This window comes from Talpa europaea (genome assembly GCF_964194135.1).
Source record: "Talpa europaea genome assembly, chromosome: 10".
Lineage (NCBI taxonomy): Eukaryota > Metazoa > Chordata > Mammalia > Eulipotyphla > Talpidae > Talpa > Talpa europaea.
The window spans coordinates 65,235,012-65,379,190 of record NC_140077.1 but is presented as its reverse complement, the minus strand read 5'-3'; the positions used below and the strand labels follow the sequence as shown (position 1 = coordinate 65,379,190).

The following is a 144,179-nucleotide window of genomic DNA, read 5'->3' as shown; positions in this document are numbered from 1 at the left end:
GATTCACCAGAGACAGAGTGCGGAACAGAACAGGTGGATTGACTGAAACACACTGCTGAGGGGAGCGTGGGCGAGACAGGAGAGGTCTGCTACACCATGTGGGTAGCTCCCTGGCCAGCTGGGGCTCCGGATGGCTTCACAGTGCTGTGCCTAACCTCTTGTGCCACCAGGGAGGCCCTCTCACAGGCATTTTTAATATGTGCCATCCTCATTGTGGTTTTGATCTGCATCATCTATATTAAAAGTAATAATGAATGTTTTTCTATGTATCTATATGCCTTTTGGATGCCCCCTTTGGTAAATTATCCGTTCAAACATGATTTCCGTTAATGAGTTTTTTGTCATTAAAGTCTGTAATTTTTCACATCTTGAGTATTAACCCCTTATCAGTTGTGTAGTGAGTGACTGTATTCTCCCATTCAGTAGGATGTCTTTTTGATGTACTTACAGTTTCTTTCACTGTGTAAAAGGCTAATTTGAGTAATCCTAGTTGTTTGTTTTTGTTTTCCCTTACTATAAGGGTTGAGTCTCTAAAAACATCTCTATTATTGATGTCATGAAATGTGTCACCAATGTTTTCTTCTATATATTTCATTACTGTCCTATATCTAAGTATTTAATCCATTTGGAATTTATTTTTGTGCATGGAGTTAGAGAATGACCCAACTTCATTCTTTTACATGTGGCCATTCAGTTTTCACAGCACCATTTGTTAGACTCTCCTTTCACCAGCAGACTCCTTTATCAGAAACTAAGTATTGATATAAATGTGGATTTATTTGAGTTTTTGATTCTATTCCATTAATTCATGTGTATATTTTTATGTCAACACCATATTGTTTTAATTATAGTTACTTTATAGCGAAGGTGAAAATCAGGTATCAAGATGCTTCCATTTCTCTCCCTTTTCCTCACATTTGAATTTGCTGTTAATTCATGATTCATGATTCATTCAGGATTCCATATAAATGTTGATAATTTTTGTTCAATTCCTTTGAAAAATATTGTTGGTATTTGCTGGAGGGTTGCATTAAATTTATCTATCACTTTTGGTTGGCTAGTCATTTTGATTATATTGATTATCCCTAATCCTGCACATGAAATATCTTTCTGTCTCCTTTGGTCATGATCTAAGTACTTTAACAGCAACTTGTTTCACTGGATGTCCTTCACCTCCTTGGTTGAGATGATTCCCTAGTATTTGATTCTTCTTGAAGAGATTGTGAAGGAAATTATTTTCTTAATTTCTTCTCATTGTATTTAATAATGCAAACTGGTTAAAAACTTAAATTTAAAATACAACTGGTTTTTCTATGTGAATTTCTAAATTCAACGGGTATTTCTATTTTGTAACCTGCCACTCTGCTGTATCACTTTGTTGTTACGAATGGTTTCTTAGTGGCGTCTTTAGGGTTTTCTATATATAGTACTATGATTACTCTAATACTATATTAACAGAAGTGGTGACTGTTGGCATCTTTGTCTTATTCCTTTTCCCTTGCCATAAGGGGAAATCTTTCAGTCTGTTAAGCCTGTTTGGTCTAGCTCCTCGTTTAAGGCTATTGTTTCCTTATTTATTCTCTCTTGTTTACATAGTTGTAACTAAATGGAGTATAAAAATCCCCTGTGTTTTTGCCAATATATTTTTAGTTCTAGTAATTGCTTTATAATCTTGGTGCTCCATCATTTAATACATATATATTTTAAATGTATTCCTTCCTGTCATATTTGATCCATCTGTATCTCTTTTTTACTTTTTTATATTGGAAATCTATTTTATCTGATATACACTTGTTCTTTACTTATTGCTGCTTACTTATAGGATTGACTCCCAACTTTAAGTCTGGGCTTATCTTTGTTGGTAAGATTGGTTTCCTGTAAATAGAAGGTTGAACTTTGTTCTGAAATCCATTCAGCCATTCTACACTTTTTATGGTGAATTCAGGCCACTTATATTTAAGATGATTAATGAGACATAGTGTTTGTTGTCAGTGTTATATTTTTTAGTTTTTGTCTTTTCGTTCTTTTGAGGTCTTTCTTTTATGTTTTGTTTATATTTAATGTCCATTGTCTTACATGTTACCATTATTGATTTTTGAAGGTTTAAAGGCTCTACTGAGGTTAGTATGTGGTGGACTATTTTTGTGGCTCTTTGGATGGTCTGATCTCAAAGTTGTTCTGATAGGTTATAGTTTTATTCTCCTCCCCCTTCATGCTGCATAGTTTAGATGTCTACTACTTCTATTTTTTATTTTTGTTGTTACTTTATAATAGCTCCTTTAGTATTTCTTTCATGTGTGGCATGGTGTTGATAAAATCTTTTAATTTTTGTTTGCCAGCCTAGCTCGTTACCCTTTCTTCTGTATTGAAAATCTTTCAGGGTAAAGGATTCTAGGCTGGACATCTTCTACTATCCCTCCCCCCTTACCTGTAAAGTTTCTATTGAAAAGTCTATTGATAGTCTAATTAGTGTTCCCTTATAAGATACTCTTTCTCTCAATGCTTTTAATATTATGTCCTTGCTTTCAACAGTTTTATTACAATGTGTCTGGATTTTTACTTTCCACATTAGTGCAGGTGACACTGGTGGTAAACTTTCTATCACTATGTAAAAGGATTTCCATTTCTCCAATCCCAAAAACATTTTCCACCCTTTCACTTAAACTCTCATTTGAAGCCTCCTCAAAGACCATCAAACATCTAATAGATCCTGCAAAGGTATTTATGCTTTCACTGACACTCTTCTCAAAGTTCTTCTATCTGCTGCCTTTTGCTGATTGCAAAGCTACTCTTACAGTTCAGTGTTTGTTTTCATAGCACCCTGTATTTGCTATATACTACTTTTATCTATTTGTTATCTATTGCTACATAATAAATTACCCTAAATTAGTGACTTAAAGCAACAAATAACTATTATTATGATACAATAATCTGACTGTGTTGTTCTGGCTCAAGGTGTCTCAAGGTTGCAGTTAAAATGTCAATGATAGTTGAAGGATCCACTTCCAAGATCATTCCCTCTCTATGTGACAAAATAGCACAGGCTGTGGCAGGAGGCCACCCTTTCTTGCCATGTGGAACCATGCACAGATTGCACAAGTATTCTTGGGAGGTGGTATTGGCTCCCCCAGAGTGAGACACCCAGAAAACATGGCTGAAGCAGCAATGTCTTTTATGACTTATTTTCATGATTCCCACACCAGCGTTTTTGCTATATTCTTTTTGTTACACACATCAGTGCTATACAGTGTGGGTGATTCGACACAAGGGTGTGAAACTAGAGGGGGAATTTTACATGGGTCATACTAAAGGCTAGCCACCACAGAAGGGGCCTCCATATAGCTATGGGGAGCTAATGCTAGCTGGGTGGAGCTTGTAGCCAGAACTGAACCCAGCGTTTGAATCCAAGAGGATGGCATTGTTAGAGCACTCTGTCAACGCTGGGTTACCACCAGCACCCTCCTTCCCCAGCTCCTGACAAGGGCTAGAGACTGAAACAATTGGCCTGAGAGCAGAGCTAAGGCTATACCTCTCGTGGAAAATGCCCAAAGTTATGTTGAAATTAATGAGGAAGCGGAAAGCAATGAAACAAGTGATGCAGTGAATAGGCCCATCAAACAAACATCTCCACCTGGCACAATTAGCAAGATTACCTTCTTATCATTTGCAGGTTCCCCTCTTGCTGACAAGTCAGTATTCCAAGAGGAGGGACGGTAGAGCAAGCAGGAATCTTATCTTCTGCTGGCCCCTCTCCCTACTCCCCTTTAGGGAAACCCCCCTTTTTCTCACGTTCGTCTAACCTTCAAATTGCAACCCATGTTAAACTGAGTATAGAAGAAAATTTTGTGTACATTCAGGGCCCAGAGATTTCCAGGAGAGAAACCTCTCCCATCTGGCGCCCACTAGTGCAATAACAATAAACCTGCACCCATTTGTTCTTAAGAGTGCCGTTCGGTCCTTTCCAGCCCACTAAAGCAGTTTTCTGTAACACCTCCCGGGCTGGCTGCATGCCCCAAGGGCTTCGTAGGAGCAGCGTGGACAGAGTCCCTGGGGAAACCTTCTGAGTGCCGGTCCACCAAGGCTGATACCCAGAGCGTTCCTGCAAAGACAGCTGTAAGCCGGCACCACCCGCTCCAGCTGGAGAGGTGGGCCAGCCTACAGCGCACCTCCCACCCTCCGAGTTCTCCAGCGCCGCCCTCCTGGGCGCCCCGGCAGCGACACCCACGCCCGGCGACTCGGCGGCCCGGGAGCCCCACTTGGCAGAAGTCTGTGCTATGGGCTCGCCCACGTCCGCACGGCAGGGCAGCCCCCGCGCCGCCGGCCTCTTCTGGGGCTCCGAGTCCGCGCCAGAGCTGCGCGGAGGCCCCCGGGAGCTGCAGTTGCTGGGCAGGCGCGCTTTTCCTAGGCGGCGGCCAGGCTGCTCTTCCGTGACTGGTGCTGTCCTGCGGTGCGCTGGCCCCGACATCTCTTCGATCGCCGGTCGGTCACTCAGGCTGTCGTTCGCCCTCTGCATCCCGGCGCCTGAGATCGAGGCCCCGCGCGGCCCCCAGAACTGTGTGACCGGCAGGGTAGGGCGCGGGTGATGGGGCGAGAGCGCAGCCTGGGGTGTGGCGCGCGGGCTGAGCGAGACTGACCCTCACCCCAGTGGGCGTGTGATCGCTGTGCCGCGATTGCGTGTGCAATCCCCCCCGGAGCTCCCCCGCAGACCGCTGACCCTGAGCCCCGGGAGCAGGACCCGCTCCTCTGGGGCTAGCCTGGGGCCCAGGAGGCTGCAGAGCTGCCCAGTCTCCGGGGACGCTGCCGAGGGCCGCCATGGAGACCCCTGCCAGGAAGCAGAAGGAGGCAGGTATAGCTTCGCTCTGTGTCTGTGGATTTGTATTTGAAGAGACTGAGGGTGAATTTTCCTGCTATGAACTTCTATACAGAAAACCCAGAAATGAGTGCTGCGCGAACATTGATGGATCTCACTGACACAGTGCTTAACAAAAGAGTGATGCGCTCAAATGCATGCGGACCGATACCGTTTATATAAAGCTCGAATACTGGCAAAAAATAAAATATTGCTTAGGGGTGCAAAGACGTGATCAAACTTTAAAGAGTAGCAAGGACATTGTTACTGCAAAAGCCTGCAGAGTATTTAGCTGGGAAGTGTGGGGAGATTAAAATAGAAAATTTTCCTCAGGACAGCCAGAGCATGCTCCTGTGACAAATGAATGGATAAACATAATATTGTTTATTCATACAATAGGATATTGTAATCAACCTTAAAAAGAGAAGGAGATTCTGACACGTGCTTGCTACAAACTAAATGAACATTAAATGAAATAAGCCAATCTCAAAATGACAGCTACTATATATAGAATATGGTGGTTGCCAGGGGCTGGAGGGAGCGGAGAATGGGGAGTTGTTTAAGGAGTAGGGAGTGTCAGTGCTGAAAGCTGAAAACAGTTCTGAAGATTGATTGACAACAATGTGAATATCCCTAAAAATACTCAACTGTATGTTTAGAAATGGCTAAGATGGTATCTTTTATGTATTTTTTACCACAATTTTAAAAAGCCATTGAAAGAACATCAGTAAAGTAATAATTAAAGTGTTAGTGAGAACAGAAGTTGGAAAGACCCCAGGAGCCCACAGAGCACTGAATCACATGAATGGACCCTTTTCATGTCCTGGTTCCTTCTTGAGTTGAGGTGTTGGGTTTTTGATAAGCTCCCCTAATCCTGCCTCAGTCTCTATCACTGGTCCCTCATATCCCCTTAAGATGAGGGACTGCCCCTCATAAGACTAGAGGACCACAGGGCTCATTGTTCAGCCATCTCCCTTCTTCTCTAGCTGTACCCACTTCTTGAGAAATGTCTGTGTCTGTGGCTTTAACTGCCATCCATGAGCTGATGACTCCCAAATGTCCTCTCCTGCTCAGATTTCCAGTCTGAACTCAAGGTTCATGTGTTCTGCTGGCATTTCCACTTAGATATCTAAGACCCCTGCAATTTGTCAGGACTTAAAGGAAATCATCCCAAACCCTTCTGGGTTTTTCTAGCTTGGCAAAATGTCAAATGATCATCAGACAAAGTGATAAGAGAAAAAGCCATAGAGAATTTAATAATAACATGTACTCCGTGAGCCTATGTGGGAGAGACCCAGCATGACTGAGTAATTTGCTCAGTGACTTTAGATGCCCTCTTAAGTAGCTCAGCTAGAACAAAGGGAGATGGGGAGAATAAAGGGGAAGTCAGGGTCTTTACTGGGGAGAAGTCTGGAGAAGTCTGCCTTCTCCCCAGTAAAGACCCTGACTTCCCCTTTATTCTCCCCATCTCCCTTTGTTCTAGCTAAGGAGAAGAGATAGGGGGATTCCTGGAAAAGACCCTTACAGAGAAAAGTTTGGATAAAAACATCAAAAGCAACTTCCACCCAGCCTTCAGAACTCCTCCCATGAACCAAGCCTCTTGCCAAAGACATGTTTTGGTGTGGCAGGTTTTTGCTCTCCTACAAACTTAACATGTCTAAAGTTGTTACAGATACACCTCTATAAAGGGGAGGTACCATTTTTCTCCCCCCACCTTTATGCAGCCACCTTGAATTACAAGTCCCAGTATGCTATGAACCAGACTTTCCGGTTCATATGAACCTGTGACTGGGGGAACTACTGGGAACTAGGAGACCGGGTGAGGATCCAGGGGGACCTGTATACCATGGAAGGCAGGCAGGCATTTGCTCTTTCCTCTTACTTTTCTCGCTTTGACTTGTACCCTGGTACTGCAAGAAGGAGACACATGGGGGAGAGATGTAGGGAAGCTGCTCCTGGTCCTTGGAAGAGATAATGGCAGCCAGTATCTTTGATGTGCTATATTTTGAATTTTAAGTCTGTCCTGTCCCAGCTATCTGGGGCCTACCTAACCCCCATGGTAACCTGCCAGGTGACTGAGACTATGGCAAGCTTTCTGGCTTCAGCAACACCATGTCAGGCCAACCCTGTTTGTCCCGGCTTTTGTCCACAAGGGAATGAATAATTTGGGGAGTTTTACCGGGCAACTGTTATTTGAAATTCTTCTCTCTCTCTCTCTGCACACCAATTTTATTAAAATTCTTTCACACTAAGGGTCTACTTCCTTTGCCTTTGTGATTGTGGATAGCAGGATCCCTTGTAGCGTAAGCACCCCTTAACAGTTTGGGGTACTTGGGAGCCCCTCCATCATGTGCTAACAAAATGTCTCCTGCTCTCCCTGTAGACATCTTCTGTGCCCCATCCCACACTCTTTCCTATTGTCACATGTCCAGAATTGATAATATCCTATCTCCATAAATCATAATTCTCCAAGATGTCCAGCCTAGAAATCTTGGAGTACTTCTGCTCTTTTCCTCACATACCACCTTTGATTCACCTGCAAACCGTTGGCTCACTCTTCACAATATGTCCAAGCTCTGACCCTCCTCAGCTTTTCCCCAGATCAACACCTTCCCTCCCTGCATTGTTTAAATAGCCCCTTCCTGCTTCTATTTGTCCCCACTCCAATCTGTTCTCATGGCAACTGCACATTCCAGAGTGAGCCGGATCATGCCCCCTCCACCACGGGCTCCCATTCCACTCACAGTGGAAGCTGAGGTCTCACCATCTCCAACCTCATCACTTCTTCCCAACTTTGCCATAGTTACACTGATCGCTGCTGTATCTGGAATTCACTAGGCACCTTTCCATGTGCTAGACCCTCTCTGGGAATGCTTTCCCCCCAGATCTCCACATGGCTGCTTCCTTATTCTTTGTTACCCTTTGCTAAGGAAGTCTTTTCTGGACATGGTCTCTGAAATTTTTGCCCCCCTCATACTTCTTATCACCCTTCCCTGCTTTATATTTTTCTCCTATCTCTTCACTGTCTGTATTATCTATTCTTGCCTAATAAATTTCACAGAATTTTGGGACTTAAAGCAATAGAGAGCTTGTATTACCTACACCATTTTTATGGGTTAGGAATTCATGAGCAGCTTATCACATGTTTCTGGCTTGGGCCTCTCTTGAGGTTGCAGTCAGACTGTCAGCCAGAGATGAAGGCATCTGAATGCTTAACTGGATGAAGAATCTGGAGAGTCTGGAGAGCTGGAGAATCTTCTTCCAAGATGGAGCCTTCACGTGGGTGTCAGGTCAGGTTGTTGGCAGCAGGTCTCAGCTCCTCACCATATGTCTCCTTAGGACTGCTTGAACATCCTCAAAACATGATGACTCAGTAAAAGGAAGAAAGGCGAAAGTCACAATGAATATCTTTCATGATCTGCTTACCCTGTGGGAAGGGATGACACAACAGCTGTGGGAAGGGATGACACAACAGCACGCAGCCAAGGTCTTGGGGTGGCCACCACAGTGTCTAGCCTTCCTTTTCCTTGTCTTGTTTATTGCTACTCCTCCTCCCAACTAGAATATAGCTCCATTGAAATTGTTACCTATTCCCGCCTGTATTTTCAGTGCCTAAAACTGACCAGCACTTGTGAATTTAAGGTGTTCTGTATGTATTTAAGGAATGAATCTCAGTAAGGTCAATCTGGCATTGTTATAAAAATAGTCTGGTTATAGGAGGTCTGGGTTAGTGCCAGGAAAGCCAGGAAGGAGGACACTGTGTTAGTTCAGACAAAAGGAGACTCAAACTTGGACTGTGGCTGTGCAGGAGATGATAGATAGAGGGATTTGGGGTGATGAGTCTGTAGCCTTGATGTCAGAGCACAGAGGTGTGGCTGATGCCCAAGTTCAGAATCTTCCATTTCTGGTCTGAGCAGCTCAGGATGGAGATATCATATCCCGAGATGGGGACACCTGGTGAGTGGATGATGGTGAAAGGATGTTGGCGTGGGTGACATCCAGATGTTGGCCTGGGTGACATCCAGAGGGAGAAATTCAGGTCTCTTCAGCCTCAGAGCACCAGGGAGGGGTATGGTGAGTGAGGGAGGATTGGGGAGTTGTCAACATCTCTGGGAAAGATGAGACTCAATGAGATTCGTTCATGGGTGATGTGAAGGTGCTGGGTGAGGCAGGATGACAGAGGACACACAGGGGGTAGAGGAGGGCCCACTTCCTTTTTACTCAACTTTACTGACATATATTGAGATATAATAAAATGCACATTTTTATAGGTTTTGACAAGTATATAAGTCTGTAACTACCACCCCAGTGAAGTCAGAAAACATTTTTAACTTCCAGAAAGTTCTTCATGCCTCTCACTAGTCCACTTCTAAAGTTCTTCACCCAAGCACTCACCAGTCTGATTTCTGTCTCATTGAACTTGCTTTAGCACTTTATGTAAATCTAACTCTCCTATATGTACTCGTTTGTGTTTTTTTTTTAAATTCAACTTAATGTCTCTGAGGTTCATCTAATATCATGTATGTATTGGTGGTGTGTTCCTTTTTATTGCTATAGAATGTTCTTTGTATAAATATATCACAATTTGTTTATTCATCTACCAGTCAATGAGCATTTGAGTTGTTTCTAGTTTTCAATTCTATGAGTAAAGCTGCCATATTCATTTGTGTACAAGACTTTTTGTGGACATATATTTTCATTTCTCCTGGGTAAACTCTTAGTAACAGAATAGCTTCTGGTCATACATAGTGTAGGTGACAATTACACTTGCACCAGCTTTTAATAACACTTGGTATTGTCATATTTTTACATTTATTCCTCTGATGTGGTGGTATGTGGTGGTCTCTCATTGTGTTTTTCATTTGGGTTTTCCTTTTGACTAATGATAGTAAGCTGATTATCATTTTTTTAAGGATTTATGTATTTATGCATACAAGAGCTGGGGTGTAGTCCACAGGTTCAGGGGAAGGGGTGGTGGTGAGAGGATTCACCAGAGACAGAGAAGCGAGCAGAACAGGCGGATTGACTGAAATACACTGCTGAGAAGAGCAGCCGGGGAGGGGGGCGGAGGTTGTGGAACTTCTGCTGCAGTGGCTGCAGATTGCTTCATAGTGCTGAGAATTAACCCCTTGTGCTACCAGACAGGCCCTAATTATCATTTTTATATCTTCCTTTGTGAACTCCTTTGCCCAGTTTTTTATTGGGTTGTTTCATTTTTGTACTTTAGAATTCACCTTATATTCTGGATACAAGACGTTTATCATGTATGTGTTCTACACTTACGTCTATATGTATTGTATCTGTCTACATTATCACACACACACACATATATATATTTATAGTGAATATTTCCTTCCCTCTGGGACTTGCTGTCTCGGGGGTCTCTGAGACCACCCTCATTGTTTTACTAGACTCTCTTAGGATGCAGAAGTCATACTTATTACTAGTGCTTATTACCCCAAAAGGATACAGAGTAAAGTCCGCACAGGAAGAACACATTTGAGGTGAGGTCTGGAGGACACCAGGCAGGAGCTGCCATATATCCCTTCCCATTGTGATAACAAGGGATATACCTAATTTCCCCACACTGATGATGTATGACAACATGTGTGAGCTGTTGCCTACCAGTGAAATTTGCACAAGAATAAGTGTCCTGAGTTTTATTGGCGGTTAATCACATAGGCTTCCCTCCACCACTGAAGCTCAGACCTCAGACGGGAAGCAGCGTTTTACTAAGAATCACACTGTTAATGTAAACTATCTGGACGATCTGAGACAGTGAGACTCCAGGCCAGTCCTGAAAACAGCCATTCCTTGGGAACATGCAGGGTGTGGATAACCCTCCCCTACACCTGGAGTTTTCATCTTTTTTTTTTTTTTTTTTTTTTTTTTTTGCGTAGAGGAACTGGGGTACAGGGCAGAGGCGTGGGGGGTGAGAGGATTCACCAGAGACAGTGGGGAACAGAACAGGCAGAATGACTGAAATACACTGCTGAGGGGAGCAGGGGGCGAGACAGGAGAGGTCTGCTGGGCCATGTGGCTGAGGATTGAACTCAGGAAGTAGTGTTGATAGGGCTGAGACTTAACCCCTTGGCCACCAGGGAGGCCCTTTATCTTCTTAATATCTCTTACAGGGGCAGAAATTTTAAATTTTAGTGACATCCAATTAATCACATTTTTTATGGTTAGTAATTTTTCTATCCTGCTTAAGAAACCTTTGCCTATGGGAAGATCACAGAATTTCTTCTTATATTTTCTTTTAGGAAACTTACAGTTTTAGCTCTTCCATTTAGATCTACAATATAATTCAAATTTTTTTTTTTTTATATAATGATGTAGAGACTGAGAGTAGGTTTTTTACTTAGACAGCAAAGGATACAACCAGGAGAAAGAAACTACACCATAATATGAAAAGGGAAAATGTGTCATAAGGAATTATTAACTGTAACAGGGGAGTGAAGTATTAAGTTTAATAAGAATTAAGGAGACCCTTATGTCCCGTGACTATGCTTAATTCGCTTTTTAACTTTAAAAATTATGTTATAGATCTCTTAAGTTTTCTTTGGAGATAATCATGTTGTCTGCAAAGATAGTTTTTCTTCTCCCTTTTACTATTTATGCCTTCTTATTTTATTTTGCTGACTGGCACCTCCAGTACAATGTCAAGTAGAAATATTGGGAACATATACTCTTACCTAATTCCCAATGTCAGGGTAACACCTTCACTTGTCATTATTTATTATGATATGAATTGTAGGTATTTTTTTGTAAATTCTCTTTGTTTGAATAACCTCATTCTTGCTTTGCTAAGTATTTTTATCATGGATTAGTATTGAATTTTATCAAATGATTTTCTGCATCTATTAAGATATTACGATTTTAATAATTTAATGTGATTAGTTACATAATTTTTTTTATAGAGGCTTTCTTTCTTTCTTTCTTTCTTTCTTTCTTTCTTTCTTTCTTTCTTTCTTTCTTTCTTTCTTTCTTTCTTTCTTTCTTTCTTTCTTTCTTTCTTTCTTTCTTTCTTTCTTTCTTTCTTTCTTTCTTTCTTTCTTTCTTTCTTTCTTTCTTTCTTTCTTTCTTTCTTTCTTTCTTTCTTTCTTTCTTTCTTTCTTTCTTTCTTTCTTTCGTTTATACATGCACTGGGTACAGTCAGAAGCGCGGGAGGGTGAGAGAATCCACCAGAGCCAGAGCAGGGAGCAGAGCAGGCAGAAGGACCGAAGTACACTGCTGAGGGGAGCAGCGGGCGGCAGGAGAGGTCTGCGCGCCATGTGGGACCCTCCTCCGGTGGCCGGGAAGCAGCCGGGGATTGAACTGGCGCTGCAGAGGCTGAGGGCAGCTTCGCAACCCAGCACTCAACCGCTGCGCCACCGGGGAGGCCCCTAGTTACATAATTTTTCCAGTGTTGAACCAACATTTTATTTCTGGGGTAAATTTCTACTGGGAGATATACACACATACACACCTTTGATTTGCTAATATGTGGTGAGGATTTTTTGCATCTATGTTCATGATATTGGTCTTCATTTTCTTATAATAATTTCTCAAGTTTTGATATCAGGGTTATATCAGAAAGCAAGTTAGGAGGCACTCCCTTCTTTTTTATTTTCTGATAGTGTTTGTGCAAGTATTTTGCCCTTAAATATTTGATCCCGGACCTCCGTGGTGGCACAAGGGGTTAAGACGCAACCTATGAAGCTGTCTGCAGCCACTGCAGCACGAGGTCGCTCCCCGGCCAGAGAGCTACCCACATGGCTCAGCAGACCTCTCCTGACTTGCTCGCAGCTCCCCTCAGCAGTGTATTTCAGTAGATCTGCCTGTTCTGCTCCCCAATCTGTCTCTTGTGAATCCTCTCACCCTCCACACCTCTAGTCTGACTCCAGTTCTTGTATGCATAAATAAATTTAAAAAAATATTTGATCCCATTCATTCATTAGTGAAGCCGTCTGGGCTTTGAGTGATCTTTGTTGGGGGGAACTGGTCATAAGAGAGAAGTGTTCCACGCTGTGAAAGCCTCGTGGAAGTCAGGAAAGGTAAGAAACCCAAGGTCAAAGGCCCTTTCTTTCTCCCTTTACAGTATATATCCACAAGTACATGATGGCCATGTCCTGCCTGCCTTGTTGGGGTGCAGGGGGCTTGGAAAAGAGTACTGGGCAGGTCTGAGTTCTGCTAGAGCAGACACTCACGTGTCTTCTCTCCCTGCAGCTGTTCCTGGAGGAGAACATGGTCACAGTGCAGGCACCAATGAAGACTTTGCTCCCTGTACAGGTGTGAGTGTGGGGAGGGGACCTGTTATTCTGTCATGAATTGACTTCTGACCTTTGTACATTTATGTAATGGGGTCATATTTAAAACCCATGTCTAAATCTTTTTTAAAGTAAATATATGAATAAGTAATACATGCACAGATTTCAGAATTCAAACACAAAAAGGTGAACCGAAAAATGCAAGTCTGCTACTTCTGCCCTGGGCCACCCAGTTTTCCTTCCAGACCACCTCTTATGCATTTGTCTACTTCTTTTTCACCCAAGTGATAGAATGCTACACACAGATTGCCACTTAGCTATTTTTATTGTGGTAAAAACATGTATTTTTTAAAGATTTATTTATTTATGCATACAAGAACTGGGGTATAGGTCAGAATTGCAGGGGGTGAGAGGATTGGGGGTCTCTCTGGTGGTGCAAGGGGTTAAGACATGGCTGGTGAAACTGTTCGCAGCCTCTGCAGCATGAGTTAGATCCCTGGCCTGCCAGGGAGCAACCCACATGGTGCCGCAGACCTCTCCTGACTCACCCGCTTCTCCCCTCAGCAGTGTATTTCGGTCGATCAGCCTGTTGTGTTCCCCACTCTGTCTCTGGTGAATCCTCCCACCCCCACACCTCTGGCCTGTACCCCAGCTCTCGTATGCACAAATAAATAAATCTTTTTTAAAAAGTTTTGCAGGGCCTCCCCGGTGGCGCAGCGGTTGAACACTGGGTTGGGTTGCGAAGCTGCCCGCTGCCTCTGCCGTGCCGGTTCGATCCCCGGCTGCTCCCCGGCCACCGGGTGAGGGTCCCACATGGCGCGCAGACCTCTCCTGCCGCCCGCTGCTCCCCTCAGCAGTGTACTTCGGTCCTTCTGCCTGCTCTGCTCCCCGCTCTGGCTCTGGTGGATTCTCTCACCCTCCCGCGCTTCTGACTGTACCCAGTGCTTGTATAAACAAAACAAGCAAACAAACAAATAAATAAATAAAACATGCCTCTGTTTAAAAAAAAAAAGTTTTGCAGTCCAATGTATTACTTTTTAAATTTTGTTGGGTGTGCTTCTGGTGTTATATTTAAGAAACCATTGAAAAATCGTAAGTTGTGAAGATTTGCTTTTTTGTTTTCTCTGTTTGTTTTGTCGTGTTAGCTCGTAAATTTATGTCTGTCATCCACTTTTTATTACTTTTTGTTGTATGATAACAGTCCAACAACTTCAGTCACTTGTATATGGATATCTAGTTTTCCCTTCACTATCTATTGAAGAGACTTTTCATCAGCAGTCTTGGCACCTCTCTCAAAAAAATCAATTGACCATAAAGGTAAGGGTTTATTTCTGGCTTTGAATTCTGTTACATTGGTTAATATGTCTATTATTATGCAAGTGCCTCATGTATTTTGATTGTTGTACCACTACAGTTAAGTTTTCAAATCAGGAAATGAGAATTCTCCTAACTTTGTCCTTAACATTATTAAGTCTTCTAAAACAAGAACACAGGATGTTTTTCCACTTTCTTTAATGTCTATCAGCAATGTTTTGTAGCTTTCAGTGCAAAATCTTGCCCCTCCTTTGTTAAATTTATTCCTTAGTATTTTATTATTTTTGAAGATAATGTAAAATGAAATTGTTTACTTAATTCCTTTTTTTGTATTGTTCATTGGTAGTATATTGACATACAACTAATTTTTGTGTGCTGAGTTCATTAACTATTATGTTTTTGTGGTGTCATTAGAGGTTTCTACACATTGGATCATTTTATACGCAAATAAAGTTTTACTTATCCCTTTCCAATTCGGATACATTTCATTTTATTCATTTCTTTTTCTTGCCTAATTGATTACTGATTCAATATTCTTGTTATTCTGTTGCCTATTTTGTCTTGAATCTATTTTGGTAGATCGTGTGTTCCTAGGAATGTTTTCCATTCCATCTAGGTTACCCAATTTATGACATACAACAAGTGATTTCAGCACAAATTTATAGGGTAATTTGTCTTCTAGATATGTGTAACATCATGTTTCCAAGTTATAAAATTATGACCATTCATAAAGTTTCCAAGGTATAAAACCCAGGAACCTGTATATTGATGTTATCTATTCTATTCTAGTATTTATTTTTAAATGGAAGCAAAATTTTTTAACTTAGGCAAAGGTAATTTAATACTTTTAACTTTGTAAGTTCCTTTTGCCTGATTTTTTTCTCCCAAGTAAATGTTAATATCATTTTTTTAGCAAGGTAAAAAAATTCATTTTTTATTTTGATTAATCATATAATAAATTTATGAGTAATGCATGCATTTTTAGTAATAAGTCTTCTATCTTAAGGTTTTAACCATTTTCATTTATTCTCTGCTGAAGAATCAGTTTGGATACTCAATTAGTCAATTACTAGAAACCAGAGTCTAGGAAACTTAATTTTTTTGCCAGTCTCAATAAATTAAAAGTTATTCTTTTAATTTCTATTTCAAGTTCTCATTGAATTCTAATAAATTCTCATAATTTATTAGTCATTTGGATTTCTTCTGTGAATTATTTACTCATCGATTATGTCCATTTTCTCTTATTTTGTTATTCTTCTTTATTTGTAAGAACTTTTTATGTAGAAGATTGCCAACCCTTTGAAAATAATATATTTTGCAAATTCTTTTTCCCAGTTTTTTGCCTCTCAAATTCAGTAGGGTATACAGAAAATTTTAGATATTTCTGTTTTCAAGTGTACATGTTGTTTTAGAATGGATGGTGACCTTGGTGTTAGCTTTTCAAGGTTATTTTCTCAAAAATCCTCTAATTCCATTGTAATGACTGCTATGGTTAAAAAGGAATAAATTTAATCTTTAAAAATGATCCATTTCATCTTCTGGCCTAAAAGCCATTGTATATGTCTGAATAAATACCTCTTTTTAGGCCACCTAGGATGCTTGGTTTCATGAATCTAATGTTGTTTTAATAACCAGGGTTTTGAACCAATGTCTAATTGGGCAGGTTACCCTCATTTGGCTTCTGTATAAAAATGCCTTAAGTTGTTCGCATTTAAATCTTTTTTAATCACATCAAATATGTTTTGGTTTTGGTAGCCATAATTAATGTTTTCCAAATACATCCATTAATCAAGTATTTGGAAAGATAATATTCAACAAAACATTTTCTCATTCCATAAATATTTGCTTATTTCTTATTCTGAAAGAAAAATCGATGTACAAATATAGAATTTCAGTCAGCCTTCCTCTGAGATCTTTTCTAAAGACTTCACCTTTTCCTCAAGTATGTGATTGAGAGAATGCCCTCTTGTACTTATTATATGATATACTAATAGCCTTGGATTCAGTCCTTTAATCATCATTGCTTAAAGGAAACAGCCTGTTCTGAGTTCTTTACATGGATTAGCTGCTGTACCTTTAAAAATGAACTTCTACTTTAGAAACTAAATTTCTGGGCCTCCCCTGGTGGTGCAGCGGTTGAGCGCTGGGCTGCAAAGCTGCCCTCAGCCTCTGCAGCACCGGTTAGATCCCTGGTCACCAGCGAGGGTCCCACATGGAGTGACAGAACTCTCCTGCCGTGCCCGCTGCTCCCCTTAGCAGTGTATTTCATCGTCTGCCTGTTCTGCTCCCCACTCTGGCTCTGGTGAATTCTCTCACCCTCCTGCGCTTCTGCCTGTGCCCAGTGCTTGTATAAATAAATAAATAAATAAATAAATAAATAAATAAATAAAATCTTTAAAAAAAAAAAAAGAAACTAAATTTCCAAAAGGAAATATCATGAACAAAGAGCTGGCTAAGAGAAGCTTTTACCTAATAGGATGTGCATAAATTAATTCCCTAGTCATAAAGACCCTCAGTTTCTCATCATGTTTGACTTACATATTTAACCACAAGTAAAGAATCCATTAATGTCAAACCAAGTGTCACCAGAAGTCTCCATTTAAATTTTTGCATCAGTTTCTTAACATCCAGAGGTTGCTTCCCACATGGGTAGGAATTTTGTTTGAAGAATAATTGATTATTTTTGTTTATTTATGTTACATAATTATCCTCTCCTGACTTACTTTATTCTATTAATTTAAATTATTATGAATTTTTGTTAATAGATGCTTGTATTTTTCTACTTTCTAAATTCAGACTGTAAATTTTTATTAAAAATTTCAAAAGCTATCCCTTTAAAAAATTTCAATGTAATTATAAAAATTTTAAAACCTTGGGTACTTAAGTGAGTTCATGTCTCATTCTGTTTGTACTTGTGGTATGAACTAAACTAGAGGAGGGAGAACATGGTGTTTATTCAATCCTAATTTAACCTAGGGGGACAAACTCTCAACTAGCGGATTGACTACTTTTGTCCTTTTGCCTTCTTTGTGGTTTTGAATTTTCTGGGTATTTGCTTTGGTGTTTGTAACACTGAGGTGTTATAACTACCAAGCCAGGTCGTTCGCGCTTTCTCTGTCTCTCAGCACTGATGAGAATGTCTTTCCATGTTGCTATTGGGACCTCACACCTGGCCTGCCCCCTTAGCCTCTGCTGCCCTCAGCCTTGGGTGATGCTGGTGGATCTTCTGAGACTCCACTCCCAGTGAGGAAGGCACTGCCACTCGTAGAGCCTCATGGAAAGTGAGTCAGGAACCAAGCCCGTGAGGTGGCCTGTGGTGGTCACAGGAGTACTACTTACCTGGTGCAATTTCTACCTGTGTGGCCTCCACCCCATGGAGGAGAGCATATCCCCAGTGATGGAGGGAATGCTGTTGGCCCGGCTTCTCCAATTACTCCTCTTCCCCCTCACTCTGTTCTGACAACGCAAGGACTCAGAGCTGAAAGTCAACATTGGGAAATAAGGGTGAGAAGACAGGCCTGAACCCAAGGACATGGATAAGCCCAGGGGTGCCCAGGACAGAGGGATGTGGAGCAAGTCATTTCTTTAAGGATAACAAAAAGTGGGAGAACCCAGGAATCCAAGCAAGGGGCCAGGAGAGGATAGTGTCATGTCTGTGGAGAGAATAAGGAAGACAGACACAGGTATCAAGATACCGAACCGCAATCCACAAATAAGTGGTTTCTGGGTGCCATTGGACTGCGCAACCCAGGACCTAGCCCTCACCAACCTTCCTTCCAGTAACTCTTTTTTCTATTCCAAATAACTTAGCAGACACATTTCCTCCATATCCATCTATTCATCTTAAAAAACAGTGTCCCTTCCCCTCCTCCTTTAATATAATCTCTTGCCTCAAATTTGTAGAAATTTTTTCTTACTTTTCTTTATGGTTTTACCACATATACCTAAACAACATATTGCTCAAATTTGCATGTTTGAACACTGAATATGTCATTCTGCTAGGGGTGCCATAACAAAATACCAGACCTGATGATTTAAACAACAGAAATTAATTTTCTCACAGTTCTATGGACTGGAAGTCTGAGATCAAGGTGCCAACGGCATCCGTTTCTGGTGAGGACTCTCATCCTGGCTTGTGGCAGCCCCCTCTCCTGTGACCTCACAAGAGGTGAGGCATTTTCTCTGTGCACTCAAACTCCTGGTTCCTCCTCCTCTTCTTGTAAGGACACCACTCCTGTTGGATCAGGTCCTACTCTTAAGAACTCATTTAACCTTAATTATTTCCTCAGAGGCCCCATCTCCAAACATGGTCAAATTGGGAGTTAGGGCTTCAACAGATCACTTGGTGGAGGAGGTGACAATTCGGTCTATAATACTGATAAATGTATTTATCTCCAATTTACTTCCTCTCTCCTCACCCATTGATATCATGTCCCTGCGATTCTCACAACTGGTGCCTGTAGCTGTCATTATCCCGCTGGAATACCTTACTGCATTTACTAGAACTTTATTTTTATTTTTTTTATTTATACAAGCACTGGGTACAGTTAGAAGCGCGGGAGGGTGAGAGAATTCACCAGAGCCAGAGCAGGGAGCAGAGCAGGCAGAAGGATGGAGGTACACTGCTGAGGGGAGCAGCGGGCGGCAGGAGAGGTCGGCGCACCATGTGGGACCCTCCTCTGGTGGCCCGGGAGCAGCCGGGGATTGAACCAGAGCTGCAGAGGCTGTGGGCAGCTTCGCAACCCAGCGCTCAACCGCTGCGCCACTGGGGAGGCCTACTAGAACTTTTAGGAGGAGGTTAAAATACCAAAACTCAGCATAATGTCTTGCTCCTGATGGACAAAACGGTCACTAATATTTTATATTCAGCATGATAGCGGTTACCGCTTTCTTTGCGTATGCTTTTCTCCACTGGTTGGGACAGCATTATTGATATGACATGTGGTCTTCCCATTACCTAGTACTGTCGTGTTTAATACCTTAGGACTCAGTGACCTTCCGGGATGTGGCCGTGGAGTTCACCCAGGAGGAGTGGGAGCACATGGGTACCACTCAGAGGGCTCTGCACGGAGAAGTCATGTTGGAGAACTACAGAAGCCTGTCCTCCCTGGGTAAAGGCCCTTGGGGCTCATCCTCTGTGCTGAGCTGGGAATCATCTGTGCTGAGCACCAGGCAGCACCCTGGCAGGGACAAGGGGGCGGGGCAGGGGACTCAGGTACCATCTGCCCATATTGTCTGCTCAGCTGATGGGAAGAGGCACAGAAGTTAAGTAAGTTACTGACAAGTGATTTTTTTTTTATTAAATAAGCACAGATATAGATTACAATGAACATATGCATGATTTTGAAAGATGCAACTGGAAAAAGATTTGTATTTGTAGAGGCACAGTGAGCTAGAGGTCCTAGGAGGGCTCATCTGCTAATCCAGGTTGGAGAAAGAGGAATCTGCTTTCTTTTTTCTATTTAAACCTTGACTACCCAGGCCCTTAGGCCTCTGACCCATGGAGCCATGTTTATATCCAGAGGTCTCTGTGTCCTGTTCCTTGGGATGTAGACTTGGGGTATATCTGTCGCATGTTTTTTTGAGGGGTTGAGTGTGGGAAATTAAGACTACCCTGCCCAAGGCCTTTGTTATTCTTGTTGCAAAGTTTCCAAAGACAAAGGAGTGGGAATAAAACCTTGGCTCATACCCAATACCTATACCTCTTCTCTTTCCCAAGCAGGACACCAAAATTCCAAGCCTAATGTGATTTCCCAGTTGGAGAAAGGCAGGTGGCCATGGAAGGAAATTCCTAGGGGTCCCTCTCCAGGCAAACAGGCAGGAAGGGGCCCCAGGGGCTCACACATAAGGCTGTCCATCAAGTCAGTGGTTTCTAAAAGCGCTGGCCTTTGAGCCTCTCACAGGAGAAATCACAGGCTATATCTAGAGCCTTGGAGCCTTTTCTGCACAGGAGCCAGCCCCTCCAGTCCCTCCAGCCCCTTCCCCTGTGCTCAACCTACATTTGCTCCTCTAGAACTGTCTACCTGCACCTCCCCAACATGCTTGCCCTCCATTTCTCTCCTCCAATATGGAGGCATTCTGGATTTTCAAGAGAAGCCCTTGGTGGACCAGCATGTGACTTTCATCTCCTTTTCTTTCTCTTTACTCCCTTGGTCACCATAGTCCCCACCCACAGTTGCCAGATTGACTCCACCCCTCTGACCTGGGTGTGTACCAATTGTCTGGTGAGATCCTGAGTGACTTTCTGTCCCTGTTTTCTTGAAGTTCATGTGAGTCTCCTCTCCTGGCCTCTCGTCCCTTGTTCTCCTTGTTGCCACCTCACACATTTGCCTTCCTCTTTATCCATCCTTATCGCCTTTCAGTATTCTTTTTTTGCTCTCCAGCAGTTCTTATTCTAGTAATTCCCCTCTTCACTATCCCTTGTCCCTACTCAGGGCACCAGCTTTCACCTTGCAGTCATTCTAGAGGGAAGTCTTCATTTACTTCACATATAAGCACCCTACAATCACCTAAGCCTTTTCACATCTCCCTTGCTCCTGTGCCTGGTGGCACATGGCTTGCATGGCATATTTAAAACCAATCAAATGTCTGTTTGGAGAACCAAAAGGAAAAAAGTAATGGGAATTTTCTGTCCCTCTAAGTGGTCATATAGCTTCCTTTCCTTTCCTTTCCTTTCCTTTCCTTTCCTTTCCTTTCCTTTCCTTTCCTTTCCTTTCCTTTCCTTTCCTTTCCTTTCCTTTCCTTTCCTTTCCTTTCCTTTCCTTTCCTTTCCTTTCCTTTCCTTTCCTTTCCTTTCCTTTCCTTTCCTTTCCTTTCCTTTCCTTTCCTTTCCTTTCCTTTCCTTTCCTTTCCTTTCCTTTCCTTTCCTTTCCTTTCCTTTTCTTTTCTTTTCCCAGAGCAAGAGACTATATCTGGAATTGCAGAGTCAAATCTCAATCAAGTAATTTCTAAAGACTTTTCCCAAGACATGATAACCAATAAAGGGAATATAACCTGTGACTCCACAAGAAAAATCCCAGAGTCACTTGGTCATTTGGAGAGACGTTCAGAGCAGATTGCATTTACCTTTAAGAAAAACCTGACTCCAAAAACAGTCATAAGGATAATGGATTTGAGAAGGTATTTAGACTGCAATCAAATTTTGTTACTCAAAACAAAATTCCCTCAGGGAAAATGGTGCACGAAGAGGACAATGATCATATCCTAGATCACAGTAATCAGCAGAGAACCCATGTGAGTGAAAAACCATATAAATGTGAGAAATACTTTAGCTCTGCTTCAGATCTCATTCAACTCCAGAACACTCATACTGGATTTAATCCATATCATATAGGATATCAGAAGCTTGGTGTTAGGGAAAAACCCTGCAAATGCAAAAATCGTGGGAAATCTTTCAGCAGGGGAACACATCTTATACAACCTGAAAGATGTCACACAGGAGAGCGACCATATGAGTGTAATGTCTATGGTAAGTCATTCAGCTGGGATTCATCCCTTATTCTACATCAGAGAACTCATACTGGACAAAAACACTATAAGTATAGTGAATGTGGTAAAGCCTTCAGCCAAAGTACATGCCTAACACAGCATCAGAGGATTCACACAGGGGAGAAACCTTATGAATGTAATCAGTGTGGGAAGGCCTTTAGCCAAAGTTCACATCTAAACCTGCATCAGAAGACTCATTCTGGGGAGAAACCCTATGAATGTACTGAATGTGGTAAAACCTATAGTCACAGCTCATCCCTGCTGCAACATAACAGGATTCATACTGGAGAAAAACCTTTTTAATGTAAAGAATGTGGGAAAGCCTTTACCCAGAGTATTCAGCTTATTTTACATCTGAGAACGCATACTGGAGAGAAACCCTATGAATTTTCTGAATGTGGCAAAGCCTATTGTCATAGGTCATCACTTATTCAACATAAGAGGATCCATACTGGAGAAAAACCGTTTCAATGTAATGAGTGTGGGAAAGCTTTCTGATGGAATACACACCTTACTCAACACCAGAGAATTCATACTGGAGAGAAACCTTACAAATGCATAAAATGTGACAAATATTTCAACAGAAGTACACACCAGAGAATTCATACTGAAGAGAACCCCTATGAATGTAATGAATGTGGGAAAACCTTTGGCCAGAGCACATATATGATTCAACACCAGAGGATGCATACAGGGGAAAAACCCTTTCAATGTCAAGAATGTGGAAAGACCTTCACCATAAAAGCGTACCTTGCTCAACATCAAAGGATTCATAAGAGAAACAAATCTTTATAATGTGCTAATCCCAAAGTAATTCAGGTTGAAGAGACATTCAATAAATCTATTTAAAGTGGGAAATATTTCAGCATAACCATGGGCATTCCTTAGCATTAATAAATTAATAAAAAAGAGAAATCCTATAAATGCTAATTATGAAAAATAATTCATTTGTGGCATGTCATATATTCAATATTAAAATGCTAATTATAAAGAAAATTAAAGTGAAAATGTGTGAAATGTTTTAATGTCATATTTCTTATTAAAAATTAAGAAAAAATTGTGAGGACAGCTTTATAAATAGTATTTTTAAAACCATGAAGTCATATATTAAAGTTAATCTTTTTATACATCATGTTGAATTTTTAGAAAAAGTGTTGAAATAATATCTCTTGGATCTACAAATGATGTTGTATGTCAGGAGATGTGATTCACATTTCAAATCTAAGGCCCCACTTTATTTATGTGTGACTTTAAATACCATAAATTGTCAGTTTTGGGGTCCCTTGGTTTTTTACTATGGTGTGCAAAGAACTAACAGCCACGTTTTTAGCAGAAACAAAAGCAAAATTTATTTAAAGACAGAATTAAAAGACACTGAGGGAGAGGCCCCTCAGTGAGCAGAGTTCTGGGTAAAAACAACTGCAAGGGAATTGTGGGAATGCAGGAACTGTTCACTCCACCCCCTTCCTGTGGTGTAATATACAGGCATTCCCAGGGTGTATTTTATCAGCCCTGGCAGTAGGCTGGGGCAAGGAAAGCCATTTGGCCAGAGTTGCCATGTTGTCAACCAGTTCTTTGGTAGAGGGAATGCTTTTAGGGATTTTGGGGGGTATTATTTGTCCTGTTTAGGGTAATTGCCTTGTCATCCACATACTGGCTAACTTTGAAGAATTCTCCACACACTCCATACTGGGTGCTTCTTACTCTCCTTGGGCTCTAGCAGCCTGCCTGTATGTTGAGGTGGGGAACCACCTTCTACCCTCCGGGCTTTATCAGCTCTGGCAAGTGTTTCCTGGAGTCCTGGGTATAGTGGGTTGTTCAATTTTCTTTAGGTATTGCCCTCCTTGCCCTAAAGTCTAACAAAATCAAGGACAGTAAATTATGTCCCATGGGCCAAATCCAACCTGAAACTGTTTTGCAAATAAAGTATTATTGGAACACAGCCATACCCATTTGTTTATATATTGTCAATGACTGCTTTCATTCTGTAGAAGCAGAATTGAATAGTGACAGAAACATGACAGCCTTAGTGCCCTCCCGACTCACCATTTTAGATCAGGGACCTTTTGTATGTCCGCAACACACTGTGACTGCATGGAGCTGGGAAAAGGCTGCCCCCACAGCCAGAGGTGAGTTGAAAAGCCCCCGCAAGCCAGGCCCCATGTGGCTGCCAGAGCCCAGAGGGGGATCCAGTCACCATCGGGGCAGAATGCGGGCGCACAAAAATGCCCTCCCGACACCTCATTTTAGATCAGGGACCTCTTGTGTCCATCCAGAACACACCTAGACTGCATGGAGCTGGGAAAGGGCAGCCCTCACAGCCTGAGGTGAACTAAAAAGTCCCCACAAGTCAGGCTCCATCTGGCCACCAGTCGGAGCCCAGAGGGGGATCCAGTGATCTTGAGCCTAGCAGGCAATCCTGCCACTGCAGGGTAGTCTGTGGGACCACAAGACCCACCTTGGAATTAAACAAATACAGAAGGAGGACATTTTCTCTGACAGCGACCACTAACATATTCATAGTACCACTGCCCTACTGGAATTCTGGCATATTTTTTGACTCGATTGGACCACCAGTTTCTGACATCCCAGAAAGAGCACACCAGAAAGATGCTGGCCAGTACCAGTGACACAGTGTTCCAATGCATAGGACAAATAAGAAAACAAGCAGGAGGGAGAAGAAAAATGACAAGCAACCAAGCAAGTCCTCAGAGAAAAGACACACAACAAAAAGAAAATCACCCACCAGAATGCAAAAATAGTGACTTGGAAGAACTTCTGAGCCTTCCAGAAAGAGAATTTAAAATTGCCATGTTTAGGGCCTCCCCTGATGATGCAGTGGTTGAGCACAGGGCTGCGAAGCTGCCCGCAGCCTCTGCAACACCGGTTGGATCCCCGGCCAACGGCGAGGGTCCCACATGGCGCACAGACCCCTCCTGCACAGACCCTGGCCCGCTGATCCCCTCAGCATTGTATTTTGTCAGTCTGTCTGTCTGTTCTGTTCCCCGCTCTGGCTCTGGTGAATTCTCTCACCCTTCCGCACTCCTGACTGTACCCAGTGCTTGTATAAATAAATAAATAAATAAAATCTTTTCATTTTTATATAGATTTATTATTTTTATTTATACAAGCAGTGGGTACAGTCAGAAGTGTGGGAGGGTGAGAGAATTCACCAGAGCCAGAGCGGGAAGAGAGCAGGCAGAAGGACCGAAGTACACTGCTGAGGGGAGCAGCGGGCGGCAGGAGAGGTCTGCGCGCCATGTGGGACCCTCCTCTGGTGGCCGGGGAGCAGCCGGGGATTGAACCGGCACTGCAGAGGCTGCGGGTAGCTTCGCAACCCAGCGCTCAACTGCTGTGCCACCAGGGAGGCCCCAATAAATAAAATCCTTTAAAATCCTTTAAAAATAAAATAAAATTGCCATGATTAAAAAGCTAACAGAAGTCAAAAATAATATGGGAAAGATAATCAACAATCAGAAGAAAGAAATTGAGTCCCTAAAGAGAGAAGTGAAAGAAATGCAGGAGATCAAAGGATTAATGGAGGAGCTAAAGAACTCCGGGAAAAGCAGTGAAAGTAGAATAGATGAAATGGAGGAATGAATAAGTGCTCTCGAAGACACAGAAATAAAAAAAACCAAAACAGAAAAGGAAAGTGAAGTACAAAGGAAAAAGAATAAAGAAAGACTTCGGGAATGATCTGACTCCATGAGGAAAGAAATATAAGAGTTATAGGAATCCTAGAAGGAACGGAGAGAGACATAGGAACAGAGAAAATATTAAAGGAAATAACTGAAGAGAACTTCCCAAACATGAAGAAGGAGCTGAAAAATAGACATACAAGATGCAAGAAGAACACCAATCTTCCATGATGAAAGAAAAAATAGAGCAAGACACATAATAGTAAAGCTCCCAAGAATCCAAGACAAGGGAAAAATAGTGAAGCTGACAAGAGGGAAGAAACAGATAACATACAAAGGAAAACCAATCAGGCTGACATCAGACTTCTCTGAAGAAACACTACGGGCAAAGAGACAGTGGAGGGACATAGTCAACAGACTCCAAGACAACAAATGCTGACCAAGAATATTCTATCCCGCAAAGCTTTCCTTCCTCTATGAAGAAAGAATAAGGACTTTCCCAGACAAACAGAAACTCTGGAATTTCATTATGACTAAACCCCCACTCCAAAAAATACTACAAGGAGTCCTAAAGCCAAAACCAACAGAGGGATAAATAAGAACAAAACAAGACCAAAAAGAAAAAGAAAAGAAGAAAAAAGTTATTAAAAGAATAAATAAATAAAACCAGAAAAGACAAACAAAATGTCAAATACAGATGCTAACATATCAATATTAACTCTAAATGTAAACAGACTAAACTCTTCAATAAAAAGACACAGAGTTGCAGGCTGGATTAAGAAACAAAACCGAGGGCCTCCCCTGGTGGTGCAGTGGTTGAGCTCTGGGCTGCAAAGCTGCCCGCAGCCTCTGCAGCGCCGGGTTCGATCCCCGGCCACCGGTGAGGGTCCCACTAGGTGCACAGACCTCTCCTGCCGCGCCTGCTGCTCCCCTCAGCAGTGTATTTCGTTGGTCTGCCTGTTCTGTTCCCCGCACTGGCTCTGGTGAATTCTCTCACCCTCCCGCACTTCTGACTGTACCCAGTGCTTGTACAAATAATAAATAAATCTTTTAAAAAAGTAAAAGAAAGAAACAAAACCCAACCTTTTGCTGTCTCCAGGAAACACATTTAGCTACAAAAGATAAAAATAGACTGAAAGTTAAAGGATGGAAAACAATCCTACAAGTAAATGGACCAAAAAAGAAGGCAGGAACAGCTATACTTATATCAGATAAAAGAGATTTCAAACTCAAAATGGTAAAAAAGAGACCCCAACGGTCATTACATTATGATCAAGGGGACAGTACTTCAAGAAGAAATAACACTCATTAACATATACTCACCAAAAGAAGGCGCACCAAAATATATCAGACAACTGTTATCATCTCTGAAAACAGACATCAGAGAAAACACATATGTAGTAGATTTCAACACACCACTATCAACAATGGATAGATCAACAAGACAAAAAATAAGTATGGACACTAAAGCTCTAAATAAGGATCTAGAGCTCATGGGCTTAACAGATATCTATAGAACACAAAACCCCAAAAAATCTGAGTACCCATTTTTCTCAAGTGCACATGGATCATTCTCTAGGATTGATCACATATTGGGCATAAGACAAACATCAACAGATACACCAAGATTGAAATCATACCAATAATCTTCTCTGACCATGAAGGCATCAAACTAGAAATAAATAAAAAGAAGGCAAGGAACTCCCCTACCTCATGGAGATTGAAACCCACACTACTGGAAGACTATTGGACTAATGAGGAAATCAAATAAGAAATTAAAAAATACTTTGAGGGCCTCCCCTGGTGGCGCAGCAGTTGAGCGCTGGGTTGCGAGGCTGCCCGCAGCCTCTGCAGCACCAGTTCGATCCCCAGCCATCAGCGAGGGTCCCGCACACACAAAAAAAATACTTTGAGTTGAATGACAAGGAAGATGTCAATTTCCTAAATGTATGGGATGCAGCAAAAGCAGTAATTAGAGGAAAATATATAGCAATACAGGCTCACATCATGAAACAAGAAAGAACTCAAAGAAACAAAATAATGTCAAAACTCAAAGAACTAGAAAAAGAACAACCAAAAAAAAAAAAAAAAAACCCAACCCCAAACCAGTAGAAGAAAAGAAATAATAAAAATCAAAGCAGAAATAAATGAAATAGAAACTAAAAAAGCAATCCAAAAGATCAATGAAAACAAAAGTTTGTTCTTTGAAAAAATAAATAAAATAGACAAACCCCTAGCCAGGCTCACAAAGGAAAAACAGGAGAAAGCACAAATAAATAGAATCACAAATGATAGAGGAGAAATCACAACCGACACAGCAGAAATCAAAGGAATAATCAGAAACTACTATGAACAGTTATATGCAAACAAGTTCAACAATCTAGAAAAGATGGACAAACTCCTACAACTCTACAATCACCCAAAGCTAGATAAAGAAAAAATAGAACACCTAAATAGACCAATTACAAGCAGTGAAATTTAAATGGCAATCAAAAACCTCCCCAAAAACAAAAGCCCAGGACCAGATGGATTTACAAATGAATTCTACCAAACATTCAGAAATGAATTAGTGCCTATCCTTCACAAACTCTTTCAAAAAATTGAGAAGGAAGGGATAATACCAAACATATTCTATGAAATCAACATTACACTAATACCAAACTGAACCAGAACAACACAAATAAAGAAAACTACAGGCTAATCTCTCTAATGAACACTGACGCAAAAATCCTCAATAAAATTTTAGCTATCAGAATCCAACAATGTATCCATAAAATAATTCACCATGACCAAGTAGGATTTATTCCAGGGACCCAAGGATGGTTCAACATCTGAAAATCAATTAATGTAATCCAACACATCAACAAAAAGAAATCTAAAAACCATACGATAATATCAATAGAGGCTGAGAAAGCTTTTGACAAAGTACAGCACCCATTTATGACAAAGGCTCTTGAAATTCTTGGGATACAAGGAACATACCTCAATATCATGAAGGCCATACATGACAATCCCATAGCCACTGTCATTCTCAATGGTGAAAAGCTGAAAGCATTTCCATTAAGATCTGGAACAAGACAAGGATGTCCACTCTCACCACTGCTTTTCAATATAATACTGGAAGTCCTAGCCAGAGCAATGAGACAAGAGAAAGACATACAAGGAATCCAAATAGGGAAGGAAGAAGTCAAACTATCACTATTCGCAGATACGACAATATATATAGAGAACCCCAAAAACTCCACAGAGAAACTAATTAGTAAAGTGGCAGGATACAAAATCAACACACAAAAATCAGTAGCCTTCCTATACACAAACAATAAATCTGAAGAAGAAGAAATCAAGGAAACCATCCCTTTTATTATTGAAACAAAAAAAAAATCAAATACTTGGGAATAAACCTAACAAAAGAGGTAAAGGACCTATACAAAGAAAACTATAAAACACTGTTAGAAGAAATAGAAGAAGACATAAAGAAATGGAAAGACATCCCCTGCTGCTCATGGATTGAAAGAATTAACATTAGCAAAATGGCCATCCTACCAAAAGCAATTTACAGATTCAATGCTATTCCAATAAAAATTTCAATGACATTCTTCAAGGAAATAGAACAATTATTGATGAAATTCATATGGAACCACCAAAAACCCTGAATAGCCAAGGCTCTCCTGAAAAAAAAAAAAAAAGAAGGGAATGGAGGCATCACACGCCCAGATTTCAAACTATACTACAAAGCCATAATAACCAAAACTGCATGGTATTAGAACAAGAACAGATACACGGAACAATGGAACCAAATAGAAAATCCAGAAATAAACCCACAGATATACAGTCAACTAATCTTTGACAAAGGAGCAAAGAATAAGCACTGGAACAAAGAAAGTTTGTTCAATAAATGGTACTGGGAAAACTGGGTCGCTAGATGCAAAAGAATGAAGCTTGACTACTACCTTACACCATGCACAAAAACCAACTCAAAATGGATTAAAGAACTAGACACGGAACCATAAAATATATAGAAACCATAAACTATATAGAAGGAAATATAGGTGAAACACTATATGACATGCACCTCAAAAACATCTTTACAGACACATCACCCAAAGCAGTGATAGTGAAGGCAAAGATAAACAGCTGGGACTACATCAAATTAAAGAGCTTCTGCACAGCAAAAGAGACAATAACCAAAAACAAAGAGAAACCCCACCAACTGGGAGAAAATTTTTGCACACAACACTAATGTTAAAGGACTGATCACAAAAATCTACAAAGAGCTGATGAGACTCAACAAAAACAAACTAAATAATCCAGTCAAAAAATGGGCAAAAGAGGGCCTCCCTGGTGGTGCAAGGGGTTAAGCACCACCCTATGAAGAAATCTGCAGCCTCTGCAGCATGAGTTTGATCCCGGCCGGCCAGGGAGCAGCCCACAGGGCACAGCAGACCTCGCCTGTCTCACCAGCTTCTCCCCTCAGCAGTGTATTTCAGTCAGTCTGCCTGTTCTGTTCCCCACTCTGTCTCTGGTGAATCCTCTCACCCGCCGTACCTCTAGCCTGTACCCCAGCTCTTGTATGCATAAATAAATAAATCTTTAAAAAAAAATGGGCAGAAGAGCTAAAAAGAAACTTCTCCAAAGAGGATATGCAAATGGCCAACAGGCATATGAAAAAATGTTCAACATCACTTGTAATCAGGGAAATGCAAATCAAAACTACAATGAGGTACCATCTTACACCAGTGAGAATGGCACATATTAAAAAAACTAGCGGGCCTCCCCTGGTGGCGCAACGGTTGAGCGCTGGGCTGCAAGGAGGCCCGCAGCCTCTGCAGTGCTGGTTTGTTCCCTGGCCGCCAGCGAGGGTCCCACAAAAAATAAATTAATAAATAAATAAATAAATAAATAAATAAATAAATAAATAAATAAAATTAAAAAACTAGCAACGACAAATGTTGGGGAGGATGTAGAGAAAAAGGATCTCTCCTGCACTGCTGGTGGCAGTGAAAACTGGTCCAACCACTATGGACAGGTGTGTGGAGATTCCTCAACTTATTAAAGATAGAGCTTCCATATGACCCAGCAATTCCACTCCTAGGTATTTACCCAAAGGACACAGAAGCATTAATTCAAAAGGGCACCTGCACCCCTATGTTTATAGCAGCACTATTTACAATAGCTAAGTTATGGAAACAACCCAAATGCCCAAAAACAGATGACTGGATCAAGAAGATGTGGAACATATACACCATGGACTATTACTCAGCAATCAAAAAAGATAAACACATGCAATTTGCAGCAACATGGATGGAGCTGGAAGGGATCATGCTCAGCGAAATAAGCCAGAAAGAGAAAGAAAAATACCGGATGGTCTCACTTATAGCAGGAATCTAGATAACCTAAATAAGGGACCAGGAAAAATACTAATAAAGAAAAAATCAAAATCAACAACAACTATAAACCAGAGACACACTGCAGGTGGGAGGGAAGAGTGGAGAGATTAGAGTCAAAATAAGGGGAGAGGGAATTGTATGGGGAATATAACCAAGATGAAAATCCATACACTGTGCAAAAATGAAAAATGTCAGAATTATATAAAATAATTAAAAAATAAAATATCTAACTATAATAATAAGTGATAAATTGATGAAAAAAAGAAAAAAAGAAATATGACAGGCTTGTATTAGCTTGCTGGGATCATATAACAAAATATCCTAGATTGGGTGGCTTAGACAACTGAAACTTATTTTCTCACAATTCTGGAGGCTGAAATTTCAAAATCAAGGCGCCAGATTTGACTTCGCCTCTCCCCTTGGTTTACCGATGGCCATCTTTTCACTGTGCCTTCACATGGCCTTCACTCTGTGGTGCACATTCTGGGTGTCTCTTCGTCTTCTTGTAAGAACACCGGTCCTTGTGGACTAGGGTCCCACCTTGTGGCCTCATTTAACCTTTATTACCTCTTTATAGACACTTTCTTCAAGTACAGTCACATGGAGTTTATGACTTTATATTTTAATCTATCCAGGCTGCTATAAAAAAATATACCATAGCTCATAAAGAACATAAATTTGGGGTCCTCTCTGGTGGTGCAAGGGCTTAAGATGCAGCACTGTGAAGCTATCTGTAGCCACTGCAGCACAAGTTCAATTCCTGGCCAGGAAGGTGACCCACATGGCACAGCAGACCTGTCTTGCCCGCTGCTCCCCTCAGCAGTGTATTTCTGTCAGTCCCTCCTATTCTGTTCTCCACTCTTATCTCTGGTGAATCCTCTCATCCCCCACACCTCTGGCCTGTACCCCAGTTCTTGTATGCATAAATAAATCTTAAAAAAAAATAAAGAACATAAATTTATTTCTCACAGTTGTGAAGGTAGTCCATGATCACGGTGATACCAGAAACAAGTCTCCCAGATCACCAAAGCAGCCATGAGAAAAGATCATAGAGAGAATATGTCTTTCTTACATCCTGGAGCTAAGTGTTCTGGAGTATACTATTACTCTGACCTCTAGGTCTCTGGATGTGTTGATGTATGTGCTGCAGTTGGTGTTGGCAACGACACATACACCACCATGTTGAGCCAGTAAGTAGACCAAGGCAATGTGAAGGTTCAGGACCACTTTTGCCAAGACGTTCAGTGACTTTTGTTGATCTGGCAAGCTCTTTGCTGTGTGTTCCGCAATTTGTCAAATAGTGACCGACAGGTTCTGAATCATGGGATGATTGGCATAAACCCCAGAACTTGAGATCAAGATTCCCAATATGCTGTGACCTATATTAGTCTCATGATGGGCCAACAAGGGAATGTTGTCAATCCTCTAGTTATCTAAGCATGTATGAGTCCCCAACCTTTCCCCCCACCCCCCACAGAAAGTGAGTCAGATCCCACTCCACAGACAAAAATGCATCTTGGGAAAGAACAAGTGACACCTCCCACCCCCCACCCCGAGAGTTTTCTCTTTAATAGTTTGATTTATGGGTAATTTGTCAAGGATGTAGAAAACCATGAGTCTAAGATGTTACAACAGGCGTTCCAAAATCCACCTGGGTAATAATGAACAGACAGGAGTTGTTGTCATAAAGGAGGCAACTTTTCTGTTGGGCTCTTTCATTTGAGCCCATGTCACCTCTCAAGTAGATAAAGGGTACATATAGGAAGGCCCAGGATTGCTGGTCCATATAGGTCACAGACCATATAGGTCACAATTATATATATTATATATAATACATATAACATATTATTATATATTATATATATAGAGAGAGAGAGGGAGAGAGATTGAGAGAGAGAGAGAGAGAGCATCCTTAGATTTAGGAGCATATGACAAATTAGGCAGTCAGTCAGGTTTCCTCCTGTAGTGATACTTTGTGACATTTTGATTAGAGCACTGTCTTGTTGAGCAATTAGAAAAAATAAATGATTTAGTCCAACTTCTTTATTTCTATTTTAATATTGGGGGTTACATTTTTGTTTTTCCATGTGTACATGTGTTCCACTCACTCTCTACCAAACCACCCATGCCAGTACCTCATCTGCCTCCCTCCTCCATATCTTCTTCTTTCCCTCTAGTAACCATAATATTCTTTCACTGAGTTCAAGGAATAGTCCTACTTTTTCTTGTGGTTTTTTTTTTTTTTGCTATTTATATTACACAGGTGAGAGAAACCAACTGATGTCTCTTTACTTTTTGACTTATTTCACTCAACATAATCACCTCGAGATCCATCCATTTTGTCCCAAATGGCACAAGTTCATCTTTTTTCACAGTTGTGTAATATTCCATTGAGTATATATTCCACAATTTCTTTATCCATCTGTCTGTTGAAGGGCACTTAGGTTGGTTCCATTATTTGGCAATTGTGGACATAGGCATAGATAAATCTTTTCATATTGGAGTTTTCATGTCGTTTGTATGAATACCTAATAGGTATTGCTGGATGGTATGGACTCTCCATTTTTATTAAGAAATCTCCATAACGTTTTTCACAGGGGCTACAGCAACTTATATTCCCACCAACAGTGGATGAGAGTACTTTTTTGATCACAACCTTGTCAACATTTGTTGATTCATTCTTTTATATATGGACCATTCTCACAGGGTGGTGGTATCAGAGTGTGGTTTTGATTTTAATTTCCCTTACAATAAGTGATGTCGAACAATTTTTTATGTCTGTAGGCCAACAGAATGTCTTCTTTACAAAAATTTCTATTTAGGTCCTTCGCCCATTTTTGAATGAGTTGGGATTTTTTTGTTGTTGTTAGGTTAACCCCTTGACAGACGTGTGATGTGCAAATATTTTTTCCCATTCAGTAGGTTGGCTTTTTATTTTTGTGGTGGTTTCTTTGAGGTACAAAAACTTTTTAGTATGAGGTACTCCCATATGTTTATTTTGCTTTTGTTTCCCTTGTCATTGGGGTTGAGTCCCCAAATACATCTTTACGATAGATGTCCTGTAGTGTGTCTTCTACTTTTTTCTTTCAAGTGCTTTATGGTTTCAGTTCTTATATCCAGATGCTTAATCCATTTTGAATTAATTAATGTGTATGGAGTTAATACAGATCTTGTTTCTTTTTTTAAGGGAGTTTCCATGTTTCCCAGCACCATTTATTAAAGAGGCTATCTTGGGCCTCCACAGTGGTGCAGTGGTTGAGTGCAGGGTTGCGAAGCTGCCCGCAGCCTCTGCAGCGCCAGTTGGATCCCCAACTGCCCTGCGAGGGTCCCACATGGCGTGCAGACCTCTCCTGCTGCCCGCTGCTCCCCTCAGCAGTGTATCGTCAGTCTGCCTGTTTTGTTCCCCACTCTGGCTCTGGTGAATTCTCTCACCCTCCCGCGCTTCTGACTGTACCCAGTGCTTGTATAAATAATTAATTAAATAAATAAATAAATAAATAAATAAATAAATCTTAAAAAAAAAAAAAAAAGAGGCTATCTTTTCTTCAATTGTATGGCCTTAGTCCTTTTCCAAGATATACTGTCCATATTTGTATAGGTTTATCTTTGGCCTTTCTAGTCTGTTCCACTAGTCTGAGTTTCTGTTTTTCTTCCAGTACCATACTGTTTTGATTAGTGTTGCTATGTAACAAAATTTGAAGTCAGGAAGTGTGATATCTTAATTTTTCTTCTTTCCTCTCAGGATCATAGTAACTATTTATGGTTCCATATAAATTTTATAATTGTTTACTCTATTTCCTTAAAAAAAAAGTCATCAGTATTTAGCTAGATATTGCACTGAATTCTTCCAATCTATAAACATAAAATATCTTTCCATTTCATTGTATCTTCTTTTCTTTAAGAAAGTTTTATAGTTTTCCAATAGGTCCTTTACTGCCTTCATTAACTCCCAAATATTTCATTCTTTTGGTTGTGATTACAAATGGGATTGTATTCCTTATTTCTCTTTTCTCCCTTCTTTTTTAAGATTTATTTATTTATGCATACAAGAACTGGGGTATAAGCCAGAGATGTGGTGCGTGAGAGGATTCACCAGAAAGAATGGGGAACAGAACAGGCGGATTGACTGAAATACACTGCCATGTGGGTTACTCCCTGGTCGGAGAATCGAACTCATGCTGGAGATAACTTGATAGTGCTGTCTTTAACCCCTTGCACCACCAGGGAGGCCCGCATCCTGAGTTTTAAATGGTTCTGTTTCGATTTTATTCTTTACTTTAGTTTTTTCTTTACTTTTTTTCCCTTTCCTTTACTTTTTTTCTTTAGTTTAGTTTCTGTGGGCAGTGCCTTAGTTATCACCCAGGATGGCCATAGCCCAAAAGACTGATCAGTTTTATAACTTTCGGGGCAGAGGAATAGTGTAAGTTTTCCTAGGACTTTCAGAATATATTTTTATTATCAGAAGTCTAAGGCAGTTGTTATTTGAAGCTGTTTTCTTTCAAGGGCCATTTTTTTGCTTTGTTTCTTCGTTATAATCAAAGACATGCATGTTTTAGTTTAACCCATTAAATCTCAAAGCTAGTATGAGATACAAAGGGATCTTAGGTGGAATTGGAATGGAACTGCCCATTTTTACAGGTTTCTTTTCAAACAGACACTGAGCATTCACTGAACAAATTTATCTTTCTTCACAGGAAGCTGGGAATGCTTGTCTTTAGAATCTTATCTCATGCCAATCAGAGCTGCACAGTAGCCAAAACCAAATATCAAAAAAACTGGGGAAGAGCCAGGTAGATGTCACAAAACCTTGTTATGTACCTGTTGTTGGAATCTATCCAACAAACAGCACTGATGGCCACAAATGGCATGGATAGAGGACTTCTGGCCATGCACTCCAGAAAGTTGCCTGCCTCTGTGTCCTTTGATCCCCAAACCAAAACTGTTTTCCTTCAATAGCAATGCAAGCATCTATGCATTTGGGTACTTGGTGCTGGTTGGGGAGAATAAAAGGTAAAATCCCCAAGATAAAACATGTCTTGGCAGCTGCTGGGAGTCCTCAAATTCACTCCCCACAGGACTGGTTATCCTGGAGAGGCGGTGGGTGTGTCCTAAGTAGCCAAGGCCCCGTCCAGTAGGAAAAATTTGATTAGGTTAGCCTGGGCACAATTCTGTGGCCAACTACTCTGATTCTTGGAAAATGGGCACTCACTGACATGCCATCCATCCCTAAGTGGTTGCAAATTTGTTACCAGAGGCCAAGGTCTGGCTGCTCATCACATGAGAACCGAGGTAAGGTTTGGTATGAGGAGAGCAATTTAATGAGGTGCCAGTGACCTGAGAAGATGGCGGACTTAAATGTCCCAAACTTCCACCTTGCCTTCTCAGGCTCAATGAGGTGATTATATTGGAGAGGGGGGTTTGGTGTGGGCAGACTTGCTGGCCTCTGTGGTTGTTTTTCTCTTGACAAAGTGTACCTTGTCAACATCTTAAGACAATACCAGGTTTTTGCAATTTGCTGTTCTCCTGTTAGTTCTAAAACAGTACTAAAACAGCACTTAAAAGGGTGCCAAAGTTGAGGGATAGGTCGCTGTTTGTGGGTTCTCACCTGTGCACTAACAATTGCAAGACCACTCAGGCTCAGGGAACAACAATGGGGCTTATTTAACAGGAGACTGGGGGAAAAGGGTTTCTAAAGCCACAAGTGGCCAGCTGTCTCACCCCAGATGGTAGCCAGTGGTCCCAAAGACTGCTCGTACAAGAAGATGCTGTCTTGCCAACAAGGGCCTGGAGCTGGTGGCACACTGGTAAGCAGTAGGTCAAGATCCAATTCATGGTGGCAGTTACAGGTTCTCACAGGCGGGGCTGCTGAGGTGACACCACAGCAGTCACAGCAACAGCCTGAAGGCCAGGCTGGACAGCACCAGTCTGGACACCAGACTGGACAGCAAGAGATGCAACAGAACCAGGAGATGGTCTGGGTGATCAGAAGTGGTGGAGAGCTCTCAAAAGTTGGCTGGACACAGAGTGCTGGTCACTTCTCAGTAGTGCTGGTCAGCAATGGTCACCAGTAGGTGGTGGCAGAGACCCCAGTGTTACAGCTCTTTATGAGCTACTGGTATGAAACAACAGCCAAGAGGCCTAGGCCAATGGTGCTCCTTGCATGCAACGTCAGAGGCAGGGCCAGAAGTAGGTGCAGTGGTCAGTTCTCTGCAAAGGGCTATGGAGGCCTGGAGGTCTAAGGAGGTCTCAGAGTCCCGTGAAAGTCTGCTGAATGCCATGGAGGTTGTCTACTTGATGCTCCTTCTTTGGAGGCTATCTGTGGAATCCTTCTTATTTTGGACCCTGACTGCTGAGTGAATCCTAAGCTGGCTCTTGCCCTGTTTATATCCTCTTCAGTGACCTCCACCCTACAAGTCTAATTGGACTGTTTTTTGATCCTGTGTGGTGCCTGGTTTATTCCCTTTTTGATCAGAATAATGAGCTCAAGCCCATGATGGAGAGCCAGAGAGCTCAAACCTGATTGGTCCATTTATGATCGTTGTGCCAGAAACAATAAGTTTTGAAAACCCCGGCGCCTACACAAACTTGATCTGCACTGAGGGCAGGGCAAGTTCTAGACAAGTGAGCTCTGGGACGCCACAGCTGGAGCCAGCATCTGCAGGTGTCAGAGGCGCTTGGCTCTCAGTGCCCTCTTAGCGGGACTGGGTGTAACGATGTGTTTAGGGGTTACAGAAGAAGCATTTACTGCAGCAGCACTTGGACACATGTCCCAGCTGCTGAAGAGTGGGCGCCACTGGCCTTCTGAGGCCTTCTACTGCCTGTGCTCCAGGGGAGCCCAACATTTCTCCTCAAGGCCTGAAGCCTCAAAGCCTCTGCTGCTAGAACCGGGAGGGGTGCTGCACACCCTGGGGTGGCAGGGTGGGGAAATCATTTCTGTGTTGCCTCTACCAGCAGCTTTCAGAGTTGCCAGAGCACCACTGCTGAAGCCCCTCACACTGAGGGTGGCAGGCAATGACACACCCACTGCTGCTGCCTTTTCACAGCAATCTATGCCAGCCTGCAGCCTGCACACGCTGGGGCAGGAAACCACCACTGCTACTCCATGTGCTGCCACCTGAGCAGCAGGTTGTGATAAAGCCGTTCATGCCTCTCAGACACTAGGCACCTTGGGGTCCCTATCACAGTTTCCCCCTCAAGGCACTTACCATTAAGATATGAGAATTAGTCCTTGCTTTTGTGCTGCCTGGATCCTGAAAAACATGAGAGAGTAGTGGGGCAGAGACAAAGGAAAAAAGAAAAAAAAATAGTATGCAATAGAAATACATGCTTACAAAACCACAATAAATGTAAATAGCAATCCCACACAGTCTGGGAGAATCACCTGTACACAGGTGCATGTCTTTCTCACCTACACAGTCATACAGATGAGGAACATGAGGCAAGTATAGCACAAAGTCAGACATGAACACACACTGGCTTTAGGCATATAAACAAACTCACCTAGACCTGTAGGGCCCATAGAGACACAAATACATACACATATATGCAGATTCACACATATACGGCCGGCCCTATAAGGCAACAGTCACATGCCACCACACTCACAGATTCAATCACATTTGTGACGTTCAGTCCCACATCATCCCAAGCTTCTGCCCTGGGGTAACTAGTGACCATCTGCACTCAACAAAGGAGTTCCAGCACAGCTATGATGATATGTGCACTTGACCATAGGTGTCAAGTACAGCCTATGGTTAAGTCTACCCGGGATCAAGGTGGGAATCTGAAGACTTTCCAGTCTGCACCATTCCAATCCACTCCAGACCGCCATTAGTAGGAAATTGGTACAGCTTTCCCCTGCTAACCAAAAGTAGAGCATTCCCATTAAGCTTTTTGTAAGCTGAAGAAGAAATTACCAATAATTTATATGGAAAAAATTTTTGAGCATTTGCAGACCCAAAAACAACCTACCAAAGCATATCAATTAATACATAAGCAAAATAACAAAACGTGCAATGAAAGCAGGAATAATATGGTACATATACGAAGCGTATACAGGGAAGTTTCCAGGAAAGCAATTTGTTCTCCAAGCAATTCTCCCTGCTTACAGTACAGCTACTTCAAGGATTGCTGCAAAACAAGTACTGAATGCTCTTTTTGCCTTTTGTTGTAAAAGCAAAATTCGTCTTCGACTTTCTGTCAAGACAGGTACTAATGTAAGTATGTTTTAAAATCACGTGGTATAACACAAACTTTCAAAGAGCAGAGGAAATCTGTAATAAACTCTGATTCTGGAGTTACTTCGCCTGGCTCCAAGCCTGGCCTTACCTTCTCCTACCACTTAGGTAATCCACAGCTCTGTGCCCCAAATACCTCATTTCTGCACCCCAAATACGCATCAAGCTGTTGGAAATATGCCTAGCATGTGGTTGGTGCCCAATAAATATTGACAGTTACTGGTATCAGCACTGCGCTAATTTTATAGCACTGTGTCACGGCAGGGGCACTCTCCAGACACGCCTCTCCCTGGCGACGGTGTGCTACTCGAACTTCACTTCCCAGAAGTCTGTGCTACACCGTCGCCGAGGTCCAGAGCACAGAGTAGCAATGGTGCCTCAGACCTCCTCTGGGAAATGGAGTCCGCGGCTCCAAAATGCGCAAAGGCTCCCGGGAGTTGTAGTTCGCATCGGTTCTGAGCACGCGCAGTTTCCTTCGGCGGCTTGCAAGTGTGCTCCTTTGTGGCGGTCGCTGTCCTTTTGTGGACCCCTCTGGTCGGTTTGTCCTCAGCCGTGGGTCCTGTCTGCCATACACGCTCTATGTCCACTGGTCCGGGAGGCTTAGCCCGAGACCTGCCCTGGCCTCGGGCTCGGTCCCCAGGAGAATAGTGTGACGGGCCGTGTAAGGCGCGGGTGATGGGGCGAGAGCGCAGCCTGGGGTGTGGCGCGCGGGCTGAGCGAGACTGACCCTCACCCCAGTGGGCGTGTGATCGCTGTGCCGCGATTGCGTGTGCAATCCCCCCCGGAGCTCCCCGGCAGACCGCTGACCCTGAGCCCCGGGAGCAGGACCCGCTTCTCTGGGGCTAGCCTGGGGCCCAGGAGGCTGCAGAGCTGCCCAGTCTCCGGGGGACGCTGCCGAGGGCCGCCATGGAGACCCCTGCCCCGAAATCCGAGGAGACAGGTACAGTTGACTCTTAGTCAGTGTGTCTGTGGATTTGCACTTGAAGAGATTAACACTTCGAGAGGTCAGGCTAGTCTCCCAGAAGTACCCACTATAAGCAGGCCTTCTGTCTCTTCACCGCGCACAACCGTTTGTTCCCACTGTTTCAAACATGCTGATCATAGGAAGGAAATGGCAGTGTTTTCCCTCATTCACTGGGGTGTCTAAGACCCTGAACAGCAGTCTCTGATGCTGTATTATAATATGCAGGTTATTGGGACTCATTTCCCATCCTACCTGTGGGCAATGGTTCTTGGCTCCTCTCTGATTCCCCCGCCTTCCAGGGCTGGGGTGGGCTCATTGATGTCCCTGGTGGCTATGGGCAAGCCAGCCCCTGTTGACTCATTTCTCTTGCCAGCTTCACCATCTCTGGACACCACTCTTCCCCTCAAAGAGAATCCAGAGGATAAATTGGGTCAGGGCCTCCTGGAAGCCAGGTCTGAGGTGAGTGACTATCTTTACTTCCTTCTCAACACCTTCATGAAGTGAGTTGGTACCTTCCTTACCTGCCCAGAATCTTCAGTCATCCAAGTACCTCCATTTGGGGTCATGCTCTTAGGCCCTCAGGAAGCCATGTGCGTGGAAACTGTTCCAGTCGAAGACAATATGGGTGACACCCCAGGTGTGCCCTTCAAATGAACTCTCCTCAGTGCCCCTTCCAGTCTGATTTAGTCCAACAAGTCAGTCAATCACCCAGGACCAACATGCCCAGTACTGTGCTGGAAGCTCTGAGGAGTGGTTTTAGGGGGACCCCAGTAAATAGATGACAGCTCACATGTGATCACTTTATTCCACTCCACATGTCGGCCCCGGGCATGTTTGTGGCAGTTGGTCCTTGTTTAAAGAAGTGTTCTGGAATGGAAGCAGGCAGGGGGTGTGGAACAGCTAAACCCAAACCTGCTGTGTTGCAAGAATTGGGTTGAGAGTAATGGTAGGGCATGGCCTGTGTGCTTTTCCTCTGTACCAGGGCCTTCATGGAAAAACCTGCAGGTTTAAATTTTCTAGAACTTCGGCAAAGAATTGGTACTAAGACCCAAAAGAATTGGTACTAAGACCCTCTTTTTGTAGACTTTGTGTTTTGCTTTTCATTTTGTTCTACCACTTAGTCCACCTCCACTCATCGTCATATTTAGAAAAGTACGAAGAATGTGGGGTATTAAAAATCTGGAGGGTTGACATTTTTAGGATCTTTTTGATTTGTTAACCTGCACTTGAGAGAAGTGAGCTCTCTGACTCAGAAAGGTAGAAATAGTTGTAAAACATGTACTGTGAGGTGTGCCTAGCTTCCATAGGTGTTAGAATGTGCTCTCATTCTATAAAACACTCAAGAGACATGGTGGTCCTGTGCACTACACAATCCTTGATGGGCCATAGATCCAAGAGAGAAAATTAAAAGATAGTTTGGGGGCCTCCCCTGGTGGCGCAGCAGCTGAGTGCTGGGCTGCGAAGCTGCCGGGAGATGCAGCTCCAGTTCGTTCCCCAACCACTGGCAAGGGTCCCACATGGCACGCAGACCTCTCCTGCCACGCCCACTGCTCACCTCAGCAGTGTATTTCGTCAGTCTGCCTGTTCTGTTCCCCGCTCTGGCTCTGGTGAGTTCTCTCACCCTCCCGCACTTCTGACTGTACCCAGTGCTTGTATAAATAAATAAATAAATAAAATCTTTTTTTAAAAAAAAGATAGTTTGGGACAACTAAGGAAATTTGAAAATGGATTGTATCTTGAATCAGATTGTATGAATATTAAATTTCTTGGGTGTGATGACAGCACTGCGATTGCATGAGAGAATATCCTTAGGAGATACAAGTTGAAGGACGCAAAGTGAGATGTGGTGATGCCTGCAGCTTACCTTGGCCCAGCAAAGTGTGCGTGCGCTTGTGTGAGTGCCCGCCCTTAGGGAGCTAGCACCCTTCTTGTGCAGAGGTGCTATTCCTGCTATCTCAGCAGCCTAGGTGACTGAGTTGCTCTGCCTCCTCGGCTGAATGCCATCTCACTCTCATTCATGGTCAAGTGTTTGCTCTCCTGGTACCTCCCCGATGGTCTGTCCTGATCTCTGTGCTAGTTTTGTTATCAAGTCTGCATGTGATTCCTACACATGCCATCTGGACTTTTTGTTCCCTGAGCTGCAGATGAAGACACACTGGATAGGAGCTCTTCTCAGTGGGCTGGGAATACCCGCTGAAGGACCTGTGCAAGGACCCTACCTTGCACATTGACACTCTCACACTGAAGCCACATACCCTCTGATGGCCCCTCTCACCAGCATCATATTTTGATGTTTCCAGAGCTTTGTTGCTGCCCATTTTCTCCTTCCCTCTACTAATGCCACTATCACCCTTCCTCTTCATTTCTTCATTATGGGTGTGTTCTCAGCATGGGCCCACACCCCCACCTTTGTCATCGCCCTGAAATCCAGTGGGGTTTTTTGGATCAGAATTCCTGAGGTAATGTTTGTATACAGTCAAGTTCTCCAGTCTTCAGTGTAGGATTTGATGAATTTTGGTAAGTGTATACAGTGAGCACCACTATCATGACCAAGAACATTTCTATCACCTAAAAAGGTTCCCCCTAACCCTTTTGGTTGGTTTTGGTGAGTATGGTACTATGTCACCCAAACCTGCATTTGCTTCTTTGTATGCAGGAACATTTATTTCTGGGGTATAACAGTTCCCATTCCCACCAACAATGCTTCCTCACTGTCGAGTTACTGGGTTTTTATTAGTGCTGCTCTGATAGGTAAAAAATACCATCTTAATTTTGTTGTACTTTTAATTTCCCTGACAAAAATCATTAATCTTTTTTTAAGTCCATTGGAAATTTACATTTCCTCCTCCCTGGATCACTTCTTCCTATTTGTTTTATATATATATATATATATATATATATATATAAGTTTTAACAAAATAACAACAACATTCTATGCACTTACTTTGTAAAATTAACAAATGTCTACATTTTCTCATATTTGCTTCAGATAATTTTTAAAACATAAAATGTAGTGTATAAAGCAGTATGTTCTTTGCCTCCTTTCCATTTCCTTCCCCTCTCACTGGCCCCCTCTGTAACAGCAACAGAGGGTGTTGCCAATAGCAAATACAGAAGGACCCCCTGCAGCCTACCTGGGACCTATAGGTGCTGCACACAAGGCAGTAACTCGGTTGCTTGTCACCAAGATATAGTGACATGAGTACTACATCAGCACTAGTGTTACTATGGTTCACAGACATGAGCCCCTCACCTTGGTCCACAGTCTCTTGCTAGCACAGGCAAGAGTAGGGAGCCCAGGCAGGTCTTCAGGGTCAGATCCTGTGCTTCTTTCCAGCAGATGGTGGAGCTGTCTGAGGTGCACATCTGGATATTCATAAACTACATGGTACTGTGTGTGGTTCTAGACAGTTCCATGAAGGGCATCACACTTGCTTGGCTCCCTAAAGCAACTTTAGCACCTCTTGCTGTAACCTTGAGAGCTCCTTGGGAGGACTGTGCAGTCCAGCCTCTTCATTTGCACAGTTGCACAGTCTCCTGTTGTATATCCACCCCTCCCAGTGGGCAGTCAGTTTTTTTGTTACTCTGACTGGGTAGGAATCTCAAAGTGGACTTTCCAGGCACAAGGAACCACACTCAGCTTTCCTAGAGTTGATAGAGTCACTTTCCAAAACAGATGACCCAGTTACTGCCCAGGGGCCCCCCACGGGGCTGCCACACTTGATATTTGGGTCCTTGAATATTTTGCCTCTGGCTGTGTGTGAAATGGTTTTCCATTTCTGGATCCTAGTGAGAGTATCTTCCCTCATGTTTATCAGCCATTTGAGAATCTTCTGTGAATTGTATTCCCATTTCTCTCTTGTTTTTCTTTTTTAGTGGTTTGTCAGCATTCCGTGCATAAATTGTAAACTTTCATGAGGCAAATAAATCTCATGATTCCTGGGTTTCCTGTCATTGCGTCCATGGATTTACAGAATCTTGTCTCCCAGGAGTGTTCAAATTTAGGTCCTTGTTCCACCTGAGGTTTAGTTTTGTGTGTGGTATGGAGGATGGTTTAATCTTACGTACTGTTCATGCTGACATTTGTCTTAGTCGCCCCTTGCTGCTATAACTAAATACCACAGACTGGGTGGCTTAAACAACAGAAATTTACTTTCTCACAGTTCTGGAGGCTGGAGGTCTATGATGAGGGCCAGCAGGGTCAGTTTCTGATGAGAACTCTTCCAGGCTTGCAAACAGCCACCCTTTATTCCCATGTCCTCATGTGGCCTTTCCTCAGTGTGGGAAAAGAGATCTCTGTGTTTCTCTTTTTATAAGGCCACCTGTCCTATGTGACTAGGACCCACCCGTATGACCTTAGGTAATCTTAACTACCTTCAAAGGCCTGTATTTCCAAATACAGTCACATCAGAGGTCAGAATTTTAAACATAGGACTTGGGGAGGGGAGTATATACTCTGTCCATAGCAACACCGGTAACTATATAAAAATCTGAAGGCAGGCCCAAATCCCCTGTGACTATAGAGGGTCCTGCTTTTCCTGACCACATGGTAGACACTTGGAAGGTGCTGCTGCTTCAGCTCAAGGTTTGGTAGGTAGTCCATGTCACCTCACCTGTCTCCAGTGCTGATGCAGATCCAGGGCCTCAGGGAGTCCTGGTGACCCTTGGGAGCATGGCCCCACACTACTTACTCCCCAGGAAGTACTTTCAGGATGGGAACCATGGCTTCCTTTCCTTGATTTATTTTTCATCATTATGCCTGACTTGATGCCTTCTCTACAATTTCAGCCAGGCTGCCAGTGTCTCTGAAGAGAGAGGAGTTAGTGAGCAGCTGCTACGAAACAGTCCGCCCGCCCTTGCTGCCCTAGCGCAGAGCGCAGTGCTTTTCTCCTTGTGCCCAGAACCTAACCAGGGCATCTTTTCCCCTGCCTTTCTATGCTCTCCCAGCCCCTCCCTCTTCCCTAGCTTCTGGAATGAGTCAGGAGAAGTCCTGACTCCTTGGTCTTGAGAGATTATTCACTAGCAAGGAGGAGCCAGGGTTTGGTTGAATGAGTGGAGACCGTTGTGGCAGCAACCTGGAAGGGGCGATGAACCCCAACTCACAGAAGAGACGTGTTTGAGAGGTGACCTTATATGGGGCTGTCATGCCACTTGGAACCAGAATGACCAAGTGGCAGAGGAGGTTACCCCAATGTCAGTGACCAGGACAGGCCAGGTAGACAAGGGAGTAAGGGCCTGCTACAGGAAGGAATTGGGGGAAGCAGCAGGCAGGAAGGACATGGAGCAGCTCCCTTGGTCACTGGGCACAGAACTTAATGATAATTACAAGGTTTTCTTCCTCAGGGTGTTAATAATGGCTTATTGTCTGGGATTGGGTCCTTTTGCAGTGGTAATATTTGAGTTGTGTTTCTGGTTTCTTTGTACTATTCTTTCATGTGGTGCTCCCCAGTGCGTTCAGGACGTTACAACAGATGATATCTAGAGCACAACCTTCTATGCTTGAGAGGTCCCTGAGGTTAACCCTTTACTCCTAAGGTCCTCAATCAACAGTGGCCATGAACACTCCCATGCTGGGTGAATGAGAACATGTATGTCATTCCAGGAATCAGTGACTTTCAAGGATGTGGCTGTGGACTTCACTCAGGAGGAGTGGGGCCAGCTGGACTCCCCTCAGAGGGCCCTGTACCGGGATGTGATGCTGGAAAACTACCAGAACCTTCTCGCCCTGGGTAAGATGGCTCCCTTTATCACCAGCCCTCATGCCGGGCCTTTCAGGAAGTGGTCTCTATGCCTGGGTATATGTGAGGACTCAGCAATGCCATGGGTCTCCATTCTTGGAAGTGTGACTGGTCCAGAGGCGTGGGAGTAGGGTAGGACAGAGGACTGAGCCTAGCCTACCCTGCAGTTTTCCCAGGAAGATGTCAGTACCTATGGGATTCTTGGTGTGCGTGCCTCAATTTGGGTTCCCTGTCTGAGAACGCTCCCATCCCCGGGTCTGGAATGCCTCTCTCAGTGCTGATTCACAGGCATGCTATCAGTTATTCTAGAAAGTCACAGTACACAGAATCGGCCTGCGGAGCAAAAGAGACAGAGCTATGCCATTTCCTCCCTCTTGAGCAGGGCCTCCTGTTTGCAAGCCAGATGTGATCTCCCATCTGGAACGAGGCGAGGAGCCTTGGAGAGTGCCCAGTGAAGTCTCTGGAGGGGCTCATCCAGGTGAGCAGGGGACACAATGGAAGGATGTGGACTCCCGCCCTCAGTTCCCCTTGTGCCCCCATCCATCAAAGTTGCTTCCTTCCCACAGATCTGCTACCCAAGTTATAGCCACATTTGCTCAGTACCTTCTAGATCCTTCCCTGCTTGCTTGCCTTCTTACCACAACACATGTATTTGGCATTCTGTGTCAGGAATACAGTACTGAACACAACAAACAAAGGCATCTGCCTTCTGCCAGTGTATATAAGTGTACAGAAATATTTAACAAATGGCACTTGTTAGATGTCAGCAAGAAAAATGAAGCAGGGCATTGAGTGCATGTGGAACTGGAGCCAGGGCCTTGCCCTCTGAGGAGAATCGGCCTGAGGAGTAAAAGGTAATCTGCTCTGAATTCACAGGTCACAGGTTACAAAATTGCTCCAGAATGTTCTCCGGGGTGCAAAGCTGGCAAGAGTCTTATTTAACTTTCAAAAGCATATATGTACATCTCAAGACAGAGAAAACATTTACAATTTCAAGTGTTCTAAAGGAAATGCTAAGAAGAGGTGGGGTTTCCTTCTGGCACCAGGAAATTTAAATTGGATTATTGTTTTAGACTTATATTTACCCCAAATTCATGCCCAATTCTAACATAACAATTGCTCAGTTGATGTTTCAAATGTGTTTAAAAAAAGATCAGCTGAGCACATTTAAAGATCTTTCTGGCTTTATTCTGTATTCATCAATTCATGAATCAGGCAACATCCCATCAAGTAGATCGAAAGCTGTACAAAATGAAGAACTTTTATAGGCAGAAGGATTCAGGGAAGGGAAGATTCTAGTAAAGAGTGGATTTTTTCAGACAAGATCACCAAGGGAAAGGAAGGTTCTATTAGGCAGATTGCAAGATGGGAAATTCCAGACTAACTGGTTGAGATTGCATTCCTGGGAGAGGCTGAGACTGTAATGAGGTGAGGTATTGATCCTGGTTTGGTGACTTGGGCTTAGCACAAGTGACTCCATTTTGGGCCTGTTGTGTCTTTTTTTAACAAATGAATCATCTCCATCCCAAGCCCTATAAGCTGTGCTCCTTTCCTAGTACCAACTCTTTTTGACTTCCCTATGGCTTCTGTTCTTCCACCCCTTTCCTCTACTCCTATTTATTTACAGGCTTACCCTGGGTACACTCCCTTGTCTCCCTACCACCCCACTCTCTTGCTCTACCCTTTTTTACTCATGTTTTCCACATCTCCAGGGCTGACCTCAAGTCTGAGTTCCAGTGACACACTTCTTGCTTACAGAAAATTGTATTTTCCCTTTCTCACAGAATGGGAGCTTAGGCCTGAGCTGAAGGAGAAGCTGTCTCAGCAGCAGGACCTTTACAAAAAAGAGCCATTGCAGGAGCCAATGGTAGAATGGCTGGTGAGACCCAGACTTCACAGCTCCAGTCCAGGAACTGGATGGTCCTGGGAGGGCCCTGCAGGGGGAGCTCTGTCCAGAGGCAAGGCTGTATTCTGGAGGCAAGCACTGGACAGCTGTGGGAATGTTTCCATGGAGAAGTGCTGGCAGGGATATGAGGTTTCTGAGGCTTCTCCCCTCAGGTGCAGCATCTTCACCCAGCAGAGGCTTCCTTCAGATGGAGACCCTCCTGACAGCCACATGGAGAATTTGCAACAGAGTGAGGCAGTTACCGAGCACCAGAGAGCATGCACAGAAAAAAATACGTGCAAGTCGAGTAAATACAGAAAATACCCACTTGTTAGCAGGCAGCAGGCTGCCAGTGCCAGAGAGGATCTCTTTGTGTGCAGTGAGTGTGGGAAAGCCTTCCCTCAGAGCTCATCCCTCACTCTGCACCGGCGCTGGCACGCACGCGAGAAAGCCTACAAATGTAAGGAATGTGGCAAGGCCTTCACATGGAGCACCAACCTCATCGAGCACCAGAGAATCCACACCGGGGAGAAGCCCTTCTTCTGTGGCGAGTGTGGGAAAGCCTTCAGCTGCCACTCGTCACTTAACGTACATCACAGAATTCACACTGGTGAAAGACCCTACAAATGTAACACCTGTGAGAAGGCCTTCAGCTGCAGCTCACTACTCAATATGCACCTCCGGGTCCACACTGGGGAGAAGCCCTACAAGTGCAATGAGTGTGGGAAAGCCTTTAACCAGAGGACTCACCTGACCCGGCACCACAGAATCCACACTGGGGAGAAGCCCTACAAATGCAATGAGTGTGGGAAGGCCTTCACTTGTCACTCATCCCTGACCGTGCATGAGAAAATCCACAATGGGGACAAGCCATTTAAATGCACCGAATGTGAGAAGGCCTTCAACAACCGTTCCCGCCTGACTCTTCATCAGAGAATACACACAGGGGAGAAGCCCTTCAAGTGCAGCGCCTGTGGGAAGGGCTTCAGCTGCCACTCCTACCTCATTGTGCACCAGCGGATCCACAGTGGGGAGAAGCCCTTCAAGTGCAACGAGTGTGGAAAGGCCTTTAGCTCCCACTCCTACCTCATCGTGCACCAGCGGATCCACACAGGGGAGAAACCCTTTGACTGCAGCAAGTGTTGGAAAGCCTTTAGCTGCCACTCATCCCTCATTGTGCATCAGCGGATTCACACAGGGGAGAAACCTTATAAATGTAATGAGTGTGGCAAGGCATTCAGCCAAAACCACTGTCTCATCAAACATCAGAAAGTCCATTCTGGGGAGAAGTCACTGAAATGTAAAGAGTGTGGTGAGGTGTTCAGCTGGAGCTCCCACCTCCTAGAACACCAGAGAACACACAGTGAAGAGAAGCCCTTTGCCATTCAGTTCAACAAGCACTTACTGAGCACATACTACATGCCCAGTACCCTGCTGGGTGCGGGGGGCACAGGGGTGAGTAGTATGGACTCAATAAATGCACTGGATGTGGCAAAACTCCTGTGTGTGGTTCAGCCCTCAGCCAGCAGAAATTTCGTGCTGGGCACCAAGCCAAGGAATTAATGTAGCTTTTCCTGGCAGTGGCCTCTTCACCCCAGCCCAGGCTGAGCTGTGGAAGCAGGGTGGCTCGTGTATGTATTCCATTGGCACTTCCAGATGGCAAGCCTGCCCTTCCACCCCAGGACCTATTAAGTGTCACCTCCCTGGAAATGGGCCCACCTCAGAAGAGGAGAGATGAGGGCCATTTGAGGATGCATTTTCCTTGGTGAATTTGGAAGTCACTGACAAAGGAAATACATCTTTCCTGCAGATAAAAAGAAGACATGTCAGTCATTGCCCTCTGACAGGATCCTGGCAGATTTCCATCAGGAATATCTTCTGTGAACTGTTACATTTAGAGTAATAATAAGAATCAAAATAGAGCTGAAGAATTGCGAGCAGTAGTACTTCCAAGTGAACATTATTACAGTCTAGGAGGGGATGGTGCAGGCTTGGGAAGAGGCACATTTCCTGGACTTACCCTACAGAGTTAGTGGCAGTGCTCTGGCACAGCATCACAGCAAGCACCAGAGTAGCTGGGAGCTGATATGGCAACGTCGCAGCTGGCCAACTAGTCCATAGGGGTAGACTAGGAGCACACAGGCAGGGTACTGGTGCATCCAGGGAAGATGAGTACAATATCAGAATGGATGTTTCCAGAAGTGTGCCTTCACCCCAGGCCCCTGCAGGGCCTTTTCTCAGCACTTAGCCGAGCTCCCCAGCTCAGCTCCACTGGAAGAGGAGACGGGGGACAGTTCATCTGGGACTAGTGTTATTTCTACTCCATTCTAAGCAAGTATAAGCTGCCTTCCAGTGATAATACTTTACATTTGTATAGAGGTCTATAGTTTATTAAATGCTCTTGCTTTACTTTTTAAAGTATGGAGGCAAAATAGCAACATTTCAGAAAATGGGGGTTGTGTGGGGAAATGCCCCTAACTCTCAGTAAAACTGCATTTCACGCTTTGATACATTACCGTCTGCTTTTTCATACTGCATTTTTACGTAACTCTGAACATAGTGTGTATATATGTGTATATGTATATACATGCATATATATCTTACATATGTATACCTCTCTATCATTTTTCCACTTAACTGCATGGCAGAATTTTCTCCAAGTACATGTACCGTCTTTGGAGTCACAATTCTAACTGGAGGCATAGTATTCTGTCCTGTTAGACCTTTGATTGGCTGTTGAAGTTATCTCCATGTTTTTCACTATTATACATCATTCCTCATGAGCATCTTTTTGTATTATGCTTTTTTAGTCTTTTAGAAAATTACCTAGGGGTGAAAATTTTTAGATAAAGGAAATAGCTTGAGGGCCTCCCTGGAGGTGCAGGCAGTTGAGCACCGCAATGTGGAGCTGTCCGCAGCCTCTGCAGCACGGGTTCAATCCTGGCCGGCCAGCGAGAATCCCACATGGTGAGCAGACCTCTCCTGTCTCGCCCGCTGCTCCCCTCAGCAGTGTATTTTAGTCAGTCTGCCTGTTCTGTTCCCCGATCTGTCTCTGGTGGATCCTCTCGCCCTCCCGCGCATCTGGCCTGTACCCTGGCTCTTGTATAAAAATAAATCTTTAAAAAAAAAAAAAAAAGGAAATAGCTTGAGGGATCATTTTAGTATGTTTTTTGTTGTATGGTCACAAAGTAATACTGATCTCTATGAAGTAATCAATCAGCAGCCCCAGACCCCTGCACAGCCCTCTCTGGATCTAGGCACAGCTGGGAGCTGGGTGTGCAGGTGGTCTTTGTCCAGGGTGTGGTGACCACACAGCAGTGACCCTGGGCATCTGCCTCTGTTGCATTCCTGCTCGTGCGAGGCAGCCTGGCATTATGTAGCCCCGGGTCCTTTCTCCATGACAAACAAAAAATTCTGCTTTATGACTGTTAGTAAAAGTCAAATATAATCTAGGCTGATTTATTATTGTCAAACTGATTTCTCTTATTTTAAAAAAAATTAAAATGGAAGTATCTTTGTGGGCCCCAGACACCCTACAGTCGGCCCCACAGTGCTGTTTGTAAGCAGTTGACAGCAGCGCCTTACTGTTCTGCTTCACACCTTTGGTAACTAATGAAGCAGGATAATGAACATGTTTTTATTTTGTTTTGTTTTTTTGCGTGGAAGAATGGGGGTGTAGGTCAGAGGTGTGGGGGGTGAGAGGATTCACCAGAAACAGAGTGGGGAGCAGAGCAGGCGGATTGACTGAGATACACTGCTGAGGGGGACAGTGGGCAAGCCGGGAGAGGTCTGATGCACCACATGCGGGTAGTTCCCTGGCCAGGCCATGGTGGCGACAGCACTGAGACTTAACCCCTAGGCCAACAGAGAGGACCTGAATATGCTTTTATTATTGGTTTTGGAAGTTATTTGTACCAGCTGCCTGTCTTTCCCCTAGAGTTTTGATGTTTTTCTTTTATTTACATATAAACTTTCTTTTCTGATTATGTGAGTAATACATGTATATTGAAGACATTTTTTTTAAATCATAAGAATAAAATGAAAGCGTCAGTTCACAGTCGTTACTTGGAGATGCAGTTCCTTCTAGTTTTTGTGTATAGGTGTGTATGTGTGTGTGTACTTTTAAAGCAAAATTGGATTCATAATCTGCATGTTATTTTTTTTTTTAAGATTTATTTATACAAACACTGGGTACAGTCGGAAGCGCTGGAGGGTGAGAGAATTCACCAGAGCTAGAGCGGAGAGCAAAACAGGCAGAAGGACCGAAGCACACTGCTGAGGGGAGCAGCGGGCGGCAGGAGAGGTCTGCACGCCATGTGGGACCCGCGTCCGGTGGCCGGGGATCGAACTGGCGCTGCAGAGGCTGCGGGCAGCTTCGCAGCCCAGCGCTCAACCGCTGCGCCACCGGGGAAGCCCTGCATGTTATTTTTATCCTCTTCTATTTAAGATTTTATGATGCGCTTTTTTATGTTATATTTTCCAAAAACTGTTGATGGCTACATTATTTTCTATTGATTTATCTGTTTCTTTATTGTCAAAAATCATAATTAGGGCCTCCCCAATGGCGCAGCGGTTGAGCGCTGGGTTGCGAAGCTGCCCGCAGCCTCTGCAGCACTGGTTCGATCCCCGGCTGCTCCCCGGCCACCAGAGGAGAGTCCCACAAGATCTCTCCTGCCACCCCCTGCTCCCCTCAGCAGTGTACTTCGGTCCTTCTGCCTGCTCTGCTCCCTGCTCTGGCTCTGGTGAATTCTCTCACCCTCCCACGCTTCTGACTGTACCCAGTGCTTGTATAAATAAATAAATAAATCTTTTAAAAAAAAAAAATCATAATTAGCTGTACCTATAAATTATTCTGGAACATCAACTTGTATGCCCATCTTGATTATCTCTCAAGATATATTCTAAGAAGTGGAGTTAACGGACAGAGGCCATGAATACTATAGAGATGTTGGTGTTTCCAGGCTGAACAAGCACGATGCTCCTAGTTTTTATTCACGTGTAGCTTATCTCCTCTTGGGATGGGGGTGGGGTGGACACCTCCCACACCTTCTTCAGCTTGGCATCACCCTCACTGTAACTGCCATTTTCATACATCAGAAATTTTATTATTTTTAGTTTTTTTAACCTTTTTCTGTTCATCTGACTTTACTCCTGTCTTTTATCCATTATTCCAATTATTTGTAGATAAATGGACACACATATACATATACATACATAAACACAAGCACACATATTGCCTTGACACATACATTTTCTCTCTTTGTTACTACATTTTTAGTGTGCAGTTCTCAGATTCTGTGAATAAGGGCTATTTGAATTTTTTAATTTTATAATTTTCTCTAGTACTTAGAAAGCCCCTTCCTTAATTCTTCTTTGGTTACATAGTTTACATTTAACTCTTAAGTCTATCTTCTTGGGGATGTAAAGTCCAAGGTCCCTACCTCATTCTTTAATTGCATTACTCACTGCTCTGTAGACCTGTCTAACTTCATAATTTAATCTACAGTAAGACCAGGACCACATTTTAAGCGGGTTTGTAAAAAGTTGATTTAATCAAGGAATCATGTCCTCAGACCTCAACCCCTTCTCCCTGGTGGTGCAGGGGTTAAAGACAGCACCATCAGTCTATCACCAGTCACTGCACCCCAAGTTCAATGCCCGGCCAGCCAGGGAGAAACCCAAATGGCACAGCAGATCTCTTCTGTCTTGCCCACTGCTCCCCTCAGCAGTGTGTTTCCGTGGACCTACCTGTTCTGCTCCCCAGTCTTATCTCTGGTGAATCCTTTCACCCCCCACACCTCTGGCTTACACCACAGTTCTTGATGCATAAATAAATAAATCTTTAAAAAAAAACAAAACTCAACCCTTCCATGCCTCTGCATATCTCACTGAGATTTTGTTTAGAACTGACTAATTTTTGAATTAATATGGTTCTCTGTAACATTAAATCTTCATGTCAAAGAATGTGGTAGATAATTGTTCATTCACATCTGCCTTTAGCCATCAGAAAAGTTTTCTTTGTATCTGTTCTTATGCTTATTCAAGTTTAGTTTAATTTTGTGAAATTTTTTTCTAAGATATATTGATTGCATATATGTTTTTGTATATTTTATAGCTAATGACTGTTAGTCTAGAAATTCTTAATGGATTATAAGTTTATGGGGTTTCCAGGTCAACCGTCATTCTTGGAAATAAAAAGGTTGCCTCTTTTTACATTGGCTCATATCTTCCAGGCCAACCTGCACATCCCAACAGAAGTTAAAGTTAGTTCAAAGCCAAAAAATATCATTTAGGTGCAAAAGTCAACTAGCATGCTTTTCATATTCTAACTGCATTGTTTATGTTATTAAAAATTTGGATTTTCAGTGAGGTCAAATTGGAGATGTCTCCATTTCCACTTCTTCCCCATATAGAGTTGTATTTGGAGGTGGTTGTAGGTACAAGTAGCTCCCGCTGTTCATGGTGGATCCACCTTCCTACAGGGCATTGACTCAGTATTAGGACTCGCCTGTAGGAGCCCCAGGCCACACTGGGATCAGACGTACCTTCAGCATGTGGTTCCGCAGCTGCATTGGTGGAGACCGATAGTCACTGCGATGCCTTCCAGGGTGAGCTCCATCGGGTTGTGTTGCTAGGTTGGTGTCCCCAGGACCTGAGGACCTTCAGGCTGGCAGATTCACTAGAAGAACTTAGACTCAGGAATAGTTGTGGTTTGTTAGAGCAAAAGGATAGATACAAATCCCCAAAGGAAAGAGGTGCTGGACAATGGCCAGCAGAGCCCAGGCACACAACCCCAGATGCCCTCTCTCAGTGGAGTTGTGACACGCTTCACTTTCCCAGCAATAACATGACAACGTGAGCCAAGGGCTGCTGACAAGGAAAGTTTACCTGAGCCTAGTGTCCAGGGTCAGTCACACAGGCATGCCGCGTCCTTGTGACTGATGCCCACCACTTGGACGGCCCTCTGCCCCAGAGTAAAAACAGCTGTTCACAATAAACCACTTTCTCAGGATAAACTCACCTGATCAAAACTATACAGCATAATCCATCTCAGGCACACACATTGCTCTTAACTGGCGGAATGTGCAGTGTTCAGAAGTGAGAGAAGGGCCTTTTTTTGGAATGTACAGCTTAAGTCTGAGTCAGTTATTTCCTGCCCAAGTGTCCCAGGTCCTTTAGGAGGGCCCAGGATAAAATATTTGGGGCCATTTTATCTACGTGTTTGTGCCACAGAACACCTTCCCTTTCATACATCGCCCCAAGAATCTGGATTCTGTCACAGCAGAGGCATGGGTGGCAGTGGCTACAAAGCCCTTTAGGCCTCAGGGTCCCTGTTCTTAGGAGTGTGGCCCTTAGCACATCACCCTGTAACAGCTGGTCCTCGAACAGCAACTGCCCAGTGCCCTCATGCTGCACAGGTTATCTGTTTCCCCCTGAGCACTCAATAGAAGGGGGTCACTCTCCGGTTAATGCTTCTCTTGACAATTATCTGAGAATCAAGGCCTCTCCCCATAGAACCTGATAGAGCTTCAATCTTCTACTCTTCCCCAAATGTGACTCAAATCTATATCAAAGGCTCAGCAGGAATGAGCAAGTGGCCCACAGCTCAGCACCAGCACAGTGCAAATGTAACCAACTCAACAGGTATGTTCTCTTGATGGGTGTCTGGACCAAATTAAAGACACTGCACAAAAGTATTTTCTCCCTTGTGACAAGAAAAGGAGGTGGTGAAACTAGCAGTTCTAAAGCATGTCTGATAGAAGGACAGTGAGGTGAAATTACATAGCAATGTTGTGGAGCAGGTCTTCAGGAATGTCTGTTCCCAGAGCCAGCCTTGTCAAACATCCTCTCAGTGGGAAAAATAACTTCGGGGAAACATTGAAGCATGTGATGTGCATGGTTCAGATCTCATCTAGCTTTCATTTACGGCCAAGAAGCTAGTGTACAAGGTGATCTGATCCTGTGTCCTATGACTTGGCAACCTGAGCCAACAAGGAAAATGCCTTAACTCTCATTAACCCTCTGTTCACTTGAGTTCATTGAGGAGCCCACCAAACACCCCAAGCAGGATGTGTACTCTGTGACCAAGAGCACAAGATAAAGATCACAGAAAGTGGCATCTCCAAACCCGCCCATTCTGACTGTGAGGCAGTTATTTTGTGGTCAACCCACAAAAGTGTAATGGACCCACGTCCGATGAATGGTGTGAACATATTACAAAAATTTCTGGGTACTCCCCCCATCTAGAGGCAAGAGAAAAAAGCCAAGTCATAGACTTAAGGTGTGAACAGACTCTATCCTATCGGTCACACAAGAGTAAAAGCAGTCTTTTCATGCCCACTGAAGACCAAGGAGCCAGATATAAGAAAATGTAATAACGGTCACCCAGCTTTCTCTGTAGTGCATTCTTTGGAAAGTAAGAAATTAAATCCTGCATGGCCTTCTTCTAGCATCAGCATATCTTTAGGTCAGGACAACTTAGAGCTAGAAGGCCCTCCTATCAAGAATAATTACATTTTTAATGCCAAACTATTGGAACAACTCTCAGAGTAAAACTGTCAGATTGCTTCCTGGTTCAGCTCCTCAACTTTGATTATCTAATAAACTCTTTGTCTAACAATCATTGAGACTTCATTTCCAATTAACAATGGGCTGGATGGATGCAGCGGCTGATGACATGCCACACAACAGGGCTACTTGAAAGAAAGCTTGTCAGTCATCCAAAGAACTCATGGGGAAAACAGAGGTGCAAGTAGCTCCCGAGTATGCCATCTGGCCTTCATACTGGCCCAAAGCAAGTTTCCAAGTGAGGACTGGGGCAAGGGACCCCAGATTTAAGTCCTAAGAGTATAGGAGGGGTCAGGAGGGCTTCTGTACCAGCTGTCCCTTAGGGGCAGAGGGAAAGTGGGCCTTGACTGCTATCAGTCATCTAACATCAAAAATGGACTCAAGACTTTTTTTTTTTTTGTTATTGTTGTTAGCACAAACACATTTATTACTAATCACAGGGATGGGTCTAGTGAAACTAACATTTTGAAACAGTTGCATGTGAAATATTTGTGATAAAGATTATTGAATACAGCCCCTGCCTCCATGTGGGCCAGGGGTGGCCACTAGAGTGGGGGGTTCCTCTCTGTGCATCCATAATTCAGGCACCCTTGCTGCAGACCTCCAGGAGCTGAAAGAGACAAATCAAAGCCCTGGACACAGTCATTGTCTGGGACGGACCCAAACAGAGCATGGTCAGAATCAAGAGAGGTAAGACTGTGAGACAAGCTGGTGTGGCAACCTCTCACATGAGCTCCACCTACGACATCTTGGGGCCCGGGGACCCAAACCCCTGGTCCAGAGATGTGTACAATGTGAGTAAGGCCTCCTCCTTTTCCAACGCAGGGTGGAAAACATCAGAGCTGTGACTGGGGACCCAGGGCAGGACTGGAAACCATGAAAGGAGACAAGAGGAGCTGAACCAACCACCTGCTGGTGTCTGTCCCCTCCAGGGAACTACTCCACTGACACTGGCCGGGACCAGGGTTCCCAGTGCCAGAATTATTAGACTCAGAAGCCGCATTATATGACAGTCATCAGAATGGATGGGACAATGAGTGTGAATAAGGAGGCACAGAACCCAGAGTCCACACCTGTCTGGAGAACAGGACAATCTCCTGTACCACAGGGATTCCCAAAATCAAGGAGTCTGGAGAACCACTCCACACCTGCCCTGCAAGAGGTTCCTGAAGAGCTCGGCCTTGCTACCTACCTCCCAGTTGCCCCTGGGGACTTGAGCCGTCTGGTCTGCTGTGGCCCAGGAGCACAGGTCCTCGCCCAGGAAAAGGACAAGTCTCCAGGTAAAAGACAAGGCCCGGGCCTTCCTGGTGGCTCAAAGGGTTCAGACACAGCACTGTGAAGCAACCTGCAGCCACTGCAGCATGAGTCCTCGTCCAGGGAGCTACCCACATGGCGCAGCAGACTCTCCTGGCTTGCCCCATGCTCCCCTCAGCAGTGTATTTCAGTGGATCTGCCTGTTCTGCTCCCCATTCTGTCTCTGGTGAATCCTCTCACCCCCTGCACCTCTGGCCTCTACCCCAGCTCTTGTATGCATAAATAAATAAATATTTTTTTAAAAAAGCTAATTGAGGGGCCTCCCGGGTGGCGCAGCTGTTGAGCACCAGGTTGCGAAGCTGCCCGCGGCCTCTGCGGCGCCAGTTCGATCCCCTGCTGCTCCCCGGCCACCAGAGGAGGGTCCCACATGGCGCGCAGACCTCTCCTGCCGCCCCGCTGCTCCCCTCAGCAGTGTACTTCGGTCCTTCTGCCAGCTCTGCTCCCTGCTCTGGCTCTGGTGAATTCTCTCACCCTCTCGCGCTTCTGACTGTACCCAGTGCTTGTATAAACAAAATAAATAAAATTTAAAAAAAAAAAAAAGCTAATTGAGGGCCTCCCTGGTGGTTCAGCGGTTGAGTGCTAGGTTGCGAAGCTGCCCGCAGCCTCTGCAGCACTGGTTCGATCCCCGGCCACCGGGTGAAGGTCCCACATGTCCCACATGGCACACAGACCTCTCCTGCAGCCTGCTGCTCCCCTCAGCAGTGTATTTTGTCAGTCTGCCTGCTCTGCTCTCCACTCTGACTCTGGTGAATTCTCTCACCCTCCCGCACTTCTGACTGTACCCAGTGCTTGTATAAATAAATAAATAAATCTTTAAAAAAAAAAAAAAAGCTTATTGAATACAGTAATTTAAAAAAAGGAGCACAAAGATTTGTTGATTGAGCTGAGCTTACTCATCCTTGCGGCTAATGACAATGGAGGGGCCTCCCCAGCAGTGCAGCGGTTGAGCGCTGGGTCGAGCGCTGGGTTGCGAAGCTGTCCGCAGCCTCTGCAGCGTGGGTCTGATCCCCGGACCCCCGGCGAGGGTCCCACTTGGAGCACAGACCTCTCCTGCCGTGCCCACTGCTCCCCTCAGCAGTGTACTTCGGTCCTTCTGCCTGTTCTGCTCCCTGCTCTGGCTCTGGTGAATTCTCTTACCTTCCCGAGCTTCTGACTGTACCCAGTGCTTGTATAAATAAATAAATAAATCTTAAAAAAAAAAAAAGGAAGCAAAATGACAATGGAATTTTTACTCTACTTTATCACAGATCCAAGTATAGGTGAGTTGTTTGTTGTGACACATTCCACCACTATTTCCCATCCTCTGGTTTTCTTGTTCTTACCCCTCGCTCCCATCCCATTTCTGATGTTGAACCAATGTTTGTAAAGTTGCAGACAGTTTGAGTTTTTCTGCCATCAGCTACAGTTTCTTCAAACTTCTCTCCCAGATTACATGAAAATGGTATTGTTTTCAAAGTGCTCTTGGTTTTTATGGTGAGGTGATTGCCATCAACACTGATGACACCATCTAGTTTGGCCTTTGCTCCCATATTTCTGTGGAGCCTTTCTGACACTTGGTTCCTCCTGGTTGTCATCGAGCCACTACTGCTCTTCAAGCGCCACCTTCTGACCAGCTGCTGGAAGCGTGTAGGGTGGGGAGCATGCAGAAGGAGTGGGAGAGGGAGAAAGGAGGAGGGGCCACTGGAGGAGGTGATGTGTGAGCAGTGAGCAGTGCAGAGTCCAGAGCCTTGGGGTGGGTTCAGACTCCAGTTCACCCTTGATGGTGATGTTGTGATTTATAAGAGATGTGTGTTTGGTTTTTGTCCGCATTCCTATCAGAGAGCTCCCAAAACTCTGGAATTATCCTAAGTGAGAGCAGTAGAGGTTTCTTTTGTTGTGTTGATAAGGTTACTTCAAGAAACCCTTAGGTCAGGGCCTCCCCGGTGGTTGAGCGCTTGGTTTCGAAGCTGCCCGCGGCCTCTGCAGCGCCGGTTTGATCCCTGGCTGCTCCTCGGCCGCCTGCTCTGCTCCCCGCTCTGGCTCTGGTGAATTCTCTCACCCTCCCGCGCGCTTCTGACTGTACCCAGTGCATGTATAAGCAAACAAACAAAACAAATAAATTAATTAATTAAAAAAAAAAAGAAACCCTTAGGTCACCTAAGGATGGGGCCAGCTGCTAGGGGAGCCAACCTTGTGATTAGAGGGTTGGAACTTTCAGTCTCATCTCCACCTCCTGGAAGGGGAGAGGAGATCGAGATGGAGTCAGTCACCCATGGCCCGTGATCTCATCCATCATGCCTAAGTAGTGAAGCCGCCATCAAAACCCAAAAGAACAGGTTTGGAGAGTTTCCAGGTTGGTGAACAGGTGGAGATACGGGGGGAGTAGCACACCTGGAGAGGGCTTGGAAAGTCCATGTCCTTCCCATGCCCCTTGCCCTGTGCATCTCTTCCAGCTGGCTGTTCCTTTTATAAGAAACCAGAAATCAGGGACTCCCTGGTGGCCCAAGTGTAACAGGGTGGTCCCCAGGAAAGGGGGAGTATTTACTAAGTTTTCCTTGACATAATACTCATGCTTTTTTTTTGCATTTTGTTCTAAATCCACAAAGTTCTCTTTTTTGGTGACCAGGATCTGCAGCACGGTTGTAATTTTTTTTTTTCCCAACAAAGCTAACTTGTGTTTGCATTTTCTCTCCCCTTGATACCAACACAGCATAAAAATAGTGGTAGTAATCTTTTACTACTTATCTCAGAGTCTGTTTTTGTATAACTTCCATAGGGATTTTGTTTAAACTGAAAAAAATTGGACATAAGTTTCATTGTGTGGCTTTGTGTGGAGTTCTTCCAGAAAGTTGAAACAGAGCTGAACCAAGAAGAGGAGAACCTGTTTGCCTTGTTTGTAGGGTTCCAGAGACCTCCAAAGAAGGTGAGGAAGCTTGCCTCCATTGGCAGGACTGGACAACCCGGCCAACTAAAATGCCCTGGTACCCTCGAGAAGAGGAAAGCCCAGGTGGAGTCTGATGAGACTAACTTTGTACCTGAAGCCTACATCGACTGGATGCCACCGGTTCGCTCTGATCCCATATGGAGTATTTCAGCAAAGCCAGCTAAACATTGCTGTTAGTTATTTCTGCCCTGTGATTTTATGCAAAAATAGGAAAAATGGTTTAAAAGTAGATTTAATTTGCAAACTTTTGCTATGCTGTTAAAAGTTTGGGATCAAGGTTGAGAAAATTTGTGGGTTTTTTTTTTACATCAGTTGAACCATTTTAAGATTTTTTTTTCTTGTAATTTTGATATATTTGCTGTCTTGTTTTAGCCAATGCTCCAGATTTTTTTTTTTTCTCTTTTGGCTTGGATAATGGACTATTTTAAGTAATGAAACTCATACTGGACATTCATGGACAATGCTGCTGACTAATTATTGCTTCTCTTACACACATTGTAACCCTGAAAAAAGACTGTCTCCTAAGATTGCACCATGAGATCTGTGCCACCATAGATATGGTGGAATAAAAATTAAAAGGGGGGATTGTAACAGGGTGGTCCCCAGGAAAGGGGGAGGTTCCCTGCCCCACCCAAGGGAGGGTGGAGCTGAGCAGGAAGAGGAGAAGCTGCAGAAGAGACGGAGGAAGGAAGCAGGATGGAGCCAGGAGACCTGGAGGAGGCACATGGAGCCTAGAGACACGTGAAGAAACTGCGCTTGTCTTTTGGTCGTGGACTGGGTGACACAGATGTGGGTGAGACCCGTGGGGAGGTGACAATGGCAGCTTTTATCTTGATGTTGATTTTGCTCTTTTCCTTCCGGGCTTGTCTGGTTGTTTGTGACCCTTTTCTGTGGGTCCCCACTGGAAGATGCTTTAGACTTGTGGCAGGCCTTGGGGCCTTGCTCTGGGCCAATCCCATTTGGATGGACTTTTACCCACGAGGGGATGGGTAACTTTGGGTGCTTGATTTAGAAACTAGATTCTTTGCCTTACCTGTATTGTTTCCTAGTTTTGTTAAAGTTGCTTTTCATTAAAGTCTCCTATGTTTTGTGTTGATGCGGCGGATGGCAGAACCCATTTAGAATAGGCAGGTTTGCGGGGTTTTGGGCTGCCCCTCTCCCCATCCTATAACACAAGGAGTTAAGCACAGCACAGTGAAGCTATCCTCAGCCTCTGTAGGAGTTCAATCCCCAGCCAGCCAGGGAGCTACCCACATGGCACAGCAGACCTCTCCTGTCTGGCCCACTGCTCCCCTCAGTCAATCCGCCTGTTCTGTTCCCCACTCTGTCTCTGGTGAATCCTCTCACCACCACAACCCCACCCCTGTCCCTGCACCTCTGGCCTGTACCCCAGTTCTTGTTTGCATAAATAAATAAATCTTAAAAAAAAACATAGTTCTTGTTAAAAAAAAAAAAAAAGAAGCCAGAAATCTTTTAAGTAAACTATTTCCTTAAGTTCTGTGAGCTGCTCTAGCAAATTATTTGAACCCAAGGTCATGGGAACCTCTGACTTGAAGCCAAGGTCGGAAGCACCGGTGGAAGCCTGGGCTTGAAGAGGAGGCAGTCTTAGAGAGTTGAGCCCTTAACCTGTGGGATCTGTCACTATCTCCAGGTAGTGTTAAAATTGAGTTCATTTCTTGGTGGTATTGGGAAAAACACACAGCAGACTGAGGTCTCGTTGGTAATTGAAATAAGCCATTTCTCATTCATTGATGCTGAACTTGTTGGAACATAAGTATTAAGACCCAAAAGCTTATGCAGAAAACCATAGTGAGAATGAGAAGACCTAGGAAGAATATACACGGGATAGCCAGGAGATGTCAATGGACTTTCTGGGCATTTGTTTGAATTCCAGGTGAAACAACAGGTGTCTCTCTCCAACGGACTTTTTTTTTTTTAATTTTTAAAGATTTATTTATTTAAGCATAGAAGAACTGGGGTACAGGCTAGCAATGTGGGGGGTGAGAGGACTCACCAGAGACAGAGTGGGGAACAGAACAGCCAGACTGAATGAAATACACTGCTGAGGGGAGCAGCAGGCGAGTTAGGAGACGTCTGCTGCGCCATGTGGGTTTTTCCCTGGCCGGTCGGGGATTGAACTCGTGCTGCAGTGGCTGCGGATAGCTTCATAGGTTGAGTCTTAACCCCTTGCCCCACCAGGGAGTCCCTGTAAAGGTCATTTTAGATGTCGCGGGGGATGGTCCCTTAGATGGTCTCATGCTGGGTCAGCCAGTCAGAAAAAGCCTTGATTCTCTTTAAGAGATTCAATGGCTTTAGTGGTTTTAATCTTATTTGGATGTTAATTTTGGCATTTCCTGGCTTACATCAGTTATTTTGTTGTTGGGCCTTTGGTCCCTAAGGAAGCAACCGTGATTCCCAACCTGTTCAGTAGAATAAGGGCAGTTGGTAAGAATGTAGCATGCTGAGTCTCTAGGAGCAGTGTTGTGTGAATTCTTTAGGGACAGGAGTCAAAGGCCCCAAAGAATAGAAGTCAAAGTGTTACAGGACAGGGAGAGGGGCAGCCCAAACCCCGCAAACCTGCCACAAAGCCCAAGCCAGTTTTTCAACAGCAAATCGACATATGAAAAAAACACACCGGAGAAACCAAAAATCACATTTGCACTTATGGTAGCCAGTGCCATAGGGAAGCCCAATTTCCCCATGGGGCTGACTAACCACGGATGGCTGTCCTAAATCTTCGTGTTCGCCAAATCTGTTATAGGACAGGGAGAGGGGCAGCCCAAACCCCGCAAACCTGCCTATTCTAAAGGGGTTCTGCCATCCGCCGCATCAACACAAAACATAGGAGACTTTAATGGGAAGGAACTTTAATAAAACTAGGAAACAATACAGGAAAGGCAAAGAATCTAGTTTCTAAATCAAGCACCCAAAGCTACCCGTCCCCTCGTGGGTAAAAGTCCATCCAAATGGGATTGGCCCAGAGCAAGGCCCCAAAGCCTGCCACAAGTCTAAAGCATCTTCCAGTGGGGACCCACAGAAAAGGGTCACAAACAACCAGACAAGCCCGGAAGGAAAAGAGCAAAATCAACATCAAGATAAAAGCTGCCATTGTCACCTCCCCACGGGTCTCACCCACGTCTGTGTCACCCAGTCCACGACCAAAAGACAAGCGCAGTTTCTTCACGTGTCTCTAGGCTCCACGCGCCTCCTCCAGGTCTCCTGGCTCCATCCTGCTTCCTTCCTCAGTCTCTTCTGCAGCTTCTCCTCTCCCTGCTCAGCTCCACCCTCCCTTGGGTGGGGCAGGGAACCTCCCCCTTTCCTGGGGACCACCCTATTACAATAGTAAGAGAGAAGGGCCTCCTTGGTGGCGCAAGGGATTCAGCACAGCACTGTGAAGCTATCTGCAGCCACTGCAGCACGAGTTCCATCCCAGCTACCCGCATGGCGCAGCAGACCTCTCCTGTCTCGCCTGCTGTTCCCCTCAGCAGTGTTATTTCAGTCAGTCTGCCTGTTCTGTTCCCCGCTCTGTCTCTGGTGAATCCTCTCACCACCACCACCACCCCTGCACCTCTGACCTGTACCTCAGTTCTTATATGCATAAATAAATAAATCTTTAAAAAAATAAAAACTGTGGTCCATACAGACAATGGGATTAGTCAGCACTAAAACAGTGAGCTGCCAAGTCGTGACAAGACAAGGGAAATTTAATGCGTTTTACTAAGTGGAAGAAGTCAATGTGTAAGATACCAACTACACGACATTCTGGAAAGGCAAAACTATGGAGACAATAAAGATGATTGGCCGCCAGGAGTTAGCAGGAAGAAACGAACAGGTAGAATATGGAGGATTTGGGGAGCAGTGTCAAAACTGTAAAATTACAATGATGGTGCCCCTCCCCCAGTGGCGCGGCGGTTGAGACTGCCTGCAGCCTCTGCAGCACTGGTTCGTTCCCCAGCCACTGGCAAGGGTCCCACAAAAAAAAAAAATTACAATGATGGTTATATGTCATTACACATTTGTGCAAGGCCAGGAGTGAACTCCCATGTAAACTTTCTTCACCAGACGATGACGTGGGTGCATCATTTGTGACAGGTGTCCCACTCTGGTGGGGCTGTTCATTGTTGGGGAAGCTGTGCTGTTAGGATGCAGGGGATACCAGGAATCTCAACTTTCTGCTCAAATTTGCTGCAAACCTAAAACTGCTAAAAAAAAATTCTTGCTTTTTTTTTTAAAGTTGACCTGAAAGTTTTACCCGAGGGCCTTCCTAAAGAGCCTACGAACACCATAATCCAAATGGGATAATTTCACAATTATGCTAAAGGACCTGGACAAACACAGCTCTAACCTGGGCCCCAAAGTCAACAAGGTAGTTCTGCTGTGAGGTGCCCAAACACCGCCCACATTGACTGGAACTCCCTGGAAGAGGCTGCCCTCAATTATGGGTGCCACAGGTCCTCATAATGTCATGTCATTCAATGTCATTTTGGTATAATGTTGAGGAGAAAAACGCAATTCTTGGCCACGACCACTATCTGTGTGGAGTCTGCATGCTCTCCTCACGCTGCGTGTGTTTTCTCTGGGTACTTTGCTTTCCTCCCGCCTCCTAAAGATGGGCACTTGAGGTCCGCTGGTGTGTTTCAGTTGTCCCAGTCAGGGTGGGGTGAGAATGAGTGTGCCCCCTGTGAGGGGCAGGTGTGCTATCCAGGGAGGGCTCCACCTGGAGTCCTGAGCTGCCAGGAGAGACTCTGGTCACCTGTGAGCCTGAATAGGAATAAGTGGATTAGAAAATGAGTGAATGAATGAATGAATACAAATCATTGTTTAATAGATGTGTTTTGAGTCTGTATTTAGAAGCTTGGTGATTTTTTTTTTTAGATTTATTTATTTATGCATACAAGAACTGGAGTGTAGGCCAGAAGTACCCGGGGTGAGAGGATACACCAGAGACAGAGTGGGGAGCAGAACAGGCAGATCTACTGAAATACACTGCTGAGGGGAGCAGCGGGTGAGTCATGTGGGTCAGATCCTTGGCCAGGGATCAAACTCGGTGCTGCAGTTGCTGCGGACAGCTTCATAGTGCTGAGACTTAACCCCTTGCACCATGAGGGAGGCCTCTTGGTGATGTTTTTATGACCAAACCGACCTCATAGGGACCTAAATCACCTTTATCTCAATCAGCCTGTGGTCAAATTGGTTTCATTATATATTTCACTTAAAGTCACAGTTTCCAAGAACCTGCCCAGGACATGAAGTGAGGACTTACTGTGCATCATACGGGATGTAGGATACACTAAATGACCTGTAGGGGATGAAAGATATCTCTGAGGTAGATCCTGAAACCACACACACACACACACACACACACACACATACACACACAACTGGACAAGGAGAAAATAGATGTCTGCAATTTGACTCCACAGAATTTCAAATTTTAATCACTAATTTATTTTTTAAAGATTTATTTATTTATGCATGTAAGAACTGGGATACAAGCCAGAGGTGTAGGGGTGAGAAGATTCACCAGAGACAGAGTGGGGAACAGAACAGGCAAACTGACTGAAAAACGCTGCTGAGGGAAGCAGCGGGAGAGACAGGAGAGGTCTGCTGTGCCATGTGGGTCACCTCCCTGGCCAGGGATCGAATTCGTGCTGCAGTGGCTATGGATAGCTTCATAGTGCTGTGTCTCAACCCCTTGCACCACCAGGGAGGCCCCCCTTAACCACAAATTTAGACCACGAAAAAGACACAAACCGACTTTTGTGGCTGCGTTATACTAACTCTGAACTGACTTTTAATACTGTCAAGATGTCCAATTGACCAGCATATCTCATTCTCTGCAAACTAATAATTTTATACACAGGAAATTATACCAGGCTCATGAGAAAGTTCATGTCTTGTCCAACTTTGTGACATCCATAGATATGACCTTGACCTTCCCTTTGCTCCATCAGTGATGATGGCTTGAAAAATAGATGCCCTTACTGTCCCAGTTAATCATGAGCATACCCTCACCCAATGGGTACTTTTGGAGAAGGATGCCAATTATTAAAGCAAGTCTACCCAATTTAATGGGTATATAACTTTGCTGAGTGCTCAAGGACTGGAAGTCCTAAGCAAGATGTGTGTGTGTATTTGTATGTGTGTGTGTGTATGTGTGTGTCTGTTTGTGTTAGTCAACCTCTGTTGATGAAAACATGCTACCAGCCAGATTTGGCTGCTGGGCCATAGCCTGCCAAATCCTACTCTGGTCCATAGTTTAGGGTTTGAGTTGGCAATGGAAAAGTATGACAGATAAAATGAAATGGGCACTAACCCCAAAGATGCTCAAGAAGAAAGACTCTCAATACAAACACCTAGTAATTATATCTCAGAGAAGAGCCTATAAATTCTAAGACTGGATGTCTCCCTTGGACATGTCAGTGGCCACTATAAATGAGAACTTTCGTGTAGCCTGGAATTAAGCAGGGAGCCCAAGATTCAATCTTCTCATCCCAAAGCACCAAAACCTACTACCAAGGAAAACCCCCATTTCAGAATCTCTGAGATTGCCCCCCAACCTGGTATTGGCAAATTTGCAACATGAGGTTCACCAATAATCAGATTCCCAGCAAGACCCCAGGAGTGTCAGCCTTTTCTATAACGAATTCTTTTTTTTTTTTTTATAAATTTTATTGTTATATTCCCCATACAATTGCAGCCCCCCATTCTGACCCCAATCCCTCCCCTCCCGCCCCCGCCCCCCTAAAAGTGTCTCTGGTTCATAGTTTTTTGTTGATTTTGATTTTCACTTTCTTATAGTTATTCATTTTCCTGGTCCCTTATTTAAGTTTTCTAGATTCCTGCTATGAGTGAGACCATCCGGTATTTTTCTTTTTCTTTTTGGCTTATTTCGCTGAGCATGATCCCTTCCAGCGCCATCCATGTTGCAGCAAATTGCATGTGTTTATCTTTTTTGAATGCTGAGTAATATTCCATGGTATATATGTACCACATCTTCTTGATCCAGTCATCTATTTTTGGGCATTTGGGTTGTTTCCAAAGCTTAGCTATTGTAAACAGTGCTGCTATAAACATAGGGGTGCAGGTGTTCTTTGGAATTGATGTTTCTGTGTCCTTTGGGTAAATACCTAGGAGTGGAATTGCTGGGTCATATGGAAGCTCTATGTTTAGTAGGTCCAGAAATCTCCACACAGCTTTCCACAGTGGTTGGACCAGTTTGCACTCCCACCAACAGTGCAGAAGAGTTCCTTTTTCTCCACACCCTCGCCAACATTTGTTGTTGCTAGTTTTTTTAATATGTGCCATTCTCACTGGTGTAAGATGGTATCTCATGGTAGTTTTGATTTGCATTTCCCTGATGACAAGTGATGTTGAACATTTTTTCATATGCCTGTTGGCCATTTGCATTTCCTCTTCAGAGAAGTTTCTTTTAAGCTCTTCTGCCCATTTTTTGACTGGATTATTTTCTTTGTTGTTGTTGAGTCTCATCAGCTCTTTGCAGATTTTTGTGATCAGTCCTTTATCATTAGTGTTGGGTGCAAAAATGTTCTCCCAGTTGGTGGGGTTTCTCTTTGTTTTTGTTATTGTCTCTTTTGCTGTGCAAAAGCTCTTTAATTTGATATAGTCCCAGCTGTTTATCTTTGCCTTCACTATCACTGCTTTGGGTGATGTGTCTGTAAAGATGTCTTTGATGTGCAAATCACGTAGTGTTTTGCCTATATTTCCTTCTATATATTTTATGGTTTCAGGTCTTATGTCTAGTTCTTTAATCCATTTTGAGTTGATTTTTGTGTATGGTGTGAGGTGGTGGTCAAGCTTCATTCTTTTGCATGTAGCGACCCAGTTTTCCCAGCACCATTTATTGAACAAACTTTCTTTGCTCCAATGCATAGTCTTTGCTCCTTTGTCAAAGATTAGTTGACCATAAATCTGTGGGTTTATTTCTGGATTTTCTATTCGATTCCATTGGTCTGTATGTCTGTTCTTGTTCCAATACCATGCAGTTTTGATGATTATGGCTTTGTAGTATAGTTTGAAGTCTGGGAGTCTGATGCCTCCATTCCCTTCTTTTTTTTTCAGGAGAGCTTTGGCTATTCGGGGTTTTTTGTGATTCCATATGAATTTCATCAATAATTGTTCTATTTCTTTGAAGAATGACATTGAAATTTTGATTGGAATAGCATTGAATCGGTATATTGCTTTTGGTAGGATGGCCATTTTAATAATGTTTATTCTTCCAATCCATGAGCAGGGGATGTCTCTCCATTTCTTTGTGTCTTCTTCTATTTCTTTTAACAGTGTTTTATAGTTTTCTTTGTATAGGTCCTTTACCTCTTTTGTTAGATTTATTCCCAAATATTTGATTTTTTTTGTTTCAATAACAAAAGGGATGGTCTTTTTGATTTCTTCTTCTTCAGATTTATTGTTTGTGTATAGGAAGGCTACTGACTTTTGCGTGTTGATTTTGTATCCTGCCACTTTACTGAACTGATAGATGAGTTGAATTAGCTTTTCTGTGGAGTTTTTGGGGTTCTCTATGTATAATATCATATCGTCTGCAAATAGTGATAGTTTGACTTCTTCTTTTCCTATTTGGATTCCTTGGATGTCTTTCTCTTGTCTTATTGCCCTGGCTAGGACTTCCAGTATTATATTGAAAAGCAATGGTGAGAGTGGACATCCTTGTCTTGTTCCAGATCTTAATGGAATTGCTTTCAGCTTTTCACCATTGAGAATGATACTGGCTGTTGGCTTGTCATAGATGGCCTTTATGATGTTGAGGTATGTTCCTTGTATCCCAAGAATTTCAAGGGCTTTTATCATGAATGGGTGTTGCACTTTGTCGAAAGCTTTCTCAGCATCTATTGATATTATCATATGGTTTTTATATTTCTTTTTGTTGATGTGTTGGATAACGTTGATTGATTTTCGGATGTTAAACCATCCTTGTGCCCCTGGAATGAATCCAACTTGGTCGTGGTGAATTATCTTATGGATACATTGTTGGATTCTGATAGCTAAAATTTTATTGAGGATTTTTGCATCAGTGTTCATTAGGGAGATTGGCCTGTAGTTTTCCTTTTTTGTGTTGTCCTTGTTCGGTTTTGGTATTAGTGTAATGTTGGCTTCATAGAACGTGTTTGGTATTGTCCCTTCCTTCTCAATATTTTGGAAGAGTTTGTGAAGGATAGGCACTAATTCGTCTCTGAATGTTTGGTAGAATTCATTTGTAAATCCATCAGGTCCTGGGCTTTTGTTTTTGGGGAGCTTTTTGATTACCATTTCAATTTCGCTAATTGTAATTGGTCTGTTTAGGTGTTCTATTTCTTCTTTATCTAGCTTTGGGTGATTGTAGAGTTGTAGGAATTTGTCCATCTCCTCTAGATTGTTAAACTTGTTTCCATATAACTGTTCATAGTAGTTACTGATTATTCTTTTGATTTCTGCTGTGTCCGTTGTGATTTCTCCTCTTTCATTGATGATCCTGTTTATTTGTGCTTTCTCCCTTTTTTCCTTTGTGAGCCTGGCTAGGGGTTTGTCTATTTTATTGATTTTTTCAAAGAACCAGCTCTTGGTTTCATTGATCTTTTGGATTGTTTTTTTAGTTTCAATTTCATTTATTTCTGCTTTGGTTTTTATTATTTCTTTTCTTCTACTGGTTTTGGGGTTTTTTTGTTGTTCTTTTTCTAGATCTTTGAGCTTCGAGATTAGGTTGTTTCTTTGCGTTCTTTCTTGTTTCTTGATGTGAGCTTCTATTGCTATATATTTTCCTCTTATTACTGCTTTTGCTGCATCCCATACATTTAGGATATTGGTGTCCTCCTTGTCGTTCAATTCAAAAAATTTTTTAATTTCTTCTTTGATCTCCTCATTAGTCCAATGGTCTTCCAGTAGTGTGGTTTTTAATCTCCATGAGGTAGGAAAGTTCCTTGCCTTCTTTTTATGGTTTATTTCTAGTTTGATGCCTTCATGGTCAGAAAAGATGGTTGATATGATTTCAATCTTGGTGTATCTGTTGATGTTTGTCTTGTGCCCCAGTATGTGATCGATCCTGGAGAATGATCCGTGTGCGCTTGAGAAAAATGTGTACTCCGTTTTTTTGGGGTTTAGTGTTCTATAGATGTCTGTTAAGCCCAATTGCTCTAGGTCTTTATTTAGAGCTTTGGTTTCTTTACTTATTTTTTGTCTTGTTGATCTATCCATTGTTGATAGTGGTGTGTTGAAGTCTCCCAGTACGTATGTGTTTTCTCTGATGTCTGTTTTCAGAGAGGACAACAGTTGTCTGATATATTTTGGTGCTCCTTCGTTTGGTGAGTATATGTTAATGAGTGTTATTTCTTCTTGAAGTATTGTCCCCTTGATCATAATGTAGTGACCATTGGGGTCTCTTTTTATCTTTTTGAGTTTGAAATCTGTTTTATCTGATATAAGTATAGCTGTTCCTGCTTTCTTTTTTGGTCCATTTGCTTGTAGGATTGTTTTCCATCCTTTAACTTTGAGCCTATTTTTATCTTTTGTAGCTAAATGTGTTTCCTGGAGACAGCAAAAAGTTGGGTTTTGTTTCTTAATCCAGGCTGCAACTCTGTGTCTTTTTATTGAAGAGTTTAGTCCATTTACATTTAGAGTTAATATTGATATGTTAACATCTGTATTTGCCATTGTGTTTGTCTTTCCTTTGATTTTATTTATTTATTCTTTTAATAACTTTTTTTTTTTTGGCCTTCTTTCATTGTTATTCGTCGCTCTGAGGTTCTGGCTTTAGGACTCCTTGTAGTATTTTTTGGAGTGGGGGTTTAGTTGCAATGAAATTCCGGAGTTTCTGTTTGTCTGGGAAGGTCCATATTCTTTCTTCAAAGAGGAAGGAGAGCTTTGCGGGATAGAGTATTCTTGGTTGGCATCTGTTTTCTTGGAGTCTGTTGACTATGTCCCTCCACTCTCTCCTTGCCCGTAGTGTTTCTTCGGAGAAGTCTGATGTCAGCCTGATTGGTTTTCCTTTGAATGTTATCTGTTTCTTCCCTCTTGCCAGCTTCATTATTTTTTCCTTGTCCTGGATTCTTGGGAGCTTTACTAGTATGTGTCTTGCTGTATTTTTCCTTTCGTCGTGGAAGTTTGGTGTTCTTCTTGCTTCTTGTATATCAATTTTCAGCTCCTTCTTCACATTTGGGAAGTTCTCTTCAATTATCTCTTTGAATATTTTCTCTGTTCCTACATCTCTCTCCTCTCCTTCTGGTATTCCTATAACTCTTATATTTCCTTTCCTCATGGAGTCAGATAGTTCCCGAAGTCTTTCTTCGTTCTTTTTCCTTCGTACTTCTCTTTCCTTTTCTGTTTTGGTTCTTTTTATTTCTGTGTCTTCAAGATTACTTATTCGTTCTTCCATTTCATCTATTCTGCTTTCATTGCTTTTCCCAGAGTTCTTTAGTTCTTCCATTAATTCTTTGATCTCCTGCATTTCTTTTACTTCCCTCTTTAGGGACTCAATTTCTTTCTTCTGACCATTGTTTTCCCTCTCTAGGGACTCAATTGCATTCTTCTGATCGTTGATTATTTTTCCCTTATCATTGTTTTCCTTTATGACTTCTGTCAGTTTTTTAATCACGGCAATTTTAAATTCTCTTTCTGGAAGGCTCAGAAATTCTTCCAAGTTATTGTCGTTGCAATCTGGGGGCTGGCTTTCTTTTTGTGGTGTGCTTTTTCTCTGGAGAGTTGCTAGGTTGCGTGTGGTTCTTCTCCTCCCTACTGTCTGTTTTCTAATTTGCCGTATGCGTTGGGACACTGTGTTGTTGGGACTTGCCGGCATCTTGGGTGGGCTTCTCTGTTCCCCTCTGGTTCTTCCAGGAGTCATCTGTCAGTTTCAAGCAGCCTTTACTGGAGAAAGGTCCCTGTTCTAAAATGCCGATGTGGGGACACACTCCCCTGTGCGCCTGGTCTGCCCCGGCGGTGGGTTCCTGCTCCCCTCTGGGCTTGGACTGCAGGCCAGAGGGGGTCTGGCGTGGGCGAACTTCCCCCGCTCACCTCTGGCTCCTGAGGAAGCCTTCTGCAGGTAGTCTTTACTGAAGAAATGTCCCTGTTCTAAAATGGTGATGTGGGACACACTCCCTGCGCTTCTGGTCTCAGGCACACTATTCTGCGCGCCTGGTCTGCCCCGGCTGTGGGTGCTCGCTCTCCCTGTGGGCTCAGACTACTTGTTCAGAAGGGGCCCGGTGTGGGCTAACTCCCCAGCTGGCCACTAGCTCCTTCAGTAGCCTGTGCTGGGGTCAAGTCGCTAGGTGGCACCAGAGATCTCTCCTAGAGCCCTTGGGGAGCTGATTTTCCACCCCGTGGGACAGGGAGCAGAGCGGGGATGGTAGGGTACACCTCAACGGCTTTGGGGTACTGTGTCTGCCTTGTGCCCCACCGTCGTGGGGAACCCACGCCCCTAATTTCGTGCCCCGGGTCTCAGTTCCAAAGCCCTCAGTTCCAGGACGCGGGCTGTAGCCCAGATCAGTGGCGCGGGAATGGCGCCTTTTGAATCCCGCTCCCCTGCCTGGGCGCCTTGTTCCTGCTCACTCAGGGAGGGCCTCCGCCAGGGTCTCAGTTCCAAAGCCCTCAGTTCCAGGACGCGGGCTGTAGCCCAGATCAGTGGCGCGGGAATGGCGCCTTTTGAATCCCGCTCCCCTGCCTGGGCGCCTTGTTCCTGCTCACTCAGGGAGGGCCTCCGCCGTCTCCCCGCAAGCCTAGGTCGCAGGCGCAGGGCCCTGGGCAGCTGCAATCCGAGCGCCGCTTTCGCGCAAGCTTACCGGGCGGCCGGGGCTGTGTGCTGGTGCTGGTCTCCTCCTGGGGGGTTGGGCTCTCTTTAATGGCGCCTGGAGCTCACCTCCGCGGCGGATCCTGCAGGGTTCGCCTCAGCTCCCGTTCACGGGGTGTGGTGGCTGAAATAGTTCCTTTCCACTCACAGTCCCACTTGCTGCATCCGTTTTTCTTGTTGGGCGTTTTGGTTTGTTGTTTCCCTGGTCTCTGCCGGTCGGAGAGTGCCGCCTCTGTGGGCGGGGGAGGGGAGCAGGGTTCTGCGCTTCCCTCCCTTCTGGTCCTCTTTTATGGCAACTTTCTTCTTCGGGCAGTTTGCTGGAGTCGTCCGTTTATCTTCCGTGTCCCAGTTCTCACTGGGACCTGCCGCTTTTCCTCCCTATTAACTTTTTTTAATGGGAGATCTTACTCGCAGCGTCTCCTCGCCGCCATGTTGCTCCGCCCCCCCTCTATAACGAATTCTATAGGACATCAAACCCCCGTCCCCAAATCCAAACCCTCAAGTTGTAGGCCTCCTGTTGGGTCCCCTGAACTCAAGCAACCATTCCAACCTTATCAGGGGCACGGTAGGCCCTGGGGCCCTGGCCACCATCAAGGACAATTCCCCTATACAAACAATGGTCCATTCATCACCACACACTGCGCAATCTTTCATGGACTTGATTGACATTGATTCCCTGGAAATTCTATAAATTTAAGGATGGAATTCCCTTTGCTCCCCAGGGCATTGCTGCATATAAGATTCTAGGCAAACAAATCCACCTTACCCTGACCTGATGTCTCAGTGACTCAAGCTTCTCCTCTGGAGTTTCCCATTATAGGAATGAATGCTCTAATGGGAATAAAATAAAACCTTTGCCCCTTGTTGTTGGCCTCGCCAAGTCAGACCCCTAGGACATACCTGAGCCATTAAATTTGTTAATATGGTCCAAGTTACACTAACCCAGAGACTTCAAAGATTGAAATCCATTACACTTGATATAGTAAGAGGTGATTGCCCACTGTTCCTCAATTTAATAACTCAATTTGCCCTGTTTTGAGCCCAGAAAGGCCAATTGGCATCTCATTGCCTCAAATCCTAACCCAGTGGTCAATTGAAGGCCCTATCCTTAGTAGAACTGAGGTGATGCAAGCCATTCATCCCTTACTGGCCAGTGTTTGGTTGTTATAATTTGGTTAATACTATACAGCCCTTATTCCTCTGCTTATTATTGTGACAAAATAGAGGATTCACCAGAGACAGAGTGGGGAACAGAACAGGCAGACTGACTGAAATACATTGCTAAAGGGAGCAGTGGGCGAGACAGGAGAGGTCTGCTCCGCCATGTGGGTAGCTCCCTGTCCAGGGGTCGAACTCAGGCCTTAGTGCTGAGACTTAGCCCCTACGCCACCAAGGAGGCCCCATTTTAACAGTTTTTAAGTGTGCAATTTTGTGGCATTAAGTACATTCATATTATTCTCTACAACCGTTACCACTATGGTTCCAGAGCTTTTCATCATCCAAAACTATAACTCTGTATTGGCAAATTTGAACACTGACTTCCCAATTCTCCTCCTCCAGGCTCTGGCAACCTCTATTCTGCTTCCTGTCTCTATGAATTTGTCCTTTTGTGTCTGGCTTCTTTCATTTAGCACAATTTCGTCTAGGCTCATCTATGTTGTGGCTCGCACCAGGATTTCCTTCCCTCTTCTTATTTTATTTATTTATTTATTTTCTTACATCGTTGTTTATTTTTGCACAATATTTGATTTCTCCCCTCAGGTATAGTCCCCATAAATCTTCCACCACCACAGCCCCCATAAGCCGTTACCATAGTCCCATGTGCTCTTTCCTCTCCTGTTTTGACCCCTCTTCCTCCTCTTCTCCTGTTGTATGTCTCAAAAAAAATGGGCAAAAGAGCTAAAAAGACACCTTTCCAAAGAGGCGATGCAAATGCCCAACTGGTATATGAAAAAATACTCAACATCACTTAGAATCAGGGACATGCATATCAAAACCACAATAAGATACCATCTTAAACCAGTGAGAATGGCCCATATTAAAAAAAAAAAAAAAGAACTAGCAACAACAAATGCTGGCAAGGATGTGAAGAAAAGCGACCCTCTTACAACTGTGGGAGTGCAAACTGGTCCAGCCACTATAGAAAGTTGTGTGGAAATTCCTCAAATTACTGCAAATGAAGCTACCATGTGACTCACTTCTAGGAATCTGCCCAAAGGACATAAAAACACGATTCAAAAGGAAACCTGCACCCCTATGTTCATTGAAGCACTATATACAGTAGCCAAGCTATGGAAAAAACCTAAATGCCCCCAAACAGATGACTGTATTTCCTCCCTTTTCACACCAACCACATTCACTCCTGGAAAGGCACAACGTTCCATTATGTGACTATCCATGGGTAGTACACACCTGCGTGGACCTTGAGGGGAGAGCCAGTGGACGATTTTACACAGAGCATGGAGCACGGCCCCACTGAGGGATCTGGTGACATTCTTATTACCTGTGCCCATGTAGGTCAGAGGCTGCTCAGCGCATCGGGTTATATAGCACCCACTTCGAGAAAATACTGTCACTTGGCATTCTGTCTTTTCTCACCTGGCTGTGCTAACTCTAGGGGAATATCTAGGCCTGAAACACTGCATCCACTGAGCAGCACCACCTGGCAAGAGAGCTGGGCTATGGCTGTCACAGTCAACCACTAGATGGCACTATTGTTTCGTATCCACCTTGAAGCCAAACTTGCAGGGCTGAAGGGCTGCAAAATTAAGGGCTTCCTTAATTTTCTAAATTCATTGGGGAGACCACATAGTAGACTGTTGTACTGGGAACACCCATAGTTAGGTGTTCCAAATGAATGCCCCTAAACTCACATCTCACCTCTCAAAAGACATCATACCATTAATAAAAAACCACTGGAAGTAACTGAGATGGCCTCCAGTTGGTGAATGGATAAATTGTGATTCATACAGATAATGGAATGCTATTCAGCACTAAAAAGAAATGCACTCTAGGGGCCTTCCCGGTGGTGCAGCGGTAGAGCGCTGGGTTGCGAAGCTGCCCGCGGCCTCTGCGGCGCCAGTTCGATCCCCGGCCGCTCCCCGGCCACCAGAAGAGGGTCCCACATGGCGCGCAGACCTCCCCTGCCGCCCGCTGCTCCCCTCAGCAGTGTACTTCGGTCCTTCTGCCTGCTCTGCTCCCCGCTCGCTCTGGCTCTGGTGAATTCTCTCACCCTCCCGCGCTTCTGACTGTACCCAGTGCTTGTATAAACAAAACAAACAAACAAATAAATAAATAAAACATGCCTCTATTTAAAAAAAAAAAAAAAGAAATGCACTCTAAAGCATGAAAAGATATGGTGACACCTTAAATGCATATTTAAGCCAATGTTAAAAGACTACATACTGTAGGATTCCAACCATATAACATTCTAGAAAATAAAACTGTAAAAATGACTGATTCCCAAGGGCTGGGAGGAGCAGGGATGAGTAGGCAGAGCACGAGAGGATGTTCAGGGCAACAAATCTACTGTGTGTGATAGTATGATGATGGACACGTCATTATACATTTGTCCAATACGAACTTCAACTTATTATGGTATAATGAAACAGAAGGATGGAGATTGATGCTTTGTCTATTTAATCAGATTTTAACACATCAAGGCCAACAAGCTGAATTCCTGATTTCACGTAATTTCTGGCATTCTTGAAACCCCAAGCGACTAGTTCCCATGGTGTAATGGTTACCACTTGGGACTCTGAATTCCTGAGTGACTAAAAGTTCCATGATTGCAAGAAATGACTGTTAAATCCAACCAGCTGAGCCCTGTAAATAACACTCAGACATAGCAATTGGATTTTTAGTTAATACCTGAATATTCACTTTCATAAATAACTGAGCATTAAAAATTTAAGTGAAAGTGTGTGTATGTGTGAGGGGCAGAGGGGGGCGGAAGACCAGGGAATGTCTTATGTGGGGGTGAATGTAATGAGGTCTTTGGGATGACTGTATCCTCAGGGGTGACTTTCTCTCCTGCAGATTGTGCTCCTCACTGTCACCACCCAACTACAGACATGTGTTTACATGACACCCTACCCAATGGCTGCCTCCAGGTCTGATGTTCACTATTTACACCAGGTTATTAGAAATTCACTGAGGTCCACGACTTCCCTTTAGCTGCTTTTTTATTTTTCTTTTGTGTTACATATGCTAAAAAAAAACCTATAACATAAAAATTACCATCTTAGCCACTTTGAGGAGTACAGCTCAGTGATATTAAAAACATTGCAGCCGGGCCTCCCTGGTGGCGCAAGGGGATAAGATGCAATGTATGAAGTTGTCCGCAGCCTCTGCAGCACGAGTTCGATCCTCGGCCAGCCAGGGAGCAACCCTCATGGCGCAGCAGACCTCTCCTATCTTGCCCACTGCTCCCTTCAGCAGTGTATTTCACTCAGTCTGCCTGTTCTGCTCTGAATCCTCTTTCCCCCACACCTCTGGCCTGTACCCCAGTTCTTGTATGCATAGATAAATAAATCTTAAAAAAAATAAAAATAGGGCCTCCCTGGCGGCGCAGGGGTTGAGCGCTGGGCTGCGAAGCTGCCCACAGCCTCTGCAGCACCGGTTCGATCCCCAGCTGCTGGGCGAGGGTCCCACATGGCGCGCGGCCAGCAGACCTCTCCTGTCTCGCCCGCTGCTCCCCTCAGCAATGTACTTCAGTCCTTCTGCCTGCTCTGCTCCCTGCTCTGGCTCTGATGAATTCTCTCACCCTCCCGCGCTTCTGACTGTACCCAGTGCATGTATAAATAAATAAATAAATAAATCTTTTTAAAAAAGTAAAAATAAAAAAATTGCAGCCATCACCACCATTCATTCTTCTAACTCTTTTTGATGAAACAGTAACTTCCAACTCTCTTTTCTGCCAGCTCCTGGCAGCTACCATTCTACTTTCTGTTGCTATGAATTTGACTAGTCTGAGCTCCTCACATAAATGGAATCATACAGTATTTGACCTTTTTTGTGTCTGGCTTATTTTGCATAGTGTAAGGTCCTCAGGGTTCATCCACGTTGAAGTAAATGTCAGAATTTCCTTCCTTTTTTAAAGATTTATTTTTATTTATTTATGCATACAAGGACTGGGGTGTAGGCCAGAGGTGCAGGGGTGAGAAGGTTCACCAGAGACAGAGTGGGGAGCAGAATAGGCCATTTACTGAAATACACTGCTGAGGGGAGTAGTGGGCAAGACAGGACAGGTCTGCTGCACTATGTGGGTCAGCTCCCTGGCTGGGAATTGAACGCATGCCAGTGGCTGAGAATAGCTTGATAGCACTGAGATTTTAACCCCTGAGCCACCATAGAGGCCCCAGAATTTCTTTCCTTTTTAGATTGAATAATATTCCATTCATTGAATATACCATGTTTTCTTTATTCATTCGTCTGTCTATAGACGCTGGTTACTTCCACATTTTAGCTATTGTGAAACTAATCGATTTTTTTTTTATTCTATTGAAGTAACATCGGTTTACAACACTGTATGTGATTCGAAGTCATAGGATCACACAACCTCAGGTACACGTCTCCATACCACAGCCTCCACCAACCATTCTCAGTCCTCACCCTACACCATTGGACCGCCTCCCCTCTTTGTTTTCCCAGCTTCCCCTCTCCATCTCATAGCTTCAGTTGCAGAGTGATATTTGTAGTGTTTGTAATTGCTTTTGTCTGACCCTTTGTTTTGTTTCTCTCCACCTTTAAGTGAAATATCTGGTAATTGTCTTTCTTCTTCTGACTTACTTCACTTAGCATTATCCTCTTCGCTTCCATCCCTGGCTAACTTCTTGACTTAAAGGTGGGGACTTCAGCCCTGGAGCTGGACTCATCTGATGATGCTCTCACCCAATGACGGCCTGTCCCAGATGAGCCCAGGTGGCACCATCCATGGTTGGTTACCCTCACCCTCTCCCGTACCTCATCCAGTGTCTTCTACTGAGATTTCCTCTTACTCTCCCGCTTGATCCCCTCTTCTTCCTCCCAGACACCTGTCTCCAGGCACCCCACTTCTCCAGGCACCCCACTTGTCTTTGGACTCAGTCTCTGCTCCCAGATCTCTGCTCACTTAATCCCACTCTATCCACCACTGCCCTCTGAAGAGACACTACCACCACGTGCCAGGACCTGATGCTGACTGAAGGAATGGCTTACATTTTAAAGTGTACTGACTGATGGTGTGTCTAAGCACCAGCTCACTCACCTGTTCGTAGCTCTGCCTGGCTGGCTGACCTTAAGGAAACCTCTGTGACAGCACAGTTCCGCCTTTCAGCCACATCGCCCAACCATCTTCCCGTGGGTACAAATTCTTAACTGATTTAAGCTCACAACAGACATATGGATACACAAACAGAAAAGATGAACAAACCACATACTCTGTCATGTCTTACCCAACAGAGACAAGACCAAATGACCAGTCCATGAAACCAAAAGAATTTGGTACCAGAAATCAACAAGACCTCAGAAAGAATCAAAATCAAATTCTTACCATGCTACCAATGGACAAGAAGTTGGACTCTCTGTGGGGTCCCTGGCTGCCAGGACGCTAGGGCAAAGTCCAATCCATGCCAGATTGGGGAATCAAAACCAGAGGGGGAAATGCATGTGGTGCTTATGGAGATTCTATTCAGGACACAGAGACAGGAAGAAAACTCACTAACTGGGAATACCTGCAAGGAAAGGGGGGCTTGGGTTTGTAGGGCAGGTACACAAAGGAGTTGGGAGGAAGGGCACACGTGGGGGCATGGTGACCCTTTGGGGGTTGCCCTTTCTCAGAACACAGAACCACTGCTGCCTTCCTAGAGCACAATATCTCGCGTCTGGCTTTAGGCTTGGTGGACTGTGTCTCCACTGAGTGTGTCTGTTGGGTGTGCTGGTGGAGGGTGGATGCGGCTGCAGAGTGTGCCTTTTGTAGGTCCATTGTGTGTGAGCATGTATGTGTGCGCATGCATGCACACGTGAGTGTGCCTGTGTGTGTTTTGGGATGGCTTCTGTAAGCCAATGTTTTTGTGCTGCAGGGTTGCGCCTGCCCTATGGTTTCTTTGTGGCCCACAGGTGTGTGTGTGTGTGTGTGTGTGTGTGTGTGTGTGTGTGTGTGTGTGTATGTAGTGGCTGTCTATCTCGGTGTCTCTGGGTCTAGGTTACATATAGTGTTTCATGGAGTGGGTCTTTTCTTGTTTTTGTGTCTGCTGGAATGTGTGTGCGTGTGTGTGTGTGTCAGGGTGAGCGTGCTACCCTATTCTCCTGTGGGCTGCCTATACATGTCTATTGCAGTGAAGTTGTCTCTGGTGTTTCTGTGGTTTTTTATGTATGTGTAGTGTCGCAGAGTATGTCTCTGTGCGTGTGCATTTTTTGAGTTGGAGAGGGAGTCTCTCATGTTTCTTTGTGTCCAGTTGGGTGTGTGGGTGTATGTTGTAGTATGTGTGTCTGTTTTGGTACTTCTGTGGGTCTGGTGGTGCGTGTGTGGCTCTGTCTTTCTGTATGATGTATGTTGCATCCCCATTTGAAATTGGCTGAGTTTAGGCCTTCTCTAGTCCCACATTCCTCCTGCTCCTTTGTGCTCTGTGCTACAAAAAATATTTGCGTTTTCCACGACTCATAATTTTTTCTCCTCAATCGCTACCAGATGTGGGTCCTGTGGTCCCCATCCCCATGGCAACAGAGGTTCCAGCAGCTGTGGTTCCCTTTTGTGGCGCCTGCCCTGGGATCTGGCGCTGTGGCAGGCCCGAGGGGGTATGGTGGAAGGGGGTGACTGTGGAAGCAGAGGGATGTTGAGGGATCCCAGCAACTCCTCCCCAGTTGGCCACCTGCATAGTGTGGGGGGAGGGTGCTACTGGTAGACCGGGGTCGTTCTGCATTCAGGCCACAGCATTCAGCCCACAGAGGGGCAGGTGGCAGAACTGCTGTCAGAATAGGAGGATATCTCCCTGTTCTGTGTGGCACCCAAAGAGGGGTTCCTTAAGGCTAGAGCCTCAGACACCTGCACGGCTCCCACAGGAGGGGGAGGAAAAGCAATGTTGACATGACCACCCTGTTCCTCACTGGTCCAGACTGGGGAGAGAGGGGAAGCTAGAGCCAAGGGCAATGTGGCGCATTGTGGTGCTGGGGGGCACAGCAAAAGCCCGCTGCCCACCCTATTCCTCAGTCACTGCCCTGCTTCACTGGGCTCAGCCCAGCATTTCTCCCCTCGGGGGCGACGGTGAGTCTGTGGACACAACTCCAGTGGAAGCTGATGTGGCCCTTGAATGGATGGGAAGAGATGCAGAGCCATTGTTGAGAGGATGCCCACTGACTTGAGATAAACAGCATGCCCTGGAGAAAGAAGTGCTGCTTGACTAGGCCAGATACGGAGACCGTGTATGCAAGCCTCGTCAGATGTCTCACCCATGGCATGAGGCCTTCTTCCCTCAGAAGACTGAGTCCCGGATGGGTCACTGAAGTTGGCCTCAATGTGGGATCCAGCCAGAAGGCAAGAGAATGGCCAGGTGAGAACCCTGAGCTGCCAGTCTTGGTCAGATTTCTGCATTGCCATGGGCTATAGGGCAGGGGTGGGGAGATGACTGGAGAATCTTAGTTGAATCTCTTGGTCAAAAGAGCTGAACATCAAAAGACAGGGAAGAGGGCCAACAGAGAGAGGCAGAGAAATGAGAGGGACCAGATGGACTTAGCTGTTGGAACCTAGTAGAAAGGACGGTGGGCTCCATAGAAAGGTAAGGCTTTATAGCTCAGAAAGGTCATCTGGGATGTACTCAAGGGCCAGAAGCAGAGCAGACACCAGGGGACAGATGGTCACACATAGAAGGCCAGGCCAGAGTGGGTATTGGCTGAGAGGCCAGGCAGCAAGGGGCTGCCTGCAAGGCCAGCCAAGACTCTGGGCCAGGCATGCTCCTTTCCCTCTCCCCCCCACCTCACCCAGGCAGGCGGGTGGATTGGTGAGTTTCCGCTGAGGACAAGGAGCCCATTGAGGCAGACAGCAGGGCTCTGTGTAGTGCCAGATTATCTAGTTTGTATCAGACAGGCCTGGCTGGAGGTTGTGCCCATGGCCCAATGCCCTCTGGTCCCGGTCCCTGATCCGCCCCAGCCACAACAAATGATTCTGAGCCCACAGCATAAAGCAGCTGTCAGTGGTGAAAGTGCAGGTCTGAAGCAGCCCCACACCAGCTATCTGCAGTCAAGTGACTCCGCCCCCTCTGTTTGTCTCAGGTGGCAAGTCCAGGATGAGGCATGCCAAGGTGGGTGCCCAATAAGGTTGACACACAAATGAATGAAGGGCAAATGCACACCACCAATGTCTATCATGGTCCTAAGAGAACCATAACTGGGCTCCCAGGCTCCACTTAGGTGGGGGTGTAGGGTGTGAATGCAGGCTGGAAGAGGGCACATGCAATTTCTTTTGGGGGACAGTCTTACTTGTACAAGGCCCAGCAGATGGGAAGCAGTCAGAACACTGAGGGGTGGGGTTAAGGCACTTTATTAAGAAAGCTTTGGCCAAGCCCCTGCTGGGATGAGCCCATCCTGGGGCCTATAAATACATCTCCTCAGGCCACTGGAGTTGTCCCTTGGATTCCGATGTGTGTGTGGGTGGTGGGAGGCCATCAAAACCAGCTGATAGCTGAAGGGCCAGTGCTGGTGGCACAGAGGTGCCCACAGAGGTGGGACAGCCAAGTCCAGGGTCACTGAGCCCCCTGAGGAGCAGAGACCAGCCCTCCTCCCCAGCTCCCAGTAACCAAATGCCCTGGGACTGGGCCCGGGGGAGTAGCCAGGACAGGTTCAAGGAAAGGAGCCTCCAGCCAGAGGCACCAGGCCCTGGCCAATGAGAGGCAGGCGGGGCAGAAGTGCTTCTGGCCTCAGCCAATGAGAAAGTAGCCCCAGTCAAGTGCAGGTTCGGCCAGCAAGAGGTGGGCTCTAGGTAGGACCCTCGCAGTCCTGGGCCTTTGAGAGCCGGGCTGCTCGGGCTGCTGGGGCTGCTCAGAGCTTCAATTACTTGGCCAGTGGGGAGTCGCCCAGTAGACAACCATAGGCCTTGACCAATGGGCTGAGCCTTCCGGCCAGAAGGCAAGACTCCAAATATTTGGGGCCTGAGCCAATGAGACACTGCCTCCCTCCAGGCTACCCGTGCCCGGGGGTAGGGGGTAGGGGGGGTGGGGGGGCTGTCTCAGAGACATCCTGGGAGAGGTCCGGAGAGCACGGAACGCGGGGTGACAAGCAGCTTTGCGAAGCCGAGGGAAGTTGCGGGCACCGCGGGCTGCCTCCTGCTACAGGGTAGGCGCGCCGGCCCTGCCCAGCTCGCCCGCCGCTTCCCGGCTCTTCTTGCGCGGGGGTTTCTGAATGGGGGTTTTCTTCCGGGGGGTGTCAGGCCCAGGTGGGCCAGTCGCCTCCTTCTCGACCCCCGGGACCTTGGGCTCCGGGACCGCGCGAGCCGGCGAGGCGGGCAGCACCGAACGTTTGGCCTTTTGCGGTGGCGCCGGCTTCTCTCGCGGCCCATGCGCGCCCAGGGCCCCCTCCGCGCGGCCCAGGCTTCGAGTCTTGCAGCGAAGCTCCGCCGCCAGCATGGAGGCGGCCTCCGGCGCGCTGAGCGGGGTTCCGCCAGCGTCCGTGGGCTCCGGGACTCCAGGGCCGCGGCCCCGCGCCCGAGCCCGCGGCGGCGAGGGAGCCGCGAAGGCCGGCCCCTCCTCCGCCAGCCCCGGGGGCCGCGCGGCCGCGTCGCGGGCCTGGGGGCAGCCCTGCTCCTCCGGCCTCGCGGAGGCATCGCTGGGTGTCCGTTTCCTCTTGCTGGGACCGGGCGCGGCCTCGGGGCCCAGCGGCGGCGGCGAGGGTGAGCAGGCGCCGTGCTTGCCGTGGATCCAGGACACCTTGGGCTTGGTGGCCGGGTCGGGTGGCGGCGGCTTCCTGCGCTCAGGCGAGGGCGAAAGCGACAGGCCTCCAGGATCCCCCCGGGCCCGGGCCGGCCGGGCCTCGCGCCGGGCCACTCGCGCATACAGCGCCCCGCTAGGCCCTTCCACGCTGGACAGCGACCGCTCACTGTCGGAGGACGCGGGGAGGGGGGTCGCCTCCTCCACGCACTCTGCAGTGGTCAAGGACGTAGGGGAGGACGGCTCCGCAGGGCCGGTAGGGGCTTCCACATCCTGGCTTTGGCCTGTCGCCTCTGACAAGGAAAGAGCAGATCTGTCACCCACCCTCTCCTGGGAGAGCCGGGCTCCAACCAGCCGTAGTGGGCAAACCCTGGCCTCTCTTCTACCCGACTAGCTGCGTCCAGACTTGCTGGCACACCCATAGCATCCACCACAAGCTTAGTTCCAATCCCAGTGCCATGAGCAGAGTCCGGGCCTAGGGTGTTAGCACCATGTCTAGCTGAAGCCCCAACCTTGGCCTAGCACAAATCCCCCACCACACCCCTCTGGAGGGGGGTCACCATCATCAAATTTGACCTCAAACACTTCTAAGGGGGTTCATAATCCTTCTTTAAGAAATAAAGCTTATGAAGCTTGGAGGTTAGTCACCTGCCCAAGGTCACCCAGAGAGTTGTCACTCAAGAGAGGTCAGAATCCAGCCAGTCTCCTTCCTGGTGTCTATGGACCAAGGTTTCAGGCGAAGTGTGCCCCCATATCCTATAGAACCTCCTCACCCCTTATGCCTACCCTCTCCTCTGCCACCTCCCAACAGGCCCAAATATTTCTCTCTGCTGATGTCCCCCAGAGGTGAGCCTGGGCTCTGGCTAGAGGCAGAGGAGCTCACCTGTTTCCCCAGACATAACCCAGCCTGGCCCCGAACAGCTCAAATCCAGCTCTGCATCATCAGCTGTGTCCAACCCCCAGTAAACAGCATCACCACCCCTCTCCCTGATGCTGTCTGTACCCTAGCACATTTTTTTTAGCTAGAACTTTTCACTGGGCTGGAAGGACGCTCAGGCAGAGTGGTACTCACCCTCGTGGGGCACACAGTATACAGGCCCTTCATCAGTGGTGTCGAAGGAGGAAAAGGAGGCCCTGGAGGACCATGATGGTGAGGGCTGCTCCAGGCCTGAGGGAGGCTCCAGGAAACTGCAGTTGAGTGTGTTATCCAGGTCGTGATGGGCCACTGGGAAGGAGGGAGTCATAGCTGCCAGGGACCCCACCCTGCTCCAGCCTGTGCCCTCACTAGCCCTCCTGCCACAAACGATGGCGTGACCAAGACCAGCCCTACCCTAAGACAGTGGGTAGGACAAACAATTCAACAGTGGAGTGACATTAGACCAGGACTGGAGAACAAATGGGTAGAGGTGAACCCAGTAAAGAGAGGGAAGGAACAACATTTATACGTATAAAGGTTCAATGTTACTGTGTGCAGCCAGATCCTGTAAAGGGTTGGCAGATGTGTTAGGGAAAGAGATAGTGCTAGGGAGAACACTTGGCTGGGTCTGGCCACCCAGGCCTATAAGTCATGCTTCAGACACTGCCTCCTGGCACCCAGGGAGCATTTGGAACATTTTTGAGCCCAAATTGCAATGACCAGGTTGCTCTTTGGTTCTGCCTACCTCAGCAGGCTATACCCCATAATGGGGGATCCCAACAGCTGACTGGTCTGTCTCCCATTCCACAGATGGGATGTGGGGTCCAGACCCCACACTTGTGTCCATAAATTCCACTCTGCTGGGTTTTCTCCAAGAAAGCCAAGAGGTTTTTTCAGCTGTCTTGATCTTTACCTCCTAGGACACTTTATCTCCTCCCCCTCATCTTGAGAAACAGGTGGGAAAGAGAGAGCAAGAGAGACCATGCCTGGTGTGTGCCATGCAGACAGATTAAGAGAAGCAGTACTGCCCCCTACACCTGGGTTCCGAGGTAGGGTGGGGGCTAAGATACCAGCCCGCCTACTTCACAGGAAGAACACAGGCGCTGCAGAGTATCCAAACAGTGCAGGATCCAGAGCGCATCCTCCAGCTCATTCCCAAGGTAGGAGTCCCAAGTGCACCTGCAGCTCCCCTCTAGGGCTTACAGTGTGCTCTTACAGACTGGAAGGGGGTTGCTCCAATGATGCAAAGAGAGGCCCCAAGGTCTCCCACAGCCCCCACACCTGCCTACACGCCTGGGACTCCTGCTTTACTCCCAGGGTCACCCGCACCCCCTCTATCCCTCCCTCTGGTTGCATCTCCTCACTCCAAACACTCAAGGTTCCCCATTTCCTACACCGACCCCTTCACATTCATTTCCCAGCAGCCTCCAGCATCGGGAGGTTTTTTCCCCAGAGACCCCATGCCGGCAACCCTACCTACGACCTTGGGTAGCTTCTGCCTGCGGAGCGGGATCCGGGGCAACTTCATGCTAATGCGACTGAAGCGCCCGCACAGTCGTTGCGGCGCCTTCTTCCTCCCCAACGAGAGCTCCCTGCGGGGGCGGGGCCTGAATGAAGGGGCGGGGCTGGGACAAGGCCAGGGGAGGGCGGCCGGATCTCCAGCGCCCCGACGCCGCAGGGGGCCCTGAGCGAAAGAGAGGCGGGGCCACACTCCAGAGGCGGGGCCTGGGCTGGAGCACCCGCCCGGCCCGGCCAGGTAAAGCGGCCCCAACCCTGGGGATAGCCGTGACCGCGTGGGGCCTCACCGGCGCGCGGGGTCCTTGCCGCGGCAGGCGCAGCAGCAGCCGAGCAGCGACAGCAGCAGGCCGAGGAGCAGGGCGAGCAGCGCGCCGGCGCCCATCACGCCCTTGCGCTGGTTGGTCTCTGTAAGGGGGCGCGGGATGAGCCCTGGCTCACATTCCTCTCCCACACCCCCGACAGAACTCCCCTCACCCACTCACCCAGGCGGCAGGCACCGGTGACCGGGTCGCACGAGTCTTCATGGCAACTGCAGATCTGGGCACAGTCCACGCCATGGAGTCCAGGCGGACACGTCAGGTTACAGCTGCGGGGGCGCAGGATCAAGGAGGGCGACAGCGGCTTGATGGCTCCGGTTCCACGCCCTGTTGCCAGCCATCCCCGGTCCCAGGGCGGGTTCTCTAGCTCCATTCTCTAGGAATTGAAGTCCACCCCCACACCCCCAACCCTGGCACACTGGGCGATCACTACTTTGGAAATGGATGTGTGCACAACCTGAGGGAGGAGGTCTGAGGGAAGGCTTGGCCGTGGTCACCCAGCTGCTGTGCCCATTTCTGGGGCTGCATTGTAGACTCTTGTGTACATGGGAGGAGGGGCTGCCAGATCAGACCCCTGGCCATATGTGGAGGTGCCTGCTCACGCTACCAGCTCAGAGTCACCTCGGCCCTACAGTCCTCAGGAGCCCACTGGTCACAGGCTGAACTGGTCGCCAGATCTCGCTGGATTGCCGGCTCCACACCGAGGCAGGAAACTGCCCACAAAGAGCCTGCTGTCACTCCCTGAGGTAGTGGGGTAGGGGCTGTCACTCCCTGAGGTAGTGGGGTGAGCGTGGGGTTAATTCAGGCTGAGGACCAAGTCTGGGTCCCACCTCGTTGGCCACCACAGCAGTCAGTGCCTGGGTTCTGACTAGAGCGCTGGATCAGATACGTCCCCACCCTAGCCCCTCTGGGTCCCCAGGCACTCACTGGGGCCCATGGACACCAGGGCTGCACAGGCAACGCCCAGACTGGAAGTCGCAGTGGCCGCTGCCGCAATCAGAGCACACGAATGCGCAGTCCTCGCCGTAAGTGCCATTGCTGCACTTGGTCTCGCACCTCGGAAGGCAGGGAGGAGGCGTCAATAAAACGGGGACGAATGGACCCCAAATATCACTGTGCCCTCCAGGGCTGGGGGTCTGCGATGCGGGCTCAGGCTGCTCACCGATCGCCAATCCAGCCCGCGTTGCAGCGCGTGCACTTGCCGGTGACGTGGTTACAAGCGTGACCGTCGCGGCATGGCGGGCAGCGGTGGCCACAGCCCTCGCCGTAGAAGCCTGTGGCGCACGGTTGGTCGCACTTGGTGCCGTTCCAGCCGGGCTCGCACGTCAGGCATCGGCCCTCTGCCACCGTACACGGCTGCTGGCCCTTGCACTGGCCGCATCTGGGAAAGGGGCGGGAGGCTAGGCGGAGCCGGGAGCCGCTGACCCCCCGACCCCCGGCACCCGCGGCCCGCCTGCTCCCTCCACCCTCCTCAGCCCCGGGCCTGTGCTTACCGGCGGCGGCAGCCCAGGCCGTAAAAGCCAGCAGGGCACGGCTCTCGGCAGTACTTCCCGCGGTAGCCCGGCTCGCAGGCGCACGTACCATCCACAGGGTGGCAGCGGCCGCGGAAGCACTGACAGTAGCGCTCGCAGCGCGCCCCGAACGTGCGCTCCCTGCACTGACAGCGGCCGCTCTGTTGCTCGCACGGCGATGTGTTGCAGGCGCACTGATTATTGCAGCTGCGGCCCCACCACCCTGCGTGGCACAGGCACGCGCCCGTCTGCGGGTCGCAGCGCGACGTGGCGCTGCAATAGCACGCGCTGGCACACTGCGCGCCCCACCAGCCAGGCTCGCATCGACACGCGCCGCTCCGCGGGTGGCACGCGCCATGCTGGCACTGGCATGCATGCTCGCAGCGTGCGCCCCAGCGCCGCGCGTGACACGTGCACTGGCCCGTCACGTCTTCGCACTGCCCGTGCGGGTGGCAAATACAAAGCTCCTTGCAGTCGGGGCCCCAGAACTGGCGCGGGCACTCTACAGGGGAGAGTGAGAGGACCAGAGCGGGGACTCTCGTGAGACAGCCCAGACCCAGCTTGAACCTGCCCGCGTCCCACCCCCGGCTTTGGGGAACCGCCCCCAAACGGGACTGTGTGCTGGGACCAAACCCCACCCTACTCACAGGCCCCGCCTATTTCTCTAGGACCTCATCCCACTAGCAGCACCCTCCAGACCCACGCTCACTGGTGTCGCAGTTAGCACCGAAGTAGCCGTGCCGGCAGCGGCACTCGCCTGGCCGAACGCACACCTCGTTCTCCGAGCACGTGGAGTTGCCTTCACACACCGCTGCAGAGGAAAGGGGTCCAGACTGCCTTGTCTAGTTTCCACCTGCCCTTCCCTCTCCCCGGGTTTCCAAGATGCCCCACTCACCGATTCCACACTCATCCCCCTGCTGCCTCCAGCCGGTGCAGCACGTGGGTTCCTGGGAGCTGCAGACAGAGAGGGCACCTGAGCCTGACTCTCTCCTGCACCCTCTTCCAATCCCTGCTCTGCAAGGCTAGCAGCAAAGTCCACTAGACCTCTTTGCCTCTAAAGTTCCCATACTGCCCTTGGGAGGTGGTGACCTGTGTCCTTCCCAAAGCCCACCAGGCTCTGTTGTAGGTTCAGACACTCCCTGAGTAAGACATACACAAATTCCTGTCACTGGCTCTGGGAGGCCACAGAAGGCAGATTACCAGTAGAGCTAACCTCCAGGAACTTCCTAGTTAGTGCCTTTTATACCTGAAACCCCCCCTCCGACTTCACCACCCCCCTACTCCACTCTTCCCCTACCCCCCCTCCCCGCCCCACCTAACTCCCATGGGTCCTCATCCCCATCTACTAGACATGAGAAAACAGAGCCCAGGTGTCCCAGGAGAGGCAGCAGTGAGGTGGGGCCCGGGAGAGGTTCCCCAACCTCTAGGACCTGCTCAAGTAAAAGGGTCCAGGGCATCTCTGGAAGCTAGGGGATCAGCCAAATGGGTGAGGGGATCCAGATGTGAGGTGAACTGAACAGTGCCAGGACTGGCAGGACCAGGACACAACTGCAGGCCCAATTCGAGCTAAGCCAAAGGCAGATAGGCAAGCCGGTGTAAACACAGCGAATTGTTTGGAGGGGCAAGTGAGGAAGGAAAGTAAAACTGACTTCTAAGCACCAGGACAAGACTTGCAGGGAAGAAGATATTAAAGCATCTATTTATACTTTTTACAATCTTATTTAATTTGGTTTTACAACATATATGACATTACCTTGGTAGAAGGTTATAGTTTATGACTGTTGCACCCACAAAAGGGGGTGGCAGGTCATGTGGTCTCCAAAACCATGGGTTGGTAGGGTATGTAGACACAGGCTTGAAGGTCCTTTTCAGATGAACCCATTATCATTGGACAGGGTGCAGGTGAGGGCTGAGCTGGGATGTCCTCACATAAGCAACAGAGAGGAACTGCAAGGGCTAAACTAGGGTCTGCCTACATTTGGGGGGCACAGGAGGCTGGGAAGGAACAGATACTCAGGCTGTACATGCAGGTTCACAGGGTCTCATCAGATATGGAACTTCACCCAAATCCTAAGGAGTACAGACATTCACACTTTAAAGAAAAGGAATGTGCTTGTTCAGAAGGATCTGAATCTGGAGCCAGGATGTAGTGGTAGGAGGAAGTTAGGAGGGGACCTGAGGACCCTGGTGGGGTGAAACAGCTAGGAAGAGAAAGTCTGCCCCATATCATGGCCCACAAAAGATATGCTCCAACAATTCTCCAGCTCCAAACCATTCACCATACTCCACATGGCACCCCAACGCCCAGAGAGAGACCCCTCTCTTGGAAAGGGCTTGATTCTCCCTCAAGCCAAAGGTGTGGAACCCATAAAACCCAGAGCTGCGGGGAATGAGCCTAGCTTATTTTCCACAAATAAAACTGGAAATCAGAGACAGGAACATAAAACAGTCCTGACTTTTCCTGCTCCCAAAATTTGCACCCACCCAGCCCTACCCTAGGGCTCAGAGGTGCCCATCTGTGGGGAGACCCAAGTATGCGAGACCATCACCCTCCCACCTCTTCTGCCAGTTCTGAGCCGGGGTCTCTAGGTGGAGAGCTGCAAGTTCCTCCTACAGGCAGCCCTCCCAGATGGCCTGCTGGCATGACTGGCCTGCTGGAAGAACCAGCTCCTGCCCTGGACAGACTGGCCCTGAGTCTCTGTAGTCAGGAGCCTGGTTTTTAGGACCACAGTTAGCTAGATTTTATGGCTACTTGCTTGGGCATGGAGCTTTCTCTAGCTTCAGACTTCTTATGTGTAGAATGGAGTCTGTGTTTGTTATGAACTAAGAGCTCAGTCAAAGCTGTAGTCAGGGTCTCCATCCATGCTGAGCAGGTTCCAGGGAACACCTGATTTCACAGTTCCCCCCAGAGTGGTGGTGACTAGACTCCACCCCAGCAGAGCTGACATGTGCCTGCAGGATGAAGCCCATGTGGGTTCACCAAGAACATAAGGATTAGCCTGTGCGCAGCCACGTTTCCTTCTGATGAGACCTCAAAACTTTATGAAATTGAGATTTTTATGAAATTGGAGAAGGGTGGTCTGGTTCAGGGGGCTATTCCCACATTGAGTAGTAAGTCAGCAAGACCTAGATTGGGAGCCAAGCCACAGCCTGGGCCCAGATGCCTGAGCAAGGAGGCCACGCTGCAGGCTGCTCCTCTAGAGATCACTGTTACTATTATTGCAAACAAAGCCACTGTGATCTTAAACCTGCCCAGGCCACTGCAGCAAGCTCCCTAAGAGCTCAGCCATCTTCCTCCTGGCCTCCCCGAATTCTAACAACCCCCCTCTGCACTGGCCCTGCAGACAGAGGCCAACCTCATCACTTGTCTGGGTCTCCCCAGACCACCCTAATGGAACCAGCCCTCCTCAATTCAACACCTCTGCTTGCTCACCATGCCAGTATCTGTTCCCATTCTCTCCTCAATCCCTGCCATGACATCCGGGACCCCACCTGCCCTGCTCTCCTCCCAGTCCACCCCCCAGCTCCCAATACACTTCCTCAGGTTCCCACGCTCTTCCTCAGCTTTCTCCTCTCCTCTGTCCACAATAATTTCCTCAGGAAGCTCACTGTATCCCATTAAGACACTGACAATGCCCGGGGCCCTGCAGCAGACCCTCCCCCTCCAAACTGAACTCTTGGCCCCACCTGGAGTCTTCCCCATCTCGGGTAAGCCCTGCCCTTCCAGGCTGGAAGGCAGAAACCCTGCAGGCATCCCTGACTCTGCTCTCACTTTGTGTAGGGCACACCAGATCCACAAACACCTGGCTCTACCTTTCATACTAGATGTTGGATGGATGGACCACTTCTCTCCTGCCCTGCTTAGCCTGTGGGAACCACCTTCGCGCTTCCTGGTTTCTCCTCATTGACTTCCTAACTGGCCCCACTTCTGCCTTCCAGCTCCCAGGTCACCTGGCAGCCAAGCGATCAGACCCCAGCCTTCCTCTGTGCCCAGGGGTACCCATAGCCTCAGAGAAAGGGCCCAATTCTCAACAGTGGGCAGAGTCCTTGTGATCTGGCCACGTCCATGCTCTGATCTCTGTACCATCTTCCTCCTGGCCTCCCCGAATTCTAACAACCCCCCTCTGCACTGGCCCTGCAGACAGAGGCCAACACTCATTACCTGTCTGGGTCTCCCCAGCCCACCCTAAAGGAACCAGTCCTTCTCAATTCAACACCTCTGCCCCAGCACTTGCTGAATGTCAGATGACTAGCTGTCAGTCTCCTCCATGAACAGGGATGATTGTCTCCTGCTGTTGTATATATATATCCCTGAACAAAGTGAGGCCTGGGACATAGTAAGTGCATGGGATTTAAATGAGTGCACGCCCCCCTGGTCCTCCTGCATCCGGGGTGAAGAGACCCACTGTGGGAACATTTCCAGGACTAACCTGTAGCCTTAGGAAGATGACTAAAGAGATGGCTTGCCCCTGGGTAGGCAGTGCCCAGAGTGACTGTGCTTCCCATTAACGAGCTACACACATGATCACAGTCATCCTCAACTCTGAGAGGTAGGGGCACCATCACCAAGCCCACTTCACAGAGGCAGAGGTGCCTGGAGAGGGCAAGTGGTTGGCCCAGGTCCACACTGGAGGGGAGAGGTGGCACCAGGATCTGAAACCCAAACCCTGGCTCTGGGCTACTGGAACCGGCCAGGTCTTCACCAGGAACTGGCCAAGTCTCCAGGCAAGGAACGGGAGAGACAGGCTCAGGCTCCCGACAGCTGGCGCCTGCCACGGGATCTCCCGGCACCGACCGTCATCGGGGAAGCGGGGCTGAGGCATAGACCCGGCCTCGCGCCGATCGCGCCTTCCCTCCCTCCAGGCACCGCCCCGCCCGCCACCGCCGCTGCATTCCTGGGGCCAAGCAGGCCCGGGAGGCGGCGGCAGTGTGGATGCGAAGCAGATGGCGGGCCAGGCTGGCCCCCGCCCCGGAGGCGGGGCTCACAGCGGGGAGGGGTCTGCGCGCCTCGGGATCCGAGCTCGGAAACCCCGCGCAGCTCCTTGTCTACCGCGACCGCCAAGCCCCCAGACGCGGCCTCCTCCCGCCGGGTGGGTCAGGACGCCCCGAGGGGACCCTGCTAGGAGTCCCGTAGCCGCCCCTCCAGCTTCGGGCTCGGGCGGCGCACTTTAACACGCGCCAAGGCACCCCTCGCACACCAGCTCCTTGCCCAGGCGCGGGAGATGCCCTTGACATCGCCCTTGCCTCTGACCTGCCAACTAGGTCTTCTGACCCCTGCGCCCACGCCCGGCGATACCGTCCTCCTCTGAAGGTCCTGGGCCTGCCATCCTTGGCCAGGGCCTGTCCCTTGTTTGTCCTGCTGGGTCCCCCAGCCGCTCCTCCTAGCGCCCCACCTCTGCTCGGCCCTGTGGTGCGCCCAGTATCCCCACCTGAGAGACCCACATCCTCTCCACCCAGTGCACATCATTGTCTTTTCGATTCCCGCTTCTGGGCCCCTCGGGGCACTAGCTCCTCCCTGCCCACCTCCATCGCCACGCTCCTAGCCGCGTGCACTCTAAGACACAAGTCTGTCCTCAGCACCCACTTCTCGAGGAGCTTCTCCATCTCCCCTCGACCCTCACCCTCCCTCCTGGCCGAGACACACTCGTGCCCGGGGGCTTTGCACATGCCATTCCTTCTGTTTCGAGCTCTTCCCGGGCTTTCCCCTATGGCCTTCACAATCCGGATCAGGGTCCCTCTTTCTGGATCTGAACTCTCGGATACCGGGTCATCCTGCCGGCGCCCACTGCTTCTGTTCTCCCCGCAGCCGACTTCTCGCCCCGGGCATCCTCGGATGCACAGTCGTGGCACGGCGCCCAGCTCCGCCTGGAGCAGCCCGGCCGGTTGCCCGGTCGAAGGGGCCGGCGAGTTTGGCTCAGGGAGGTCCAGGGAGCCCCTCCCCGCCCCCGCCCCGAGCATGCCCCCTCCCCCCGTCCGGCCGGGCTCCTACCCCGGCGCGCGGCACACGTTGCGGCCGCGAGGGTTCAGCTCCTGGGGCGCCGCGGGGCCGGGTAGCAGCCAGAGCAGCAGCAGCAGCGGGAATGGCAGCAGCGGCGGCGGCGGCCCCCCGGCTCCCCGGCGCCGCTCCGGCCCGGCCCCCCGGGGCCCTGCGCCCTCCATGCGGCGCGGGGCAGGCGCGGGCGGGCGCGGGCGCGGGTGCGGCCGCAGCGAGAGCGGCCGGAAGCGGAGTGCGCGGCCGGGCGGGGGGCGGCAGGAGGGGCGCCGGGCCGGGCAGGAAATTCCACATCGGCTCCCTGATCCCGGGCCAGCCGCGGCCGGCCAGGCGGCAGCGCCCGCCCCAAGCGCCAGACCCCACCCTCCGGCCGTGCCACCACCCCTCCACGCAGCCCCCGCCCCCACGCGGCCGCCGGCAAACTTCGGGGCGAGCTTGCAGGCCTTCCGAGCGTTAGGAGAGGAGGAACCTTCGGGGCCACCGAGGAAATTCCCCAGCCTCGGCGCCTTTCCTCCCCTCCCCAGACACCCCACTGGAGAGGCCGTACCGCGCTTTCACTGAGCGGCCAAAGCCGGTGCGGGAAGTTGAGGGGGAGATGAGGGTGTCACCCCCTTTCTCTCCTCAGGTCTCTAGCTCCTAGTGTTATAGGACAGGGAGAGGGTCAGCCCAAAACCCCGCAACCCTGCCTATTCTAAATGGGTTCTGCCATCCGCCGCATCAACACAAAACATAGGAGACTTTAATGGGAAGGAACTTTAATAAAACTAGGAAACAATACAGGTAAGGCAGAGTCTAGTTTCTAAATGAAGCACCCAAAGTTACCCGTCCCCTCGTGGGTAAAAGTCCATCCAAATGGGATTGGCCCAGAACAAGGCCCCAAAGCCTGCCATGAGTCTAAAGCATCTTCCAGTGGGGACCCACAGAAAAGGGTCACAAACAACTGGACAAGCCCGGAAGGAAAAGAGCAAAATCAACATCAAGATAAAAGCTGCCATTGTCCCCTCCCCACGGGTCTCACCCACATCTGTGTCACCCAGTCCACAACCCAAAGACAAGCGCAGTTTCTTCACGTGTCTCTAGGCTCCATGCGCCTCCTCCAGGTCTCCTTCTGGCTCCATCCAGCTTCCTTCCTTCCTCCCTCTCTTCTGCTGCTTCTTCTCTTCCTGCTCAGCTCCACCCTCCCTTGGGTGGGGCAGGGAACCTCCCCCTTTCCTGGGGACCACCCTGTTACACTAGGAACAAGTGGGTTGGGGCGGCCCACAGATAGCCCACTTCAAGGCCGGAAACCGGCCTCTGCTCCCCCACAGTGAGCCCTTGAAGTGCTCCAATGTGGGGTCACATCCACCTAAGCACCCAGTGCAACAGAAGCCTGCAAAGGAACTGCTGCAGGATGCTTCAGGTCTGTGGGGAGACCGTGTGAGCCCGAGGCCGACGGGAGGGGGTTTGCTTTGGAGGAGTTAGAGAGATGACCAGGCATGGCCCAGGCATGGCGCCTATAGAAAGTGGAGGTAAACACAGGTAGGGCTTTACTTTAATAGGAGGCCAAGGGAGAGCTCATGCACTGAGACACCCCTTTTCCCCCCAATCCTGTCAAGGGAGAATGGGAGCTGGGGAGCCTGGGAAAGGGACCATCTTTGAGAAGACTGTTGTTCTCATCAGAGGGAGAAATCCAGACAGTGAAGTGAGGGCTGGAGACTAGGGAGCTCTTGAATGAGGAGTAGGGAGATAGTACAAATCAGAGCGGCAGCAACCGGAAAGGTGAGGGGATAGTGGAAGAGAGGAATCCAGTCGGGAGCAGGGTTGCAGGAAATCTGGTCTGGGGAGCAGAGGAGTGCTTGTGGAGCAGGAAGGAGCAGGCCTGAGGATGGAACAAAATGGGCAAGGAAGCACTTGTCTTTTGAAGACTTGAGAACTGGCAGGGCAGCCTAAGCAGGGGAAGGACCTGAGGAGTCAGGAGGGCAGTTTCTCAGGAAAGGTCCCTTCCTTCCTCAGCTGTATGAAGGAGCCAACAGCAGTGGAGTATGGGGCTGGAAGAGGGGGTCTGTAACAAGGGCCACAGACAGGCCCAAGGCTGTGGGTATCTGGGCAAGAGGGCTAACAGCGCAGGCTGGCAGAGGGTGGCAAGGAGCCCCTCCCTGAACAGTGCTGGTGCAGGGTAGTGGCTAGAGCAGTGGGTGACGGGGGTGGGCTGGAAGGGGAAGTTGCAACTGTGTGGTCACAAATGCAAACACTTCTTGGCACAAGTAAACAGCCCAACCACTTCTGGGCAGCTCGGCTTGGGCATGACCCTGACCTCAGCAGCGCCCTCCCTGTGCTGGGGTCCCTCCCAGGGAGGCACACATTAGCTGCCACTAACAGAGGCCAGCAGAGGTCCATGTAACTGCAGTATCCATCCTAGAAGCTTGCGACAGCCCAGCCCCTGATTGAGAAACAAAGACCATGGGGCTGGAGGGGACACTCACCCCAACTGGACTGATTTCATGAAAAGGCACCTTAAACTCCCAACACCTTCACCCAGACCTGCTCCTTACCTTAATTTTTTTTTTTTTTTTTTTTTTTGGTAAAGGGTACTACCTAGAGGATGTCCACCCCTCACACCCATCACTAACACCTCCTAAATGTTTCAGTGTTTTTTGTTTTTTGTTTTTTTTGAGGGGGAGGGTTGGGGGAAGGAAGTATTGCACTGGGGTGGGGATCACTGGTCTCAGCCCTATAGCATCCTGGGAAAGCAGCTCTACTTGCATGGGCTGTCTCAATAACAATTACCCTGTCCTGCCTCACTTCCCAGCACCCACCTTATAGCAGAAAGCCCTGCAATCAGACCACATGAGTTCAAATCTCAGGCCTTATTCCAAAACTGTGAGACCTTGGGTAAAGTCCTTACCTCTGCAGCCTAATCCTGCCTCTGCAAAAGGCTACATGGTTGCTAAGGATCCAGTAACTTTCAATGCTGGCAGTGCATCAAATTGTAAATTCCCAGGCCCTTATCCAGAACTGATCAGCCCCACCAAGGATGGAACCTGGAAATATGAATTCAAATTCCTGAAAAGTGTCTGGCACATTACCTCCTATCTCTCAATCAGGGGTTGCCGTCATTCTCAGGAAGAAATGATCAACCATTATTTCCATCTATGAAAGGTGTTCAGGACACAACTTCAAGCCCCAGAAAATAATCATGGAGGTTAAAATTGCAAATCCTTCAGTGCCCAACTGAGGGTTAGGGCCTGGCCTGCAGCTAGTTTGCCAGGGCCATCAAGTACCATGGGAAAAGCACTGCAGTCAGGGGATTAGGCAGTTTGGGGCTCAGTTTCAGCTTTAACCAGAATTTGGTGTGAGACCTTAGACAAGTCTGGTGAGTCCTGGGGGCTGGGGTAGGGTTCAGACACTGTGGGCTCCTGGGTTTGGGGGCTGCTCAGAGAAGATGGGACCCCTGAGTTCAGACTGGGGAGTCTCCATGTCTTGGCATCCTCCCCAGGCCTAAGCCCTGCCAGTCTTTCGCTGGCCTCACATAGCTAGTGAGAATGCAGGCCATCCCTGGCAGCATGGGGGCACCTCCTCTACAAAGGAATTGGCAAAGTACCATCGACTGAGAGGTTCAGTGCCCTCCTATAGAGCGCAGTACAACGGTGTCTAAATGCCTCACCTCGGTGCCCTCTGCACCAGCCAAGTCAGCAGGCACTGCCATTCCAGAACATGGCACAGGAAGTGCTTGGAATTCATAGGCCCTGGGTTGGCTGCATAGCAAGTAACACTAGTGCCCTCAAGCTGGTGGCAAGCTTGACCAATATATTGGCCAGCTTATTGTTGGCTTGTGTCCACAGCTCCTGCCACCAGTCCACCACTAGGTGGTCTAGGTGTGTGAAGTTGAGGCACCAGCAGTAGTAGGCAGCTGAGGATGCCACTAAAATGTGGCTAGGGGTATGTCTTCAGCTAGGGCGGTAGTAGATTTGCCTGCAAGAAGGGGCTAATGTGGTTCATTTGCAGTAGCAGATTAAAGGGTTTATGGGTCTTGTCACAGGAACTGATTCTGGCATGGTGGATAAAATATGTCCAGCCACAAATCAGAGCTCAGGAAAGAAGAGGCAAAGGTCTGCACAGAGGCCAAACTGACCAAGTGCAAGACCATGAACATGGCTCATTGTTCCATGGGCATGGTGGCACATTCACTAGGTTGTAGCAGACAAGCACACAGGCATCCAGTAGCTTAGCCTCTGTGCTTGCTGCACTTCCAGGTCCCCATCAGCCTGGATCACTGCCTGGTCACTGCCAACCCAATGGCACTGGCCTAGAAAGGTATCGGGTGCACCTCGGACTGAAAGCTCTGGGCAGGAAGAAGGCACCAAGCCAGGGACATAGGAGAGTGGGAGGCATGTCTAACTCTCCTCTTCTCCAGAGATCTTGGTGTCTGCAGCAGCTGCTGTCCTGGGCTGCAAGGTGGTGGCAGAAACAGAAAGTGCTGGCTCTGAGACCAGACCAGGGTCTTTATTCCAAGTCCATGGCAATCTCAGGCACAGGGAGACAACCCTGGAGAATGTGGCCATCCTCTCCCACTGGAGAGACTCACCAGGGCCAATGATGGGTTTGCCACCATGAAGTGCAAGTACAGAATGCCTCAATGGGGTGAGGGAGCAGGGACATGTTACCTCAGCAGTACCGGACCCCAAAAGCCAATGAGGCAGGTCACTTCTCACCGTGGGACAGAGAGAAGCTCCCACTGGTGTTACATGCCATCTCCTAAATCCTTAAGGGGTCCAGAAAGAAGAGCCCAGAGCACCTGTCTGCTCTTGTCTCCCCACCCTCTTCTTCCCAGCTAGCAGCACATGCTATACCCCACTCCCTCCCTCCCATGGCAGCAGGCTCTAGAAGGCACCAGGGGACAGAGAGAAAACCCACTCACCCTCTATGTTCTGCCCAGCTGACAAGAGGGCAGGACCTCAAGAAGTCACAGCCCTGTCAAACCACTTGTTTAAGGTGCCAGGCAGGGTGGCCTGCAGTGTTTATTGATAGGAAGGCATTCAGATCGATGCCCAATTATGCTGAAGTGAGGTTGGTGCCAGGACCCCAGCCCACCTAACTGATAGCCCTAAGAGGATCCCTCCACTGTACCAGCGAGGCCCTAAGACAATGTGTGAAGAATGACCTGGTCCAGAGCCTACCTCCTACCACCCACACAGACCCAAGAGGGCCAGAAAGGCCATCCTGGTTTCCCACTGCCATCTTTCCCCTCTAACACTGGCCCCATGGTTCTTGCTGGAATTGTCAAACTCCTCCCAATCATTCAGTAGGGTCCCCCTCCCTTCTTTAGACCACAGGTCCAGCCCCTGTATCCTGCTGTAGCTGCCCTCCCAGGTGCTGAGGCTTCTTCCAGAACCCCTCAGGCTCGGGTTTACTCAGAGCCAGGAGCTAGCTAACTGGAGGTGACCGAAGTTCAGAGAAGAGCTCCTCACCAGAGAGCTTGGTGCTCAGGTGGCCAGGGACCACGCATCACCAGTGTCCAGTGGGAGTGGGGGGTTTCTCAGTGCTCTTCCCATGGAGGCAGGCTCTGGGCCTCCTGTTGTCTCTTTTTGCTCCCAAACCAGGCTTTTGTCCCCAGCATTGACTCCAGAAATCTGTGCTTCTGGTACTGCAGCCTTGGTCAAGCTGTGAAAGGAAGTTCCAGGGAAACAATCACACCTTTTTGTAATATGATTTATTTAATTTATCAACAAGATGGGATTAGAAAAGCCCAGCTGTACGGGGATATTTATCACTAGAACCAGTCTCACGCAACTTTATGTGTCTCTGTACCTCCCGGGCCCCTGGCAGCGCGCAGTCACTCAAGCCACTGCTGTGGGGCAGGATAATGGCTCATCTCGTCACCCTACCTGCCCACAGTGTGCCTCGGCTCCCCACCTGGTGGCAGTCCCAAGGTCCCACTGGAGAAGGCACCTTTCAAGGGCCAGCCAAGGAGCAGGAAGGCCGAGACAGCTGGCAATGGTGTGTCCCGTCCAGGTTGAGGAGTGGGTCTGGTCAACTCAGAGGACAACAGCCCTCTCTGAACATTTCCCACTATAGGGGAATCCACAGCTCAGGGGTGCAGCCCCATGAATACCTGCAGCGGGCCAGCAGAGGGGCTGCTGTGAAGAAAGGGTGGCAGGAGCCTGGGGAACAGTACTCTGGGTCTAGGCCAACCTGGGTTCCCACCGCCCCCGTACTCCTGCCATCTCTCCCCTCTAACATTGGCCCCAGGGCCCTAATCCTCGCTGGAGTTGTCAAACTCCTCCCAGTCAGAAACACTCATCACCTCAGAGGCAAAATCTGGATCAGCCTGGCTGCGGTGGGGGGTCCCTCGGGGCTGTTCGAGGAGCAGAGAGCGGGGCAGGGTTAGCACACAGGCTGCGAGGCCTGAGATGGAATTGTCCAGCTGGGGCCCCTCCTCCCAGCAGTCCTTCCCCACGTCGTAGATGTGCACATAGGCGGTGCGGCTGCCACGGTTGTGCGAGCGACCACCCAGCACGTAGATCCTGTTGTCCAGCACGGCAATGCCAGGTTCACCATGCCCCGCTGGGAGTGGGCAGACTGATGACCACTGCCCAGATGTGCAGCTGTAGCAGGCCACCTGTAAAGCCAAGACTGGAATAAAGCTGGGCACCCGCTGGGACAGGGATGACAACATTCAACTGGCCAGGCACTTGACTCACACCAAGGCTGACAAATGTGGCAGGCGTGTGGGCAAACCTACCCCTGGAGGGAGCCTTGGGCCAGGATCAAAATGTCCTGTTTATAGGCCAGCTTAACACTGGCTGACTCCAGGCTCTTCTGTGAGCCTATGGCCCCCAGGTGTGCATGCTGTTATTTTTCCATAACCTGGGGAACCAGTCCTCACCCTTCCACAAGATGGAAGCTAACTGAGGACATGAGCCCGACATAACTGTCTTTACCTTCTCCATGGCATCCAACGCCAGAGGAAAGTGCAGGTAAACTGTGCTACTAATTATTAGCTGTCTAAAGTGACTATCAATGTTCTCTTCTAAATTAGTCCAAACGTTAAACAAGTACATGGGAAAGAAATTTAATCTATTATTGATCCAAGCCATGTAAAATAAAACACCAAGACTGAATTTTTAACTAACTAGCAGCCACTAGGGTAAGAAAAGTCATAAATCCCAGTGCTGGTGGAGGTGTAGTGAAGTTCTCTGACATGGCAGGAAAACAATTTGGCAATATGTATTAAGAACCATAGAAATCTTTTACTTTTTACTTAACTGCCTCTGGCTCTCCAGCTATAGTAGGAAGAACATCAGCCTCCAAAGAAGCCCATGCCCTAATCTTTGGAACTTGTAAGTGTTGCTTTATATGGCAAAAAGGATTATACAGATTTGTCTAAGGATAGAATAGGGATCTCCTAAAGCTCCTCAGAGATGAGGAAGGTTATCCTAAATTTTCCCAGTGGGATATCTACTGAGTTGTTGGAAAAGTCATGATGTATTTTTTTTCTCCAATAACCCAGTATTTGCAAGAGTCCTTGACAGTAGAAAGGGAAGGCCAGACAGGAGAAATGAGAAGGGAGAAAAGACAACCTGCTGCTGTTGTCTTTGAAGATGAAGCAGCCCTGTGCCAGGGAACACAGAAGCCTCGAGAAGATGAGAAGAGCCTCTCGCACCATCAGAAAGGAAATTCCTACAACCGCAAGGGATTAAATTCCAACAACCTGAGTGAACAAGGAATAAGATTCTCCCGAAGGCCTATGAAAAAAGGAGCCCTGAAGGCACCTTGAATTATTATAGACCTAAATTTAAAAATATAATACAGAATTTAATTAATTAATTAAATTCTGTATAAATACAGAATTAAAAAATATATTTGCATTATTTTAAGTTGCTACATTTATGGTGACTTGTTCCTGCAACAACAGGAAATGAATACACTAGCTCAGTTGTCGTGATTGGGTGGACATGGGGGTTCCTGTTAACACAGATTGCTGAGCATCACGCCTGAAACTTCCAATTCAGTGGTGGGGATCTGAGAATCTGCTTTCTAAACAAGTTTCATGGGAGTGTGGAAACTGTTTTGAGAACCAAGGCTGTAACCTAAGGAAATAATCCAAATTATGTGAAAATATTCAACTATTATTTTCAATGTTATTTGGAATAATTCAGAACTACCCAAATGATGCAGGGGTCTGACAGTGCACAGTAAGTGGAATTTGGGGTACAGAGGTAGATTTCATATTGAACTGGCAAACACTTACAAATTTAACTTCAGCCAGAATAGAATGGGATACTTCTAGCTACAATTAGGTGATAACGATGCGTAGGTAAAAGAATTTAAAAACAGTGGCACAGGGGCTGGATTATGAGTATTATTCCTTACCCTGGTCCACTTTTAAAAAATTCTGTAATTGTGATTATAAGAGTTTCATAATTAAAGCTCTTAATAAAAACAAATGAAACCATTCTATATGTTACTATAATGGTGATTACATGTCATTCATTCAAATCCATAGGATGTACAATCCCAGAGTAAATCCTAATGCAAACTGAACTTTAGGTGATAATGATGAGTCAAGGTAGGTGCATTAACTGTAACAAATGGATCACTCTGGAGGGGGCGTAGTGTGGGATATGAGAATCCTCTGAACTTTTCTGCTCTATTTTGCTGTGAAGTTAAAAACTGTTTTTAAAAGTAATGCCTATTTTTAAAGTGTATGCATTTCTATTAGGTTTTCATCAATAATAATTGCAAGAAATGGGAATAAATGAAGTGTGTGTTCATACAAGCAGCCCCCCACTCACCTGGTGCACATCCCTCCTGTAGCCAGCATCATTGTTGCTACCCCCAATCACGTACAGCTTCTCCAGGAGGGTAGCCATGCCATGCCAGGCCCGCCGCACAGGCCCTTCAGCCAGAGTGTGCCAGGTATTGCTGTCTGGGTCATAGCAGTGTGTCTCCTTTAAGTAGTCCTCCCCTCTCCGGCCGCAGGTAATATACATCTTCCCCTCCAGCGTGGCGCCTGCATGGGCGTATACCTGTGTAGTGTCATCAAGAGAACCAAAGGTAGGTGGGGAGGGGCAAGAGGACTGTGAGGGAAGATGGCCAGGAGCCATGGCTGCCCAATTCTTCATGGCTTTGTCAACTTCCTCCTCATATTCTGACAAGAATGTTCCTGGATTCTTGCTGGTCATCCTGTCCTCGACATCCACCCCAACATCTATGTCCATGGACCCAGAGATAAACCTCATGCTCCCACAAGGAGAACGGAATCTTTATTTTCCCATGCTCCTAAGGGACATATCTGCACAGCGATCAATCAAAGCATCACTTTCGGAGTTAGTCATGAGAGAAGGGACAGCACTTCTGAGCTTCTGACCCACCTTCAGTGGCTTTCATCTCTTCCCCGCTCCCAACAGCAAGCAATAGTATAGACCTGCAGACCTCACTTTAAAAATCTGTTTGCAAAAAAATGTCTAATGACATAGTGAGGGGAATAGTGAGATGCAAAATCAAACATAAACAATAAAACAAGAAGTACAATGCCACGTTAGTGATGGGTAACGTGGAGGAAGAAAACACCACCCTGCTCTTGATTTATGCTTGATTTCTACTGCACCCCAATGGCGATCTCCTTGCTGCCCTGCCAGACCCACCACGTGCACCCTTCTTGCTGGCCTCCTGCCTCCCTTTTCACAGCACATAAGTCAAACTGACCCTGAGCAAGGCCCTCCATGCTGTGCCCATGACCCCCAGGCAGGGTACTGTGTGTTCTTAGGGAAGAGGATTTCACAGGGTGTGGAAGATTCAGAGTTTGTACAGGAACAACCACTGAGAGTGTGTTATCACAACAACAGTATGGAAAGGGAGAAAGGCAGGGCTCAGAGCAGTGGGTAGAACACACATTAAAATTTTTGAATCTTCTCCTATCAATGGTAGGGAGCTGGGGAGGGTTTCTTTTCTTTCTTTCTTTTTTTTTTAAGATTTATTTATTTAAACAAGAACTGGGGTACAGACCAGATGTGCGGGAGGGTGAGAGGATTCACCAGTGACAGAGCGGGGAACAAAACAGGCAGACTGATGAAATACACTGCTGAGGGGAGCAGCGGGTGAGACAGGAGAGGTCTGCTGCGCCATGTGGGCTTCTCCCCCGCCGGCTGGGATCGAACCCCCACTGCAGAGGCTGTAGACAGTTTCACAGAGCTGCGCTCAACCGCCTGCACCACCAGGAGAGACCCGGGTTTCTTTTTTTAATTAAACTTTTTATTTGATATAAGTGTACATTCACATGTAATTGTAAGAAAGAGTAGAATGCAACAAGATGACAGCAAAGAGAATACTCTGGTATGTATTCTCCATATACTAACAACTAAATTGCAGCAGAACAAAGTCAAAACCCCTGAAAAATAAATGGATGGCTACATACACACCAGGAGCAACTGTAAAAAGGGGTAGGAAAAACTTTAATTGAACTGTGTTTACAGAAATACCAGAGCAGTACAACCCACAAGAAGGAGGGGTGGCAGCTGTCCAGAGTCCCCTTACTGTTGTTGACTCATGGTCACATAACCACATTGGAGACTTTGGAAATGCCACACTTTGATGGGGGTGGAGAGGAGGGTTGCATATAGTTGGTGTCTGGGTCATAGAACGCACTACTGGAGAACTATAGGAGCAAGTATGCAGAGTGATGATTACTGACTTGAGCCTGAAGTTCCCAATATGGAACAGCTGGAACATAAATATAGGCGCCAAGATGGATCACCTATGTCTCCTCATAGACAAGGCCTTGTGGTTTGAGGCTGGGATATTCAAAACACCTGCCAAGGTATACACCTAACTGCCACCCTACGGGCGAAAACTGAGATAACTGAACATGTACACTAACCAGAGTTCAAGTACCTGTTAACAACAGAAGCAGACACCCCAGGAGAAGGCTCTGTATGGGAAAAGAATAGAGAACAACTCCCTGGATGGGACCCTTTCTCAACTACAATTTGTGGCCAGCACTGTATCCAGTGCTTAAACATAGCCTAGAGGTGGAAGCTGGCATAAGACTATATGAGACAATTAGGTAATAAGAGATACAGTTGGTGGGCCTCCCTGGTGGAACAAGGGGTTAAGTCTCAGCACTATCAGCTATCAGCAGCCACTGCAACACATGTTCGATCCCTGGCTAGGGAGCTAACCCACATGGTACAGCAGACCTCTCCTGTCTCGCCCGCTGCTCCCCTCAGCAGTGTGTATCAGTAGATCCTCCTGTTCTGCTCCCCACTCTGCCTCTGGTGAATTTTCTTACCCCCCAGCTCTTGTATGCATAAATAAATAAATCTTTTATAGAAAAAGAGAGATACAGTTGGTAACTATATTATGATTAAGGGGGTAATACAAGAAAAAACACTCATAACATAGTGTGGAACACCCAGATACATAAGACAATAACAAAACTGAAGAGATATAATGCAACAACACAATACTAGGGGATTTTAATATACCACTTATAATTATGAATAAATCAAGACAGAATAAGGAAACAATAGCCTTAAATGAGATGCTAGAGAAGAATAGGCTTTAACAGACATCTACAGAACACTGCACGCAAAAGACACTGCGTTCACATTTTTTTCAAGCGCACGTGGAACATTTTCAAGACTAGACCATATACTGGGAAACAAGTTAATTGCCAATAAAACTACTAAGATCAAAATCATAGCAAGTATTCTCCCTGAAAAGAATGCTATACAGCTAGAAATCAAGTATTTTAAAAAACAACAGGAAAACTTTACAGTTTTGTTTAATAGCTACTGGATAAAAGAAGAAACTAAAACAAATAAAAAAAATACCTTGAGACTAAAGAAAATGATGATACAAGCTACCATAATCTGTGGGTTGTAGCAAAAATGGTCTTATGGGGGGAAGATAACTACAATACAGGCCCACAGTAAGAAGCAAGAAATAATACAAACAAACAATCTAATACTGTAGCTAAAGTACCTTGAAAAGGAAGATCAAGCAAGATCCAAAGTTTGTAGATGGAAAGAAATAATAAAATTAATTAATAAATAATAAATTAAATTAAATTAAATTAAATAGATATATAAAGGACTATATAAAAAAAGTCAATGAAAGTAAGAGTTGGTCTTTTGAGAAGATAAACAAAACAAACTTCTAGCCACGCTAACAAAGACAGAGAAAGAGAACATCAATAAACAGAATCACAAATGAAAGAGGAGAAATCACCACAGATAGCAGAGAAATACAAGGTTATAAGAGATTACTAAGAACAACTATATGCCAATAAATTCAATAACTTTGAAGAAATGAACACATTTCTATATCAACTAAGACTAAGCCAGGAAGAACCAGATAAGTTGAAGAAACCATTCACAAGCATAGATAAAAAATCTTCCAAAAAACTAAAGTCCAGGACCAAATGGCTTTACAAATGAATTTTATCAAATTTGCTTAAATTGTTTTAAGAATATAAAGAATGCTCCCTAATACATTTTATGATGCCAACATTACCTTATACTGAAACCAGACAAAGCAGCAGAAAAAGGGAAAATAATAGACCAATATCCTGCTGAAAATTGATCCAAAAATTTTCAATAAAATCCAAAAATCATCAACAAAATACTAGCAACTCAAATTCAACAGTGTATCACAAAGGTTATACACCACAATCAAATGGGATCCCAGGGATTCCAGCATGATTTAGTATACATATATCAATTAATATACTATATCTTATCAACAAAAGTAAAGATAAAATCATGGTACAATCAATAGATGCAGACAGAATGCATTTATTTATGCATTTGATAAGATTTAGCACCCATTTATGATAAAAACTCTATACAAGATGGGAACAGAAGGAACCTATCTCAATACAATAAAAGCCATATAGCACAAACCAACAACCAATATAATACTGAATGGTGAAAAACTGAAAGTTCTCCCCTTAAGACCAGGAATAAGACAAGGAGACCCACTGTCCTTACTTCCGTTTTGGCTAGAGCTATCAGACAAAACAGGAAATAAAAGGATTCCAAGTCAGAAAAGAAGTGAGACTAACACTATCCACACATGACGTATTATATATAAGAGTCTAAAAACCTCAACCAAATAAACCATTAGAAACACTATAGCAAAGTGGCAGGTCATAAAACTAACGAATATAAATCTGTATGTTGCATTTTTATACACAAACAGCAAATGATAAGAATAAAAAAATCAAGAAACTAACTCCATTTATAGTTGCTTCAAATACAATTAAATACCTTGGAATTAACCTAATTGAGGAGGTCAAGGACCTATTCAATAAGAATTGTAAGTTGTTATTAAAGTACTTACTGGCATAAGGAGATGGAGGGACATTCCATGCTCATGAATGGGAAGAATCAGTAAAATCAAAATGACTACCCTGCCTAAAGCAGTACATAAATTTAATGCAATCTCCATCAAAATACGAACAATATATTTCAAAGAAATACTGAAATTTATATGGAATTATAAAAAGCCTTAAACAGCAAAAGCAATCTTGAGATAGGGGTCTTCCTGGTGGCGCAGTGGTTGAGCACTGGGTTGCAAGGCTGCCCGCAGCCTCTACGGTGCCGGTTCGATCCCTGGCTGCTCCCCGGCCACCAGAGAAGGGTCCCACATGGCGCGCAGACCTCTCCTGCCGCCCGCTGCTCCCCTCAGCAGTGTACTTCAGTCCTTCTGCCTGTTCTGCTACCTGCTCTGGTGAATTCTCTCACCCTTCCACACTTCTGACTCTACCCAGTGGTTGTATCAATTAATCAATAAATAAATCTTGAAAAAAAATTAAAAAAAAAAAGCAATCTTGAGATAAAAGGAAAGAACTGGGGACATTATGTCACCTTACTAAAAGCAACATGGTATTGGCATAGAAATAGGTTCTTGAATCAATAATGAAACAGAATGCAAAACCCAGAAATGAATCTATGTACATGTCAGTATTAATCTGTGATACAGCAGCCACACCATACAGTGTGTAAAGGAGAGTCTCTTTAATAAATGGTGCTGGGCAAAATGGAAGGCCATAGATGAAACAATGAAGTTGGATCACTCTGTAACTCCATTCACAAAAATAAATTACAAATGGATTAAAGATTTAGAACCTCCACATTAATAAATAAAGAGAACAAGCATTGGTGAGATGTTCCATGACATCAACAATAAAGGTGTTTTTGGAGACTTGACACTTATGGCAAAAGAAATAAAAATAAAAACAAACAATTGGGATTACCTCAAGCTAAAAAGCTTTTAGATACAATTCAATTATAACAAAATAAACAACCCAATCAATAAATGGACAGCAGATATTAGTAGACAATTCACCAAAGGTGATATCCAGAAGACCAACATACATCATCATCACTTCTAATAAGAGAGATGTAAGTTTAAACCAGAATGAGATGATATTATCTCACACTTGTGAGAACAGCAGATAGTAAAAAGACCCAAAAAGTGCTGAAGACAACTCAAAGAATGAGAAATCCTATTATACTGTTGATGGGAATGTAAACTGGTGTAGATATTACGAAAAGATATTATGAAAAGATATTATGGTGTAGATATTATGAAAAAAATCTATATTATTAGATTTACCTTAAAAAGCTAAAAATGTAAATACCAGATAGCCCAGCAATCCTACTCTTGAGCATCAATCCAAAGAATATGAAGCCATTAACACAAAAAAACCTATACGCTCTACATTGTGTATTATAGCACTATTTACAACAGCTAGGACATGCAAGCAGCATAAATGCTCACTGACAGACAACTGTATCAAGATGTGATATAATCACATTATAGAATACTATCCAGCTATTAAGATGAAATGCTGCTATTTACAGCAAAATATAGGAAGTTCAAGGGAATTATGTACAGTAAAGCAAGTCAGAATGACAAAGACAAATACTGGACATTTACATAACAGACCATTTGACAAAGTAAAATACATACAAAAACTGGCAGACATTAATAAACAAAGCGAAGGTTCTGTGGTTAAGAGAGGGAGAAAAGGACAAGGGGATAGAAGGGATGGTGGTGAGGAGGAGAAAATAAATAAAATAAAATAAATTTTTGGTTTTCATCTCAGATCTACTTATGGCGAATCCCTGAAGACACAACTCAGGATTTTTTTTTTTAGTGTTGCTGCTACTAGGACAACTGAAGTAACAGTGTTTGTAATCACTGTCAGGATTAAGAATGCAAGTTTTGTAGACAGACTGGCTGGAGTTTAATTCTTTTTTTAAAAAAAAAAGATTTATTTTTATTTATTTATGCATACAAGAACTGGGGTCTAGGCCAGAGGTGCGATGGGTGAGAGGGTTCACCGGAGACAGAGTGGGAAGCAGAACAAGCGGATCTACTGAAATACACTGCTAAGGGAAGCAGCGGGTGAGACAGGAGAGCTCTGCTGAGCCATGTGGGTCAGCTCCCTGGCTGGGGGATGAACTCTTGCTGCACTGGCTGGCGACTGCTTGATAGCACTAAGACTACAACCCCTGAGTCACCAGGAAGGCCCGAGTTTAATACCAATTTTAATGAAATAGATTAGACTCTATTTGTTCATTAGACTTGTGACTTGGAGTAATATACAACAAAGAAAGAATACCAAGCCCACATATTCTTCACCCAGATTCCCCCAACAGTAAGAGGTCGTTTAGCTCATACAGCATTACACCAGGAAATTGACAGTGACCCAGTCAAAACACCAGACTTTTCTCTGTCCATTAGGAATCCTCCCATTGCTTACTTATAGTCACATTCACCTCACTCCTGCCCAAACCTCTTTGTAATCCCTGGCAACCTCTAGTCTGTTGTCTATTTCTGGAATTTTGCCATTTCAAAATCATTATATAAATGGAAGCATGCAGCATGTAATCTTTCAATACCAGCTTTCTACACCAATCCAGGTTCACCTAGGATACTACTTGTACCCAGTTTGTTCCTTTTTATTGTTGAGTATCTCAGAATGTGTATTCCTGCCACAGTTTGCTTAGTCTTTCATACACTGAAGGACATCTCATTTGTTCTGGGTTTCTGGCTATTGCCAATAAACCTGTTATGAATATTTATGTACAGCAAACTTTTTATTTCTCTTGGATAAATGCCCAGGATGAAAATATTTTACCAGGTCACAAGGTAGATGGAAGTTCACTTTTTAAAGATACTACCAAACTTTTGCTTAGTGTGGCAGTATCATTTATACTTTCCCAGTCTCTATGTATCCTCATCAGCTTTTGGTATTGTCCCCCATTTTTATTTAGCCATTATGATGTTGGTTTTCTCAAACTGCATCTCCCTCCTGGCTAAAGATGTTGAACACTTCATGTGATATTTGCTACCTGTGTATCTTCCTCAGTAAAATGTCTTCTTAAATATTTTGCCTTTGTTCCATGTCGCAGCTTGTCTTTTCAACTGCTTAACAGGATCTTTTGCAAAGCAAAAGTACATAATTTTGATAAAAGTCCAATTTATCAATTTTTCTTTCCATAGCTCAAGTTTTTGTGGTCAAGTCTAAGAACTCATTGCTGAGCCCTAGGCCCAGGATTTTTTCTCCCTAAAAGTTTTGTAGTTTTACATTTAAGTTTCCATCATTTTGAGTTAACTTTTATATAAGGTATAAGTTTTGGGTTGATGTTTACTTTTTTATGCCTACAGAAGTCCAAATGCCCCAGTATCATTTGTTGAAAGGTTACCTTTCCTCTACTCAATTGCCTTTGCATTCTTGTCAAAAAATGTTTCTCCATTGTCCCAATGACTTACACATTTGTCTCTCCATCAATAACAGTATTAATTATAGCAGTTATATAGTAAATCTTAAAATTGGATTGATTCTTTCCATTTTGTTTCAAAATTATTTGAGTTATTCTAGACCCTTTGTTTTTCCATACAAATTTCAGAAGAATATCATCTCTATTTACAAATAAAAAAATACTTGCTGGGGTGTGGGGAAGAACTGAGTCAAAGAATTAGTATCTCTATTTTTTGAGTCTTCTAACTCATGAACATGGTATGTCACCCTATTTATTTACATTTTCTTTCATCAGCATGTTATAATTTTCAGCATGTAAGTCTTGTAAAAATTTAGTTAGATTTATACTGACATATTTCAATTTTTTAAACAACTAGAAATTATATTATATTTTATTTATTTTTTTTTAAAAAGATTTATTTTTATTTATTTATACAAGCACTGGATACAGTCAGAATCACGGGAGGGTGAGAGAATTCACCAGAGCCAGAGCGGGGAGCAGAGCAGGCAGAAGGACCGAAGCACACTGCTGAGGGGAGCACCGGGTGGCAGGAGAGGTCTGCGCACGATGTGGGACCCTCCTCTGGTGGCTGGGGAGCAGCTGGGGATCGAACTGGCGTTGCAGAGGCTGCTGGCAGCTTCGCAACCCAGCGCTCAACCGTTGCGCCACTGGGGAGGCCCTGTATTATATTTTAACTTTCAAGTTCCATGTGTTTAGAAACCATGTGTGTAGAAATACAGAAAAATTTTGAGTTTGTTTTATATCCTGCAATCTTGCTGAACTCACAGTGCTAGGATTTTTGGGGATAGATTTCTTTAGACTTTTTGACAATTTTATCATCTGAAAATAGTTGATTTCTTCTTTTTCAATCTGTATACCTTTCTTAACTTAGCTTTTTCCACTGGCTGGAACCTTCGACTATGCTGAATTAAGGGTGCTGAGAGAAAACATCCTTGCCTTGTTTTCCACCGTAGGAAAAAGCACTCATGTCAGCCTTCTCCACTGACTATGTTAGTGGTAGGAACTTTGCAGATGTACTTCAAGCTGAAGGAATTCATTGCTAGTCTTTTTTTGTTAATCCCCTTGTCTTTTTCCTTCCCCTTCCCTCTTAACTTCAGATCCTTCACAGTGTTTATTAACATCTACTGGTTTTTGTAAGTATTTTACTTTCTCAAATCCAATAGCTATTAAGCACCATATTGTTTAGTCTACATGTATGTGTGTTTTTTCCTTTTGTTTGGCATTATGGTCAGAACAGAGTACTTATCTCTTCTTGAAAATGTTCATGTGCACTTAAAAAAAAGTGTATGCAGTGGTTTTTTGGTGGAGTACTCTGTGTTAAAACTATTCTGTCTAGGGCCTTTCCTGGTGTCACAGGCGGTTGAGCGCTGCGCTGTGAAGCTGTCCACAGCCTCTGCAGCGCCGGTTTGATCCCGGCCAGCCAGCGAGGGTCCCACATGGCGCAGCAGACCTCTCCTGTCTTGCCCACTGCACCCCTCAGCAGTGTGTTTCGTCAGTCTGCCTGTTCTGTTCCCTGCTCTGTCTCTGGTGAATCCTCTCACCCTCCCACACCTCTGGTCTGTACCCCGGTTCTTGTATAAATAAATCTTTTTTTTTTAAATTGTTTATTTATTTATACAAGCACTGGGTACAGTCAGAAGCGCGGGAGTATGAGAGAATTCATCAGAGCCAGAGCGGGGAACGGAACAGAACAGGCAGACTGACAAAACACACTGCTGAGGGGAGCAGCGGGCGCAGCAGGAGAGGTCTGTCGCACCATGTGGGACCCTCACCAGCGGCCGGGGATGGAACCGGTGCTGCAGAGGCTATGGGCAGCTTCACAGTGCAGCGCTCAACCGCTGCACCACCAGGGGAGTCCCAATAAATAAATCTATTAAAAAAAAAAAAAACCAAAAAAAAAAAAAAACAAAAACGCTATTCTGTCTAGCTCCTCATTCAAGGTTATTGTTTCCTTATTTATTCCCTGTCTTGTTAATCTATCCATAGTTCTGGTGTATTAAATTCCCCCATTATTGGGCTTCCCTGGTGGCACAAGGGGTTAAGACGCAACCTATGAAGCTGTCTGCAGCCTCTGCAGCACGAGTTTGATCCCTGGCTAGGGGGCTATTCACATGGCGCAGCAGACCCCTCCTGATTCGCCCGCTGCTCCCCTCAGCAGTGTATTTCATTCAATCTGCCTGTTCTGCCCCACTCTATTTCTGTGAATCCTCTCACCCCCGCCCCCACACCTCTGGCCAATACCCCAGCTCTTGTATGCATAAATAAATAAATCTTAAAAAAAAAAGCTAAAAAAAAATCCCTCATTATTATTGCGTTTTGAGTATCTCTCTTCAGTTCTGTTATTGTCTTATTTTTCTTGGTGTCCCATCATTCAGTGCATATATATTTATGTGTAGTTTATCACTGTATCATAATATCCTTTTCTATTTCTTACTATTTTTTTAATTGGAAACCTATTTTATCTAAGTATAGCTTTTCTTGACTTCTAAAAAATTTTTATTACCATTTGTTTGTAGCACTGTATTCCAGTCTTTAATTCTCTATTTATCTCCTCTGGTAAGACAGATTTCTTATTAACGGCACAAGGTTTGACTTTGTTTTGAAAGCCATGCAACACTACAGCTTTTGACTGGTGATACTTAAGACATTTATACTTAAGGTGATATTGAGACATAAAAGCTTATTGGCCATTTTCGTTTTGATTTTTTTAATAGTACATCTTATGTTTTTATTTTTTGAAATCTTCCTTTTAGTGTTTTATTTAGGTTCCATTTCTGCTGTTTTATGTGTTACTTCTATTGATTTCTGTTTTGTTTGTTTGTTTATGTCTATTGAGTTTTGTTTGAAGTTCTTCTGAGGTTCATCTATGATGGACTATTTGTGTGACCTGTTGGACCATCTGGTCTCATTCTGTCTGGCTCCTCCTTCATTGTATATGATTTAGATGTCTGTTACCTCTACATTTGCTGTTGCTTGATAATTACCCCTTCAATCATGTATGACTAAATGGTGATAAATTCTTTAAGTTTTTGCTTTTTAGTGAAGATCCTTACACTTCCTTCTGTCTTGAATGTTAATCTTACAGGGTAAAGAGTTCCAGATTAGAAATCTTTAAGCACCTAAAATATCTCCTGCCAATCCCTTCTTGCTTGAAATGTTTCCACTGAAAAGTATGCTGATAGTCTTTTCAGTCTCCCCTTACAGGTTACCATGTCTTGATGTTTTTGGTATTCTGTTCCATCATTGGCTTTTTTTTTTTTTCTAAGATTTATTTATTTATTTATTTATTTATTTATTTATTTATTTATTTATTTATACAAGCACTGGGTACAGTCAGAAGCGCGGGGAGGGTGAGAGAATTCACCAGACGAAGTACACTGCTGAGGGGAGCAGCAGGCGGCAGGAGAGGTCTGCGCGCCATGTGGGACCCTTCTCCGGTGGCCAGGGAGCAGCCAGGGATCGAACCAGCACTGCAGAGGCTGAGGGCAGCTTCGCAACCCAGCGCTCAACCGCTGTGCCACCGGGGAGGCCCCTCCATCATTGGCTTTTAAAAACGTTATGAAAATGTGTCTGCTTGGTATTATTTTTTTAAAAGATTTATTTATTTATTTATACAAGCACTGGGTACAGTCAGAAGCACGGGAGGGTAAGAGAATTCACCAGAGCCAGAGCAGGGAGCAGAGCAGGCAGAAGGACCAAAGTACACTGCTGAGGGGAGCAGCGGGCGGCAGGAGAGGTCTGCGCGCCATGCGGAACCCTCCTCCAGTGGCCGGGGAGCAGCTGGGGATCGAACCAATGCCACGGAGGCTTCGGGCAGCTTCGCAACCAGCACTTAACCGCTGCGCCACAGGGGAAGCCCTGCTTGGTATTATTTTGTTTGGAGCTCTTTGGGCTTCCTGGATGAGGATATTTGGGTTATTTTCTGGATCAAGATGGTTTTGAGCAATTATTTTTTTAAATAAAATTTCCATGCCTTTCTCTTCTCCTTCTGGGATCCCCATGATACAGATGTTATTTGATCAAGCTTCCCAAGGTACTCTTATACATTTACCCTTTTTAAAAATTTTTCCTCCATGTTGCTCTGTGTGTTCTCTGACAATGTGCTTTTAAGCTTATTAATTCTCTCCATTACTTGAGTTTGTCTCAATAGTATTTTTTAATTCAGTTACAGTATTTCTTAGCTCTTTTACTTCTAATTGTAACTACCTGATATCTTCTTGATCTTCATCCTGTTCCTATGTTATAGCTCCCATTTTCTTTTTTTAGTTCCATAAACATTGTTTTAACAGTTACCTTGAACTCCTCTTCATTCATACTCTGCAGCTATGCTAGATTGACACTCTTCTTAGGACTTTTTTACTCCAGTGTTTGTGGTATAGTCTCTTTATTTCTATTTTTTATGAGCTGTAACGAGGTGATATTTTAATTGCTGCTTCTACACCTGCTGAAGTGATTCAAGAATTTGCAGCAGGAAGGAGTGACAGGCGGAAAGGAACTGTGACAGTAGGGCACCAAGGGATTATCTCCAGTGAGCATGAGAGATTCAAGCACCCTACTGTGCTGTGGATGCTGGAGCTATATGGTAGGGAGCCAGTATGATCCCCTCCTGTATGTTAGCGTCTTCTTCTCAGTGTCTGATAGTCATGCAGCTTCTACCTTTAAGCTGTGTTTGAGCACTGAGCATGGATTGTAGTTGAGACGGGGTCATAGGCTTGGAGTTGTTCTCTTTTCTTTTCCAATACAAAGCCCTATCTGGGGTGTTCGCTCCTATTGCTAACAGGTGCTAAAACCTTGGTTTATGCAAGTGTTCATTTGTTGTCTTGGTTTTAGCTCTGAGGGGATAGGAGTGGCACATTTTTCAAATATCCCAACCTCAGACATCCCTGGTAGCCTAGGGGTTAAGTCTCAGCACTACCACTGTGAAAGCTCACAGCGTTGGCCTGAGTCTGATCCCTGGCCAGGGAGCTAACCCACATGGTGCAGCAGAACTCTCCTGTCTCACCCATTGCTCCCTTAGCAGTGTTTTTCAGTAAATCTGCTGTTCTGCTCCCAACTCTGTCTCTGATGAATCCTCTCACCACCCCCACACCTTTGGCCTGCACCCCAGTTCTACACAAAAATAAATGAAATTTTAAAAACAAACAAACAAACAACTATCCCAACCTTAGTTTCAAGTAGAGGCCTGTTCTATGAGGAGACACAGGTGATCTGACCTGTTTCTCCCCACTGTTTGAAGCTACAGTTCTCCTACATTGACAAAATCAGTTTTAAGGCTGTAATCCTTGCTCTGCTCCGTGATCCCAGTTTTTTGTAGAAAGGCACAAGCCACTACTGCTTCTGGACCATCCAGTGGCCTGGGACTGCTCTCCTGTTCCTCTTGTTTAAACTCTCTTCTCTCTATAAGCATATCCCACACTTACCTCTTTCTCAGAATAAATTCCTGGCCTGGAAGATATTTCCTCACTCCAGATGACTTCCCATCTTTCTTTAGATACTGATCTAACTGACTTCTCCCCAGATAGATCTTCTCCAAATAGTCTATTGACATTTACCTGCCAGTGCCCCCTCCCTGGGCATTGTTTAGCTCAATCCCTCTTAACTTCCTAATCACACTTACCACAGATGGTAATTATTTTTAACTGATCTGCTTAGTGCTTAAGGCTGGTCTTTCCTGCTGGGTTGCAAACACCAGGGGGTTTATACCTTTGTCATTTCTTGTCACTACTGTATCCCAAGGTCTTAGAACAGGATAGGTGCTTATTAAGTAGTTGCTGGATGAGTCAATGTATGAACGTTGGCAGTAAGAAGTTAGTTGAGGGCCAAGACTGCCCCTCTGTGGCGATGCTGGAGAACTGCAGCTCCCCAGTAGGACCCAGACACAGTCCTCGAGGCACATTCCCGTACCTGCCCAGGAACAACCTGATAGCGTCCTGTATACCATATTTTTTGTCTGGGAAGCTAGAGGGTCTAGCAGGTGCTCTACAAATGACAATGCTGCTGCTAGCAGGGTGTGTACCATATTCTCAGAGACTGGGAAATCCAGGAGAGAACAGCAAGGTCTTGTACTTGCCCCAGGATCTCATGTCTGGCTTCAAGGCCAGAGCCGAAGTAGCCCAAGGCCACAGGATAACAGAAAGGCACCTTCCTAAAACATTATCTTTGCACAATGAACCTTCTTTTAAACATCTTCAAATTGGAACAAGCCAAAGTATTATGCAGAGTGCACAGAATTTTTTTTAAAAAACATAAAAAAATAAAACTTCAAGTGTTTTTGGCTTCTCAAAGACCCTGCTCTCCAGGAGGTCAATGGGAGAGAAATCCAAGGCTTCTGAGTCTCTCTCAGCATCCCTCCTGCTTGACATCTTAGGACTTAGCTCATATTAACTGTGCTAAGGCACAGGCTAGGGGAAGGTTTTTGTCTCATTTGAACAGAAGTTAAAGCAAGGACCAAGGTCTCACCATGGTAAAGAAATTCTGGGGAATGGAGTCTGGACACTTGAAGAGGCTCTCCCTAAGAAGCTGGCTGACCCTCAGATCACTTCTCTACCATTCTCCGTACTAAGTGCAGTGCCTTTGGGGGGACACCTCCATTTACTCTCCACACCCTAGGAAAGGAAAGTGGGCTGAAAACGGCCCTTCTTGAAGGGGCTTCCTTACCTCCCTCTTGAGTGGGGCCACATAGGCCCAGGAGTTGGTGGCAGGGTCATAGCGCTCCACAGCATTCAAGTCATTGTGGTAGTCACGGCCTGCCACTGCATAGATGTACGTGCCCACGACACACACACAGAGATCTGCATGTTCCTGCTGCAGGGACTGGATCTGGAACCAGCGGTTGTGCCGTGGGTCATACCTTTTAAGAGGACACAAGGACAGCAAATCACTGACAGGTGAGAGAGCCCACCCAGCAGGCCCATATTCTCGCTCCATCTGCCCCCACTCACCAGAATATGCCCACCTAGCACTCTGGAAGGCATGGCCAGGATCCTCTGGGGTTTCTATCTACAACTTTGGGCCCTTGCAGATATAACCTCTTGGGTGGCTTCTAGACTGCCTAACTATATACCCCAGGATGCCCCATTTCTGTGGCCACAGCATTTCATTCTCACCTGTCTCACCTTATGGTCCCATAGCCCCATCCCCATTCAGAAACTCCATATTATGAGAGCCTTGCTGGGTTGAGTCCTGGAAGGGTGGCACAGGGAAGGGAGGAGAGTCACTCTACTGACATTAGAGATACCTTCCTACACCTTTCACATCAGATACAGCTGTCCCCAAGTCACAGACTTGCCTTCTCCTGTCTCCCCAAGTGACAGCTTCACCCTGCACTCCTGCTCAAGTGCCCCACTCATGCTGCCCACTGCCACAACCCTTCAGCTTGTCTACCTTTCTTCTGCTTTCAGAAGGCTTCACATTCTCAGTCCAGGTAACCTCAGTCATCCCACGACAGACTATCACCCCTCATCTTCTCCTGCACTTCAGACTCATGGCACAAATACCTGCCAGTCACCTCCAGCTGATTGTTCACCTATCCTGAATGGAACCCCAAGTTCCCTCTTTCAACCGGTCTCATCCTTGTTGGTGATCATACACCAGAATCCCAACGCCTTAACCAATACCCAAGGAATCTGCAGCCCAAATCCACACCCACCCTTCTAGCATTGAGTCCTGCCCCAGGCTTTCCCCACTTATGGGGGGAAGGGTGCTCCCTGCCCCTTCTCCCTTTCTCCATGTCCCAGGCCTGGTGCTCCGTTGGGCCCACAGGAGGCACACAGGCAGGTGTGCTGTTTGGGTTAACACAGATGATGGACCAGAACCCTGGGAGCTGGGGTCCATTTTTCCGTGACCTGTGGTGCCTTTTCCCCTCAGCATCCACCAGGCAGCAGTATCTGTGCTTCTGCTTCAGGAGCCTTCTTGTTCAACAGTCCATGTACAGGGATAGCCCCAAATAACTGCTTTTATTTCTCTACAGTAAGTGCAACACCAAAGAGAACAAGTGAAACTTCAATTGGCTAGAAAGAGAGTGAAGAAAATTCTCTTTGGCCTGGTTTGTATGCTGGTTGATGAAGAGGCTGGTTTCAACCCGTGCCCCAAAGCACAAGTTAGACATTCTATCACTGCTTATTCTATCATTTGGCCAGCCCCTCTATGCCAACCAGGAATGACAAGAAACAGAGTGCCTCAGGAGTTGGGGTCAAAAGGAGAAAAGGAGCATGCACCTGGTGACATGGACACCAGGTGCTAGCTGGGGTGACCTTAGTAAGAGTTTTACTCTTAACATTCACTCAGTTTCTGCACTGAGTGGCAGTGATATCACCTGCCTAGAGAAGCTATCATGAGGGATCATAAGCGACAAGATCCTTGTTAACTAGAGGGACATTCATAAAAAACTGAGATTAATTTCCATATTCCTGGACCTTAGGATAGCTCCTGGCCCAGGATAGATCACACTCTGTCTACCAAATGAAGTAAGCAAAGGAATAAAAGTGCTATTAGTGAAATCGTTCATTCACCCTACAAATATTCACTGGCCATCTAACATGGATTAGGCACAGTGCTCAGTACTGGGAACTCAGAGGCCCTGCTTTCCATTGTAGAATGGGAAAAATTGCTAAAGAGAGCAGAGTACACACTCAAGTGCTCAACATAATGGCAGGTACCAGGAAGGGAAAAAGGAGAGAGTATGCTCTTCCCAGCGCAGAGCTCTCCTATGGAAACCAGTCAGTGCCTCCTGAGGAGAATGAGACTTGGGTAGCTGGGGAGCATACCAGGCAAGAGGTCTGGCTGGAGAGAAACAGAACAGCCCTGGGCACCTCACTCACAAAAGCCCCATCAACTAGGTAAGAGGGTGCCACTGCCTTTCCTGTGCAAGATGCCTGTTCACGCCCATTTCTTGTGCCCTGTTTTCAGCCAAAAGCAATTCAGCATCTTCCCCCAGAGTAAGACAAGACACTCCAGATGGAGGGTCTTCTTCCCTCTGGTCTCCCGCCATCATAGCTTCTCAGGCTGAGTTCATTTGGATTTGTGGTTGTTTCACATTTAAGGAAAACAAACACATACACGTCTATACAGACAGCAAACATCAATAATTCAGACATAACCACAGGTTCACTGATTTCTTATCTCCCCCCATGTCCTGTATCCTATATTTTCCTCTATAATTTTCCACTTTGTCAGGTTAAATCCTCAAGTGTTTTATCCTTTTTTTTTTTTTTATTTAAAGAGCAGGTTTATTAGGGAAAGGGGACAGAAGAATGAAGGACACTTGCATAGACACAAGCGGACAGGAAAAGCTGCCCCAAAAGGGACAGGTTTGCTGAGAGAGGCCTGCATGGTCACAGGCAGGCGGCCTTGGGGAGAGCTACCTCTGCTGCGGGAGATCAGTGAAGAGAAGTCCCAGCATGGTGCAGGTCATGGGCAGGCAGGAAGGGTGCTGCCCTGCAGAGGGAGAGAGCTGGTGAAAAGAAGCACCTGCATAGTCACAGGTGGGCAGATGGAGTGCTGCTCAAGTGTTTTTTTTTAATAATATAAGATTTATGGGCCTCCCCGCTGGCGCAGTAGGGTGAACACAGCGCTGTGAAGCTGTCCGCAGCTTCTGCAGCACGGGTTCAATTCCCGGCCGGCCAAGGAGATGCCCACATGGCACTGCAGACCTCTCCTGTCACGCCTGCTGCTCCCCTCAGCAGTGCTTTCGGTCTGTCTGCCTGTTCTGCTCCCCACTCTGTCTCTGGTGAGTCCACTCACCCTCCGGCGCCTCTGGCCTGTACCCCAGCTATTGTATAAATAAATAAATAAATAAATAAATAAATAAATAAATAAATAAATAAATAGAATTCAGTTACACATAAGGATATAAACAGTTTTTGCCACTTCTATGCAGATTTTGGATCATGCTATTGCAAACTCAGAAGCCAAGTCTAGAGTTGGAACAAAATGTTCTAGGATCCTTATTAAATTTAGTAAACTTGTTTTTCTGTATTTCGATCACTTAAGCATTCTCATGACTAATTTTTTTTTTTTTTTTTTGGTGGGACCCTTGCCAGTGAGGGCAGCCTCACAGCACAGCGCTCAACTGCTGCGCCACCAGGGGAGGCCCTCTCATGACTAATTTTAAAGTCCATTATAATTAAAACATTTTTTGAAATACACTTTAAAATATTAAGTCATGGAAGTGTCTCAGTTTGAGAGTTATTATTCTCAGTTGGATCAGGGCACAAGGCAATATGGAACCAGCCACTACCAGACAAGGGCAGTCAGTATTCAGGAGCCCATAGGATGATACTATAGAAAAGGAGCAAAGGGCTTACCTGGTGGTGCAGGGGTTAAAGACAGCACTATCAGGCTATCCCCAGCCACTGCAGCATGAGTTGGATCCCCAGCCGGCCAGGGAGCAACTCACATGGCGCAGCAGACCTCTCCTGTCTCGCCCACTGCCCCCCTCAGCAGTGTATTTCAGTGGATCTGCCTGTTCTGCTCCCCACTGTCTCTGGTGACTCCTCTGGTGACTACCCCCAGCCCCGCACTTCTGGCTTACTAAACTCCAGTTCTTATATGCATAAATAAATAAATCTTTTTTTAAAAAAAAAAGAAAAAGAGCAATGGGGGCAATAGAAAGAGAAGAGAAACAGTGCTATCCTGGCAAATCCAAGGCAAAAACAATTTCATCTACAGTTTATGTGCTAATGCTTTTTGATATACCCTAGTAAGTCCCTAACTCCCCACCAAAATACAAACCCTAATTTACCGCAAAATCTTGGTTTTTTGTTTTCTGAGACTCTACAGAGCCATGAGATGGGAAAGGGGAGAAAGAAACGTGACTATTAAACCATTTAAATGAAAATCCAAGTGACTGTAGAGATGACAGACCCTGAGGACCTCCCAGCCATGTCCCCCACACACTCTGTGGCCTGGCCCCTCAATGGGTACCTGTTCCTGCCAGGCAGCTCTCATCATCCTTACATGCCATTGCTTGAGGCTGTAGTTATTGATCACAGGTTTGATATTGACATTTCCCAGAGTTTAGCTTTGGTCTCATAGCACATGTTCACAAAAAGGAAATTTAGACCAGTCTTGAGTGGAATTGACTTCTATGACACATAGCAGGACAGACTGCAAGGGCACGCACCCGCCCCCCACTATCACCCCCAGAGACAGCCCACCATGTGCTGACTATCACTCTCTAAAGAGGTTTATTTACAGATCTATGGTGTGCTGTCAGCAGGGAGATCTGGCTTTGGCCTCCAACTGGGAAACTAAGTCCCCTACAAAAGCAGCTTTGAGACTTGGCCAGAGGGAATTCCAATGTGGTACTGCCACACCCACTGGGGACAGTTTCTGGTTAGGGAGCAAATGAAGGTGTATTTTCCTCCTTTCTAAACTGTCTATCCTTACATTTGACCACAACATGCAAAGCTTTGGGTCTCATTCTAGTTTAATAAAGGTGATCACTTCCTGGAGCCAGGAGGGTGGAGGTGGCTGAGAAATAGCCATCTCTTCCTCAGTCTGTCACTCCACTTGCTTCTAGGGACTATGGCCACAGCCATACCACAGCCAACCACACCCTAAAAGATGGTAACAGGAACATGAACACGGGTAGTGTCAACTCACAGCTGCCAGCAGCAGTTGCCAGTGCTGTTCTTCAGCTTTCAGGGGGCAGACACAATAAATCCCAAGAAAATCAGAGCAAGGTACAGAAAAGGAGACCCTGGAATTTACCCTATTTCTCTTATTCTGCCTAAAGAAATGGATTTGTGAATCAGTCTCAAAGACCCACAGAAATATTATAGATCACAGCAATCCCTTTTGGAAAACTGCCTCCTCCAGAGACCACGTGCCCATCATACTACAGACAACAGGGCTGGATAAGTGAGCGGACATTAGCTCTCTTATGAGACTCAGTGACATCTGTCAGCCTTTTGTTCTCCTGTAGACTAAGGGCGGTGCGTACAGTGGGAGCAGCAGCAACAAGAAGCCATCATCCACCACATACTTATGATTAGGAGTGCAGAGCAAAACAGACAGGCAAATGGAAGATGAGATGTGGGTGAGGCAGAAGGAGAGACCGCCCTGTCCAATCTTCCAGTGCCTACGTTTCCTCCTTCAAGGCCCAAGTGCCCTTCCTGCCTCAGGCTCCCCTCTCCTGTGCTTAGTCATGTGCAGTAATAACCCAGGCCCTCACCCACAAGGAGCAGAGTGTAATCCAGGGTGATGGATTTCTGAGAAGGAAACAAGAATGAAAGTATGCCAGGTCCCCTTTTCCTAGTGGCACTGCTAGCTGCATTCTCTGATAACTTTATTCCACAGAACAGATGTACCCCAACAGGCCACAAGATTAATTTACAAGGCTGACCACCTTGGCCTTGCAGAACTCACTCCCCTAACCAGCTCTCTGAGCTGACTCCTGCACCACAGGACCACCCACAGACGAAGGACCATGGGCCCTTTCCTACCTCCAGCATCGGGACTCAGCACGAAAGCCCTGGACATTGTTGTCCCCTCCGATTAGGTACACAAAGTTGTTGAGCACTGCAATCCCTTGGTTGGACATGCGCGGGGCCAGGGAGGCAGTGAAGTGTTTCCATTCTCCCAGCAGGGGGTTCAGGTACTTGGCCTGGTCACTGAGGACAGTGGACGGCGTGGAGTGAATGCCCCCAAAGCCCACGACGCACCGGAAGTCTGATCGCAGCTCTGTCTGTGGGCCCTGAAGACTAGGCTGCAGGCTCTCATTCCGGTGATACATGAGAGCGCTGGCCACTGTGTCCCTCAGTGGGCTGGGCTCTAGCTTGTCATGCAGCCGCTGGAGGACCTCAACTTCCATGAGCGGAAACCGCACTGTCTCAAGGAGCTTGGGTGGCTCATGCAGCGAGATCTGGTCAGCCTGTACCTGCTCCAGGGTATAATGGTAAAGCAAAGCGCCCTCATACACCTCAGTCTCACAGGAGACCTCCAGGCGGTTGCTGCTGAGGAGGGAGTAGACCTTCTCCAAGGGAAGCTGGCGGTACTTGTCAGTCCTAGAGAAGGCCACAAAGTTTTTGAGGATGTAGGTGTCTAGCTGCTCAGTCAGGCGGCTCAGGTCAAACAGCTCTGCCAGCCGGTAGACGTCAAGGATGTTCTCCTCATCCACCCAGGACATGAGGAAGTCACAGCAGAAATGAATAATTTCTGGAATCTGTGAAGAGAAAAATGACCCATTTACACCCGAGCTGGGGATAGTGTCTGGGTGTGGGAGACAGAGAATGACACTGGACACGTGGTTTATGTGGTCATCCGCTGCAGTTGGCCCCCTTGGTTGTCCCCAACCTTTCCCAGGGCAGAGATCTGCCACAGCCTCTCCCCCAACACACTAAAGACAACGAAGGCTCACTATAGACTACGTAGGCTTAAATCCCAGCTCAGTGATCTGTAGCATGTTCTCATCTCTTGCTTCTGTTTCCTAATCTATAAATCAGGGATAAAGTGGAGAAGAATATGTTGAAACAGGAACTACCTGGCACAGAGCAACCCCCTGATATGTTAGCTGCTCAGTTCAAACGTGTTGGACCTCTAGAGAAGCAGGAAGCAGCACAAAGGCCACTATGTTAGTTATTACTGGTTTGGAAGGTACCTGGGAGCCCAATTTGGAAGGTTACCACTTCCCAATTCTCTAGAAGAAAGCCTTTTCTCCTGCCACACTGGAGAACAGTCAAAGCTGTGGGCCCAGGAAACCCACGCCCTTCCCCAGGAGCAGGGCCTGAAACTGCCCCTGCCCTAAGAACTGTCAGCAAGGCTCACCCAGCACCCATCCTAGGACTATGACTCAGAGTCCTTGAAAAGTAGGTAAACTGTCCTGCTTGGGCAGAGGGCCGCTCAACTTCAGTTAGTGTGGAGGCTCCCACGCAGCCTACACTTTTCCTTTGCTAATCATGCAGAAGAACAGGTTGGTTAGAAGGAGAGCATGAAACAGAAAGGCATTTAGGTGGGAGCTGAGAATTAGGGCACAGGGCTCTAGGACACCTTTGGTTAGGTAACTGAGGTGGGGCAGAACAAGAAGGCAGAGGAAGGACTCAGGGAAAGCTGCCCAGATACTGCTAAGTTTTTTTTAGGAAAACAGAATTTTAGGATTTCTCTAAAAACAGGAATATCTCACTTATCCAGCATCATCACCAAATTACACATAAGTAATCTGCTGGCATCTGCTAGCTTATTAATAAACATGTAAACTCTTTTTATTTCTATTTCGAGGAAGTTTAGTTCTTGTTAATTGATTTGATATGCTAACACTGAGGAGGCAAGCCAAGTGTCAGGCAGGTGTTTGTCCCACATGGGATGTTCTCATAATGCTTTGTTAGGTCCTGAATATCTTTACTTGTTCATCTGTATTCTCCCTTAGCAGACATCTCTTCTTTGCTCTTTTGCCTAAACACTATGTCTGATTTGTTCTGGGCCAGGACACTGGAGACTAGATGCTGGGTACAAGGTGAATGCCCACACAACCCTAGGTGGGTCTAAGCAGTTCCATAAGAACCCTCTTGTCCCATCCTCACCAGCAGGGCAGGGTGTGCTCTGCCAGGTGGCCTATCAGAGAGATTACCCCAGAAATGCCCCCTGCAGGAATCCACTGAAAGGTTCAAAGAAGGGGACTCATTTTGGGGGGATGATCCAGTGCGGATGGCATCACTGGAATTCAGACCAGGTCTTTGGGGGCACCATGAAGAGTCTTACTCTGAGCCCAGTGCGGGGCACAGCGTGTGCAGAGCAAGCAGCAACAGTGATCTAGAGGGCCTACCAACTTAGAAGTTATGACAAGTAAAAACTGATTCAAAGACAACATTGCATTAAGGCCCAATCCATTAAAAACAAAACAAAACAGATCCTGACTGCTTGAGGTAAATTGGGGGCTCCCCCTCTTAGGCTGCCACAGCAATGGCCCTAGGCACTGTGGCTCTAAGGAGCATGGGCCAAGCCTTGCTAGGAGTGAGCACATTGCAGGTGGGGTAAGGAAAGTGGTATTTGGGAAGATGTTTTGGTGTTGGTGTGTGTGATGGATGCAGAGGAGGAGAAGGAGAAGGGATCAGATAAGAAGAAAAGGCGAGGACAAAGGTGAGGGGACAAGAACAGAGATAGCTACAGGTAATATTTACACAGACCACAAATCATACCCTGTTTGCCTGGAAACAGAGAACAAAGGTGGAAGGGCAGAAGGAGACATAGAGGCTCAGTACCTAGGGTGCTGGCAGAATGGTCATGGGAAACATAGCAAAGGGGATGGGGGAAGGGGCAAGAGAAGCAGACACCATGAGCCCTCTGACTAGAAAGGGTCTGGGGGTAGTTGAATACAGGAGGTGAAGTGTTATAAGGCCAGGGAACTAGATGAGGGTTCCCAAAGCAGCAATGAGAGATACTGGGGGACCAAAGAGATCTCTGAATAAAAGAAAATCAACCCTCCTCTCCATCTTGCAAAATGGCAGGTGAACAAGCTGGCTACTAAGGAGAAGAAATCTGAAGAAGACTGATGGCTGGTGGGAAGGTGAAGAAGGGTAATTCTAAGGCCAAAAAACACCACTGCAGCCAAACCTTTGTCTTAGAAAAACTGGCAGATATTCCTCATCTGCTATATATTTCAGAAAGTGGAAGTATTCAAGTGGAAGTATTCAGCAATTAAATCCAGAATTGAAAGAATAAGGTTCTTGGTACTTGTCACAAAACCAAATGGCAGTAACCAGAGTGGTTCAACTTTGCAAAATGCCTACTGTCCTACAGAAGATGTGCCTCAAAAGCTGTTGAGTCACAGCAAAAGACCCTTCAGCTGGCATGCGAGAAGACTGCAGGCTAGTCTCACTCCTGGGACCACTCTGATCAGCCTCACTGGGTGCCACAGAGGTAGAAGGGTGATTCCTAGCAGCTGAGCAGTGATTTACTACTTGTGAATAGACCTCTGTCCATCAATTGAGTTCCCCTGTGTAGGACACACCAGAATTTTGTCATTGCCACCTCAACCAAAATTGATACCAGTAGTGTGAAAATATCAAAATATCTCACTGATGCTTACTGCAAGAAGCAGCAGCTGTGTAATCCCTGACACCAGAAAGGGGAGATCTGTGACACAGTAGGGGAAACCCAAGATTCCAGAGCAGGGCAAGGTAGATCAGAAAGCTGTGGACTCACAAATTCTGCCAAAATCAAAGCAGTTCCTCAGCTCCAGAGCTACCTCCACTCTGTGTCTGCACTCACAAACGGTATTAACTCACAAATTGGTGTTCTAAATTTCTTACAATGAGCCTAATAAGTGGTCCACAAAAAAAAACAAAACTGATCACTCTGGCTAAACTCATATCTACCCACCACGTAAGTACAGCATTTCGAGCCCTGCTCAAACCAACCCAAAGCTCACAGAGCAAGCACCACCCACATGCACACTGAGAGGGACAGGGCACAGCAAGGACGGTACCCACAGACACCCTGAATAGGTTGGTTTTCCTAAAATTTGCATTTTTCCTGATTCCTCAAACATGCTCTGATCTCAGAAAAGGTCAGGATAATGAACTCAGCCTATATTTTGCTTCATTTTCAAGAAATTTGGGCACAGATATCTCTCAACCCGGACCAGGATTCTCAATGACAGTTTCTAGGAGCAAAGATTTGTGCAGACCCAGCCCTGGGTAAAACCACTGACACCATCAAGTCAACAGAACCTTCTAAAACATATGCCATATTGGCAAAGACACAAAACTTTTCAAATTCTGTAGGAAACCAGTATTGAAAATTCAATGATCAAAGGGAAAGTAGTTTTAGAAATCAATGAAGCAAAGTGCAGAGGACAGGCCAAAAGGAGCTGGTGGCCATGTTGGAAAAACTCACATTACATGCCCAGTCCAGGGTGCTTGTTTCCTTAATCTTTTCAGGGGCTTGGAGATCCAGCAGAAGGAAAGGAATGAGCAGAATAGCAGAGGGCAAAGGCAGAGGGGTCACCTGGGTCAGAAGACCATCAGAGCAGCTCCACTTTAGTGCCCAGGGATGGCATTACTCCACTCCACTCTCTTCTGCTGCCTGAAGTCCTTGCCTGCCCAACTGACACCCTGACATTACCCAGTGGGCATCTGGAGAAAACCTGTTCTGCCTTAAACAAACAGGGAAGACTCACCTGAAGCTGGCAGGCAGCTACCAGCGTCTCCTGGACATTGCTCAGGCTGAGCTCTAGTTCAGAGGTGTATATGAAATGCAGGATTTGGCACATAGCATTATAGGATACGCCATGGATCAGGACCTCTTCCTGCTCCATCTCCTTCAGTCCCCCAGCAAACATTCCTCTGCAAAGCAAAGATAAAACAATGGAGTTATACCAGTTGGGACACCAGCCCAGGCTGAAAAGAGGAGAGTATCCGAGAGGGGAGAGGGTGATGTGGTAAATGGTGTGCCCTAACCGTTGAGTTACACTACAGAAGACACCTGAAGCTCTTTGCCAGGTTTGGGCAGTCATCCTAGAAATCACCCTGTTCTATTTCAGATTGATAACCACCATTCTGCTTTCTCACTCAGTAGCCTCCTGCGGTGGGGACCATGTTCAGCTGGCTTTCTGCTACATGCACTACTAGTCCTACTGGATTACAGCATCAGCTTGGAGCATGTTATAAATGACTAAAAAGTAATAAAATCATACAAGCCATTCCATTCAACATACACTTACTGAGTGCCCATGAAGCAACATTCAAAGAACAGGAAAAACAGTGAAGCAAAGTGACAAGACTGCTATGGATACCATGTTTAATGCTAAGGAGGGTGACAATAAAGAAACCAGGTATTTCAGATTGAAGAAATGCTAGGAAGGAGCAACAGGATCTATGAGTCAGGAGTGCTGGCTGGGAGAAGGGGACAGGTAGATGAGGGCAGGCACAGGGCTCCTCTGAGAAAGTGAGATGGGTACAAGGCCAGCCAGGGCATGGCATTCCAGGTGGAAGAGAGGGATGCCCAAGTCCTGAGACAAAAAGGAGGGTGGCACACAAGGCAGCCAGGGCAAGGAGAAAATTGAGTGGAAAGTGAGGCAGGGCCAGATCTTGCTATCCCCAGGGTATGATAAAGTCTGGACTAAGACCCACACATAGTGACATGGGATTGGGGAATTTTTCAGACTTAGGTGCCCACTGGCCAGAGTAGAGGGGCTAGAGGTCCAGGGAGGCCCACCTGGCTGGAGAACTGCAGTTGAGACTACCCTGGGTTACGGCGGAGAGAACGTACTCTTGGGGTCATGGTACAATGGCTGGGCAGAATTGAAACAGGGTGGTGGGAGTCCTATTCCGAAGCCATGAGATGCCCAACACATTCCAGCAGAGATGATAATTAGGCGTTCAGAGGGAAAAGGCTGGTGGTCAATACAGTCATCAAGGCTGAAATATGACAACAGCACAGAGATAATAAAGTGGCTCCTTTTATGTAATTCACACACATATACATGTACCATGGTATATTTCCCTCCCCAGGAGGCGCTGTCCCCACAGGCATTCTAGCCATCTCATTATGTATCACGTTTTGACTTAACACACAGGAAATGACTCCCTATTGGTAAACAGGGTTGTCCCTCTCTGTAAAGGATGTCATAACTAATTTAACCTGCTTCTATTGGGTTACATTTGGATTACTTCTGAGTGCCTATTATTTTACCCTGTGAAATAATGGCCCATGACATTTTGCTCATGTGCATCCCAGAATTAGTTCCCATGAAAGCAAATACCTTGTTTCTTTATTATCATCCTCTCTGTCATTATACATGGTATACATAGTAGTCTTGTCACTTGCTTCACTGTTACTCCTTCTGCTCTTTGAATGGTACTTAGTGGGCACTCAGTAAGTATATGCTGAATATAATGGCGTTCATGATTTTATTACTTTTTATTCACTACATGCATTTACACTTTGATAAAGTATTGACCAAAGTTCATGTGACATCATTCCCAAGAGGGGCCAAGAGGCTGGTCTTATCATGAGATGATACCAGGTCCAACTTCTAGGGAAATAGGGAGAAACCTTAAGCCAGACAGAAAGTGCTGTCAAAAGTCAAAAGTCATTTCTATACTCCTTTCTTAATCATTCAGAATTTTTCCCATTTACTATTAGACCTGCTTGGTATTGTCAATTTGAAGAAATCTGCTCTTTTTAAAAATGAGTTCAATTTCTCTTAGCAATCTCGAATTGTTGGATTTTATGACACTTTCTGCATGAAGAAGTTTATCTGTTTTGAATGAGAACTTATTTTCTTTTCCTTTTTAAAGATTTATTTATTTATGCACACAAGCGCTGGGGTGTAGGCCAGCGGTACAGGTGTGTGTGTGTGTGTGTGTGTGTGTGTGTATGTGAGAAGATTCATCAGAGACAGAGTGGGGCACAGAACAGGCAGATCTACTGAAATACACTCCTGAGGGGAGCAGCGGTTGAGTCATGAGAGGTCTGCTGCGCCACATGGGTTAGCTCCCTGGACCGGGATCTAACTCATGTTGAAGTGGCTGCCCTGAAGTGGCTGCCCACAGCCTCAGAGTGCTGAGACTTAACCCCCTGCACCACCAAGGAGGCCCCTAGCTTTTTGTTTTTCATTTAAAATTGTTGATCCAGGCAGCTTTCCTGCCTGCATGTGATTATGCAGGTGCCTCTTTTTCTTTCTCTTTTCATAATAAACACGCCCTTTTAAAATGTAAATAAAGAGGCCTCCTGGTGGTGCAGGGGTTAAAGACACAGAGCTATCAAGTTATCGGCCAGCCATTGTAGCACAAGTTAGTTCCCAGGCTGGCCAGGGAGCTAACCCACACGGTGCAGCAGACCTCTCCTGTCTCACCCCGCTGCTCCCCTCAGCAGTGTATTTCAGTATATCTACCTGTTCTTCTCCCCACTCTTGTCTCTAGTGAATCCTCTCAGCCCCCCACCCCTGAAACCTCCGGCCTACACCCCAGTTTTTGTATGTATAAATAAATAAATCTTCAAAAAATGTAAATAAATAAAACACAAAATAAAATTGATGATCCACCTAAATTAATTTTGGTACAAAGTAAGAAGCAAGGGTTCAATTTTGTTTTCCTAGATGGTGACCCTGTCTTTATTACACACAAACTTCCTTAAAGACTTGTGTCTGTTTCCAAACTCCCTATCCTATGCCAATAATCCTTCCATCTCCACTCACCAGAAGCAGTCTCAATGCTGCAGTGTCTGAGATCTTATTAATATAGAGTAAGGCTGGTCTTTCGTTACCTTTGTTTTCAACACTTTCCTGGTTGTTGCTTATTTTTTTAAATTGTGAACTTTGGTTTGTGTAATTCCTTCTGATAAACCACCTTGGCATTTTTATTGGGAATGCACTAAACAGGTGCAGAGATGTGGAGAGAACCAGCATTTCTGTAATGGGCACAGTGGGCTTGTCTATTACGGCAGCATCTGGGTCTTTTTGGAGATCTAGCAGGTCATCTCCACACAGATCTGGCACATGTACATTCTGTTTCTCCCTATACACTTTCTCCACATGCAGACCCTTGGGGCACTTTCCCAGGCTCTATACTTAATATGCACTCTTTTGGAGTGGTCTGGCAGGTTCTCTCAGATTTCCCAGGATTGGCTATTTCAGGCCTGGCCCTCCAGGAACATACTGACCACAGTGAGGATCTCAATACTGGGGCACTGCCTCCAGCAGGGTGCAGGCATGTGTGCTGACTCAGACCTATTTTACCATTTGATGACAGGTTCCCAGCAATGTGTGGACCTTGACTGGATCCTGAATAGAGGAGGGAGGGAGCAGAATTAAGATATTTTGGGGACAACAGGGAAAATGTGGATATGGAGTCACTATCAAATGAAGTTAAATTATAAATTTTCTTAGATTTGTAATTTATAATTACAGATTATAAATTATAATATTATAGATGTCAGAGAGCTTCCTTATTCTTAGAGGCGCAAAGTATTTTAAGATGAACTGTTACATCTGCAACTTACTCTGAAGAGAAAATGGGAAAATATCAGTAATTGATAAATCTAGGTGAAGGGCATAGGTGTTGAAGGTACCTATTTTCCAACTTTTCTGGAGGATTGATATCTTCTCAAAAAAGGAACTGAGAGTATAAAAAGGCCAAAGAAAAAGAACATATCCACTCCTCTGTGTTGTGTTCACCCAACAGTATATGTTTAATCCTTTATCATAATCTTACCGCCTTTCTGTTAACTCTGAATAACATCAAAATAAAAACTTAAAAGGGAAAAAAATGGAAATACCCACATCTTACAACCATTAGGATTGCCAGTATCAAAAAGCAGAAAATAACAAGTATTGGGAAGGATGGGGAGGAATTGAAAAGGAATGTAAAATGATGCCATCACTACAGAAAACAGTACGGTGGTTTCTGAAAAAAGAATTAAAGAGTTATCAAATGATTCAGCAATCCCACTTCTAGGTATATACCCAAAAGAATTAAAAGGATCTTGACATTTGTATACTTGAGCTCTTAGCAGCAATATTCACTACAGCCAAGATGTAAAAAAAACCCAGTGTCCACTGATGGATGAACAGATACTCAAAATAAGGTATATTCATTCAATGGAATACTGTTCAGCCTTCAAAAGGAAATTCGTTACATGCTTTGCATGGATGAACCTCAAGGATAAGTGAAGACAGTAACAAAAGGAAAAATGTTATCTGCTTCCACTTATACTGAAGTTCCTAAAGTAGTCACATTCATGGAACAGAAAGTAGGATGGTGGATATGCAGGCCTGGAAGATGAAGAAATGGGGTGTTGTTAATGGGTTCAAAGTTTGTTCTGAAAGAGAAAAAACTGCTAGAGGTTGGATGTACAACAATGTGACTATACTTAATACCTATCTGTTCACTTAAAAATGGTTAAGATGATAAACTTTACATGATGTTTCTTTTAAAATCACACAAACACAAACACACAGATAGAGAGACAGAGAGAGAGAGAGAGAGAGAGAGAGAGAGAGAGAGAGAGAGAGAGAGAGAGAGAGATTGTTCACCAGGCAGCAGGGGACTGTCCAAATAACTAGAAGGCACAGGATAACATAGAATATTCTGCAGTATGATGAGGTCAAAAGTCACCTCTACCAGAATATTAGACCCAGAACGGCAAAAGGTGCCAATGAGCTGCCCCAGATTTAAAGTATGTGTGTTGGGGGAAGGGGGAGATCATCCTGTGCCATCTTGGTTCAGGCCTCTAATAACTCATCCAAACTCTAAAGCCAGGCATACTTCAAAATTTAGAAGATTTCAACTGGGGAAACACGTACCCAAGCCATGTATGATGTCACACTCTTGTGAGATCTGAGTCAGTAGCTCATACCCAAACACATCAATATTTCCTTTTCTCGTTTTTTTTTTTAAGATTTATTTATTTATTTACACAAGCACCGGGTACAGGCAGAAGGGAGGAAGGGTGAGAGAATTCACCACAGCCAGAGTGGGGAACAGAATAGGCAGACCAACGAAATACACTGCTGAGGGGAGCAGGGGGCAAAGCCGGAGAGGTCTGTGGCACCACGTGGGACCCTCGCTGGCGGCTGGGGATCTAACCGAGGCTGCAGGCAGCTTCCCAGCCCAGCACTCAACCGCTGCACCACCAGGGGAGGCCCCACTTCAATATTTCCAAAGCAAAAGGTATAAAGAGGGGCCTCCTGGTGATGCAAGGGGTTAAGCACCGCACTATGAAGGAATCCACAGCCTCTGCAGCATGAGTTTGATCCCCAGCCAGGGAGAAACCCAAATGGCACAGCAGACCTCTACTGTCTCACCCGCTGCTCCCCTCAGCAGTGTATTTCAGTCAATCTGTTTGTTCTGCTTTCCACTGTCTCTGGTGGAACCTCTCACCCCCTGCATCTCTGGCCTGTACCCCAGCTCTTGTATGCATAAATAAATCTTAAAAAAAAATTTTAAAAAGGTATAAAGAGGTAGAGAGTAGGATAAAAATATAATTAACCTCTTATCAGTTCAGAATAGGTTTTGTGGTTTAATGAATTTGTGCCAAACTTATAAAAAAGAATTAAAAAAATGGCAACATTAGGAGAACTCAGTTCTTCCTTCCCCTACAAAGGTCAAGGGTTGGACAGCTATTCACGAGTAAAAACATCTTTTGAAAAGCCCTAACGTACACTTAGGAAGTTTTAGCAACAAAGTGGAAATAACAACTTTCAATTTCAGAGCGTTTGGGGTTTCGATTTTTTTGACCCTCTCAAAAAGTGATTTAGCTTCAGAAATAGACGCTGACTGTGTCTGTAGATAGTTATAAGCTAGCTTACCTTTGATTGATTGAGGTCTCTTATTATAAGTAAGAGTCTCTAATGTGGAACTAGCTTCAGTTTCAGGAACAAGTCCACCTGGACCAGGATCTACTGCTCTGGACTTCCATTAGGTATGGTGGAGCCCCGTGTGCCGAGTCTTATTGAGGATCTTCACACTGTCATTCGCAAACAATATGTAGTTTCCTCCTGTGTACAGCTGTCTACATTTTTATATCAAAGTTATGTAAACCTCATAAATATATTTGGAAACATCCTTTTTCTGCTCTGGAAAAATTTAGATGGCAATGGAGTCGGTTTCTAAAAGGTACAACTCCCCCCAGACACATCTGGGCTAAGTACTCTTATGAATATATAACTTTTTCTTGAGAGTAAGGTTCTATTAATTTATATTTTCTTAAAAATCATCAATTTTATCCTAATTTTCAAAATCACAGGCACTGAGTTAAGTAAAGCTGTCTATCTTACAATTCACAGACGTTAAAATTAAGGGAGACATGAGATGACATATATCACAGTACCGTGTTGTTCAGCTTCTGGCATGTCATCCCACACGACAGAAAACTAGACATCCACTGCAGCATCCAGGCTGTTGGCCACCCACCCAAAGCCCTCTCTCTACTCTTGCCCACATCAGACATTACAAATCCTTCACGTTTTCACCAGTCTTCTTGTCCTGTACCATTTGTTCTAAATCAAAATGAGTGAAACAAATAATAAACATGCTAATGCGTGGGAATGATATAGTTTATGTATCTATCTGAGATGAGTCTGGATTCTCCCAATGTCATTGTCACACACACCCCTTCCCATTTCCAGTGGAAAAGGGGGTGTCAACATGTATGATGACCTCTCCCATGAGAGGCCTCCCTGAGGGTAGCTATGCAAGAGCTAGGAATCACGCCAGGAGGAGGTGGAAACACACAGGTTTTCAATGAACAAGGGAAAGGTGGTGTATGTATCTGTCCTTTGAGAAGAGTGATGTGGCCATGATAGTCAGGATGGCCCACACATGGAGAACAGCCCCAGCCTGAAGGGCTGCAAGTGTGTGTCAAGGAGGTTGCTCTCGTCCTAGAACCCCATCAGCCTCTCCCACCCAGGCCCTGAGCTGGCCACCCCCAGGCCAGGAGGGCTGCAGGGCAAGGCCATCTAGGCTCAGGTCCTCCATGCAGTGGCTCTCAGAAACCCAACCCTGCCCTCTGTTCTGTGTATTATCTCAAAGCTAAGTAACAGCTTCAGCTGAACCCCCAATGAACTAATGGCTTACTGCTATCCCTGGACATGTCTGCCCTAAGAAACCACTGAGTCATAATCTCCAAAAATTTCTTCTGGAAAACAGGAGGTACTTAAACCATAAAGAACTATCTTGTTTGATAGCACCTAAAACCAAAAAATGAGAACCACAAGCAAGCAATGAAGATAAAACAATCAGAGCTGGAAAGGAAGGACCGTGTCTTTGTGTCGCATGCAGCACCCATTGGTTGGCCAAGGGTAGATCTCTCTCCCTCTGAATCTCATCTCATCTGTATGAAGTGAGGGGAGTGGTGCCAATTCTTCCCAGTGTACTAAGGGCTGGAATGGAGTCTTGCAGGAGGCCATGAGAAACCTAGGTGGGGCCACAGAACTCAAGGAGGGTCAGATCTAAGACCTCAGGAATGAGACGGTATGAGCCAGACAGCTAACAGACAGGAAGGATGGCACAGAAGTGGTGACTCTCCATAAAATGTGGCTGTGTGAATGATGCATATGCAGAACTTATGAACCAGCCTCACCTTCCATAATCATAAGGTACCAAAGGTCCTCAGAAGTGACCAGGGCTCATGTGGGCTCCCAGCCAGCATTACAAAAACATGTGAGGTAGGGGAATTGGCACAGCAAGACTAAGGTATAAAGTGTCATGGTGTTTTAAAAAAAGGTGTATATGTATAGAGGGAAAGCAAGTATGACAAAATGCTAACAACTGGTATTCAGGTGTAATATTATTCTTTTCCATAGATTTGAAGTTTTAAAAATGTAATGCTGGGAGGGCCTCCCTGGTGGCGCAAGGGGTTAAGTCGCAGTACTGTGAAGCTGTCCACAGCGACTGCAGCATGAGTTTGATTCCCAGCCAGGGAGGTAACCCACATGGTACAGCAGACCTCTCCTGACTTTCCCGCTGCTCCCCTCAGCAGTGTATTTCAGTAGATCTGCCTGTTCTGCTCCCCACTCTGTCTCTGGTGAATCCTCTCACCCCCTACACTTCTGCCCTGCACCCCAGTTCGTGTATGCATAAATAAATCAATCTTTTAAAAAATGTAATTCTGGGAAAATGTTTCCTACTAAGACACTGTACTTAGAGCAAAAAATTCATTTTATAAAGTATGATATTAAAAATCCAGCATACCATCTTCAAAAATAAAAGAGAACATACCCTAGACACAAGAAGGCTGAAAGAAAAACCAACTCTTAAGACCTTTTGTCACTCCCTGTTAAGTTATCACAAGGAGCCGGGGAGAAGTTCTGAGTGAGGTGAAGCTGGGAGCTTCTGACTGGCCCTTTTAGCCCCTCCAGTGGCTATCTGTACATCTACCCAGTGAAGCCAGCATTACATGTATTATTTCACTTAGAGACCGGGAATAGGTCACTCACCTGAAGTAATCACAGGACGCAGCTAGTAGGATGCGGTGGGCCTCAATGTGTCTCCCCTCCACCACCAGAACAACATCAAAGAGGATGCCGCTGTCCCGGAGAGCCAGCAATCCCCGGAGTAAGGCCTGGGAATGCTGCGTGCTTCGATAGGTGTTGTTGACACAGTGAGGATGTGAGGGCTGCACAGGCACCTTGCCCAGCTGGGTGAACTCCTGCTCCTCAGCCATCCTGACCACCACACCAGACCTCACCAGTGAGGCCGTCAGCTGGCAAGACAGAGAGGACAGCAAATGAGGAAGGGTGGCAGTACCACAAAGTGCTAGTCCTGCTTCCAGGAGGACCTGCTGCTCACAGGTCCTGCTCCTCCCTCCAGTTCACCTGTGCTTTTCCTGTTGTCTCTAACCCTCTCCCCTCCCACTGCTCATCCAAAGTTGCCTTCTTCATGATGACCTGTGTGTCCTTTCATCGCTAAGATTCTTCACCCTCTATTAATTAACTCCTTCAGCTTTGCTGTGAAACAGAAGGGCCTTGAAGACAGACCAACCTTGGCTGGAGCACCTATCCCACCATGATTCCTGCATCACCAACCTGCATCTCAGGTTCCTCAACTGAAGAAAAAGGGAAACAAAAGCAGCCAATCCGATGGGGAAATTAAAATTGGTCAACAATGAACATAAAGTACCAGCACAAACCAGCTTCTCAAGAGCTCTCCTCTCTGAGAAAGAACCAGGTTCCCCACAGGAATGGATGCATAAAAATGATAAGGCCTGACTGAGCAGTGGTCAGGAGACAACACTGTAAGGCAGTGGGATGGGAATTCTAGGACCTGCCTTCCTTTACCCAGAACCTCAGAGTTAAGCATGGTAATTTTAGGACTTGATGCACTGGAGATCACCTGCATTGTGTTTTACATTCAAGGTAAAATAAATACATAAATACATAAATAAATACATATGGCATTACCTTCTAATAACTAAGTTCAAAAATGCACACTAAATTGAGTAGGCGCTTCAGAAACCCAAGCAGTAAACCAAATTTATGCAAACACTTTGACCACAAACTTGTATCCCACTGGAAGCAAACATGGACAGCAGGCTGCTGCTGCTGCTATGGGTCGGGGTGGCCAGGACGGCACTGCCAGCCAGTACATGGAGCTAGGCATCAAGAGCCTTCTCAACTACAGTTACTCCAGCATTTACTTCCCCAAGTTTGTGGCTTTTCCAATTTCCTACTGTATCTTTTAAAGAGAAAATGGAAAGTAGTCTACTGCGAAACTGCCAAAAAGGACTCCCTTCTCACTACCACTTCCTATGCTTCCTCCTCTCCAGGGCCCTGCTTGCTCTGGACAATCCAAGGCTTCCTATCAGACATGTTCACTTCTCTGTGTTGTACCTTCAGTCTGTCTCCTGGCCTTAGGACCTCCACCCACTCACCCACCTGTTATTCCTCAACCTGGACTGGCTCCTGCTTTCTTACTAAGCCTGCAAGCTAAGGCACATCTCCTCACCCCTTGCCAGTAAACTCTGCCCCAAGGCAATGACCTCTTTTTTGACACACCTTGCCCCAGGTCACCCGTTTCCCAAGAGACTACCTTGCTTTCCCAAGCGCACCTCCAGTTTGATGCCAAATCAAGCCAGCAACCCTCCCAATTACTGTGATTTTGTTACGTATACAGGCACCATTTCCTTACCAGAAACCCATGGGCCCTCCCCGGTGGCGCAGCGGTTGAGCGCTGGGTTGCGAAGCTGCCCGCAGCCTCTGCAGCGCCGGTTCAATCCCCGGCTGCTCACCGGCCACCGGAGGAGGGTCCCACATGGCGCACAGACCTTTCCTGCCTCCCGCTGCTCCCCTCAGCAGTGTACTTCGGTCCTGGCTCTGGTGAATTCTCTCACCCTTCCGCGCTTCTGACTGTACCCAGTGCTTGTATAAATAAATAAATAAATAAATAAATAAATAAATAAATAAATAAATAAATCTTTAAAAAAAAAAAAAAAAGAGTCCTTCTCCTCTCCTGTCTCAGGTAGCCATCCCTTATTTCTCCAAGGCCACCACTCTGGATCAGATCATCAGCAATGATGCTCTAATTGGTTTCCCATCTCTTAAAGAGACGGCTCTCCAGGCTCTCCCAGGCTCTCCTGCCCAGGCTGTATGGAGTCCCTAAAAGCCCCTAGACTTGGCTCAAATACTCATTCCCTTATACTATCACTAGTCCTTATACCAAAAAGTATATCTGTCCTCTCTAAACAACTGGGCCTTTTCATCTCTTATTAATCCCAGTGTTGGTTAAGATCTAGTTCAATCTCTTCTCTCCCCCATCACTTCACCAAGTACAAGACAGGCTTGCTCCACCACCGATGTTGTCCTATGTACCCAACACAGGAGACTGTGGCTCCTTGAGGGGTAGGGCTTACCTGACACACACACCTCAGCCCCATGGCCCTTTGCATAACTTGCTAATCACAGAACTCTGGGGGACTTAACTCCTATTGCCAAGTCACAGTACAAGTAGAGTACAACAGGAAGACCACCTCCTTGGATGGGCAGAGCAAATTTGTCCAACACAATTTAAGGAACTAAGCAAGGTGTGAAGAAAAATGAACTGATTTCCTGCTCTGAAGGAGCACAACTCATAGTGTAACACATTCAAGACCACACATCACAGGGCCTCCCTGTTGGCGCAGGGGTTAAAGTCTCAGTGCTCTCAAGCTATCGCCAGCCACTGTGGCAAGAGTTAGATCCCTGGTCAGGGAGCTGACCCACATGGCACAGCAGACCTCTCCTGTCTTGCCCGCTGCTCCCCTCAGCAGTATATTTCAGTAGATCCACCTGTTCTGCTACCCACTCTGTCTCTGGTGAATCCTCTCACCTCTCACACCTCTGACCTACATCCCAGTTCTTGTATGAACAAATAAATAAATCTTAAACACACACACACACACCACATCACGGCCTTATTCATAAAGCAAGCACTAGCTATAGCTCTAATGCCTATCCTTGGGAAAGGTGTTGCAGCACTATGACTCAACAGAACACCAGACAACAGCTAAATGAAAAACTAGAATTTAACTAGTTATGAACTTGTAGAGATCTCAAAGCCACACGGAGAAAGAATAGCATATTGCATAATCCACACAGTAGAATTTCATTTACAAAATATATGTAAACACACAAAACAATATTGCTTAATATTGCTTATTCATAGTTGTTATGGTATAATAGACACATGTCATAGGAATTCAGTGTCATATTATCTTCTGGAAGGAAAATTAGGATGTTTATTTGTTAAAAAAAAATCAAGCAAAAAAAAAAAAAAAAAAAAGAAGACAGGGGCTTCCCTGGTGGTGCCAAGGGGTTAAGACAGCACTATGAAGCTATCCACAGCCACTGCAGCACGAGTTTGATCCCCGGCCAGGAAGGTGACCCACATGGCGCAGCAGACCTCTCCTGTCTCACCCACTGCTCCCCTCAGCAGTGTCTTCTGTCCGTCTGCCTGTTCTGCTACCCCCTCTGTCTCTGGTGAATCCTCTCAACCCCCTCATCTCTGGCCTGCACCTCTGTTCTTGTATGCATAAATAAATACATCTAAAAAAAAAAGACAAAACATTAGGATCTCTAAGAGATAGTGAGTTATTATCTGTATTTCTCTGTAAGTGTGGAATATGTAATAGATTCTCAAACTTACTTTTGAATAGGTAATATAGTCACAGGATTCAATTCAAAAGGCACAGGAAGGTATATTATAAATTTAAATGTCCCTCTAATCTGCTTCTTTCAGAGGAAACTATCACCTGCCCCTTCCCCTTTACACCCTTATAGGTGGCATCTATGGATTCACAGGCAAATCTGTACATCTACAACATTTCTCTCCTTTTATTAGCTTTTGCAAGACAACTTAATATCCCTCCCACAGTTCACTGTTTGGATAACCACATTTTTATTTAATCAGTACTTTTCAGAGAGACATCTGGGTTTCCTCCATGTTTCCCATTGCAAACAGTTTCGTACTGAAAATCATTTTGATGTGCCATACATGCAACAGTTATGAGAAAAATGTATTTGATACAGAATTGCTGGGTCATGTTAATTTTAATCTGCATTTTTCATTTTAGTTGATTTGCCAAATTGCTCTCCACAGAGGTTGTTCCAATTAATCTTCCACCAGAAAAGTATGTGAATGTAATTCCAACTACTGACTAGCTCACCAAGTGTTTTTTAATCGCTGCTGACTTAGATGAAAAACAGCATTTCACAGTGTAACCACATTTTTGTAATTGACAATAGTTCAAAAAATAGAAAATCAGGTGGAACGTAGGACATCCTTTGTGTTTCCTTTCCATGGCTGTCTTTCTGAAAGAAATGTTCTCACTCAGCGGGCGCCCTCATCCACCGATTAATTTTACTGGTGCTACTCTATCCTGAAGTCACTTCCAGCATTAAGTTCCATCAGGTCTCATAATATTCCCCATTCTAATTATCAAAAGCAAGGCCACTCCATTCTGACTGATTAAAGCTTTCCATAGAGGGAAGCAGGACGGAAGCTTTATGTCTCAAGAAGGTACAAATTGAACGACATAAAATTAATTTTTGTAAATTTATGGATGATAGAGTCAAAAGCATTTTAGAATTTTCAATTCAACAACGTTTACTGAGTAGATCCTCAGGTCGCCGTAGGACCCTAAAACAGAATCTGTCCCCAACGAACCCCAAATTCACTGCAGCACGAAGCAAAGTATGCAACAAAGGCTAAGTGGACTGCTAAGGAAGAGGAGAGGGTGCTCATTTCCAGAGGAGGGACACTGCACAGGGGTGCTGATTCGAATGAGCTCCGGGCCCACCGAGGCTAGGAGCAGAGCCGGGGCAGAAAGCGCAGGATGCCCCGCCACTCCAGCCTGCCCAGAATTAGAAAAAGTCTGAATGGGCGGCCTTTGCGACCCAAAGGTTTTGCACTGACAGAGTGAAGTCTGGCTTTTCTCAGGAAACCGGGTAAGCTGGCGAGACTAGGATTCCTCGGCTGCAGTCCTCGGCCTTGGTGCGCGGCTCAGTAAACTGAGGCTCGGCTGACCGAAGTCCAAAGATCGCACCAGGTGGCATCCGCCCGCCTGTTGCAGGACCGTCCCCTGCCCCCCGCCCCCCAACACACACACGCCGCGCAGAGCGGAGGGTCGCGTCCGGGAAGGCCGCGCTCGGTGACCCGCCTCAGGCGACAGAGCAGGGGGCCCCTCAAGCGCGCGGAAACCCCGGAACCCGAGAGCATCAGCTCCCGCCCAGCTGCACCCAGGGGTCCCGCCCGCCGCGCCCCAGCCACGTCAGGCCGCGAGCTCCGCTCAAGCCGCCGCCCCGGCAACTGCGGCCCGCTCCCGCGTCCCCCGCGCTGCTCGTCCCGACCGGCGGGCGCTCGCCTCCAGCCGCACGCCGCCCGCGCTCGCAGCCAACCTGCCCGCCCCGCCCGCGCCTCGCAGCTCACCTGGTGTCGCCGCAAGCCGAGGCCGCACTAGCTGGAGGCGGGGCGGGGCCTCGGGCACGTCACGTGGCCACACTGCGCAGGCGCGCGCGGGCGCGGACGGAGGCCCGGGAGCGCCGGCCTGGGGGCGCCACATTGGGGGCCGCCTGCGGCCGCCCTGCTGTGGAATCGCTCTTGCGGATGTTTCTGCGGAGAAGGGCCCTGACAGTCGAGGGGCGGCGCCTCTCCGCACCTGGCGCACTCCTGGCGGAGCTGGACGGATGACGGAGTAAATAAACGAGGGACTACGTGTTGGAGAGGGCGGCACCCTGTGAATCCACTTACTCCCTCTGCGCCCTCTTCACTCCGGCGCTCCTCCCTCATCCACCCGTTCTCGCCTCCCCTCCCACCCGCCCACTCGCGTGTCCTTCCGTCCCTGCCGCCTTCATGCCCCTCCTCGGTCCCTCCGCCACTCACCCACTTCCGCCCGCCTCACTCCCCCTCTCAGGCGCCTGGGTGAGAAGCGACGGAAGGAGCGAGGCGACACTCTTCTGCGTCTGTTAGGTTTCTGAGACTGTCCCGTCCACCCAGACTGCGGCGTCACTTCATTCCCTCTGTCACTCCTTTGTTCATCCCCTCCCTGTCTTCTTCCCTCATTGCCTCCCACCCTTTGGTCCAAATAGCCTGCTCTGCCTCTGCGGCCGCCTGCCCTCTGCTGGACTTTGGGGAACTTGGTAAACACAGTCAGTGTGTACAGGTGTCTGTTTTCCTGTTTACTGAGAGGAGGTCCGATTCCTAACCCAAAGGCCTGGCTTCAGCAATGCAGAAGGAGGCTCTTGGCATACATTTTTCTCCACCCCACCTCCGAAAGGGTTCCACCCTCTGAGGCTCATCTCTAAAAGTGCATCCAGAGATTAGAGCCAGAGGAACCTCCTAGTGATAGGAGCCAGGATGTTCTGTCATTCTGTTTTGAGAGGAAATACGAATAGCTCATTGTCTGAAAGCAAGATGGAAGGGACTGTAAAAGGGGAAGAAAAAAAAAAAGGAAAGCACTCTATTGGCTGAGCCCAAAATGTTTTCTGAGTGTCCAGACAAGGGCCAGGAGAATAGTATCAAACTTTAGGAACAGAGTTTCCCAATGGGAGTAAGATTCCAGAAAGATTTTCTGGAGAAGGTGACCCCCCCAGCTGTGTAACAGATGAGGACTCTTGGGGAACACGAAAAGCATTCCAGGATAGAGACAGTGTCAGCAAATACATGGAAGCAAGATCTTACAAAGTGAGTGGTCAGGGGACTTCCAGGAGTTTTTAAGCCTAAAGGGAATGTTGGAGACCAGACCCTGTTCTCTGGAGGCTGAACATGGCCCTGAGGGCAGACTTCAGCTGGGCAGGCAGATGCCAATGTGCATTGCAGAGGCTGGACTGGAGAGCAGGAGAAGGAGGCTGAGCAAGGCAGCAGCCAGACTGTGGCCTAGGGGGGTAAAGAGTCAAAATAGAAGGTATTGTTGGCTGGAAATCTGAAAAGGAAGCAAGTATGAGTGAGTGGCTGGTGAGGAGGGGTGAGCCCAAGAAATGGTGGGGATAATGTGGCCA

General features: G+C 46.2%; 2 protein-coding genes and 1 pseudogene across 4 annotated transcripts; 1 reads left to right on the top strand and 2 right to left on the bottom strand.

Annotated features, from left to right (window-relative positions):
- Window positions 1-83,642: 83,642 nt before the first annotated feature.
- SCARF2 (scavenger receptor class F member 2) lies at window positions 83,643-94,737 on the bottom strand (the record flags this gene model as incomplete). Of its 2 annotated transcripts, none has more annotated exons than XM_084245289.1 (11): window positions 94,491-94,737; window positions 89,397-89,455; window positions 89,211-89,312; window positions 88,484-89,003; window positions 88,153-88,371; window positions 87,918-88,046; window positions 87,156-87,259; window positions 86,961-87,078; window positions 86,632-86,762; window positions 85,312-85,464; window positions 83,643-84,532 (listed from the first exon to the last, which is right to left on the bottom strand). In XM_084245289.1, exons 1-11 carry the CDS (start codon window positions 94,658-94,660, stop codon window positions 83,643-83,645), a joined length of 2,595 nt encoding a protein of 864 aa, XP_084101415.1. In that variant the 5' UTR covers window positions 94,661-94,737. The 2 variants fall into 2 exon arrangements, with proteins under 2 accessions (XP_084101415.1, XP_084101414.1); XM_084245288.1 differs by having other exon boundaries at window positions 86,632-86,747; window positions 94,491-94,675.
- A 5,982-nt stretch (window positions 94,738-100,719) lies between these two features.
- Window positions 100,720-137,410, bottom strand: KLHL22 (kelch like family member 22). The gene is made up of 6 exons (XM_084244837.1): window positions 137,148-137,410; window positions 128,388-128,553; window positions 123,718-124,436; window positions 117,929-118,121; window positions 103,268-103,501; window positions 100,720-101,091 (listed from the first exon to the last, which is right to left on the bottom strand). Exons 1-6 carry the CDS (start codon window positions 137,372-137,374, stop codon window positions 100,726-100,728), a joined length of 1,905 nt encoding a protein of 634 aa, XP_084100963.1. The 5' UTR covers window positions 137,375-137,410; the 3' UTR covers window positions 100,720-100,725.
- On the top strand, window positions 126,288-127,509 carry LOC311178113 (large ribosomal subunit protein eL6-like; annotated as a pseudogene). Its single transcript has 2 exons — window positions 126,288-126,346; window positions 126,963-127,509. The product of its transcript is annotated as a large ribosomal subunit protein eL6-like (transcript).
- Window positions 137,411-144,179: the final 6,769 nt, after the last annotated feature.

Excerpts from the sequence above, each read along its gene's own strand:
- KLHL22 (XM_084244837.1), bottom strand. The coding sequence starts at position 137,374 with ATGGCTGAGGAGCAGGAGTTCACCCAGCTGGGCAAGGTGCCTGTGCAG. Across the intron at positions 128,554-137,147 it reads GCGTCCTGTGATTACTTCAG|AGGAATGTTTGCTGGGGGAC; the intron begins GTGAGTGACCTA and ends TTTGCTTTGCAG. Across the intron at positions 124,437-128,387 it reads TAGCTGCCTGCCAGCTTCAG|ATTCCAGAAATTATTCATTT; the intron begins GTGAGTCTTCCC and ends TTCTCTTCACAG.